The sequence below is a fragment of the Lissotriton helveticus genome, chromosome 2_1, assembly GCF_964261635.1.
Source record: "Lissotriton helveticus chromosome 2_1, aLisHel1.1, whole genome shotgun sequence".
In the NCBI taxonomy this organism is placed as follows: domain Eukaryota; kingdom Metazoa; phylum Chordata; class Amphibia; order Caudata; family Salamandridae; genus Lissotriton; species Lissotriton helveticus.
In genome coordinates, this window is record NC_136059.1 from 1889111267 (window position 1) to 1889255445 (window position 144179).

Below are 144179 nucleotides of genomic sequence, written 5' to 3' on the forward strand. Positions count from 1 at the left end.
AGCCCTCGTCCGCTTAAGAAGCGCCTCCTGGCGCTTCCTGATGACGTGGTATGCGGGCGCCAACAGCAGAGTGCCGGGAAGTGTAGTCCTGTGCTTCGGCGTTGGTATCAACTATGTGGCGGGAACCGCGGGACACAAGTAGCAAGCGTTGCGGTACCATCGGACCGTTTTCAGCAAGGAAGACACAGCGGCAGGAAGTTAAATAACCATTTGTACTTTACCATAGACAGATCACTGCCATTTGTAAAGTATTGGGAAAAGTAAGAAATTGTAATTAACCTTAAAGTCCGCCACAGAGTCAGCCCAGAGACGAACCCTTTCTAGCACAAGCTGTGGATGCAGGCAGCTCTTACTAGGCTGCAGCTGTTGCCTTTCTTTTTGCTGCACGAAGCCCTCCAAAGTCCTAGCCTTTTGAACACAGATTCTAAATGACTAGGATTATTGGTGCACATTCAGTAACTGTATCCAGGAGGTGCTGGGATCTAAAATATTGGATATTTTCATAGTGAGTGATTAATCTGAAACAAAACTCATAAAATGGACCTGTCATAAAAGACCCACAGGATTTTATTTCTGTATGCAGTCAAGATTTGCAAATATAGTACAATAAGAACACGTAGTTGAAAATGATTAAAAAATTAGGACATTAAGGGCTTATCTACAAGCCCCCTGCCTAGCCGGTAAATCACTTTTTGTGACGCACAGTCCTCAAGGCTTTAGCTACAAGAAATGACTCAATGCGGCACCTGCAAGCAATTTGGCTGTGCCGCACTGAGTCACACCCTAATGACATGGATGTGACATATTTACAATATTATGTCGCATCACTGTGCTTTCCTCTGCGCTGGTGCCCAATTGGTTGCCATGCACCAATGCAGGTACCCATGCACCATGGTGCAAGGGTGTCCACGCTTCAGGGGAGATTATTTTTGTGCAGGAAGAGACTCCTTCATGTACAAAAACAATCAAGAGAGGTGATGTCCTCATTCTATGTGTGCTGCAGAAGCACGCATAGAAAGAGGAAAAAATATTTTCTTCCTTGCACCTCCCTATGCCTCCTCTGGGGAGGGGTAGCATTCTGACATATTCCCAGGATAACAAAAGGTTGTAAATCTGGGAATGTGGAGGAAGCCATGGGTTTTACATGGGAACACCCATAGGAACACCGATGGCACGCCCCTTTCACACAAAGTTCTGCATGAAAAGGGGCCATTTTTACAAGGACGCGAAAAGCCATGCAGGGTGGCTTTATGTGTCCTTTTAATATATGGGGCAGCAAAATGCGCTGCCGGTGCGTCACAAAAAGTGGCGTACCGGTGGCGCAGGGGGCTTGTAAATAAGCCCCTTAGTATCCACTATGCGCAGTACCACTTTTGTTCTATATGTGTTAAGAGGAACGTGCTCAATTTGATATTTGGACAGTACGCTCCACAATAAAATAAATATTGAGGGACATGGGAAACAAGGAATCTTTAAACAATGACAGTATGTAATTGGAATTTTTTTAATCGCTTATAATATATGTCGTTTTTTAACGGTTGATTAATATTATGTGTTATCATTATATGGAAATTAAAGAATACTATAACCATGCACTGACTAGCATCTTATGCACCTTTCAAGCCCTAGAACCATTTGGAAACCTGTTTTAATCGAATAGACATTGGGAGATTTGAAAACGCTGCCTCACCATATCTGACCAGTGATAATCCACAACTTGGGCGTTTTTTTAAATTTGTGTACAAAGCATAGTTATATTTGGCATAGAGACTGACCACTGAGTCTAGTGATCTTATTCTATGTATTGCTTTTATTATGGGTTTCTTACCTGTTGACTAATCTTCTTTCAGTTTCCGTCTTTTAGGTCAAGGGCACGTGTGTTTTTGTGGATTTCTGTTAAGATAGATTGCAATGGTTTTAATTATTCACGCAATACATTTTAATGCATGATGATGTCATTGTGGTGATATAAATTGGGCATATGATTTGGAATAATGCACATCTTGTAAACGCCTTGGTGGGAGAAGTGCTCAATATTTCTCGCAATTTGAAATGGTAAAGTAATAAGAGTTCAGAAATGACAGGCACTGAAAACGTATCTGTGAAGCAGTTCCTATAGGTGCCATGTTTGTGCTGTATGGACTGACGAATACCTTTGAAGAAAGTACATTATTTTGCTTTGTTCTGATGCATTGAGGCTCTAAGCACTGGGAGGTTAATAAACACCTTCTTCTGCATGTGCTCTGACCCTAAACATTTATTTGTAGTGGAACAAGCGGTCCCTTCCAGCAAAATACTATACAAAAATATACATAGAAGTCAAATAGTTTCTATGCCAACGAAAATCAAATGAAGTAATAAAATAATGTAATTGAAGTTGAAAAGGGTTGAAGGAAACAAAAACAAATAAGGTAGGAAGCATAGGGGACAACAAACAATTTGTTTAACACAAAAGGGATCAAAACGCCGTCGACATGTTGTATTATGACTATTGCAATTTCTTTTTCATTGTAATAAGGATAGCATTGGTACCTTAATAGACGTGACACTAATTGTTTATTATTTATATAGTAACTTTGCAAATGTCTGAGTTGTGTTAATCAAATGGTTTTTTGTCCCATATGTGACAAGTACAGCAGAGCTCGTGAAAATACACCCTAAGTGACCCCGCTAACCCCAAACCCCCAACAATATTTAAGAAGAAAAACATTTTTTTTTAAATCAATCTGAATGTGTGCCAGAGTCTATAGGCTAGATGTAGTGGACACCTTTACCGTTTACCGAAAGGTAGGTCTAAATATGGGCCAATGTCAACAATACTTTTAAAGACAATTCACAGTTGCCTAACAGTAAATACATTTCCTAATTAAGAGGTTTTAAGGCCATCCCGCCCCCCCATCACGTATAATAACTTTATCTAGACATCATTACAGACTCTGCAAGCCTAAGGGTCCCAGCAATACTTGAAACCAATCCGAAGGCTAACCAGCCCAGCTTGTATCTCTGGCGAGGGCACCATTAATATTGCCATTGCCCTTGGTAAATCTATATATATATATATACCTATATTCAAGCACTAGACCCTACAGAAATCTCCTTTAATAAAGCCTGGGCCTCTTCAAGGTCTGAGAACATAAAGAACTTTCCTTTGACTAAGACTATCAGTTTTGACTGTTGAGCGATTGATGCTTGAGCGCCATGAGCTTTAAACCAGTGCAGAATTTTAACAAATTCTTTTCTCCTACGCACAGCGGCAACAGTCATGTCAGAGAATATGCAACACTTATTAGTCTCATTCACAAAAAACTGTCTCTGCTGGATAGCTTTTGTCAGGATCCTCTCCTTTATACGGAAATCTGCGAAGTTCAGCAAAGATAGTTCTTGGTATCGTGGAGTTGGGAAAAGGTTGCGCTGAAACTCAGTGAGCTCTTGTAATAGTGAGGTCACCCTCAAACTTAGGCAGAACATGCTGTTTGATAAATGAGTTTACCCATGGGAGGGGTTGGGAGCCTTCTATCCCATCAGGAACCCCAACAACCCAGAGGTTAGACCTCCGAGAGTGGTTTTCGAGCTCCTCCAGTTTATTCCTGAGGTAGTTCTTCCTTTTAGCCACCTCTTTTGCAGCTCCCATAGCCATATTCATTTGATCCTCCAATACAGAAATTCTAGCTTCTGCCTCCTGCAATATAATGGGAAATCCATTCATCGCTTCGTAGATTTTCCCCAGTCTCTGATGCAGAGCAGCGATTTCCATTTGCTGCGTTTTTTTTAATTTTGCTGACCTCTTCCAGGATTAGATTCAGCACGTCCCTGGTATCCAACTGGAAGACCCCCTAGTCTCCATATTCTGGCAGGAATTACTTAGCAGGCCATCGGTTCCAATACTCGCCCTTGAAATCCCAGTTGAGGTTGAGGCTGAGATTGTAGCAGAAGCTGAGATGACATCGAGTTCACGGAAGTATCAATCGCGATCCTTCTGCCTTTATCTGCCTGGATAGGTTTTAACCTAGGCATAGTTTTTCCCACTGCATTCACGGAGCTTGAAGGTATAGAGGGCGCCACCGAAACTTGTACTTGAGTAAGATCTTGCTGTTGATGCTGAGCTTCTAAATGATCACTTTCAGAGTTTCGTTGAGTTATAGCCTGAGCCTTAGGAGTCAGTTCTTCTGGAGTTCCTGGTGGGACCAATAATGACCCCGGCGGTGAAGCATTTGATGGTTTGGAAACTGAATTTAAGATTGGTAAGGAAGATTGTGACAGTTGCAAGGTGGGTTTCTTTATAAACAATGGAAAACCCTTAACTTCTTTTACACCTTTCTTCGGACCGTCTTGTACTGGGCTGCCCTGTGGAGACTTAGGGCCCGATGTAGGTGGCTAAATACCGGTCGGTAACGGTGAAATTTGGTAAATTTCACCGTTACCGACCGGTATTTAGCCATTCCTGATGTAGGTAAGGAATCGGTAAATAAGGAGTCGGTAAATACCGATTCCTTAATACCGATTCCTTATTGCTCTTGCATTTAAGGAATCTGTAATGCTTATTCCTTAAATGCAATGTAGGAAGCCCATAAAAGAGTGCTTTTGGGCATTAAGAAATCGACAAATTACCACCAACTTCATGTTGGTGGTAATTACCGAATTCCTTTTAAAAAGCACTTTCTTGCTTTTTTAGAAGTTCCATGTGGCACACATCCATGCCCTTAAGGCATGTATGTGCACCACATGTGCACACATGCACATTTCAGGGGTGCAACAGGGTGTCCTTTGGACACCCTGGCACCCTTGAAATACCTCGCGGTCCCGGTATTACCGATTCGGTAATACTGAATGTCTTCACATCCATTCCTATGGGCCTCCAAGCCCATAGGATTGAATGGGTAGGTATTCCTTATTACCGAATCTCAATTACTGAGTCGGTAATAAGGAATATTAAGGATTCAGTATTTTTTACCAAATTTTTATCTACATCTGAAATACCGATTTCTTAATACCGAATCGGTAAAATTCGGTATTAAGAAATCGGTATTTCACAATTACCTACATCGGACCCTTAGTTGATGCGACAGCAGCTTCTATTGGCTCTGGTGTGATGCTCACCTAATCAGCCGTTAATTTGGGCTGCCCTTCACGTTGAGGAGAAACAGTGGTGGGGGGGCTCATCCTCTGAACTTACGAGGGTGCTGTTAAGGCCGGGGGAGCTGGAATTGTTTTCCTTGTCCCTTTCCTTATTGGCCCGGATTGCGGCTTTTTTTTACCAATGCTTGGCGTGTTTTCGCTTTAAGGCGGGCTGCAGCATCTACTTTGCTTGATTTACTGACGATACTTGCATTCTTCTGAGGTTTGCCCATTCTTATCCTTTTTTTTGTTGCTTTTTTGCTTTTTAAATTCACTGGGATTTCCCTGAATTTGCACTTGGTCCCAATATTTCCTCCCAAATGCGCCTCACCTTTTCTTTCACCTTTTCTTTCACAAAAGGGTCTCCCAGTGTCTGCAATGTCTACTTATTCCTTGCTTTATTCTCCTATTTATATTCCCCTTTTAAACCACTAATGCCTCTAAAATTGCGCGTCTTTGAATTTCTAGTAGTTTCTGGCAAGCAATTTTGAGGTCTTCGTAGTTCAAAAAAGGGTCAGGCCGATGTTTAATTAATTGCACCCGGCATTAGGTTGCGCAGCAGTCCCAGCCGTCATTCAGGAAAGCGCTCAGCACCTCCTTACCTTCTCGGACGCTGCCCGCGGTAGTGTCGATGAACTCCCCTTCCGGCCGCCGGAAACTCGCAATCACAGATGCCCAGCTGGAGCAGACAAACTCCCGAAAAGATCACCCCGCATACCGCTTAATCCTAACGTTTAGGATTCGGAAGCCTGCCTCGCTTCTCAACAAAAATCCCCGCAAGCATCACTGAGAACGCCAGCCAGCAGCAACAAGCCAGGTATGAATCGCCATGTTGGGGGTGGGGCAGCGGTCACCCGTGACTACCCGTAGGCGTGGTTCTCCGTAGCCATCCCCTCCAGCGATCACACACTTGTTGTGAAAGAAAAGTGTAGTTTCATGACACCCATAAGGTTAGATGGGAGGGGCGAAATGTGGGCAGAGTGGATTGTAGGGTTTTTCCCACATTTTGAGGGGTTGGCACTTTTTTCAGGGTGGGAAGGGAGGATTCGAGGTGGGGTTCTCAGGAGGAAAAAGAGCACGAGCAGAAGGTTCAGAAGGTTTAGAAAATGCACACGAAAGAGTTAATTATGGAAACCAGTAAATGTAAGATCCTATCAGTCAAAACTAACGGAATACTAAACAAAAGGAAATATGGCGCTCTTATTAGATGGTTATCTTCACTAAATCCCCAAGTTTTGTTTCTGCAGAAGACACATTTGAAATCTAATTCTCCAAAACTTTTTATACCCAAGGTTTTCTCTAAAGTTTTTTTTGCATCTTCATGTTTCACCGTGGTTAGAGGAGTAGCAATCTACTTTTCGAGTAATCTTCCCTGGGAATTCATGCAAGTGCATAGGGATATACATGGGAGGTGGTTATGTGTAGTAGCTAAGTTACAGGGTAAAACGCTAAATTTTGTAAATTACTATGGTCCTGTCTCAGATGATATTGTACCCTTGACTAAAATTAATGATTTATTAATAGGATCTCCCAGGCAGGTGATATTTGGTGGGGACTTCAACTACATACAGGATGTAAGGAAAGATACCTTGAATAAAATGTTTTAAAAAACAACTAAAAGCAAATACAAAAGCCATTACACAAGACTATCAATTGGTGGACCCATGGTGGGAAATCAATCTAGATAGGGAATTCTACACCTGCTATTCGCACCGTTTTCGGACGGAATCTCAAATAGATTTTTTTCTTACCTCCAGATCCCTTCAGATTCAAAATGCTAGCATAGGCTGTAACCCTTTTCAGACCATGCTTATGTTGGGATAGAAATGGTGTTTGGGAATGAAGTAGGGAATGTTCCAGGTGGCAGCAAAAAGAGGATTGGGTTCAAAGATTTAGAGAGTGGATCCTGGAATATTTCCAGATCAATGAGAATACAACGGCCCCCTTTTCAGTGTGGGGGGGTTCAAGGCAGCCTATACGGCTGCCCAGTCCAATACCAAGAGGACTAAGATAGCTCAATTGCAAATTGAAGTGGATCGGGAATATGCTCTCCAACTCCAGCTTCTTCCAAACCTATATGAGGAGGCAAGAACAGCGCTGAGGGACTTTTTTTACTTTAGAAGAGGTTTGCAACTCACGAATATTCCAACAGAGGGTCTATGAAGAAAGCCAGTTAATCGGCAAATTCTTGGCAAATTCCACAAGGAAAAAACAAGAATCAGCTAAAATAGCCAAAATTTTAGACCCTCGGACCGGTCAAGAAATAGTTAAAAGTAGTGATATTTCACAGACTTTTGATTACCATTTTTGCCAGCTGTACTCTACTGAGTATTTGGTGGAAGAGGAGCTAATCCAGGAACATTTCATTAACATTAATGTTCCCAAACTATCAGATAATCGGATTGGCGATTTGGAAATGGAAGTAGAAGCTACCGAAATCTTAGCAGCCATTAAATCAACAGCCGGGTCAAAAGCTTGTCGGCAGGACGGCCTCCCTATCGAGTTTTATAAAGTATTTTTTAAGGAACTTACTACCCAATCGAAAAACGTATTACATTTTTGTTAAAAGGGGTGGTGATGTTCCAGATGCTTTTGAAGTAGCAATAATTATTTATTTTGTTGAAAAAGATAAAATCCCGTAAGATGTGAATTTATATAGGCCCTTTCGTCCTTTGAATTCTGACTATATAATCTTGATGAAGGTATGGGCAGAACGTTTTTTACTTGGCGCCCAAGAGATAATCCACAAAGATCAAACCGGCTTTATAGCAGGTAGATCAATGGCGGCCAAAACCCAGTTTTTAATACAGGCACTGGATTATTTTAATACAAATTCCTTTATGGTCGATGCGTAGAAAGCCTTCGAACTTGTGTACTGGAAACCCCTGTTTTTCACCCTTGGTCGGTTTGGGTTTCTTGCACAGGTAGTTAATATGCTACGTAATATCTACCAGGGGGCCATGACCCCGGTCATAATAAACTCAAACTGTGCGGGAACCATAACAATAAGCCACAGAACCAGGCAGGGCTGCCCGCTTTCACCATTACTTTTTACTTTTTTTATGGAACCTTTGGTTTTAAAGATATGAAACAATGCTGCTTACCAACTACCGATCCCTGATATGGCTAAATTAAAACTCTTTGCAGGTGACATTATTTTATAGCTGATCCCAGATAGAGAGAACCTCGAAACAGCTTTGAGGGAATTTTCGGAGTTTCAGCAAAAAGGCAGGTATAAAAGAAATGCCAATAAAACCGAGATTCTCGCCCTCAATGTTGATTTGAATTCTTTTCCACCCTGTCGAAAGATACAAGAAACAAAAACTGATCCTATAAGATATCTCGGGATATATGTATCTAATCAGTATCATCAGTTATTCAAGTTGAATTATCTAAAAATGAAGGGAAAGATCAAGAAGCTGTTGGAACAATGGACACCACTCCCCCTATCGATGGTGGATAGAGTTTCATTGATCAAAATTTCCATATTTCTGCTGCTTATTTTTTTTATTTACTAATGCCCCGATTAAAATAAACCAGTCATAATTGAATGAAATTAATACTCTACTCAGGGAATTCATTTGGGGTAAGAAAGCTCCAAGGGTCAAATTGAACGTGGTCCAATTACCCATAGTACAAGGGGGTTTAGCACTGCCTCATTTAAGAACTTATTATGAGGCCGCCTTTTTAGATTTAGTGTCCGGCTTGATAGGATCAAACTTTACTAGTGACAGCTTTTTTATAGATAAAATGACACAAGAAATTGGATCACTAATCCGAGTGTTTTTAAAAACTTCCAAACTTCCAAACAAGACACGTTATAAGACTATAAAAGATTATTTTTTTAGACTCCAGTCCTTTTTTAAAAAGATGAGCTCATTGGGTCTCTGGTATTTAAAACTAAGAGAATGTACGAGTCTCTGTCTCTAGTTGCAATTGAGGCATATAAATATTTGGGAAGGCGGTGGACTCTCCGAGTAAAGGCATTTCATAGCTAAAAATAGGCCGATTTCCTGGCAAGAAGTAATGGCAAGGGCGGAAGGCCATTGGAAGCCGACCTTTTTTGAATATCCTCACGTTGTTCATCTGCTAAAAAATTACCAGTGGTATTTTGGACACCCCTAACCAATTTGTGGTGCCCTTTCTGGGGCCAATGTCAAAGGGGTGGGAAACTGGTATAGGCTGTTACATAAGCAGGGACAAGGTCCTGTGATAGAGATCCATCTGGATAAAACAACTCGGAGACCGGATGTAGGCTGGATGGGAAGGAGTGGGAGTCTATGTGCCACCTAGGAAGTAAATCTTTGCGTGTTGCAAATTTCAAAAGGATGGCCTTCCTATTGCGATGACTTTTTTATTTAACTCCGGCTGCCTTAAACAAAAGATTCCCGGGAGCTGAAAATAGGTGCTTTCGCTGCCAGACAGATGTGGAGGGCGGGTGGCACCATACTTTTTTTGCATGTTTAGGACTTAGGCTTTTTTGGGAGGCAATTTTGTCGGAAATTAAGCAAGCAATCGGTAAGAGTATTTCGCTTGAGCTTCCTTGTTTGGTATCTGTAGAGATGAAAAGATACTATCCGAACTCGAAAAGGCCTTCATATTTATTTAGTGTACGGTGACTCGCCTCCTACTTCTTCAAAATTGGAAATCCCGGGAAGCACCCTCTCATTTGAAATGGTTCAATAAAATGAAAAGAACCCGAAAATTTGAGGAAGCCTATGCTAGGAGGGTAGGAGGTGCCCAAAAATTTGAAAAAAAATTGGAAGTTTTTTAATGAACTGAAAAAGTTTAAAGAGAGATCATAACACTAGGGTTGGTAAATCAATGTAGCAGCTTTTTACTAAAATGCATTAGCACTTTTTCTTACTGCACTTTAGCAGTAGTAGCACTTTAATAGTGTTTGCACTTCATAAAATGATGCATTCTGTATTTGGGTCAATGATGTAAGGAACCGCTATAGCCACAAATTCTCGGTTTTTAATAGACTGTTGTATTTATGTTGGCTTTAAGCAATAAGATGGCACTAGCACTTTATTGGCATTGTACTTTAGACGTATTAGGGAATTTCTTCATCGCTGCTGTTTTGTAGGATAAATTTGCACTTTGCTTTGTGCATGAGTATATGACTAGCTGCTTTAGCTTCAGTTATTTTTCATTTTTCATTATGTATTGAGAGGCAGCCATCTCGATTTTTTTGTACAAACTTGTTTTAATGATAATGATTTTTGGTATATTGTGTACTTCATTAACCTAATACTCTGCTCAATAAAAAATGTATTGGAAAAAAAAGAACAGCTGAGCTCCCTTCAATGGCACTATGCAGGATGTCAGAATGAATGCCGGATGTGAAAGAAGATGGAGTGAGTGTGAGGTACTTCAGCTTCCGAGGGTAGTAGAGAGAAGTGCATTTTAGGATTTGTGATAGATAGCAGGGTCTCGATTTATCAAAGACCTGCGTTGCCTTTGTGTCAAGAAAGTTTACGCAATGCCAAAGCAATCCTTAAGTCAAATTTACCAAGCCACACAAAGCCACCTTGCATGGCCCTGTGTGACTTGGTAAATCTAGAGTAGAGTGAGGCAGCGCAAGTCACTGCCTTGCATTACTTTGCACTGGAAAGGCATTACATGGGTAGAGAGTGGGTGTTCCCATGCATCCACCCATGCCTTTTGGTGCATTCCTAAATTTACCAAGAGTATTAAAACCTGGAAATGCATCTAAATTGTACGTCCCAATAGAGTAGCATCGGGAAGAAATATCTCTATTTCCCCTCGTTGGCTTGCAGCACACTCAGATAGAGACAAAAACCCTTTAAGAATGTATTTTTTGTGCACAAAGGTGTTCCTTCTTGCACAAAAACAGTCCTGCCGGCAAACAGGCAACCTTGTGCCATGCTGCAAAGGTGCCTATGTTGGTGCTAGGCAGCACAAGGTGCACCAGTGCAGTGAGAGAGGAGTAATGCACCATATCATCTACATTTGAGCAGCATAGCTAGTTGTTTTGTTGCTTTGCGCTGTGTCAAATATTGATAAATGTGGCTCTTGGTGCGGGAAACAAACATCACAACGCAACTTTCACAACGCACTACCATCACAATGCAACTTTTACAACGCAACATCCATTACAACGCATGCTTTTACAATGCATGCCATTACATCCCAGATGCTATTACAACGCATACCATTACAACATAAGTATGGGTAAGTATTTAATTTAAAAAAAATAAGAAAAATAATTGTAATTCAATTTTCTAAAATTAATTTAATTACTTTAATTGTTTATAAAAATAATTAAGTTTTATGTATAATATAAATTAATTTAATTTTAATATTTTAATTAAATTTAATTATAAATGTAAATAAATGTAATTAAAATAATTATAATATAAGCCCTACTCAATCCAAAACTTACCCTACTATTACACCCCCCTAGAGTTAGAATAGTAATTTAAACCCCTACACTATCCAACACTTACCCTACTATTACACCCCCCTAGAGTTAGAATAGTAATTTAAACCCCTACACTATCCAACACTTACCCTACTATTACACCCCCCTTGAGTTAGAATAGTAATTTTAACCCCTACACTATCAAACATTTACCCTACTAATATACCCCCCCAGGAGTTAGAATAGAAAATTAAAATATATTAAAAAAATATTAATAATACATTTAAAAAGAAACATTTATGTAATTATATTAAAATGTAATTAATATTAATAAAATTAAATACTTACCTATACTTACGTTGTAATGGTATGCGTTATAATAGCATCGGGGATGTAATGGCATGCATTGTAAAAGCATGCGTTGTAATGGATGTTGCGTTGTAAAAGTTGCGTTGTGATAGTATGCGTTGTGAATGTATGCGCTGTAACGTCATACATTCCTTGGTGCGGAGCAAGGTAGCATGAAAAGATGCCTTTAACACTACAAATATTCTACAACAGGAAGTGAGGATCCTGCTCTGCAAACACCTTATGCAAAACCCTTACCATCATACTTCAGAATTCTGATTGGGTATGTGTTCCCCATGCCAAGTGAATAGAGTTCCTGTGCAATGCATGTGCAGTGGCAAAGAGACCCTTCATAGAGGTAATGTTTTGCACAGCACCGATGTAGTGGCAGACAATGTGTGCCTTCCAAAGAGCAATATAAAAGGGACGAAGAGATTGGTGACCTTGTCTATTTCTAAAAACCAGCCTGGGTTTTCCAAGTTTCAGAGTCAGGCAGCATAGCCAGGGTCACACAGTCAGACTCTCAGCTAGTGAGCCAAGCACTTGCCATTTCAGGTGTTAGGAGACTGAAGAAACAGCAATAGTATATACATTAAGGAATGCTTCCACTCTTTTTGGTAATCTAAAGCCCCCCTCTAAGGATGGGGACATTTTGTATGGTGCACAAAGTGTGCATCAAAAACATGTTCTGGACTGCTACCCGTGTGTAGCCCTCTGGGTAGCTCATTTGTGTACCAGTGGGTTACCCAATACCAGCCAAAAACCAAGACAAAATGACAACTTGCTATTTGTGCACTTAGCCTCCCCATGCAACTACGTGATCATTGAAGTCATTCAGTGCATGCTGACCCCTTCTTGGAGCCTTAATGGAGCCCTGGCTCAGCAATCAGAGGCTAGTTTTCCCATATCATTTAATCAATGCTCTGTTTATTCTCAAAAGTCATAAATAAGAGTAGAGTAAGACAAATTGAGGAAAATGAAGCAATCGTGTTGACTGGTGCTTGGACTATGATCAATAAGGCCACCCATGCGTTTTCATCTGAGTAATATCTTTTTATGTGTTATTCCATTTAACTGCCCTGACTCCCTGGAGCCTTCAGAGAAGGAGCAAGGGAGGACAGATTCCTTTGCACAAATTTGGCAGACCATTGCCAGTGCTTATGCTGTTATCCATCGCTGAAAAGATCTTGGACCTTTTACAACGGTAAACACTGACTGATCTCGTCTTATTTGCTCTTCTTAGTTGCAGAGTTTAATAAAAGATCATCGGATAATAGAAGCTTCTAAAATATAATAAATCGTCTCATTAATATCTAGGAATGCTGCTGTCATTTTGAGGGTTTTAAATGCATAATCATGTGATGTCCGATATTAAAAGAGAAGCACAAGCCAAGAAAACCTGGTTAGATGCAATGAAGTCAGCAAGTCTCTTAGGTATAGAAAACGAGGCTTTAATCTACACATTTGTTTGATTGTTTATTATTTATCATTCACAAACAAAATCTCATGTTTATGTGCTGGGTTTGAAAAATCAAAATATGTTCAAGGTTCAAAGTTTTTTTTTTTTTTTAGAAGTTCCCAACTAACATTTTAGAATGCAGGAGTTGCTGAATATCTAGGTGACCTAGTCCTGAGTACACCTCATACCTCTTTCTTCAACCACTCTACACTTCCATCTTTATCTCACTGTCTGGAGCTCTTCTTCCTAATCTCTTTCTCTTTTTTGTTGTATTCCTATCTTTCTCATCTTCCTTTTTGTCCCTTTTCTGCTTCACACACTCTTGTCTGTATCAAAGTCTGCTGGTGAAAACTAGATCCGCGGTCCAACACATGCAACCAAATGGACAAATGCAGCACTGCTGAGGAGTCAAAGTCTAAGGCGCAAAGTAGTGGCCTGTAGTGGTAAAGCAGAAGCATTAGTGTGTGGGAGTGAAAAAATGTCTTTCGATTTTTAATTGCAAATCAACTGATGATTGTCTCATTTTCATAAGACATAAAGCCGCTGTGCAGGTCCTAAGTTCTATCACTTTTTTGTCCATTGTTGTATCCTTTTGAGGATATCAATTTCACAATATCATCACACATCTGAAGGAAATTTGGTACCTGCAATAATGTAATACCTATTATTTGCAATTCTTGCTGTTTTATTAAAATAACTCTTACATTGATAAGAATTTTTATTTAGAAGAAGAGAAGGATATATGATTCGGGGATTGTTGCATGCTTTATTTCTCTGTTTATTGAATTTAGAGATTTGGAATGTCGCTTATCCCTTTAAGACCACTTCAGTGCACTTGGCTTAAATGACCAGTATTTAAATTAGGCATCTGAGGGGAACTTTAACCCAGCTGGATGGAAATTGAAAGCCTCTATCACACAACCCTCCATTTCAAGTCTGGTCATTGTTTATCCTTAGTGGGACTCTCAAGAACCTGAGGCAGGCAGCTGTTTAACTCAGCGCCAAGGCCAGGGCCATCGTTTCCATAAACAAGGGACCTGATCTTGCATGTGTGAAGATTTACTCATTTTTGGACTTCACAAAGGTTTGCCTGGTTATACCTATAATAATAATAATAATAATTGCAGCTTCAGGCCGTTATATTTGCCTATACATTTTTCATGTGAAATACTCTCAAGCAAGTGCAATTCATTTGCTTTGTTTTCTCCAGTGGGAAAATAAGTTCACCTAAGCTGAAAACCCTTCCACTCCTCTGCCAACAATTGAATGACCCCTTCCCACTTGCATGTATTTTGAGTCTACACACCTAAGTAGGTACAATGGGGCGCTTTGCAGAGGCATTTATGAGCAGGGGTTGCATTACTCCTCTAGTACTCCTTTACATACGTTTAAATACCTTGATGATTTACCCCAAAACAAGTAAACTGGGAATATTAATATTCACGCAGTACAAATAGAAAAAGACTGCGCCCTCCTTGCACTTTTACTAATATGGAGTTGGAAATTTCAGGTTTATTAATATAGGAAGGACTAATACAGGAGTACTAATTCCCCTACTTATAAATGCCTTGGTAAATTTACCCACAGTCTTCTCAGTGTGCATGCATAACGAGTACGCAGAGAATTTCAATAGTCTTTCTTTTTCATTTTTTTTCCAGTTGCTCAAAAACACGTTTCTTCTACTTCTCTGTACTTGGTGTCTTTAGTGAGTAGGGATTTCATTTCATATACGTTTACTGCCTTTCTGCATTGTACAAGACATACACTGACACATGATAGTAATGCAAGCAGGGTGTGCGTGTGGTCCCATATTGACATTCTTAAGGGCTCACTTTGAGCAAAAGGTGAAGGTTCTTACGAACTAAAAGTGCTAGATTTTTAGTATGAGTTGATTATGGATCTCTGGCAAGCCTCATGTAGGTGGGTAAAGGTTAATCCCTTTAAAGTATGGATCAACAATGTAATGCTCTCATGGACACTCAGTAAACGCCCTTGAATGACGAGCGGAAAGTATGTTGATCGTTTTGTGCAATGTAATAACATAAACACGTCAAGGACAGGCATTGAGGTCATGACCTCCTCCGTAGGTCTGAAGTCAGTGAGTGGCGGGGACGTTTGGAAATACTTATCTCTTAGTCTTGACAGGAGTGAGGAAAGGCTTTAAAGATGGTTGTGAATATCCATAAACCAGTAAGTCTGTGGGTTTGCACAAACTTTCCAGGGATCTGCTCCTTGGTCTGCCCATTCGCTGCCCCTGGAAGAGAATTTACTCATGCAAAATATTAAAATACATTAGGGCAATGTTATGCATGAGTAAATCAATTTCCTTGTACAAATTCACATTTTGAGACTTACAAATGTGAATTTGCAAGCTCAAGTCAAGTCCTTTCCATAGCTATGCATAATCGAAACTTTCTAGATAAAGTGTCAGACGGAGCCAGGAGGTTTGTCTCGGTTGCCATGATGATAGCACTGAATTTGATTACATAGAGAGAGGAACTAAACGCAGGAAAAAATATGTGAATTAGTTGCAACATTACATATTCAGTGGGAGATTTCAGTTTTAAGCATGAGTTTATTTTGCAATCATATGCAAGTCTAGAATACTAATCTTGGGTAGTCGATTCTCATGAGATACAGGTGTGACTTATACCTGAATTTCCAGGACTTATTTGCAAAATAAGAGGAATGACGAAAAATAAAAGAAGACAAATATGAGTGCCAAGCATGCATCAGCTTGGGATAAGAAGGAAACTGTGAGACCTTCAGTTATTGAATGGGGAGGAGCAAATCACATTTTTGTTTTCAGCAAGGGCAGAATTGCTGCTTTTTAGAAGATTCCTGATAGAAATCAAAGAGTAGACTTTGGTTTATGAGGGTCGGATAAGTGGGAAAGAGGGCTACTGGTTTATTGAGTTGAGAGTGCACAGGAGTTAAAATAAACATGACATTACATGATCTAAGTATGTGAAACGATTTCACCAGTGAATTGAGTTGGGCAAAGTGAGAAGTAGGCTTGAATGGAGTTCACAGACTTCCGCTACGCGGAACTCTGCGAAGTGTCTGAAAAACTCTGCTGTGCTACACAGGTTTCTGCAAGTGGCGGAGTGCATTAGGTCGTGTCGTTTGACCTGAATTTTAGTGCCGGGTGTTGGTTCCACACTGGGAACGGCACCATGCGCAACAGGGAGCTACTTCTTTCAGTTGCTCGAGTAGATGTGCAATCAGGGATAGCCAGTGATAATGTAATTAGGACGAAGTTAAGTGGTTTGCTGTGTGAGGGAGTCTAACTTTTGATTTCTTTTTCCTTGTCATTATAAAACGTTTTTTCCTAGAAGGTCTTCCATTCCTGTACAACTTTTGGAAAAGGTTAGATACTTGATGCACTGTCATACGCTTTTTGCTTCTGTTCCTCACAGATAGCTTTAGTGTTATACAGAAGTGCAGCATAGTGTGGAGTGTATCTTTACTAATTAAGAACTGAGAGAATGTTGCCCAATGATATGCTTGGCACATATAGAGTTTGCTTACTTTACGCCTCTTCATTCTAGCTGCAAAAGCGGTAGTACCAGTATAAATGATCAGATGTGGAAAATGGGTGCCTGTTTTACTAATATCAATCAATTAGTCAGGTTTGGTAAAGCTCCACTACTCACCCGCGAGGGTCTCAAGGCGCTAGAGAGGAGGGAGGGTCAGCTCTGTTGAATGCTGGGGTCATCCAAAGAGTGAGATCCTGAGGTCCTTCCTGAACTGGAGCAGTGTGGGGACTTGCTGGAGGTGGCGTGGAAGTCATTCTAGGCCTTGGCTGCAAGGTAGGAGAAGGTCTTTCCTCCCGTTCTGGTCTTGTAGATTCGTTGGATGGTGGCCAGAGAGAGGTCAGCTGACCGGAGATATCTCTTGGGTACATCAAAAGTGCGGCAGTTGTTTAGGTATGCTGGTCCAATGTTTTGGAGGGCCTTCTATGCATGGGTGAGGAGCTTGTAGGTTATTCTTCTTTTGATGGGGAGTCAGTGGAGATTGTGGAGCTGATGGGTGATGTGACTGTGACAGGGAATGTCTAGGATCAGTCTGGCTGCAGTGTTCTGGATGGTCTGGAGTTTTCGAAGTATTTTCTTGTTGATTCCGGCATAGAGAGCTCTCCCGTAGTCCAGTCTGCTACTGATGAGGGCGTGCATGACCATTTTTCTGGATTCGGATGGAATCCATCTGAAAGTTTTTCAGAGTATGCGAAGGGTGTTGAAGAAGGCTGAGGATTCGGCGTTGATCTGGCGTATCTCCGTGAGCGATGAGAATAGTATGATGCCGAGGTTTTGAGCATGGTCCATTCGGGTGGGGGGGGATTCCGAGGGCAGAGGGGCCACCAGGTGTCGTTCCATGCGGCGAGGTGGAGCCAAGGATTAGGACTTCTGTTTTCTCAGAGTTGAGTTTCAGGTGGTTCTGCTTCCTCCAGGTGGCGACGGCTTGCATCCCTTCTTAGAAGTTGCGTCTGGTGATGTTGGGTTCTTTGGTGAGGGAGAGGATGAGCTGGGTGTTATCAGCATATGAGACGATGTTGAACCCGTGGTTTCTGATGAAGGTTGCGAGGAGAGCCATGTAGAAGTTGAAGAGGGTGGGGCTGAGGGAAGATCTGTCGGGTCTGCAGATGGTTTCTCCATAAATTGTCGACATTGGCATGTTTCTAGTAGTCAGGAAATGTCAGGGTTTCGAGAGAGCAGTTGATCATCCAGCATAGTTTTGGGTGCAATGGCCGTGGCAGCTCTGTGGAAGATGTGGGGTGAGCAAGGGGCTGAGGGTGCTCTAGAGTGGATGCTCTTCATGGTCTTAAAGATGTCTTCTGTCATGAGCGAGGTCCAAGTGAGCAGGGTCTGTTGGGTAGCGTCACTGGGGTGTGAGTTGGAGCGGATGTGGAGGTCTTGGTTGTCAAAGTTGTTGTGGATCATCTTAATTTTGAGGTGAAAAAAGGCACTGAGTCTGTTGCAGAGGTCTTGGGAGGGTGGGAGGTCTGTTGTTTCGCTGCAGGATTTGGCAAATTCCCTGATGATGAAAAATAGTTCTTTGGTGTTATGGGCATTGGTGAGGATACTGTCTTGGAGGAATTTCTTCTTTGTGGATTTGATGCGTTGGTGGTGTGATGTGGTGGCTGTTCTATAGGTGGTGCATGTTACTGGGGTTTTGTTGTTCCTCCATATCTTTTCAAGTCGTCGGCAGGGGTGCTTGGATTCTTGGAGTGCAGGGGGGAAGAGGGGAACCAGATTGCTTTCTTGAGGTGTTGGCCTGTGGCTTTCTTGAGGGGGATGATTGTGTCGGCGCAGTTTGTGATCCAACGGTGGAGGTTGTGTGCTGTGGTGTTAGCATCTGGTGTCGTTGCTTGTGGAGTGCTGGTGGGGGCGGAAGTGAACTGGCCTTCAGTGACTTCGTTCCAGCTTCTATGGGAGAAGTGGTGAGCGTGCTTGTGTAAGGTGGGTTTTCTGAAGGAAAAGTTTATGCAATGGTGGTCTGTCCAGAGGAGTTCCATGGTGTGGCTGGAAGAGACTCTGTTTTCTTCTGTGAAGATGGGGTTGAGTGTGTGTCCCACTCTGTGCGTGGGGGAGGTGACAAGTTGCTTCAGTCCAATGTTGGCAAGGGTCTTTGGAGGGCGGTGGTGTTGGGGTTGTCGTGGTTGTCCAAGTGGAAATTTAGGTCTCTGAGTAGGATATAGTCTGTGAAGGCGAGGGCATGGAGGGCGATGAGCCGACAGTGTCAGTGAAGGGAGCGCAGGGGCCGGGCGGCCTGTAGATGAAGGTTCCGTAGAGAGTCGTTTCAGGGTTGATCTGGAACTGGAAGTGGAGATGCTTCATGAGAGTCATAGTGTCATCCGAGCTGGTGATTGTTATGTGGAGGGTGCTTTTGTGGACGAAGGCGATTCCTCCTCCTGAGCGGGTTGGGCAGTCTTTCTTTAGGATCTTGAATCCGTCATGAATGGCGGTGGCGATGTCAGACGTGGAGTGTCCCTTGGTCCAGGTTTCTATGAGAAAGATGACATCAGGTGTGTGGGTGTTGAGGAGGTCCCAGATTTCTATGATGTGCTTATGTAGGGATTGAACATTGAGCAGGATGCAGTTGAGTGGTTTATGAGCGGTGATGTGATGCAGGCTGGGGTCTGCTGCTGAGGTCTGGAGGTGGGTGAAGGTGCTGTGGCAGTGTCGATAGGAGATCGGGCCTTGGGTATGCGTCGAAAACTGCCAGTTGTCGATGCATCCGAGGTTGACGGCGTAGATGGTCCATGAGTTGTAGCGGAGGTGGGACGGGGGACCAGGGTCCCTGACGCTGGTCTCAGTTGGATTGCGGTAGGGTGCAGACGTGCTTGCCTTTGGCGTGCCAGCAGTGCTGCCTCGCAGCAGCCACCTTTAAGTAGGGTGGTCAGCTGGGAGGTGGGAGTGGTAGGGACACACTCGAGGGGGGAGGGGCTGAGGGGGCAGTAGCGGCGTAGACAACACGGGGAGCGTGAGCCTGAAGAGAACAGAGCGAGATGAGAGAAAATAGAAAAAAGAGAGCAGAGAGAGCAAAGAGAGAAAAAGAGAAAAGTGGGCACAGTAAAAAGCCAAGAGAGGTAGAACAGCAGAAGAGCAGAGTGCTCTCCCACTGGACTACCAGGGACAAGGCGCAGGCCGTAGACTGGGGACTGAGGAAGGCCTCGAACACCCTGTAACCGAGCTCAGGAGGCATTACTTAATGGTGGTGCTGTGTGGGGGAGAGCAGTCACACTGACCAGGTCCGTGGTTTAGCTCTTCTTGCTGCACAGCGGCCACCATTAAATAGGGGTCGGGGAGGGTGGTCAACTGGGAGGCAGGAGTGGGAAAGACACACTGGAGGGGGAGTGGCCAATGGGACAGCAGCGGCATGGACAACGCAGGGAGCATGAGGGAGAAGAGAACCGATAGAGAAGAGACAAAAGAGAAAAAAAGAGAAAAGAGAGCAGAGAGCAAAGAGAGAAAAAAGGGCACATGGAAAAGCCAAGAGAGGCATAACAGCAAAAGAGCAGAGTGCTCCACCACTGTATCACCAGGGATGAGGCTCAGGCATGAGTCTTTGAGGGGGGGAGAACCTCGAACACCCTGTAACCGTGCTCAGGGGGGCAGCGCTTAGTGCTGGAGCTGCATAAGGGGAGAGCAGTCACAGAGACCAGGTATGAGTGCTCATTTGTAAACATTATTTACATATAACATGTTATATTCTGTTTTACTAAGAAAATCAAATGGGGGGAGTGAAGAGGTGGTGCCAATGGGCACCGAGGTGGGCACGTCCTCCTCTTATCAGGGATTCTATTAATCAAAAAGGTCCACCTCACGTTGGGTGGGTGTATGTCCAGATGTCAATGGAATACACCTTCTTTGTTAAAATACCCCTCACACACCAAAAGGGCCCTTGGTGTCATGCTTCATCATCGGGGTCTTCCCGTCCCGCGACAAGTGACTACGCTGGAGCACCTTTAGATGGGGGTGCTATGTGTTAGGAGTGAGTGTCAGTAGGGTCAGGAGTGATATAAAGAGTGGGTTTAAAAAATACCTGGCCTGGTGGTAAAAAAATTTTTATTAGACACTGGCTGGTATTGTTAAAAGAAAAGTGAAGCGGAGAGGTAGAGCTAGTTAATGGGCTCTCTCTCCTGTGTGGGTCAACATGTTTCGAGGTGTGAAGCCTCTTCGTCAGGACCTAGGGGATGATCCCCCTGTCACTCACTAGTGTTACTCCACAAAGGTAGTTAAAAGTGTATATACAAAAAAGTGAAAAAAATGTAGTCTATCTATGTGTGTATCTATAATTTATAATTACACATTTCGTACTACTGTCACACTAATGATGTAGTATGCCTGCAAGATAAGAGTTGTATATACACTTTTAACTACCTTTGTGGAGTAACAGCCATAGATACACTGTCACTTATACAACACTTCTCTCATACTCACTAACCCATACGACCACTGCCTTCTGCACTCACTCATCCATGCATGCAGTCACACACCCTCTCACCCACACAGACACTCATACACCCATACAGGTACTCAGACAACTGATCAATCATCCATACACCCACACATTTACCAACTCACCAACCCATACAGCCACTTCAACACCAACTGACAGACTGATACAAACATTCAGACAACCTAGTCAATGACCATACATTCACTGAGACACCTAATCACTCACTTATAAAGTCAGTCACACACCTACTAAATCATTGATACAGAGACTCATACATGCACCGATTCATCATTACACCTTGGTATATATATTTAACACTCATAAACATTTTAAAAACACTCACAGTCACTGGATGATGTCATAAGTGATGTAATTTGAGATGTCATGAGTGATGTCATGAGTGATGTTACTGACCGTTTCATGAGTGATGTAATATATGAGGTCATAAGCAGTGCATTGCAGGGGTGTGAGTTATAGTTAGCTCAGCTAACTATAACTGCTGAATGTATCTGGTTTTATAATGAAGTATCAGCCTAACTATAATGTCCCTGTAACATTTGTTTTTTTTCAGTGAATATCTAAGGGTTTTTAATCCTATTTCCTAACTCTAACAGCCTTACAACCTTTGTTTTTTCAGTGAATTTCTAAGGTTTTTTTAAATACTAATTCCTAACTATAACTTTGCTGTAAACTTTGTTTTTTTTCAGAGAAAGTCCATGTTTTTTTAATGTAGCTACGGTCTTTGCAAAATGGTGTAAAAAGGGGTCAGAGCCTTTGACCAGCTCTCAGAAATCCCGCTGAGAAGGACCTACAGAAAATACCAGGCGGGCTTCTTGGTCCCCAAGGTCCTTTAGCATCCAAGACAACTTTATTTCCCAAGCAGTAGTGTGCCAGACGATGTGTTTGCAGAGTGGTGCAGAAAGGGGACGTGAACTCTTAGCAAACTGACTGTTGGGACTTGCTGGATGTAGCAGGAGGGGTAGTTGCCCCCCAATGACCCTCAATAGCCAAGGGGACTTCATCCCCCAATGAATACTATGCCAGGAGGTACGTTTGCAGAGTGATGGAGAAAGGATGTCCTTGATGATTGTACAGGTAGTACATGTATGATTCTATGAATACCATTGCCAAGGACAGACTGCAGATACCAGGGGTTTTTAACGAAGTGTAAAACACATATAATATTTTAGATAGGGATACTAATTTAATTTTCCCCTTTGTATTCATTTCTCAAAAAAATTAAATCAAAAATGAATCTTCCTTCTTCACAATAACACCAGGGGTCAAAATGACATCATTAGTCACGAACACAAATGACAAGGGTAAAAACAGATATATAGACATATTTTACCCAAAGTTGGAGTCTAGCTGTTTACTAACATATTGGTTTATCTTTATTTTAACAACACATTTATAAAAACAACAGTTTAAAAAAAAATAACATCTGAACTCACAAATAGAACTGTCATGAGTCTTAACACTGTTCTTAAAAACTTATCATGATGACAACTCTAGTTTGCCTGTAAGTCACAAAAATGCTAAAACTATGACATGTTAGTAAGATCATTAAAGGCTGCATGTATTAATATGTTATATTGTAACCTGGATTGACAAGAAAGAACATTTTGAGTGTGAAATGCTATTTTCAACGTGACTAACTCGATCTGAAAACTAGTATACTAATTCTATGGCTGTTGACAGTTCTTATATGTTTCTACACCTGAGCACATGTTAACTGACAAATGTGAGCACCCCTAAACTGTCAAACATGCTGTGCAAGTGAATGAGTGAGCGGAATACTCCCAAGAGCATTTAAAGCAAGCCTGCCCATTGAGACTTGCTTAGTCTTGTTTGTTCGCGTCACTCACCTATCTCCAGATCTGGTCCCATCGAGTCCAGCGGACCGGCTCCTCTTCATGACAGCATTCTTCTGGGTTCTGTTCCTCTTCCGGCTGGTCCATCCTTTGGCGGCTCTGTTCAACTTCCTGTTCCCAGCAGAAGAATTCCGGATCCTGTAAAAGAAACAAAAAACAGTCTGAGTAAAAGACAACGATAGCGCGCTTATTCAAGTAAGGTAGCAAGTTTCCAAGCATGTAAACAACGCTTCCTGGTGAGTTTACTTTATTTATTTTACAGACAACGGTAGAGCTTACATTCTTTATGGACTTGAACACCCATTAATATTTCGCTTTGACGAAGTGCAAGAACTTGGAACTTTTGACTGTTCGCTTCAACGAAGTGCAGAGCCAGTCAGATAAGAATAATACTCCTAAAAACTGAAAATTTTATTGACATTGGAATACGAACTTTTGTGCTGAGTTCTCACTTATACAAATAGTGTATCTGTGCATTTTTGTGTCAAAGGGATTGTATTCAGAGAGATAAACAAAAGTAGAAGAAGCCCGGTAAGTTGAGAAAGTAGTCAAAATAAGATTGTGATTTATTTCAGTTATCGCATAACTTCCAGTGGTACTTACGCTTATCACTTTGTGTTTTTAGGACCGTAACATTGTCATTCCTTGCAGGAATAATTGTCTGTAAGGTTCAATAATTTACACAGCAAGTTCCCGAACCTTTAGGTACTCATGACTACTTGATAAGTATTGGGAAATGAATGGTGAAGTAATTACCTTTACTTTATTTTGTATTTAGGCAAAACCAGAGAAATCACACAGTTAGATCATGCATGCTTAAAACAAGGCAAGATTCCAGAAACCACATAATCCCTGAAAATCTACACTTCCTAAACTTCCTGAGAGATCAGTGCAGTGAGACGTCTGAGACATCTCTTCATTTCTGTTTCTCTTTTTCTCCTCTCGTTCCCATTCCTTTTCCCCTTTGGGGTGATATAGTTTGGCTGTGCATTTTCTACAACTGCTTTTCTATTTAACACTGGAGGAGTTGGGGATTTGTCGGCACCAAAGTTGAGCACCCTGGAGGTAAGTGGCAGTCATAACAAGGACATAACTACCAAACACTCATCAATTTACTCATTGGTAAGTGGCAGTCATAACAAGGACATAACTACCAAACACTTATCAATTTACTAATTGTTACCCAAACTCATGGGGAATTAAAAACTGATGCAAAACTAGCACAATGCACAATCTGAAAACATCACATGACTCTTCCTTTCCCAAATGTATTCTGAGCAAGTGGTAGATTCTGGCTGGAGACTTTTTTTGAACTCATGTGGGATGATGTTCATGTTATATCATATAAAACGTCTCTAACTGCCAATGAAACAGAAGGATGCTGGAAGACCATCTACCTAAGTCACAAATGGGGTAACCCAGTATCCCTAAGAACCTGGGCAGTCATACGATTATTATCAACAATTGGTTCAATCGGGTAAAATATATTTCTTTACTTATCTCATGTTGGCAAACTCTATTATTCATTAATTATCAGCTGGAAAATTCAGAACATGATTATATAAGAAAAGCTAAAAATGAGAATCCAAGCAATTCACGAATTATAATGCTTTTTTATAAATTATGATCATCTATAAATTAATTCATTTATAAACGTGCATGAAGTACCAAGGCTGAAAGTGCTGTACAATAGTGAGCAGGTAGTGACATTTGTGACATATATTTTACCCGAATAAACCATTTGTTGATAATAATCGGAAGACCATCTACATCAATGGCTGGCAGCAGCAACGATTCCCAGCCGGAAAGTCCCTTTAGAGGTACAGACTACTACAACATATATGGCTCCAGAGTTTTCAAGAATGGCCACATATTGCATGGACTATATTGTTGTTATGAGAGCTGGTGAGCAGTGTTACAGCTATTTGCAATGCTGCCAAAAATCATACACAGTAATACTTCCTCCTTTTATATCTTTTGCTCATTTCATAAGACAAGTTCATATTGAGCAGCAAGAAGGCAACGCAAAGCTGAAGGACCCTCAACTTCAGTAGCAGCAGAACAACACCGAAACAGAGAGTCTATTCAAAAGTCCAATCTCAACTTGGATTTGGCTTCACAGTTTTCCCTGATGGCATCATTCTGCATGGATTGTGGAGTTGTAGTGAGTGCTGGAAAGCCCTTTGCAATGTTGCAAAGAATAATAAATGTTGATTTTGTTTTTATTTCTGGACCTCCATAGTTTATCTACATTAGCAAGCATTTTATTAGCTTATAAAATGGGTTTCTAATATCTATGCATTGCTAATTTTAATATTGTCTAATTTACTGTAGTACTACTTACATATAATTTGCCATATAAACAAGTTAAATCGTCCCTCTACAAATAAATACACAGGTAATTTGTGCCAGTTAATATTATTTACTTTTTCACATTTTAAATATAAGTCAACAGACTGTGTTTAAATCTTCTAGGTAGTGCATCAACAACATTTACAAACATACTCTGATTTTTAGACAACACTGTGTTAAATTTTGTAATCTCTTCTTGAAAACTATCAGCTGTAATATGTATGTCTTGTTCTGCAACTCCTCCTCTTAACAACTCTTCATTTTCCCTAGAATCCCGCTCAGACCAAAGAAATGAAACTGCACATCACCACAAACCTTTTCTACGTCTGCTACACTACCATGCAAAAGTACTTAATTCCTTTCTCCTAAACATAAAGCGGGAGTTTTCTAAAGTTTGCATTGTTGAGTGGTATAATTTATTTTGTGTTTTAAACTTTGCCTTGGGAAGATACGTAGACATTTCCTTAATATATCAATGGATTTCTGTCTAATAATAAAAACTCTACTACAATTCCATTTGCATACAGTACCCTGACCACACCTTCCTTGTACCTCTTCTGCAATAACATCTTCTCTATTTCTAGGTAGCATCACCTCTTTTGCTTTAAAACTACCATTTTTTATTTCATAACATGGTCCTCTTTAATCAATAGCGTTCACTGATCTGTTATCCTGGAGATACATTTCATCATTAAAGAAAGCCTCTTTACAAGAAGTATGTATCCATTCTCCACTAACAACTGTACAACAGTTACTTCTATTCAGTAATCTTTTCGTCTGGTTTTTCTCCTCATGCACAACACTATTTTGTCAAAGTCTAAATTTAGAATCAAAATGAAAAGCTTCCTCTTCAAAGCAAAGACCCTATCAACTACTCTTACAACTCGTTCTTTCAGTTTCACTGCATATGTCCTTCAACACTTTTTTAAATGTATCACTAAATTTACAAGGCTGTAATATGCAATAATTATAACATTTGCGCAGAACCTATGCAGCCATCTAAATGCTCACTTACAACCCATGCCGTCATTGAAATACTGAGGCACTCACATGCACTGATGAAACATTCAGGCTCTAGTCATGCATTCATCTAATTATGTAGAGAATACCATTGTATATATCACCCATATTGTCTAAAGCCTACATATTCCGCAGTAAAACTTGTAAATAAATGGGTTTGTGGTTGAATACATTAATACTCCCTGGATGATTGAATGAGTCCATAGGTAGTGCCTAGGTGATTCCCTGAGGATACAAGTATTGCCTAGATGATTCCATGACTATGTCATACCTCCATGGGTCATTCAATATCTGTATACTTACTGTCTGCATGTTTTCATGAGTATACTACTGGTATCTGGGGGTTTAGATGAGTGTATGAGCAGAGCCTGAATGATTAGACAAGCTTGTTACTAATGATTCGATACTTCAATACATGCATAGATACTGCTGGTATGATTAAATGAGAGCAATTCTAGTTCTTGAATGATTGCAAGAGTCCATACATAGTATATAGGTGATGTTTGCAGTGCATAGATAGTGCACGCATGATTGTTTAAGCCCATGCAGGGCACCTAGCCTACTGGGCAAGTGGATTAATAGGGTTTCAGCGATTGGATGCTGCCCATTTCTATTTGGTTGAGTGAACAGGTAGTGCATGGATGCTTACATAACTACATGGGTAGTGCCTGAAGAATCGAATAAGTGCATCATTAGTGTCGGGCTAATTAGATGAGTGCATGACTGGTGTCTGAGTGACAACGATGGTACTCTCTCGTAATTAGATGAGTGCATGAGTAGAGCCTGAGTGTTTCGTCAGTACACACGTATGTCTCAGAATTTCAATCACTGCATGGGTTGTAAGTGGCTGCACATGTTCTGCGCAAAAGTTATAATGATTTCATAGTTACAGCCTTGTTAATTGCATGAGTCAATAGTTAGTACCTAGGTGATTAGATGAATGTATGGGTAGGTCCTGCATAGTTCAATGACTACATAATGTCTGCCTGCCTGATTGCAAGCGTACATGTTTAGGGTATGGTAATTGAATAACTCCATGGCTAGTGAATCACTTATTTGATGACTGCCTGAGTAGTGGCTGGGTGATTGCATGAATGCCTGAATACTGCCTGACTGACCGTGAAAGTACCTCCATTGCTGTTAGATACATAACACTTGTCACTATATTTCTGAGTCATTGGTTAACTCCTGCTATCAGTATCAAACTACCTATTTTACTGAATAAATGTTTTTTTTCTCAGGTACGTGTGAGTAAAATCTAGGTATCATACTTGATACATAATTGCATACATGGCTCTCTAGAAACATATATTGCTTTATTGCTGCTCATGCACATACATCAGTAAGTTTCTGAAATGGAAAACATTTTGACATTTTTCAAAGCACAAAACCTTTTGTGAAAGGCATACCTACATCATTTCTCAAATACTTCTTCCGCACATCTCAAACAAACCTTACACTCCAAATGAAGCTAGCACAAGAACTCTCGAGGCATTCTACACTAATAAACCTTCTCAATTTCAAGCAAACCATGTTTAACCCTTTCGATGTTGATGACGAGTTGGACTCGCAATGGCACACAGTGGACGTGTGCTCATGACGAGTCCAGCTTGTCATGCGACCCACCCATGGGGAAACGTTGGCGCTCCCCCAAAGGGTGTCCAATTTCGCCCCCACAAAGGGGGATGGCAGCGGAAGAGTTTCCCCAGAGACCTCCAACCCCCCCATGGGAATCCCATGACGTGAGCACACACAGCGCACATTGACGTCATCAGGAAGTCCCAGACACTCGGGATTCCATTTGCATCCTGAGCGTCGAGGAACAAGGTAGGTTACCTCGTTCCTGGGGGGGTTTAGGGAATGCATCGATGCATAAGGGGAGAGGAAAGAGAGTTTCCTCTCCCCAGATGTCTCTTTGCAGGGCATTTCTACATCACGATCGCGCACAGCATCGCGACCGTGCAGCCGAAATGCTGCCACTAGCACCAGGGATTTTTTTGTGTACAATGGAGGCGACCCCTTGGGCAAGGGTCACTTCCTAGAGGGGACATTTTATTAGAAATGTTTTTCTGCCCCGGGGGCAAATCGGACCATTTATTCAGCCGATTTGCCCCCGGGGGCAGAAAACGCCACTAGGCACCTGGGATTACTTTGGGGGGCATTATTTTTTATGGAAGCAACCCCTTGGGCAAGGGTTGCTTCCTAAAGGGGGCATGTCTATTGTTATGTTTTTCTGCCGCCCCTGGGGGCAAATTGGCCTGTTTTTTTTGGGCTTTTTGCCCCCGGGGGGGCAGAAAACACCACTAGGCACCAGGGATTAAATTGGGGGACATTATTTTTGATGGAAGCGACCCCTTGGGCAAGGGCACTTCCTAAAGGGGGCATGTGTTTTGTAATGTTTTTCTGCCTTCCCTGGGGGCAAATTGGCCTGCTTTTTCAGCCGTTTTTGCCCCCAGGGGAGCAGAAAATGCCACTAGCCACCAAGGTTTCCATTTGGGGGCATTTAAATATGAAGATGGAAGTGACCCCCTGGGCAAGTGTCGCTTCTAAAGGGGAGCATATTTTGTTGATGTTTGTCTGCCCCCTCCCCCCGGGGGCAGATCTGCCTTTTTTTGGACTTTCTGGCCCACTAGGCCCTAGGGATTGTGTTTTGTAGTGTTTGAAAGTGACCCCTTGGGCAAGGTTCACTTCCAAAGGTCGTTATATTTGTGGATGTTTTTTTCTGCCCACCCTCCTCGGTGGCAGTTGGTCTTCTTTTTGTCCTTACTGCCCCCGGGTGGGGGGGGTACAGAAAACCCCAGTAGACACCAGGAATTTTCTTTTATAGGTAATGGAAGTGACCCTTTGGCCAAGGGTCGCTTCCAAGGGGGTTAAAATATGTTTGTGTATTTTATTTTCTGCCCCTGACAGATCTGCCCCATTGTTTAGGTCTTTCTGCCCTAGGTGGGAGGGTAAGGCAGAAAATCCTACTAGGCACCTGGGATCTATTTGTTTTCCAAGGGGCGACAAATATCTATCTGTTTAATGCCCCACCTGGGAGATAGAGTGGCTTGGTAGAAAACCTCTCCTAATCCCCATTATTCTCAGCCCTATTTGAAGGCCCATCTGGCCCAATTACCATTTGTGTAGCGACATTGTGTGTTATAATTTTAATTGTCATATTGTTTATGATATGTAATAGTAATTTTTTTATTTCTCTATTTTATTCTAGTTCAAGGCTTTTGCTGTTTAGACTGTTCCAGGTTGTGGTTTTGTTACGGCTGGTTTTGCAGCTTGTGTAGTTGCATGTGCTTGGTAAGTGAATTTATTTTGTACTATTTACTCTAAATTAGTTTAATTTCCCTACATGAATGTGATTTTGCAAATGGTGTAGTAATAGCAGTAAGTTTGGCTTCTGTGTTTTGAGTGTCAAAATCTGTTTGCATTAGTGCTTGATGTGTACTTTGTTGTCTTAGGAGTAATTGGTTTTGGTTTTTCTTTCTAGTGGGATATCGTTGCTTTTTGCTGTGTTGCTACAGAGTAGGTGCTGGTGAGTGTAGCTATCTTTGGTAAGAGTTATATTGTTTTTGAGTATATAGATATTTGTGCTAATGCCACACTTTATTTACTACTTACTTTGCACAGTGTTGGTTGTTGTTGACTTGTTTGTGCAGTCTCCTTTCTTAGTAAGGATAATGGCTAGTCACAGGATTACTGTTCAGCAAGTTGTTGGTATGCTTTTTGAGTCTTCCTCTGACCTTGGTTCAGAGACTGACTCTGATTTTGAGGCAGAGGTGGGAGGGGATGATTCAGGCAGTGAGTTTTCTTTCCACATGGAATCATCGGATGATGAAGCTTCTCTCAGTTTGGATGAAGTGCCTGTGTTAGAGGAGGACATTTATGTGCCGCTAGTGCGGCGAGAGGCATCTCTGGGCTGCAGCCTGAGGCTGCAAGGCTTCACGTTGCTGTAGTGCGGCAAGAGGCATCTGTGGCTGCCAGGTTTCCCGTTGGTGTAGTGCAGCAAGAGGCATCTGGGCTGCAGGCTGGGGCAGCAAGGCTTCCAGTTGAAAGTACTGACCTCTGGGTTGCTCCTGGCATGGTGCAGCCAGCATTGCCAGACTTTACTGGTGTTCCAGGGTATAGAATAAATACTGAGAACTTTTTGCCGATACATTTTTTCCAGTTGTTTATGGATGATGTGTTTTTGGCGAGGATTACCGAGCAGACTAATTTGTATGACGAACAGTTTTTGAGGGGCAACAGTGCCAGCCTTAAGCCACATTCAAGAGCTACCCGGTGGACTCCCACAAATCTTAAAGAGATGAAGAAGTTCTTGAGATTAACTTTTTTGATGGGCTTGTTAAGGAAGCCATTAATGTCTTCATATTGGTCTACTAGTCCCTTGATAGCAACGGCAATATTTCCCGCACTCATGAGCCGTGATAGATATTTGCTTCTGCTTCAGATGCTGCATTTTGTCGATAATGGTTTAGCATTGCCACAAGATCACCCTGATTGTGACCGTCTTTTTAAGATTCGGCCTGTCCTTGATCACTTTGTTGATCGATTTTCTGAGATCTATGCTCCAGTAAAAGAAATAGCAGTGGATGAGTCTTTGGTGTTGTTCAAGGGTCGCTTGGTTTTTAGGCAATACATTCCTAGTAAGAGGGCACGCTATGGAATTAAGCTGTACTTGCTGTGTGACTGGATATATCTCTAATTTCAGGGTAGGGATTCCAGCATTAACCCCCCTGGTTGTCCATCCACTTTTGGAGTGACTGACAAAATTGTGTGGGAACTTGGTAGAGGATTATTTAAGAAAGGCCATCATTTATATGTAGATAACTTCTACACTGGTGTGCTGTTGTTCAGGGAATTGGCCAAAGTGGGCACTGTTGCTTGTGGCACAATCCGCTCTAACCGTAAAGGTTTCCCAAAATAACTTGTTTGTTAAAAGCTTGTGCAGGGACAGTGCAGTGCTTTGCGAGGGGCTTCTAGCTGTGAAGTTTTCAGACAGGAGAGATGTGTACATTCTGACTACCACCCATGATGAAAGCACTGCACCCTTGACTGTTTGGGGTCAGGTTGCTGATGTGCACAAACCTGTGCGCGTTTTAGACTATAATAGGCACATGGGTGGTGTTGACAGAGTAGATCAGAGGTTGGAACCTTACACTGCTCTTCGTAAGGCTCACATTTGGTATAAGAAGTTGGCTATCCATCTTTTCCACTTGGCAACCTTTAATGCTTTTGTTGTGTTCAAGGATTTTTGTCCTGAGTCAAAGATGACTTTTGCTAAGTTTCAAGAGTCTGTAATAGGCAGCCTTGTTCTAGGGGAACAGGCAAGTGATCCTAGAGTTCGAGTGGTGGAGGATGTGGCTAGATTGAAAGATCGCCACTTTCCTGAATACATTCCTCCAGCAACCTCAAAAGAATTTCCCACAAGGAGATGTAGAGTCATTTGGCAAAGAGGTGTGCATAAAGAGACTCGTAAGTACTGCTCTGACTGTCCTTCTAACCCTTGACTGTGTGTCTGCTTGTTTAAATCATACCACACGCATAAGAATTTTTGGGAGCATCCATGAGTGGTAAAGTGAACTGCCTAGCCTGTATTGTTTAACACTTTTTATTCTGTTTCAAGGTTGGCATTAGTGAAATGTATTTCGTTTCAGATTTTGTGTTAGTAGATTTGTATCTATTTGCAATTTGTTTGTGTTTTTTTTGTATAACAAATCCTAAATGTGATGGCGGTGTGTGTAGGCTAGCACTTGGCCGGTGGTGTGCTTGGACTGGCACTTGGCTGGTGGTGTGCGTGGACTGGCGCTTGGCTGGCGGTGTGGATGAACTGGCGCTTGGCTGGCGGGATGCGTGGACTAGTGCTTGGCTGGTGGTGTGCGTGAATTGGTGCTTGGCTGGAGGTGTGCGTGGAGTGGTGCTTTGCTGGTGGTGTGCATGGACTGGCTCTTGGCTAGTGGTTTGCATGGACTGGTGCTCAGCTGGCAGTGTGTGAGTAGTGACTTGCTGCTGATCACTACACACACTGCTAGCTGAGCGCCACTCCATGTAATCCATCAGCTTGTGTGGTTGCTGTGTCAGGAACATGGACTTGTGAAAGTGATGGGCCCTTGAATGGCGCTGTCTGCTGGTGTGAGTGTTGTAATGTGAAGGGCACGCGGCGGGCAGTGTGAATTGTTTTGTATGTGTCACACGTAAGAAAGATGTATGAATGGCCTGTAAAGAGGTTGATGCCTAGTCGTGGCTTTACAGGTCAGGAGCTGTGCGTCAATGGTTCAATTTCTCGTCCTTTTAATTATTAACAGTGCATTTCATTTTTGTGTATGTGTGTCTGCTTGAGGATTAGATGGCTGCAAAGTAATTTATATATTTTTTTCTTTCTGAAGCAGGGTGCACCTTGTCCCTTTTTGTGAATGTTGTAATGTGTGGGTTTCGTGCCTGGTGGTGTGAATGGTCTTGTGTGTATCACGTATGAATGGTGTGTGAATGGCCTGTAAATCGGTTGGTGCCTTGCCGTGGCTTTACAACTCACGAGCTGTAAGTCACTGGTTAATTTTTTTGTCCATTTAATTATTGACAGTGCATTTTGTTTTTGTGAAATCTCTTGTTAATAAAATTTTATATACTGAACCATCACTTGCCCTCGTGCAAAATCAAACCAGTATGTGTGTGTGTTTGAGAAATAGATGGCTGTGCAGGAATCTTTGTCTTTTTAGTCTCTCTGCCAAGGTGCACATTCCATCTAGATATTGTCTTAAACCCATGTGAGTACATGGTGATGTCTCTCTTGTGAATCCTAACAAGTTATTTTATCCACAGTGTCCTGCTATTCTCAAGATGTCTATCACATTTACCTTGCAATATTGTGCCATAATTTTCACGCTGCAAAAATCAACAAATAATTACCTCAAAACGACCTGGCTTTGCAAGGGGGGTCACCTGGGTTTTGGCCCCGTGCATGGCGGCCATCTAGGGAAACCTACCAAACCCACACATGTCTGAAAACTAGACACCCGGGGGCTTCCAGGGAGGTATGGCTTGCATGGATCCCCCAACGTTTCCTTACCCAGAATTCCCATCAAACTTCAATTTTAACTGAAAAAATCACTATTTTCTCTGTGTCGGAAAGTTCTGGAATCTTTGTGGATTCACAAATTTCCTCCCACCCAGCGTTCCCCCAGGACTCCCAATAAAAATGGTACATCACTTGCGTGGGTGGGTCAAGGACCCGTGACAGGCAAGTGCCCAAAACATATTGAGGCAACAGCAAAATTACCTATCACAAACCAACCTGGTTTTGCAAAAGGAGTCCCATGAGTTTTTGGTCCGGGGCTCGGCAGCCATCTAGGGAAACCTACCTAACCCACACAATCCTGAAAACTAGACACCCGGGGAAGTCTAGTGAGGTATGGCTTGTATGGGTACCCCATCATTCTCCTACCCAGAATCCCCTGCAAACCTCAAATTTCACCCAAAAATTCACTTTTTTCTCACATTTCCGTGTGGGAAAGTTCTGGAATCTGCGTGGATCCACAAATTTCCTCCCACCCAGCATTCCCCCAGGTCTCCCAATAAAAATGGTACGTCACGTGCGTGGGTGGGTCAAGGACGCGCGACAGGCAAGTGCCCAAAACATATTGAGGCAACAGCAAAATTACCTATCACAAACCAACCTGGTTTTGCAAAAGGGGTCCCATGAGTTTTTGGTCCGGGGCTCGGCAGCCATCTAGGGAAACCTACCTAACCCACACAATCCTGAAAACTAGACACCCGGGGAAGTCTAGTGAGGTATGGCTTGTATGGGTACCCCATCATTCTCCTACCCAGAATCCCCTGCAAACCTCAAATTTCACCCAAAAATTCACTTTTTTCTCACATTTCCGTTTGGGAAAGTTCTGGAATCTGCGTGGATCCACAAATTTCCTCCCACCCAGCATTCCCCCAGGTCACCCAATAAAAATGGTATGTCACGTGCGTGGGTGGGTCAAGGACCCGCGACAGGCAAGGGCCCAAAACCTATTGATGCAACAGCAAAATTACCTATCACAAACCAAACTGGTTTTGCAAAGGGGGTCCCGTGAGTTTTTGGTCCGGGGCTTGGCAGCCATCTAGGGAAACCTACCTAACCCACACATTTCTGGAAACTAGACACCCGGGGGAGTCTAGCGAAGTATGGCTTGCATGGGTCCCCCATCATTCTCCTACCCAGAATCCCCTGCAAACCTCAAATTTCACCCAAAAATTTACTTTTTTCTCACATTTCTGTGTGGGAAAGTTCTGGAATCTGCATGGATCCACAAATTTCCTCTCACCCAGCGTTCCCCCTGGTCTCCCAATAACAATGGTACCTCACTTGTGTGGGTAGGAATAGTGGCTGCAGCAGGAAATGGCCCAAATCGTACTGTGGAGACTTTAAAAAGTCCTATAGCAAAACTACCTGGTTGGGGGGGGGCGCTCCTAAGATTTTGGCCCCGGTCTCGGCAGCCATCTTGGGTAAGTACCAAAGCCAAACATTTTTGAAAACTAGACACCTGGGGGAGTCCAATGAGGTATGTCTTTCATGGATCCTCTAACGTTTTCCTACACAGAATGCCATGGAAACCTCAAATTCAGCTGAAAAAAACACATTTTCCACATATTTTTGTGTGGAATGAGGTTTGGTTTGCAAGGGATTCTGAGTAACAAAACCTGGTTGGAGGCAGGCATGTCACACCATCTTGGATTTCCCTGGGTGTCTAGTTTTCAAAAATGTATAGGTTTTCTAGGTTTCCCTAGGTGCCGGCAGAGCTATGGTTCAAAAGCGACAGCTAGGCACTTTGCCAAAACGGGTAATTTTTCACTGCGAAATTGAGGTGTGACCCCGTTGCATTTTGCGCTGTTTCCTGTCACGGACACTAGGCCAACCTACACAACTGAGGTACCATTTTTCTCAGAAGACTTTGGGGGACACGGGGTGGGTGGATATTTGTGGATCCACGCAGATTCCAGAACTTTCCACCACAGAAATGTGGGGAAAATGTGATTTTTTTGGGACAATTTTATAGGTTTGCAAGGGATCAAGGGATTCTGGGTAACAGAACCTGGCGGGAGGCAGTCAAGTCACCCCATCCTAGATTTCCCTGGGTGTCTAGTTTTCAAAAATGTACACATTTGCTAGGTTTCCCTAGGTGCCGGCAGAGCTAGGGTTCAAAACTACAGCTAGGCACTTTGCCAAAAAAGGGTAATTTTTCACTGCAAAATTGAGGTGTGACCACGTTGAGTTTTGCGCAGTGCCCTGTCGCGGGCACTAGGCCGACCCACACAAGTGAGGTACCATTTTTCTCAGAAGTCTTTGGGGAATGCAGGGTGGTTGTAAATTTGTGGATCCATGCAGATTCCAGAATTTCCACCACAGAAATGTGGTGAATATGTGTTTTTTTGTTTTTGTTTAGGTTTGCAAGGGATTCTGGGTAACAGAACCTGGTGGGAGGCAGTCAAGTCATCCCATCCTGGATTCCCCATGGTGTCTAGTTTTTAAAAATGTATAGGTTTGCTAGGTTTCCCTAGGTGCCGGCAGAGCTAGAGTTAAAAAACTACAGCTAGGCACTTTGCCGAAAAAGGGTCATTTTTCACTGCAAAATTGAGGTGTGACCACGTTGAGTTTTGTGCCATTTCCTGTCGCGGTCACAACTGAGGTACCATTTTTCTCTGAAGACTTTGGGGACACGGGGTGGGTGGATGTTTGTGGATCCACGCAGATTCCAGAACTTTCCACCACAGAAATGTGGGGAAAATGTGTTTTTGGGAGAATTGTTTAGGTTTGCAAGGGATTCAGGGTTACAGAACCTGGTAGGAGACAGCTAAGTCACCCCATCTTGGATTCCCCTGGGTGTCTAGTTTTCAAAAATGTATAGGTTTGCTAGGTTTCCCTAGGTGCCGGCAGAGCTATGGTTCAAAAGCGACCGCTAGGCACTTTGCCAAAAAAGGGTCATTTTTCACTGCAAATATGAGGTGTGTCCACGTTGCGTTTTGCGCCGTTTCCTGTCGCGGCACTAGGCCGCCCCACACAAGTGAGGTAAAAATGTTCTCTATGGACTTTGGGGAACGTGGGAGGTGGACATTTGTGGATCCACACAGATTCTAGAACTGTCCACCACAGAAATGTGGGGAATATGTGTTTTTTGGACAGTTTTTTAGGTTTGCAAGGGATTCTGGGTTACAGAACCTGGTGGGAGGTAGTCAAGTCACCGCATCCTGGATTCCCCTGTGTGTCTAGTTTTCTAAAATGTAAAGCTTTGCTAGGTCTCCCTAGGTGCCGGCAGAGCTACGGTTAAAAAACTACAGCTTGACACTTCGCAAAAAAAGGGTACATTTTCATTGTGAAAATGTGGTGTGTTCACGTTGGGTTTTGAGCCATTTCCTGTTGTAGGCAGTATGCCTACCCACACAAGTGAGGTACCATTTTTATTGGGAGACTTAGGGTGATTCAGATTTGTACAGCAACTGTTATTACCTATTGATTTTCGATGCTTTTATGCATTCCAAATGAAAGACATTGTGTAAAAAAGAAGTCATTTTGAAAAATGACTGATACTTCTCATGCTAGTATGAGTATTCCTAATTTCGAAAATGTCCAAATATCTACTATTTCTAAACTCTATATTTTGTTCCCATTTCAGAAATACATAGGTGTCTTTCATACCGATTTTTCAATGTATACATTTTCCCACAATAATTGCTATATACCCGGTACATAATAAAAAAGCCATTGCAAATTGCAGCTCAGTTTTTGACTCTGGGTTCGTCGGGTTCTTGGTGAACCTACAAATCCTATATATCCCCACAACCAGTATAATCCAGCAGATGTAACTTTATATTGCTTTCAAAGAGCTGTCATAATTAGAAGAATTTACAGGTGAAAACGTTGACACAAAAGGCTGTTTTTTTTCAACTAATGTTCAATTTTTCCTATATTTGAATGTTAGTTTCTATAAAGAAACCTTGATGGATCTACACAAATGACCCCTTGCTGAATTCAGAATCTTGTCTACTTTACTAAAATATATAGCTTTCCAGGATCCGTCATTGCTTTTATACCCATTCCTACCATTAACTGGAAGGAGGTTGAGAGCATCAAAAATAGCAAAAATAGGCTATGTCCCAGAAAAATGCCAAATAGTGTAAAAAATGTTGGTTTTCTAACAAAGTCTATCATTCCCTAAAAGCTGGGAAAATGGTGATTTCATCCCCATAAATTATTTTTTGATACCATTCGCAGGGAAAAACCAAGACGCTTTCATTTGCAGCCAGTTTTTCCCATTCCCCCCCAAAAAAAAATCTAGCTGTATTTTGGCTAATTTCTGGGACCCCTCCTGGGGAATCCTCAAACCCTGGGTACCTTTGGAATCCCCATGATGTTGGAAGAAAAGGACGCAAATTTGGCGTCGATACCTTATGTGGTCAACAATTTACAGGCAGGGCCGGACTGGCAACCGGGCGTTTTTGTGTGCTGCAAAGCTGGGGGTTAATTACTCTGCTGTGGGGGCTGATTTCGTTGATGGGGACCTGCGTGCCTTTTGAAAAAAAAAAGCAAAACGAACTTTGTTCAGCACACGCAGGTCCCCATCAACAAAATCGGCCCCCAGCTCGGCAGCACACCAAAATGCCCGGTAGGCAGTCCGGCCCAGGTTACAGGGGCCTAATCTTGCAATACCCCAAATAACCAAAAAAAGGCTTAGCACCGGGGTGGGGGGAGGTCTAACAGCGAAGGGGTTAAAGAAAAACAATACCTTCACCATCTACATGAAATTTTCATCAGTCCTACTGAACATAGATCACCATGAAAACATATATGCGATTTCTTAATAGATGTACACCTTCAAGCCATCTTTTCAAATATATATATATATATATATATATATATACCTCTCTACATCTTTGAGTAAACTCAAAAGTCCCACCGTATATATAGCTATGTGCAAGCACAAAAACCATATCCCACCATCTAAGCACATGCAAAGTGTCACATACGTTAAAAACCACATTGACAAACGCTTCCCAATACATACCTAACAAGTATTACTTCTTTCTAATTCATATACAGGTGGACAGCATGTTCTCATTGTTTATTTCTCACTACACTATTCCTGTTTATTAATGTTACTAAACGTACCACAGCTCCCAGAAAGCAAATAATAGCTGAATTTATTCTGCACATGATATCTAGACATCTAAAATATTCTTAGTTCCTCATTGCAACTTTCCACAAGTATATAGTTATTTTTCAATAAAATACACAATGTAATAAAGAGGCACTAATTCATTCTTCTCTGACATCCCAAAACATTCACCACTAACCTCTTAAATCCATACCGTCTAATAGATACAGTTCAGCTCATATATTTTCTCAGATCACTCTGATACTCCTTTTACTAAAGCTCCCACATACATCTTAATTTCTGATGTAATTTTTTAAAAATAATTACAAAGTTATATACATACCAGTGAATTGAGTTTGTAGATTATATTGTTGTGTTAGCTCTTTCTGGATAGATTTGACACTGTTAAGATTTTTAAAAACTAAGCACAATAATGGCACACCACTCTCATACAAAGCAACTCTAAAAGGGCAACTTCTTCAACTTTCTAATCTATCATCATGAGAAAGGCAGCAAATGAAATCATGTCTTTCATTTTAGACTACTGCATCTCCAGTTGTGAATGGGTAGCATCTGTTAACCCATTCCCTCTCTTTCAATACGAGGCTCCTGTCAGCGTGTTATTGCAATATATTTGCGATGATCATCATAAAAAAACGGGTGTTCAAACCTACAGCTATCTTCATTTTTCTGAAATGTAAATACTACACACAGTTTATTATATAGCCCATAGTTGGAAATCAAATCTTTCCATTTCTTACATTGTGTTATCACTCCTCTACTTTAAAAAAAATGTTCTGTCTCTTAAACACCCTTCCCCTCAATACACGTTTATCTCAATGAACCTAGCAAACCAGTGAAACCAGTTGGTCGCAGGTTTATAGCACATTCTAGAAGGAAAATGCTGCTTCCAAATAAGATACGGTAGGTGTGCTTTATTATACAGATTCAAAAGCATATCTACGTCTGTGATACATTTCTTTTCTTAAACAATAGAAAATAACAAGACTTCTTGCTAAGGGCTCCAACACACTACCTAATTCTGGTCACTTTCATGCTAACAGGATCCATGGAAATATATCTTTAAAAAAAAAAGAGCTCCATTTTAACTGCTCCCAAGCTCCTCACCTCATGATTGTGCATTGTGGTGTAGGGCTGGAAATCTGAATGAAAGAAACCTTTGCAGAACTCATGTCACTTTTCCCTCACACTGTCTTGGTGTTCTCTAATATGTGCAGAAATGGAAGTGGTCAAATCAATTTTGTCCACAGATTGCCAAAGCCAGGAAACATGTTAATAACACTGTTGCTGCATTCCCCTGAGACCATCACATGGGCTTTATCTATAACAACATTCTGCATTTTGGCATGCATGGAATTCATAGAAATGATGGAGTGCACTTTAGAGAAAAAGGCAACAGGGTGTTTCAAAGTAACATGAAACTCTGTGTCCGGTCTTATGTGTAGCAGCCATATACACACAGGCAACAAAAAGGCTCTATTCAGAGCCACCCTAGTCCCTGAAACATTGTTATTTTTTTTCAAAAAGAACGTTTTTATCAGTTTTTGGGGATATTCGTGACGACGTAGCCATCCTCGCAAATACTTCATGAGAAAGGAAAACAAAAGCAGACATTCAATGGCCACCAACACATCCAAAAATAATATGTAAAAAAATGCATTCTGAACATTGCACTACACATATTACTATATACATACTTCTTTCAAAGCATGTTTGCACTCATATTTTTGTACAAAGTTTCTTTAAAAACCATCTTTCAGACCTATTTTCTCTCTTTGCAGTTAATCGGGACATCGTTAACTGCAACAATCGTGCCTTTTCCATAAAGTATAAAACGCATATATCCACACATATTACAGTATTTTACACACCAGGGGTTTATTACTGTACACTTCAAACTCATGTTTTTCTAGTGTATTTCTAGAACAACCATCGCTAAAACCTGTTTTCAGTTTTCATGGTGAGGCCGCAGATCACAATGACATCAGTAATCGCGATCCACCCTGACACGTCTTGAAAGAGGAAAAAGGGAGGAATTCAATAGCCACTACCACAAACAAAAATATAACTATATAATTAATTTTAAACAACACAGTGGATAATTCACTATATGAATAACTCTATTAAAACATTTATGGCCACAGTATCGACGAACAAAGAATCATCTTTATAGGTACAGCAATTTTTCGTATTATTTTAGCTGCTCGGTGGAAGGATCTAGAACCCCCTACATTTCAGATGTGGCTTAGCCGATTCTTAGCTACCTACAAACAAGAGATCTCGATTTATGGTACTAGAGGTAAAAAAGCTAGGCTACTTGGAATACAGATTTGGGCCCCAATTTCCAGGTGGTATGGTAATATCAGGCCTGTTGATATCGATGATTTGACTTAAATGGCTCAAACCTAACCATTTTTTCCCATATTCAATTCTCTTCTTCTTTCTTATCCTATCTTACGTTTTCTTTTTAATTATTTTTATACTATTTTCTTTTAGATAGCATATTCAGGAATATGTATTTTTGTAATTCTTTGTGTTTAATAGTAATGGTAGAAAAGACATGTAACGAATTTGTATTGTCGGAAAAAAATTCTATTTTTTCTTTTTTGTCTGAATTTTGCTCAATAAAAAAACAAAAAAACAAAAAAAAAACATTTATCAGAATCTAAATATATTACAATGTGCATTAATGATTCACTGATATATTTTTTTAATTTCCACTAATCTTCGCTGCACCATTGCGAATAGTGTGCGCGATTAAAAAATATCTATTTTGGACACATACCTTGAGTCACTAACATCCCCATTTCTCAACCATGGGGTCAGAATATACCCAGCATGACCCCTTATGTGGCCCTTCACACAAACTTTCAGTCCCAGGAAGCATTCCAGAGCAATAGAATGGAGGCTGCAGCTTTCTGTTCAGGTTGCGTCCAGCCAATCAGAGCATTCCCTTTGTCGCATGCAATCATGATTATTCGCGGAACCACTGCGAAATATCCGCTGTCAGAAATATCACTATAATTTTAAACTTACTTCTCTCAACAACTACTGAATGGATTTACAACAAATAAGCACAAGGCACTTCCTTCAAGTGACATCTACCTCCCTGCCAAATTTGGTGTAAGTCATCAGCGGGTCGGGCTGTATGTGTGGCTAAATGTGCCTATGGAAATTATATTTACAAAAGCACCCTTATTTCACACCTCAAATTCTCGGTTCCCTCTGCACAGATCACCTCCTAACTTTCAATAACAATAGTACACACTTTTTGGGGGAAATTTCATGCAGATTGATCAAACGACACCAAAGATATAGCCAAGTCAAAAAATGTTTTTCCTATGGAAACTAGGTCTTCTCTACAGCTGCCAGTCAGCAATATGTATATATATATATATATATATTACCTACTGGCGGTCGCCAGTAGGTATATATAGTTAGGATTTTTTCCCTATGGGATTTTTGAAAATTCTATGTCTAATAACTTTGGCGTTTGTGGACGGAATTGGCTGAAATTTTCAGGAAAATGGAACATTTTGTTTCTGAGCAGCCCCTGAGAATTTGGGGGGGGGTTCGTCAAGGGGGGGCCGAGAAAAAAGGGGGGTCCCAAAACGTGTTTTTCCAATGTTAATTTCCATAGGGCGGTTGACCTCACTTTTAGCCCGAACGGCTGAATGGATTTGCACGAAACTTGGCAAAATTGTAGGGACTGGTAGCCCGATGTGCCTTTGCTAGGTCTCAATATATGTGCTCCAGTGGATTTTGAGAAATTAACGTTTAAAAAAAGATATATATCTGTAACAGCGCTCCGGGCAGCGCTCCACTTCGCGTACTTTTCGCGTTACGGAGCTTTGTGAAGCGAAGCTGATTGGTTCTCCGGCGTCTGTAAACATTCCAAACAGTCCGTAGCGGCCGCCATCTTGTCTCTCGATAGGATCGAGAGACAAGAGGAGGCCAAAGCGAAGGGGCAAATGACCATAAGGGGGCATAGTAGATCCTCCCTGACCCCCTAGGTTTGATGTGGAGGTTTTAAAAGGGCCCCGCGGGGCAAAAAAAAAAATAATAATAATAATCGAACGGCTGAATGGATTTGCACGAAACTTGGCAAAATTGTAGGGACTGGTAGCCCGATGTGCCTTTGCTAGGTCTCAATATATGTGCTCCAGTGGATTTTGAGAAATTAATGTTCAAAAAAAGATATATATCTGTAACAGCGCTCGTACAAGGAAACAAGAATGATTGACTTTTAACTTATTGTATGTTTATAGACTTTTTTTTTTCTTTTTTTTCTGCTGAGTGACGTCTCGGCCTATCTCCACGGGATGCAGTCCCTACCATCTCGGCGTTTAAGCCCAGGGGGACCGGTAGTGTGGGAGAGATAACGTCTGTTAACGTTCGATTCGAAGGAAATCAGGAAGTGTTGATAAACATTGTCTGCGCCATCTTGCCTTTTTTCAAATGCCACACTTTTGTCGTGCACGGCAGCCATTTTAGATGCCTTGACCAGACCCACTCTCTGCACGCTGTTGATCCTTAGCATGGCTCCCCACCCTCGCAAGCATCTCCCCCAGGCACTGGTCACCCCCGCTCTCTGTCTTATGCATGGGCAATAAACCTCCCCCCATCTGCGCTGCTCTTCCCTGAGAATCACACCCTGTGCCTGCCCGACACCTCCCTTTCGCCCTATTCACTACCGCACCCTCTGACACTCCTCTTCCTCTGTGTCCGATTGTCCAGGCCGGTCCCAGGCTATCAGCTAGCCCTGCAGATGTAGTTTATGGCCCCAGCTGTAAAGAATCACCCCTCTTCAAAGGAGTTACAGTAGATCAAGGCCCCCACCCGATGAGATCCGTCACACCACACGCGTTCCTACTATCTGAAAACCATCCTGTATTGTGATTGGGGAGGGGACCGAGCCTGAAGCGGAAGATTCCAGGAATGACTCTTTGTACATCAAAGTTTTTACAATTATGTGTCACATTAAAAATATATAGCACTCCAACAAAGTAGTAGGATTATAAAACTTTAATAACTTATAAATATATACAACAAAACAAAAACAGTAAAAACATTTAAACATTTTTAGGGAAAAAGAAGGAACAATGGTCAGTAGCGGTCGGTTGTGCGAATAGTCCCAAGGCAGCACAACGTCCAGATTTCTGGACGGCACCCAGGTGATGTTGCCTGGGTGCCGCACTGATTTGGGTATCCGGCGTGGGGCGTCCCGGGGGGTGGGTCGTCTCAGTAGCGGTCTGTTGTGCGAATAGTTCCAAGGCAGCAGAACGCGCTGAAATGTGGATGGCACCAAGGTGATGTCCAGTAAGTTGCCGCCCTCCGAATAACGGCGTGGGGCGCCCCGGGGGGGGGGGGGTGAGGCGGCGTGAACGGGCCTCCCCAGGTGGAGGCTTGTCTGCTGTAGTGGGGCGCCCCTTTACCGTTTCAGTTGCCATTCCGTCCGCTTTTGGTCCACTGTGTCAAAATCCGCCATTCAGCTGAGTTGCGCCCACTGTTGCGGTGCAGCGATAGGCGGCTGCCACAGGACTCTCAAAATGGCGGCAGGCTCTTTTCTTTTTGGGCCTGGTCCACTGAAATGGCCCTGGGACACCTTGGAAATCGGACGCTTGTCTGCTAGGTCTTGGACCCCATTCTCGAAAGCGTCCCCTCAGCCTTGAGGATTCTACAAAATTCTTGGGGGCCCCCGACTCCCGCAGGCTTCCGGTGGGGAGCGGCTGCCATGATTGCTCGCGGAATGACCACGACGGAGCCACGAGATGGTGGTGCTTTCATGCTGACGCCAGCTTCAGTCTGAAACATCCAGAAACAAGGTGGGGCTTTCATCGTTTGGGGAAAAAAAAAAGTTTTCATCCAATGAAAAGTGTTATTTTTAGGTCATATGATCAAGCCTTCCATCATTAGGAAACCAAAAGTAAAATGAACCAATGAAAAGTTTTATAAACAAGTCACATGGCCTGTTATGCGGCATAGGGTATAAAAAGCGTAGAAAATCCGTTGGCACGTGAGGCGGCGTCAGTAGCGGACCGATGTGCGAATAGGCCGAAGGCAGCACAACGCGCCAAGATCCGGATGGCACCGAGGTGGTGTCTAGCAAGTTGCCGCACTGGTGTGGCCATCCTACAATGCTGAAAGTCGGCGTGGGGCGCCCCGTTGGCCTGTGAGGTAGCGTCAGTAGCGGACCGATGTGCGAATAGGCCGAAGTCAGCACAACGCGCCAAGATCCGGATGGCTCCGAGGTGGCGTCAAGCAAGTTGCCGCACTGGTGTGGCCATCCTACAATGCTGAAAGTCAGCGTGGGACGCCCCGTTGGCCTGTGAGGTGGCGTCAGTAGCGGACCGATGTGCGAATAGGGCCAAAGGCAGCGCAACGCGCCAAGATCCGGATGGCACCGAGGTGGTGTCTAGCAAGTTGCCGCACTGGTGTGGCCATCCTACAATGCTGAAAGTCAGCGTGGGGCGCCCCGTTGGCCTGTGAGGTGGCGTCAGTAGCGGACCGATGTGCGAATAGGGCCAAAGGCAGCGCAGCGCGCCAAGATCCGGATGGCACCGAGGTGGTGTCTAGCAAGTTGCCGCACTGGTGTGGCCATCCTACAATGCTGCGCCGAAAGTCGGCGTGGGGCGCTCCGTTGGCCTGTGAGTTCGCGTCAGTCAGTGGGGGTTGTTTGAGGATCTGACTGCATTGGAAAGCAATGTGATGCTGTGCGTCGCCCCCAAGATGAAGGTTCCTCGGCTGCAGTGGGGCGCCCCTTGGTGTTTCACTCGCTATGCAGCTGAGTTGCGTGCGCACTTGAGGCGAATAGGTCGAAGGCAGCACAACAATATTTTCTGAATAGAAGACACCACAAGGCGCTGAGATTCGGTTGGCACCGAGGTGGTGTCTAGCAAGTTGCCGCAATGGTGTGGCCATCCTACAATCCTGCTCCGAATAACGGCGTGGGGTGTCCGAAGGGGGGGGGGGAGGCGGCGTGAACGGGCCTTCCCAGGTGGAGGCTCGTCTGCTGTAGTGGGGTGCCCCTTTACCGTTTCAGTTGCCATTCAGCTGAGTTTCGGCCGCTCTTGATGCTACAGCGACAGGCGGCTGCAACAGGACTCTCAAAATGGCGGCCTGTTCTTTGGATTTGGGCCTGGACCACTAAAATGGCCCTGGGACACCTTAGAACTCGGACGCTCGAATTTTTTTTCCTTTCCTCTACATGCAAAAAAAGGTAAATGCCCGGTACGTTACACGCTTCATCTGCCACGATGTACTCTCCAGAGGAACCGAAAAAAAATATAGTTATGGTAACTATACCATGCATCGTCATATGGAGAGGTGGCACCGATTAATTATAGTGCTGCATAAAAGAGAGATTTGCAGGAGAACCCCCGACCTGCCAGTACATTCATCAAAGAAGTGGCACTGACAGCATCAGAGGCAAGGGAAACGGTCCCAAATATTTAGAAGAACTTTGGAAAGATTAAAATGACATGTTTAGATTGTGGCAAATTAATTTCATGTGGACAGATGAGTGTTACTCTAATAAATACAGCATATGAACATCATCATAGTCGATGGTTGGTAGAGACATTTTGACTATATCCTGGACCTGCCCGTCCTCGCCCAAAATGGCGCCGGAATAAATGGGACTCGTAACTCCTTGTTGTGTACTGGTTGCACAACCTTGATATCACGAGATACGTATGCAGTTTTGAAGCACATGGCGGGCGGGGGCGAAAATTGATTGAATATTTCGACATCCCTATTGATATTAAGTTCTGATGTGTTATTGATTACTGTACTATTGAAAGTTCGAATTAACGTCACCCATGGTACTTGCCCGCAAATGTATATCTAGATAATTTTATTGTAACTGGCCCTGTCGTATTTTAATTATAAAATGTACGTCCACCGATTCCGCAACTGTTAGACACCTTAGTTCTTGCAACCTAATGGCCCGCCCGTTACGTTCCTCTACAGTGTAAATGTCTACTCATCATATACGATTACAGTTTGCTCCGTGGCCGGCCCACGTGGTTATAGGCCCGTATTTGTATACTGACATTTTCACAATAAAGGTTTTTAAAAGAAAACATGGTAGTAGTATTTACATTGGTAAAGTTTTTAATAATAGTCACTGTTTTAGAATCAGTAAAAGGCAAGTGAAATAAAGCACTCCAATTACATGAAGGGTAAAAGGTATAATACGCAGGAACGCAGTAAAGATAAATGGTCAAGGGCTGTTGTGTTTTCTACTCCTGCAACATAAAGTGATCGATAAGAATCTCATATTCAGGCGTATCGGCGACTAAGACAGCAGGCCGACCCTCTTTTGCTCAATGGCACCGTCATGGGACGAAGAAACGCCCTTTTTCTCGAAAAAGGAATATATTTTACTTGCAGGACAGTTGTAAATTTTCCGGGAAAGTACATTAGCCTGGAACATTATAACATATGTTTAAGAAAAAATAATGTTCGAAAGTAATAAAAAGCGTAATTTTTAGGTCATATGACCAAGCCTTTCATCATTAGAATAAGAAAAGTAAAATGAACCAATGAAAAGTTTTATTAACAAGTCACATGACCTGTTATGCTTACGTTACGCGCTGCGCGCCGCGCCCCGGATCACTTCCGGATGCGCTAACGCGGCGCGTCATATGACGCATTACGCCACAACGCAGGTCCAGAATATAGTCAAAATGTCTCCACCAACCAGCGGTCGGAACACAACCCCTTTCAGCAGGCTAAATAGTTCTGTTAAATGACAACAGAAGGGACAGGCAACAAGAACCATCAGTCAAAGAGGGGAGGGCAAGTTCTTCTCTACCGGGTCACGTTGGGGCGCTACCGGAACTGATCGAATTGGTAGTCTACAGCGTTTCTGGATGTTTCAGACTGAAGCTGGCGTTAGCATGAGAGCACCACCATTTCGTAGCTCCGTCGTGGCCATTCCACGAGCAATCATGCTAGCCGCTCCCCACCAGAAGCCTGCGGGAGTCGGGGGCCCCCAAGACTTTTGTAGAATCTTCAAGGCTGAGGGGACGCTTTCGAGAATGGAGCCCAAGCTCTAGCAGACAAGCGTCCGAGTTCCAAGGTGTCGCAGGGCCATTTCAGTGGATCACGCCCAAATCTGAAGAGCCGGCCGCCATTTTGAAAGTCCTGTGGCAGCCGCCTATCGCTGCACCGCAAGAGTGGGAGCAACTCAACTACATGGTGAGCGAGACGCTGTAGTCGAAAAAGCGGGCGGTAAACAGCTGAATAGCGGAAGAAGCACAGTGTAGCAAAAGCGGGCGGAATGGCAACTGAAATGGTAAAGGGGCGCCCCACTACAGCGTGTCTTTAGGTGAAACGGATTGTGGGACAAGGTCAAGAATGGAAGAGTTACCAAAGGCAAAAAGTTCCGCTTGATCCCGGGAGCCGGCCACCTATGTCGGGGGCGATCTCAGGCCACACCAGGAGAACACGACTTGGGGAGGGGGCCGGAGCCAAGCGCCCCCTCCGAGCCCGCGCCATCACACCGTCCCTCGGGGGCCTCCGTCAAACGGTTCAGGGTGGCACCGCATCACATTGTTTACAAATGCAGTCACGTCCTCAAACAGCCCCCACTTACTTTCAGAATAGTGAAGCTGAAGCAAGTGCAAATAGGCTTCAGACAGTGTTACAAGCACTCCTCAAAACTTTGAACCATCAGAGTGCATGAGTTTCATGCTCGATCGATTGAGCTAGCCGGATCGGGCAACAAAAAGTATAAAATAGTTATGTAAATAGTTGTTTAATAAAATGTTTTACCCTGTTACTTTGCTGGTGTGTTGTACATATTTGTAATATTTGCATAGAGTTTATCGTTATTTTGGGCGGGGTGGGTGGCGGAGCCGAGCTGTCTTGCAGCCATCATGGTGTGGAGTTCAGTTCATCTCACTAGTTTCGTATTTCTAATGAGGGGTTGTTCCTAATGTTTCTATTTTAGCGAGGTCAAAAAGAGATCCCATTAGTGGCCTACTGATTTTGCTCGATTCCTTTTGTTTTTTTACACGATTTTTCGCTATCTGCAAAGACTAAACAGAGTATTGCGACTCTGTGCTTGTTTGTAAATAGAGAATGAACCAAAGAGAACCAATTCTAAAACAGTAAATGCTTGGATAACAATCAATCAAATGGAGAGAGAAGCAGGCACGACGGATTACAACGGGGGCAAAGGCCTGCGTTAACTACCCTTCACTATCTGCAAAGAGAGAGTACTCCTAATAGAAATGGGGGGGGGGGAAGCATTCAAAGCAGATCAGTGTGCATAAACACGAAAATGTTTTTTCTTACCACGTACTTGACATTCGACAGCTTATGATATTTGCTATTAAAAAAACATTGAAATTCACTGAAAAAACCATAGGTTATAGACCATATATAGTTAGGAATTAGCATTTACAAAACCTTGAAAATTCACTGAAAAAACCATAGGTTATAGACCATATATAGTTAGGAATTAGCATTTACAAAACCTTGCAAATTCACCGAAAAAACCATAGGTTATAGACCATATATAGTTAGGAATTAGCATTTAAAAAACCTTTTTTTACTCACACAAAACCATTGAAATTCCATATATAGTTAGTAGTACTAACTATATATCGCGCACCCGCAATCCACTGCTGATCATGTCACATATTACATCATTCATGACATGGTCAGTGACATCACTGATGACATCACTGATGACATCTCAAATGACATCACTGATGACATCACTGATGACAACATCCAGTGACTGTGTATTTCTGTAAAGTTAAAATATGTCTTACATATTGAAGAATGAGTGGATGTAGAAGTGTCTGGATGAAGGATTTAGTAGGTGCATGACTGACTGTATGAGTGAGTGGTTAAATGTGTCTCACTGAGTGCATGGGTTAGTGACTGAACTGTGTTAATTTGTGCATCATTAGGTTTGTTGTTCTGTAAACTGCTGCATGTGTTGATCAGTAGCTATATGAGTAAGTATATGGGTTATTGATTGGTTGCTCAAGTATTTGTATGGGAGACTGAGTGTGTGTGTGGGTGGCTGGGAGGTGTATGACTCTGTGCATAGATGTGTGAGCAGTTGATTCACTAGATGTATGGGTTCAAAAGTGCATGTGGAAACAGCTGTATGGGTGGTTGACTGTGTGCATCAGTGCATTGGTGAGTGAATGGTTATCTCAGTGCTACATGTCAAAGTAAGTACATATGTAAAACATAGTACATGTGAGAGTTGGCATATATAAATAACTGTGCATAAGAGCCAGTGAATGTGTGAGTGACTGTGTGGATGATTGTGAACTTGTATCAGGGATTGTAAAAGAGAGTAAATATGTGTTAGTATATGTTTGAATAAGTAAGGTGTGTATAACTGTATAGTTGAGGAAATGGAGGTGTAATTGATTCTTTGTATGACTGACTAGGTGCGTAAGTAACTCCATGGATGAGTGACAGTCTGTGAGTGTCTGTTTATACTGAGTGTATCTAAGGTTATATTAGAGTCTGAAGAGGTTCATCGTATTATCACATGAATGATGTCATCAGTGATGTGATCAGTAATGTCAAATGAGATGTCATCAGTGATGTCATCAGTGATGTCATCAGTGATGTCATCAGTGATGTCATTTGAGATGTCATCAGTGATGTCATCAGTGATGTCATTTGAGATGTCATCAGTGATGTCATCAGTGATGTCACTGACCATGTCATGAATGATGTAATATGTGACATGATCAGCAGTGGATTGCGGGTGCGCGATATATAGTTAGTACTACTAACTATATATGGAATTTCAATGGTTTTGTGTGAGTAAAAAAAGGTTTTTGAAATACTAATTCCTAACTATATATGGTCTATAACCTATGGTTTTTTCAGTGAATTCTCAAGGTTTTGTAAATGCTAATTTCTAACTATATATGGTCTATAACCTATGGTTTTTTCAGTGAATTTTCAAGGTTTTGTAAATGCTAATTCCTAACTATATATGGTCTATAACCTATGGTTTTTTCAGTGAATATATATATACATACATACATACATACATACATACATACATATATATATATATATATATATATATATATATATATATATATATATTATATATATATATATATATATATATATATATTACCTACTGGCGGTCGCCAGTAGGTATATATAGTTAGGATTTTTTCTCTATGGGATTTTTGAAAATTCTATGTCTAATATCTTTGGCGTTTGTGGACAGAATTGGCTGAAATTTTCAGGAAAATGGAACATTTTGTTTCTGAGCAGCCCCTGAAAATTTGGGGGGGGTTCGTCAAGGGGGAGCCGAGAAAAAAGGGGGGTCCCAAAACATGTTTTTAACATTGAGTTTTCCATAGGGCGGTTGGCCTCACTTTTAGCCCGAACGGCTGAATGGATTTGCACGAAACTTGGCAAAATTGTAGGGACTGGTAGCCCGATGTGCCTTTGCTAGGTCTCAATATATGTGCTCCAGTGGATTTTGAGAAATTAACGTTCAAAAAAAGGTATATATCTGTAACAGCGGACCGGGCAGCGCTCCAGTTCGCGTACTTTTCGCGTTACGGAGCTTTGTGAAGCGAAGCTGATTGGTTCTCCGGCGTCTGTAAACATTCCAAACAGTCCGTAGCGGCCGCCATCTTGTATCTCGGTAGGATCGAGAGACAAGAAGAGGCCAAAGCGAAGGGGCAAATGACCGTAAGGGGGCATAGTAGATCCTCCCTGACCCCCTAGGTTTGATGTGGAGGTTTTAAAAGGGCCCCGCGGGGCAAAAAAAAACAAAAATAATAATAATCGAACGGCTGAATGGATTTGCACGAAACTTGGCAAAATATTAGGGACTGGTAGCCCGATGTGCCTTTGCTAGGTCTCAATATATGTGCTCCAGTGGATTTTGAGAAATTAACGTTCAAAAAAAGATATATATCTGTAACAGCGCTCCGCTTCGCGTACTTTTCGCGTTACGGAGCTTTGCGAAGCTGATTGGTTCTACGGCGTCTGTAAACATTCCAAACAGTCCGTAGCGGCCTCCATCTTGTCTCTCGGTAGGATCGAGAGACAAGAGGAGGCCAAAGCGAAGGGGCAAATGACCATAAGGGGGCATAGTAGATCCTCCCTGACCTCTTAGGTTTGATGTACCATTTTGCCAAGTTTGGTGTAATTCCGTTCAGCCATTCAGGCTGTAGACGTATCTAAATGTCCTATGGAAAATTGCATGGGGAAAACACATTTGAAAGTGTTGAAATTTAGAACCAATTAAAATGTTACTTTGGTTTTGTATTTGTGTGTGATGAAAGTTAATTGGTTATGTATATATCTAAAATGAGAGGAAACCACAGCCATTTTGTGATACTACTGTCTGAGGTACATTTGTGAGGAATTTTTGGTGCTCAATTTCTGGTGTTTGATTTACACAGTACTAACACTTCTCCTACTTTTAAAAAGGTGAGTTGTTAATTTGTAAGGGGAACTATGTTGTACACTTTAAGATAATTTGAAAAATGTTTTCTGTTATTTATTTACAGTCCTTCTGTTATACTAAATACTTGATAAAGTTAGTTTTATATTATGTATTACTAAAAACGATAAATGAAAGTGATTATTTTTTTCTGCAATTTACAGCAAGCAATTTCAAAATAAAATGGCTCACAATGAAGAGACCGTGGCAATTTCTTTTGAATTATCCACTACATTTATTGAAATTGACAGCACCAATAATGAAGTATTCTCACAAGGAGGGGATGACTTGAATGATTTTTTTGATCAATCTCTTGATGGCGAATTTATCGAATGTTTGGAGACCATAGAGTTACAAGAATCATCATTGCAGACTTTTCATGAGGAGATTCCTGATGAGATGATTGAAGAGGAAATTCCTGATGAGGACATGTTACTAGTTCTTTCAAATTTTGAAAATTCAGAAGAATAAATTTATATTTAGAAATCAAAAATTGTTTGAGACATTATTCATTTTTATTTTTAATTTATGAGGTTGTAGCGAAGTGATTGTAGTATAAAATGAGACTTATAGTATAGAGTGCAACATTTTTATGTTACATGGTAAGTTTACTCATATTTACTTCCCTTCTCCCACTATATTATCTCCAATGTGTATTTGACATCTCTTCTTCATCTCCGGCCTCCTTTCTCTCACTGTCTGTCTCTGATGCATCTTATCGCTGCCATTTTGTGTAATTATAGAAGAGAGTAAAATAAAACAGTTCGGAACGTGAAAAGGGGGCAAGGTAGAGTACCCCTCACCCCCTAGGCCTTCTCAGGCGGTCCCAAAAGGATCAGTTTCTGTTTTCCTGAGAGATTATGGTATGAGTTTCATATACCACAATAACTTGCATTACAACATGCAAGATATCTATCTCCTATTACCAACTTTTGGAGATATTCGCGCCAAGCGCGAATATCTCCAAAAACTAACACCTGCCCTGAGCAGTTCTTAGCCATGTTATCCAATGGGAGGTGGATAACATGGCTAAGAGCATTAGCTCGGTAATGCATGAATATCGCTGACTTTTTAGCGATATTCATGCATTGCGGCCGTTTTTTATCGCATTTGCGATAAACCTCGATAATAGCAAGGTTTATCTGCGATAATTTCTGACGATGCTTAGCGGTAAAAAATTCGTTGCTAAGCATCGTTAGCGATAAATATCGCTTAACTTTGGTAATATGCACCAACGTCTGTTAACGTTCGATTCGAAGGAAATGAGGAAGTGTTGAAAAACATTGTCTGCGCCATCTTGCCTTTTTTGAAATGCCACACTTTTTTTTCGTGTACGGCAGCCATTTTAGATGCCTTGACCAGACCCACTCTCTGCACGCTGTTGATCCGTAGTATGGCTCCCCACCCTCGCAAGCATCTTCCCCAGGCACTGGTCACCCCCGCTCTCTGTCTTATGCATCGGCAATAAACCTCCCCCCATCTGCGCTGCTCTTCCCTGAGAATCACACTCTGTGCCCGCCCGACACCTCCCTTTCGCCCTATTCACTACCGCACCCTCTGACACTCCTCTTCCTCTGTGTCCGATTGTCCAGCTAGCCCTGCAGATGTAGTTTATGGCCCCAGCTGTAAAGAATCACCCCTCTTCAAAGGAGTTATAGTAGATCAAGGCCCACACCCGATGAGATCCGTCAAACCACACGCGTTCCTACTATCTGAAAACCATCCTGTATTGTGATTGGGGAGGGGACCGAGCCTGAAGCGGAAGATTCCAGGGATGACTCTTTGTACATCAAAGTTTTTACAATTATGTGTCACATTAAAAATATATAGCACTCCAACAAATTAGTAGGAATATAAAACTTTAATAACTTATAAATATATACAACAAAACAAAAACAGTAAAAACATTTAAACAATGAAGAGACCGTGGCTATTTCTTTTGAATTATCCACTACATTTAATGAAATTATCTCTTGATGGCGAATTTATCGAATGTTTGGAGACCATAGAGTTACAAGAATCATCATTGCAGAGTTTTCATGAGGAGATTCCTGATGAGATGATTGAAGAGGAAATTCCTGATGAGGACATGTTACTAGTTCTTTCAAATTATGAAAATTCAGAAGATGTTGCCTGGGGGTGGGTCGTCAGTAGCGGTCTGTTGTGCGAATAGTTCCAAGGCAGCAGAACGTGCTGAAATCTAGATGGCACGAAGGTGATGTCTAGTAAGTTGCCGCCCAGCAAATAACGGCGTGGGGCGCCGCGGGGGGGGGGGGGGGGGGCAGTCCAAAGTTCCGTTAAAAGGGCAAAGGAAAGGATCGGTGGTTTGAACCATCAGTCAAAAAGGGGAGGGGGTGCAACAATTTTTCCTACCGGGTCACACCGTGCTTTCACCGGAACTGAGGTCTGCAGGATTCTAGTCATTCAAACTGAGGCTGGCGCCAGCATGGGAGCGCCGACGTCCCGCGGCTACAGTTTCGTCACTCCACGGGCGATCATGGCAGTCATTCCCTATCGGGGGTGTCTGCGGGGGTCGGGGACTCCCGCGGCTCCTCTAGAATCTTCAAGGTCGTGGAGGACTACGGTGGTGGAGTCAACCAGTGACCGGGCCATTTCTTTATGCTGGGCCCGCTCTTGCCAGGTCGACCGCCATTTTGAGAGTTCGGTAGCTACTGGCGATCGCAGGGTCAAATGAGCGGACGGGCTCCACCCTGCCGGGCGAGACGTTGCAGCATCGCCACAGTGGAAGAACCCTTTTCCGGGCGCCTGGAGCGCTGAGGGTGCAGCTGGGAAGCCTCCACCTGGGGACGCGGGAGAGGCCTGTTCGCACCGTCTCTCCCACCCAGTGCACCCCACGGCGTCTCGCTTGACATTTGTTATGGCCAGACCAGGCGATGAGGACGAGGGGGGGGGGTCGGAGGCATGTGCAAGACATCCCCCCCAGTGTTGTCGCAGCCATTATAAAAGAAAGAAGAAATGTCCCGTCCGTCTTTGGGCCGGACCTCCGGTGGATGGCGGCCGGACGCCCTTTGCTCTGGCCCCATGAACGGGTTCCTTGGCTCATCGGCTGCAGCCAGATCCCGTCGGCCCCAGCCCCCGGCCGTTGGTGGCCGGACTGGGAGAGAGAGTGGGGGGACAACCTGCAACTCTCAAGTGCCACCGCGGCCGGACTGGGAGAGAGAGGGGAGGGTCGAGGACATAGACATTCCCCCCCCTGCAACTCTCCAGTGTTGTCAATCCCCCTGGCCGGGTCCCGCTGGCCTCGGCCTCTCCTCCGGCTACTCCTTACGTGATGATCTCCTGGCCGACGGTTGGCAGCAGGACCCGCCTTATATGTGTTGCTTCCGGCTGGGCGTAGCCGGAAACCTGTTGCACTTTGGAAGTTTCCAGAATGGGGCGGATGTCTGCTGACTTGTATCTTTCCCAGTTTGCCGTTATTTGGCCGTGGCAGGCGGTGGGACAAACACATTTTGGGGCAGTGAGGGGCGATGAAGCCTCGTTGCCTTGTGGCCGTTGCAATGTCACACTTGGTTTCTCTTACTGTTTTCAGGTTTCTTATTACGGGCTTACTTCTAACGTTTCTTGTTTCTAGGACAATAATAGGTTTTATCATTACGTATTGTTATCGTTTCTTTGTTTGTTATTTAATAAAAAGTTCATTAGTGGCCTACTGATTTTCGTTTTCCTATTCCTTTCTTTCCAGGTTGTTTCATGCTAAAGTTTCTGTTAACAGGATACAGTGATCACTTCGTTATTATTGCATATGTCCTTTTCACTAGGGGTGCTCTCTGGTCGGGCCAGATGACCTATCTCTAGTAAATGGTCCGGGTGAAACAGGTGCATCAATCAGTGGGGAGTAGATAGGCATGACAGATTACAACGGGGGAGAAAGGTCCGCATTACCTACCCTTTCACTACTTGCAAAGATTTTCCTACGTTTATTTGCAAACAGGGAATACCTCCAAAAAGAACCAATTCCCAAACAGTCCATGTTCGGGCAAACAATCAATCAATGAGGAACGAAATAGGCACGACGTGTAAAAGGTTTGCGTTACCTACCCTTCACTATCTGCAAAGGGAGAGAGAATATTCCTATTCTTCCTCGTTTGCAGGCAGAGAAGATCCTTAAGAGAACCAACTTCGAACAATTCAATGCTCGATTCAAACAATCAACAAGGGGTACTGTGAACACAAATGAACGCCGCTTATGTACATACACATTGCTATTTTCAACAGGTTGTTCCTAATGTTTCTATTTTAGCGAGGTCAAAAAGAGATCCCATTAGTGGCCTACTGATTTTGCTCGATTCCTTTTGTTTTTTTACACGATTTTTCGCTATCTGCAAAGACTAAACAGAGTATTGCGACTCTGTGCTTGTTTGTAAATAGAGAATGAACCAAAGAGAACAATCAATCAAATGGAGAGAGAAGCAGGCACGACGGATTACAACGGGGGCAAAGGCCTGCGTTAACTACCCTTCACTATCTGCAAAGAGAGAGTACTCCTAATAGAAATGAGGGGGGGGCAGCATTCAAAGCAGATCAGTGTGCATAAACACGAAAATGTTTTTACTTACCACGTACTTGACATTCGACAGCTTATGATATTTGCTATTAAAACACCATTGAAATTCACTGAAAAAACCATAGGTTATAGACCATATATAGTTAGGAATTAGCATTTACAAAACCTTGAAAATTCACTGAAAAAACCATAGGTTATAGACCATATATAGTTAGGAATTAGCATTTACAAAACCTTGAAAATTCACTGAAAAAACCATAGGTTATAGACCATATATCGTTAGGAATTAGCATTTAAAAAACCTTATTTTACTCACACAAAACCATTGAAATTCCATATATAGTTAGTTGCACTAACTATATATCGCGCACCCGCAATCCACTGCTGATGATGTCACATATTACATCATTCATGACATGGTCAGTGACATCACTGATGTTGATGACATCTCAAATGACATCACTGATGACATCACTGATGACATCTCATTTGACATCAATGACCACATCACTGATGATATAATTCATGTGACAATACAATGCATCTCCTCACACTTTAATATAACCTCTGTTACACCCAGTGTTAAATACAGAGTATAATTTTTGAAACCATTGACACACCAATACTAGTTACTACATACGCACTCACTGATTCCTACGTCTACACACACATTCACTCATTCACCCATACAATCATTCATACATACAATCACTCATCTTTACAACACTATCATATGCACTCATACACCTATACAGACACTCACACTCTGCCACTCATCCATGGAGTTACTCACACACCTAGTCAGTCCTGTAAAGAATCAATCACACTTCCATTTTCTATTTTTTCCATTTTCCATTTAAACATAGAGTACCTTACATTTTCAAACATATACTAACACATACTTACTCTCTTATACAATCATTGATACAAGTACACATTGATCTGCACAGAGTCACACATCTCCCAGCCAGCCACACACACACTCAGTCTCCCATACAAATACTTGGACAATCAATCAATAACCCATATAGTTACTCATATAGCTACTGATCAACACATGCAGCAGTTTACAGAACAACAGACATAATGATGCACAAATTAAGACAGTTTAGTCACTAACCCATGCACTCAGTGAGACACATTTAATCACTCACTCATACAGTCAGTCACGCACCTAAATCCTTCATCCAGACACTCATACATCTACTCATTCTTCAATATGTAAAACATATTTAAACTTTACAGAAACACACAGTCAATGGATGATGTCATCAGTGATGTCATCAGTGATGTCATTTGAGATGTCATCAGTGATGTCATCAGTGATGTCACTGACCATGTCATGAATGATGTAATATGTGACATCATCAGCAGTGGATTGCGGGTGCGCGATATATAGTTAGTGCAACTAACTATATATGGAATTTCAATGGTTTTGTGTGAGTAAAATAAGGTTTTTTAAATGCTAATTCCTAACTATATATGGTCTATAACCTATGGTTTTTTCAGTGAATATATATATATATATATATTATATATATATATATATATATATATATATATATATATATATTCACAGAAAAAACCATAGGTTATAGACCATATATAGTTAGGAATTAGCATTTACAAAACCTTGAAAATTCACTGAAAAAACCATAGGTTATAGACCATATATAGTTAGGAATTAGCATTTAGAAAACCTTATTTTACTCACACAAAACCATTGAAATTCCATATATAGTTAGTTGCACTAACTATATATCGCGCACCCGCAATCCACTGCTGATGATGTCACATATTACATCATTCATGACATGGTCAGTGACATCACTGATGACATCACTGATGACAACATCCAGTGATTATGTGTTTCTGTAAAGTTTAAATATGCTTTACATATTGAAGAATGAGTGGATGTATAAGTGTCTGAATGAAGGTTTTAGTAGGTGCGTGATTGACTGTATGAGTGAGTGATTAAATGCGTCTTACTGAATGCACGGGTTAGTGACTAAACTGTCTTAATTTGTGCATCATTATGTCTGTTGTGATGTAAACTGCTGCATGTGTTGATCATTAGCTATACGAGAGGCTATATGTGTTATTAATTGGTTGCCCAAGTATTTCTATGGGAGATTGAGTTTGTGTGGGGGTGGCTGGAAGGTGTGTGACTCTGTGCATAGATGTGTGAGCAGTTTATTCACTAGGTGTATGAGTTCAAGAGTGCATGTGGAAACAGCTACATGGGCAGTTGACTGTGTGCATGAGTGTATTGATGAGTGAATGGATATCTCAATGCTACATGTCATAGTAAGTACATATGTAAAACACAGTACATGTGAGAGTTGGCATATATAAATAACTGTGCATGAGAGCCACTGAGTGAGTGGTTGTATCGATCATTGTGAACTTGTATCAGGGATTGTATAAGAGAGTAAATATGTGTTAGTATATGTTTCAATAAGTAAGGTGTGTATAACTGTATAGTTGAAGAAATGGAGGTGAGATTGTTTCTTTGCATGACTGACTGGGTGTGTGAGTAACTCCATGGATGAGTGGCAGTGTGTGAGTGTCTGTATACACTGAGTGTATCTAAGGTTATATTAGAGTCTGAAGAAGTTTATCGTATTAGCACAAGAATGATGCCAAATGAGACGTCATCAGTGATGTCATCAGTGATGTCATTTGAGATGTCATCAGTGATGTCATCAGTGATGTCACTGACCATGTCATGAATGATGTAATATGTGACATCATCAGCAGTGGATTGCGGGTGCGCGATATATAGTTAGTGCAACTAACTATATATGGAATTTCAATGGTTTTGTGTGAGTAAAATAAGGTTTTCTAAATGCTAATTCCTAACTATATATGGTCTATAACCTATGGTTTTTTCAGTGAATTTTCAAGGTTTTGTAAATGCTAATTCCTAACTATATATGGTCTATAACCTATGGTTTTTTCTGTGAATTTCATTGGTTTTTTAACAGCTAATATCTGTAGCTGTAAAATGTATTCTTCTTTAAATCCCAAAATATATTTTATATGTTTATGAATAATTTTTTTTTTAAATATTTTTTTTTCTTCGTTCCCGCTTCGCGAATCGGGAAGCTTCCCGTTAGCTGACCTTGATGCCGCGAAATAGACCGCGAGCCGGTAAACGTTTCTTTACCGCAAGTGCCGCGTTAGAAAACAACATCGTGACGCCTCCCGTCCGCATGACGTTTCACGTTGTCGCGTGATACGTCATATGACGTGCTACGTTAGCGAACTGGTACGCGAAGCGAGTCGCAAAGCGCAGGTTTCTGGAAGCAAACCGGGAGGCCCTGCAAAGCGCTTAACGTAAACACAGCAAGTCATGTGACTTGGTAATAACACTTTTCATTGGTTCATTTCACTTTTGGTTTCCTAATGATGTAAGACTAGGTCATATAATCTAAAATGAACACTTTTGATTGGTTGAGAACTCTTGTTTTTCCCAAATGATGAAAATCCCTCCTTCTTTCCTCACTCTGACTTTCATCATTGTGAGAGAAAGACCCTTTGTGATCACTGAGCAATGGCTTCTTTAGTAGCTTCAGCTGGTGCTTCCCCACCACCTCCACCACATCCAAGGAAGAGTGGACCACCTGCTCAAGTTCTAATTCAACAAGAAGAAGAAGAAGAGGAACAGGAGGACGAGCACGAAGAGAGGCAGTTTTTGCCTGAGCAGCCCAGGACGTCTCACCGGAAAGAAAACTTCATTTGGCAATTTTTTAAAATTCCCAAAGGTCAGAAAAAAGTAAATGCAAGATACGTAACTTGCCTTATATGTCAAGATAGACTGTCCAGAGGGACCGACAAAAAATACAGTTTCGGAAACTACACAATGCATCGCCATATGACTAGGTGGCATCCTAACAACTACAGTGCTGCACAGTTTCGGAACGACCTAGATAATCTCCCTATTATGGCCAGAAGATCTGTTGTACCGGAAGTAACGGGACCAGAGGGCAGGGAGATGGTGCCAAATATACAAATGAGATTTGGTGATGTAAAACACATCTGCGCATTTTGCGATGGATTCATTTCCTACGGAGAAAAAAGCATCACTCTGATCAACAGAGCTATTGACTATCATATGCAAGTTTGTCCGAAACGCCCAAAATAATAAATACTTCTTTTTTTTGTTTTGTTGCTCCTGTTGAGCCCTTTACAATGAATCGTTTTCATTGCCCCCTCCAAGAAAAACCCAAAAAAATATAAAACTGTTCCGAAAAATTCAAAAACAGTAAAAAAATGTTCAGAAAAATAAAAAAAAAAGTTCTTTTCAGAACTACCTCCCCGTTATTAAAAAATTGGTACAATATTTGGAATTGTGCCAACCTCTATTTCTCTTAGTTCGCTTCCTAGTTCGCTCGCTGGTACGCGAACCGGAAGCGAACCAAAAACAGTAAGTATAAGGGAAGGAAACAGACACTTATGTTAAAAGAAACACAGCTATAAGGGAGTAAACTAGAGATACCATTACCCGTAATCCACTGCTGATGATGTCACATATTACATCATTCATGACATGCTCAGTGACATCATCAGCAGAGGATTGCGGGTTTTTTGGCAACATGCCTTATCCATGGTTTAATAACGCTGCCTTTTGCTTTATATAAGTTTTCAAATTGTATGAAATATATACCAATAGGTCGTTATGAACCTTTAGGTAGTGCTTTTCTTCATGAGGTCTGGTCGCTTCCATACACATACAGATGTTTCAAAGATGATCAAGAAGTTTATCTGAATGGAGAGGAATGCACTGAGACGCCAGATCATTCACTAATGTGTAGGCACATACAGTTACACGGTTCATGCAACAAACACCGACCAAATATGGCTTGCGTGTTGCAAGGCACGCCAGTTCCTGCTATCATCCCCACGTTCAAGTTGTTGGAAAATGGTAGTTATTTGATGCTCAATAATGAAGATTGTTCTGAGTTAATTAAAAGTATTCCTTTTATCGTAACAGTAAGTGAACGGGTTATTTGCTGCAGAAATGTTCTATTTCCTCCCACACATGAACATAGGGAGTTTTCAATCTGGCCACAAATACCAACCTTGGGACACGTTTCAACGGCATGGCAAGAATAAGAGCTCTTTTGTCTCAGAGAGAGGTGGCCTTGAGTTCGGCCCGTGAAACTTTCGTACTTCACATAGCGAACACCCATACAGAGGTGCACACCCTTTTCAATTAAGATTTGCCTTTCAATTTCAGCAACATGTTTCCGACTATCTTTAACGCATCCTCCACAAAGTCCCTGGCACACTTTTTTAAAGTTGTTACCAGTGGTCTCGTGACTTCATTTGAGAAAATCTTTGGAGTCATCCCTGCTTCCTTTCATTGTATTTTCTGCACTCTGGTTCGTAGATTGGCATTTTTACTTGCATTACCAGCGGACGCTCTTGTGCTTTTTTACATTTTTAAATATGGATGTCCCTCCTATGCAACCTCCGACCCTGCAGCTGCTGACACTGTTCCGCAATCGCATGCTAGAATATTATGGCACAATGCCGTTGGCGATATTAAGCACGGCATATGGATTATCTTTTCGGTTCTCCTACTTCACCTGTGTCCAGCCTGTATTTCACTGCCTGACCTGTGATTTCGATTGGGCCATTGATTTGTGTCTCTGCGGACCGGTTTCTCCTGACGTCGACTTTAATCAGCTGATGACTCCTATCATTACTCACGAGTTGGTTTGTCCTGGCGAAAGGATTATGGCTGTGGCATTGATGCATGGACTACTTGGTCCCTGGAATTTACTGGCGGCAGCACAGTCTTTCTTGGAACAGAGCTTTCTTGAAAACCCACCGAGCTGTCCTCTGATGGTGATAGAGGATCCGGTGCTGGGAGAGCACGTATGTTCTTTTCCGCTTTTAAATTGGATGGCTGAACTGTTTTCGGATGAAGACGGTGACTTCCTATTGGAGGCTGTTGCAGCTTATTTTGCATACACAGTTATGTCATAGACCTTTTTCATGTTTGATATGCTGAGTACTAGCATTTCATTGACAATTCATTGACTTATTTGTCAAGTTTTTATTATTTACCTTGCCTATTGGCTTAAGACTCGATAAAGTACTTGGCTGTTTTATTTTTCTTTAGCATTACATTTTCCTAGTTTTTAATGCTTTACCTTGCGGACCGTCCACATATAAACTTGCAATCTGCTCTCATGAGATGGCACTTCTATTATCTTATTCAGTTCGTTTCCGGATCATGAGGAGGTGTCATCTAGGTCCTGGATATCTTTACACCGTGTTAAGTTAGCATGGGCTCATTACCGGTTTAAACGCCATTTTTCCTTTTTTGCAACTTCTGCACACGACACTTAGTTGTTGCTTTAGCTTTCCACCTAGTAGTTCATCGTGGTTTACATGAGAATAATATGTTATTGGTCTACTATCTGCTTTACTTGTTAAACTATATCTGTACAGCGAGTGCTAAAGTTTCAAGAACAACACGATACAGAATTGTTATGAGGTCTGATCTCCACGACTTCATACTCATAACATAAGTGCAACTTCTGCCAATTCTGGGCATGAGGCGGGTTTTATATTGCTTTGCCGAACACACATACACAACAGTTGATGCGGTTCACATGAAGAGAGAGCTGGTGTATGCTGATGTGATTCCTTCAAATCTAAGACACTAAAGTATGGGCACGCCCTAAACCAACACAAAGAGACCTTCTTAGCAAATAATATAATATGTGTATTAGGGAGGGTGAGATATAAGCAGCCGCGGGCCGTGGAGGGAGTTACGATGGGGCAGGGAGGCGGGGAGGGGGAGAAGCAGGGTGGAGCCCTCTCTACCTTGCCCCTCCCCCTCCCCGCCTCCCTGCCCCACCGTAACTCCCTCCACGGCCCGCGGCTGCTTATAAGTGTTGCTAACTCTTATTCATTTACAGCATGTTAACATACTGTCACCATTCGCTTTTTATGTACTAGTAACTATGCTGGTAATTTTGCTACTGATAATATGTGTACTTGTATTCTCCACCCTGCTTCTCCCCCTCCCCGCCTCCCTGCCTCACCGTAACTCCCTCCACGGCCCGCGGCTGCTTATAAGTGTTGCTAACTCTTATTCATTTACAGCATGTTAACATACTATCACCATTCACTTTTTATGTACTAGTAACTATGCTGGTAATTTTGCTACTGATAATATGTGTACTTTTATTATCTAAGGTACTACGCCTGAGAAGACGGCATTAGTAAATAAACATTTCAAATACACATCTGTTCTTCTTAACTCCATGTTCTGGTTTCTAAGAAATCTATAACGACCGACTGTTCATGAGTTCCACGTATCCTGAGGTACTATAAGTTCATATTCTGGATTGTCTAAACATTGAGAGTTTGTTATATCCAATGTGACACTGTACCTAGCTTGCTAAGGAGTTTTTGATTACTAACGTGAGTTTTGGGACACCCTAATTCGCCGAGGTTCCAATCCTCTGTCCACAGTTCTGTGTGAGAACAGAAACCCTGCGACAGGGGCACCCCCGACCCTTGCTGGAGCTTCATCACACTTGCGATACAACTCCAGCAATGCGCCACCTTTACGGCACAGATACATCATGCATCTGTGCTGTTTTTGCCCCATGATGCGCCGCATTGTAAATGCAGCACACCATAGGTGACGGAACAGCGGCACAAAATGACTAACACATCCCTGGTGATGCGCCAGTCATCATAAATGTATCCCTATGCTTCTTATCTTGTTAGAGATGAACCGCCATATGTATCATCAAAGTTATTTGCATTTCCTAAATAGCGAACTTTAAGGAATAAATAGCGAATCTTTACCATTCCTAGTTTGCGATGAGCTATTTGCTAATTAGCCGAATGTAGCCCAATGAAGCCCAATGTAGCCCAATGTAGCCCAAAGATGGCCGCCAGACACACAAAAAAACAAATGTAGCCCAAATATCAGCCAGATGTAGCCCAACTATAGCCCAGTGACAGAATGACCAATCAGCTTCGCAAACCTCCGTTACGCGAAGCGGAGCGCTGTTACAGATATATATATTTTTTTGAACGTTAATTTCTCAAAATCCACTGGAGCACATATATTGAGACCTAGCAAAGGCACATCGGGCTACCAGTCCCTAATATTTTGCCAAGTTTCGTGCAAATCCATTCAGCCGTTCAATTATTATTATTATTTTTTTTTTTTGCCCCGCGGGGCCCTTTTAAAACCTCCACATCAAACCTAGGGGGTCAGCGAGGATCTACTATGCCCCCTTATAGTTATTTCCCCCTTTGTTTTGACCTCCTCTTGTCTCTCGATCCTACCGAGAGACAAGATGGCGGCCGCTACGGACTGTTTGGAATGTTGACAGACGCCGGAGAACCAATCAGCTTCGCTTCACAAAGCTCCGTTGCGCGAAAAGTCCGCGAACCAGTGCGCTGCCCGGTCCGCTGTTACAGATATATATCTTTTTTTAAACGTTAATTTCTCAAAATCCACTGGAGCACATATATTGAGACCTACAAAAGGCACATCGGGCTACCAGTCCCTACAATTTTGCCAAGTTTCGTGCAAATCCATTCAGCCGTTCGGGCTAAAAGTGAGGCCAACCGCCCTATGGAAAACTCAATGTTAAAAACACGTTTTGGGACCCCCTTTTTTTCTCGGCCCCCACTGGACGAACCCCCCCCAAATTTTCAAGGGCTGCTCAGAAACAAAATGTGCCATTTTCCTGAAAATTTCAGCCAATTCCGTCCACAAACGCCAAAGTTATTAGACATAGAATTTTCAAAAAACCCATAGAGAAAAAATCCTAACTATATATACCTACTGGCGACCGCCAGTAGGTAATATATATATATATATATATATATTCTCAAGGAATGAACCCAGCCAGGCTCCTTTCAGCAGCCCAGATTCTCCACAGCACATATATATATATATATATTCCATTACGCTGCCACAGTTGGAGGTGCGCGCAATGACAGACGAACTCAGCCACCACAGTTAAGTCCTTTATTGAGGCACAACGGGACACAGTGCTGGATATTTCATTAAGCCCCAACGCGTTTCGGAGCTCCTTATGCTCCTTGCTCACGGGGCGGGCATGCAGCGACAGACGTCGGAAGAGAACAAGTCCCTGGTTCGTCCTGTTTCATAGCATTTATTGCTGACATCATCTTTGGACTTCTGGGATTCGTAGTCCTCCAACCACCATATGACCCATGTTGGGCTCTGCCTCCTGCAAGATAAAATCAAACCCTTAGTCGGGCCTCCAAATCTGTGTCCGTTGAAAGTTAAATGCACAAGATCTGTCATTCTGCAATACGGTTTCTCAATTTTTCGAATCCTGCAGCTCACAAACAACTTCATGATGTTGCTACCTCCCCGACCTGGCTCGGCCGGTAAATATGTTCCATTATGCTGCCACAGTTGGAGGTGCACGCAATGACAGATGAACTCAGCCACCACAGTTAAGTCCTTTATTGAGGCACAACGGGACACAGCGCTGGATATTTCATTAAGCCCCAACGCGTTTCGGAGCTCCTTATGCTCCTTGCTCACGGGGCGGGCATGCAGCGACAGACGTCGGAAGAGAACAAGTCCCTGGTTCGTCCTGTTTCATAGCATTTATTGCTGACGTCATCTTTGGACTTCTGGGATTCGTAGTACTCCAACCACCATAGGACCCATGTTGGGCTCTGCCTCCTGCAAGATAAAATCAAACCCTTAGTCTTGCCTCCAAATCTGTGTCCGTTGAAAGTTAAATGCACAAGATCTGTCATTCTGCAATACGGTTTCTCAATTTTTTGAATCCTGCAGCTCACAAACAACTTCGTGATGTTGCTACCTCCCCGACCTGGCTCGGCCGGTAAATATGTTCCATTACGCTGCCACAGTTGGAGGTGCACGCAATGACAGACAAACTCAGCCACCACAGTTAAGTCCTTTATTGGAGCAAAACGGGACACAGCGCTGGATATTTCATTAAGCCCCAAAGCGTTTCGGAGCTCCTTATGCTCCTTGCTCACGGGGCAGGCATGCAGTGACAGACGTCGGAGAGAACAAGTCCCTGGTTCGTCCTGTTTCATAGCATTTATTGCTGACGTCATCTTTGGACTTCTGGGATTCGTAGTCCTCCAACCACCATATGACCCATGTTGGGCTCTGCCTCCTGCAAGAAAATATCAAAACCCTTAGTCGGGCCTCTAAATCTGTGTCCGTTGAAAGTTCGTCTGTCATTCCTAACTATAATGTCTGTAAAACCTTTGTTTTCTCAGTGAATATATATATATATATATATATGTGTGTGTGTGTGTGTGCATGTGTATGGGTGTGTGTGAGCCGCCCAAATGCATGATGGCAACTTAGCAATAGCAATACATTATCAAAGCATCTAAGGTGGTCTGTGCTCAATTTTGCTACTGTAGGTGCATGTTAAACAATTGATCTAGAATGGATATATATGTGAAGTTAGTATTTTTAACTCCATGTATGAGTACCTTGACATAGATGTGGAACTAAGTATAGCAATTGTATACTTACCTATAATTTACCATCCTAATATTGTTTCAGTCAGTATTTTGGCAATCATATTTTGGCAGGTAATAATTTTTTTCTCGCTATATTGACCCATATATAGTCAGCTGATTTAAATGCTAAAATATCCATACCTACACTGATGGTCAGTGAGGTGTACCCTATCATATACTTGATCCACATTTTTCTTACTTATCCCATTATAAAGGTCAGTTTGTTCTTTTGCAATACACAGGTGAAAATAATCCAAGGTATTATAATCTAAATCACCTCAATATCAGCTATATTAAAGATTCCCCATCCTGATTATTTGGTTTAATAGGCCCTCAAAATCCATTACTGATCATATTTTTGTAAACACTGACTTAATTTCTCATTGTGTTAGCTAGCAAATTAACAGACTTCATGAAGGCGCCACATTCTGAATTGTTACTTTGACATAATCACATTATCTTCATGCACACTCATGTACAAGTTCACAGTCATCTGTCCCTGGAGTACCTACTTCTTCAGTGCTTGTCTGGCCCTTCATGCATCCTGCTAATCTGACAGTGCTAGATTGGCCATCTTGAAAGGGCCAGTGTGTGGGCGTATTACTGGTCCCAAAAAAGTCAAACAAATGGCCCACAGATTTGTTTTTTCAAGATGGTCCATCTAATAGTGCCATGATCAATATTGTGCGTGCTGACCACCACCGCACACTATAGACCTGCCCAAGTTCACTTCACAGGTCTTCAAAGTGACACTTTCTTACATGTCAAGTCAAGTCAAGTCATAAAATTTATATAGCGCACTACATACCCAGAGGGTTTCAAGGCGCTTAGGAAGGGGGGGGGGGTGATTATTTGTCAAATATCCACGTTTTAAGCTGCTTTCTGAACGCTAGGTGATTCTGGGTGAGGCGAAGGTAAGCGGGGAGTGAGTTCCAGGTTTTGGCAGCCAGGTAAGAGAAGGATCTGCCTCCCATGGTGGTCTTGTTGATGCGAGGTACAGTGGCGAAGGCTTGGCTGGAAGAGCGGAGTTGGCGGGAGGGGGTGTAGAAGGACAGTCGAGAGTTGAGGCAGTCTGGTCCGATGTCGTAGAGTGATTTGTGTGCGTGGGTGAGCAGTCGGAAAGTAATCCTCTTATTGACGGGTAGCCAGTGGAGATCTTTAAGGTGACCAGAGATGTGTTCGTTGCGTGGGATGTCTAATATGAGCCTGGCTGAGGCGTTTTGGATTCGTTGTAGTTTATTCTGGAGTTTAGCGGTGGTACCTGCGTAGAGGGTGTTTCCGTAGTCCAGTCGGCTCGTGACCAGAGCATGGGTGACTGTTTTCCTTGTTTCGGTGGGGATCCAGCGAAATGTTTTTCTGAGCATGCGAAGAATGTTAAAGCAGGAAGACGATACGGCGCTGACTTGTCTGCTCATTGAGAGTGAAGAATCCAGGATGACGCCAAGGTTCCGTGCGTGGTCTGTCGGGGTGGGAGCATTTCCGAGGGCTTCTGGCCACCAGGAGTTGTCCCATGCAGAGGGGGAATTACCTAAGATGAGGACCTCTGTTTTGTCTGAGTTCAGTTTCAGTCGGCTTTGTTTCATCCATTCGGCGACTTCTTTCATTCCTTCGTGAAGGTTAGTTTTGGCGGTGCTGGGGTCCTTGGTGAGAGATAGGATCAGTTGAGTGTCATCTGCGTAAGAGATGATGTTGAGGTTGTGTTGGCGGGCGATGGCCGCGAGGGGGCTCATGTATACGTTGAAGAGGGTGGGACTGAGTGAGGATCCTTGTGGTACGCCGCAGATGATTTCAGAGGCCTTGGACTTGAATGGTGGGAGGCGGACTCTCTGGGTTCTTCCGGTGAGGAACGAGGTGATCCATTCCAGTGCCTTTCCTTGGATTCCGATGTTTCTGAGGCGTTGTAAAAGGGTGCTGTGGCAGACAGTGTCGAAGGCTGCAGAAAGGTCGAGGAGGATGAGGGCGACTGTGTCTCCATTGTCCAGTAGAGTTCGAATGTCGTCTGTTGCTGCGATGAGGGCGGTCTCAGTGCTGTGTTTGGCTCGGAAGCCAGATTGTGAGGGGTCGAGTGATTTGTTGGCTTCGAGGAAGGCGGCGAGCTGGTTGTTGACAGCTTTCTCGATGACTTTGGCCGGGAATGGAAGAAGCGAGATGGGGCGGTAGTTTTTGAGTTCGGTGGGATCTGCTGTTGGTTTTTTCAGAAGGGCGGTGAGTTCAGCGTGTTTCCAATGTTCTGGGAAGGTAGCGGAGTTGAAGGAGCAGTTGATGACGTCTCGGATGTGCGGAGCTATGACGGAGTCTGCTTTGTTGAAGATGTGGTGAGGGCAAGGGTCTGTGGGGGATCCAGAGTGGATGGAATTCATCAGGCGGATGGTGTCCTCAGTGGAGATAGGGTTCCAGGCGTTAAGGGTGTTAATGGGGGGAAGATGGACAGCTGATGGTAGGGTGGGTTGGCTTCCGGGTTGGTTGTCAAAGCTGTTGTGGATGTCAGCAATCTTGTTGTGGAAAAAAGAGGCTAGGGAATCGCAGAGGGTTTGAGAGGGGGTGATGTCGTTGGAGTTGGCCGAGGGGTTGGAAAATTCCTTGACGATGTTGAAAAGTTCCTTACTGTTGTGGGCGTTGTTGTCAAGTCGATCCTTGAATGCTGTTTTCTTGGCTTTACGGATCAGTTGGTGGTGAGTACGGATGGCGCTTTTGAAGGCGTCTTTGTTGCTGGTGGATGGGTCTTTTTTCCAGGCTTTTTCAAGGGAGCGGCACACTTTCTTGGATTTCTTAAGATCAACGTTGAACCATGAAGCCTTTTTGCTGCCAGGTTTGCTTTGACGTTTCTTCAGTGGTGCTAAGGTGTCGGCGGTGTTGGATAGCCAAAGGGTGAGGTTGGAGGCGGCTTCGTTGGCGTTGGAAGAGAGGGCTGGGGAGGTTTGAAGGAGCGATGTGGAGATCTGCTCCGTGGTGATTTTGTTCCAGTTTCTTTGTAGGGTTGGTTGGAGGTAGTTGGTGGGTTTCGGCTTGTTGTAGGTGAAGTGAACGCAGCTGTGGTCAGTCCAGAGGAGATCCGTAGTGTGGCTGAAGGAGACATGGTTGCTGGAGGTGAAGATGGGGTCGAGTGTGTGACCTGCGATGTGGGTGGGGGAAGTGACCAGTTGTTTAAGTCCGAGGTTGGCGAGGTTGTCTAAGAGGGTGGTGGTGTTGCGGTCGTTGATCTTTTCAAGGTGGAAGTTGAGGTCTCCCAGAAGGATGTAGTCTTTGGAGGGGAGCGCGTGTGGGGTGATGAAGTCCGTGATGTCTTCACTGAATTTTGCGCGGGGTCCTGGTGGTCTGTAGAGGAGGGTGCCTCTGAGTGTGGTCTTGGGGTCGATGTGGATCTGGAAGTGAAGGTGTTCGGAGTTCACGAGGTTGGTGTCAGAGCTGGTTGAGATGCGGATTGATTTCTTATGGACGATAGCGATTCCTCCTCCTGTATGGTCGGTGCGGTCCTTGCGTGTGATCTTATAGTCTTCAGGGATGGCAATGGCGATGTCAGGGGCGGAGGAAGCGTTCATCCATGTTTCCGTTAGGAAGGCGACGTCAGGAGAGATGGTGTCTAGTAGGTTCCAGAGGTCAATGGCGTGCCTGTGGACCGAGCGGGTGTTGAGAAGGATACATTCTAGGTGGTTGGGGTTGGGAGTCTGTGTTGTGGTCGTAGCGGGGATGTTGGCGGTGCCGATGAAATTGCAGGAGATGCAGGAGAACGGTCCATGGGTGCGTCCCGGAGCGGCTTGGACGCAGTTGGGGGGGCGACCGGGGTTAAGGGCTAGGAGGGTGGCAGCATCGTAGGTAATGCGGTGGGGCTGGGCAGCGCGAGGGGCAGGGGGTATGGCGCTGGGCGCGGTCCAGGCGCGGACGGGCGTAGACGGGCTTACCTTTGGCGCACCTTCGGCGCGGGTTGGGCGCGGTCGCTGCGCGTGAACGCTGCGCGCGGGAACTACTGTCATATATGGATAGTGGAAGGGGAGGGGCGAGGGCGGCTCAGCTGGGAGGCGTGGCGGGCTCAAGGGACGGAGCACAATAACAACAAGCACAAAATGGAGGGGAGGGCAGGGCGCCGGGGGCTCTTACAAACAATGCGCAGGAATGGTCAATGAATGAAAACGGAATGCAGACGCTTTAAATATGGCAAACTAGTTACAATGCAACTTAGAGATAAGCACGATATGAAAAACTTAACTGCATGCGCTTTTAAATCGCCAAACTCGGACACAGTGCAGCGAGAGTAATAAGCAGGTAATGAAAAGCTAAATACTGAATTCACACGCTCTAAATACGCAGATCTTGGAGTCAGAGCAGCATAAGAATAACGATACCACTTTCAGAGGGAGCGCAGGCAGGGGAGCGAACACTCGAGGCAGGAAGCGAGGAGTGAATCACAGCGCCGTGAGGACAGAGGACGCGTTTTAATGTTAGTGGGAGGGCGGCTCAGCTGGGAGGCGTGGCGGGCTCAAGGGACGGAGCACAATAACAACAAGCACAAAATGGAGGGGAGGGCAGGGCGCCGGGGGCTCTTACAAACAATGCGCAGGAATGGTCAATGAATGAAAACGGAATGCAGACGCTTTAAATATGGCAAACTAGTTACAATGCAACTTAGAGATAAGCACGATATGAAAAACTTAACTGCATGCGCTTTTAAATCGCCAAACTCGGACACAGTGCAGCGAGAGTAATAAGCAGGTAATGAAAAGCTAAATACTGAATTCACACGCTCTAAATACGCAGATCTTGGAGTCAGAGCAGCATAAGAATAACGATACCACTTTCAGAGGGAGCGCAGGCAGGGGAGCGAACACTCGAGGCAGGAAGCGAGGAGTGAATCACAGCGCCGTGAGGACAGAGGACGCGTTTTAATGTTAGTGGGAGGGCGGCTCAGCTGGGAGGCGTGGCGGGCTCAAGGGACGGAGCACAATAACAACAAGCACAAAATGGAGGGGAGGGCAGGGCGCCGGGGGCTCTTACAAACAATGCGCAGGAATGGTCAATGAATGAAAACGGAATGCAGACGCTTTAAATATGGCAAACTAGTTACAATGCAACTTAGAGATAAGCACGATATGAAAAACTTAACTGCATGCGCTTTTAAATCGCCAAACTCGGACACAGTGCAGCGAGAGTAATAAGCAGGTAATGAAAAGCTAAATACTGAATTCACACGCTCTAAATACGCAGATCTTGGAGTCAGAGCAGCATAAGAATAACGATACCACTTTCAGAGGGAGCGCAGGCAGGGGAGCGAACACTCGAGGCAGGAAGCGAGGAGTGAATCACAGACATCACAGATATCATTGCTTCAAAATCTACCCTACGGTATGCAGTGATTCACATCAGGACCATCTCTAACCATCGCCGAGAAGACTCAATTGAGCATCCTTGACTCTGCCAAACAGCAGTCTAATGCTCTTCACCTGGACATGAAATTACCCTCATTACATCCAGTTTACAGGAAAGCCCTCAGGTTTCACCACATGATCCTGGAGAAGCTCCATGAGCAGTCCCTAGTACAATTGTTTGCCTTTTACAGACTCTAAAGTACCACTCCCCTTGACTCTAGCGTCACTTATGTGGATTGATGTCTGTGCCTTTAACCACAGGCAACATCCAGCTTAGCACACCCTTGATTTATGTGACTCCCTGGCCATCTTGTTCTCAATTACCAGGAACGTACAGCCTTTTTCTGAAGAAACTATGTTTTTCCATTATTGCAAAGTATGTATCATCGTGCATAGTTCATTTCATTCAATTAAACCTGATGCATGTATTACTCTATATTGTTGCCTGACTCCTTTTCCAACCAGGATGGTTCTGCTGAATGGTTCTAGGGTAAAGTATATGGGATAACACTTTCCACTTCTCTGACCATGCTCCTGCCATTTACAGAATCTCCTCCTCTTCAGTAATATGCAACAAATCCTTTCACATTATTGTCAGTAGGAACCAACTTTCCTGTTTCTTGAGTAATCTATTGATCAAAACGGTATTGATTGGCATATTTGTTTGTTTTACATAGGCATCCTCCTCCCTCCATATCACTGCTCCCCTCCCCACCCTACCAAAATGTCCTTCATCAAAATAAATCTGGTGCGAAGTCCCAGATAACCTAAACACATTGGGGCAGATTTATGTTAACTGGCGCATCCCCAGGGATGCGCCAGTTAATGTGCGCCACAGTGCGCCACAGCTCCGCCACCCATGGTGCGCCGCATTTACAATGCGGCGCACCATGGGGCAAAAACGGCACAGATGCGTGACGCGTCTGTGCCGTAAAGGCGGCGCATTGCTGGAGTTGCGTCGCAAGCGCGATGCAGCTCCAGCAAGGCTCGGGGGTGCCCTATCTGACCAATGCTGCATCAAGACCTACGCCTGCTTCAAGCAGGCGCAGGCTTTTGACGCAGCATTGGCCTGAAAGTGACTGAGTGAAATCTTATAGATTTCACTCAGCCACTTTTGCGAGGCGCACCTGCCCCGCAACGCCCACCCTGCGCCGGAATGCCCACAAGCGGCGCAGGGCTTTACAACGTGACGCATCTGCCTAGATGCGTTACGTTGTAAATCGTTCGTAGGGATGCGCCACGTTTACGCCGCCTTGCGTGACGCAACAGCGGCGTAAACGTGGCGCAAGGCCTTCATAAATCTGCCCCAATGTGGGGTTCTTTATTGGAAAAGGACAGGAATTAGAAATTAGTTCATTCTAAAAGGACGTTGTTCAAGAAATGTACTCAGTAAACAAAAGGCTGTGTTCTGATCAACGTTTGTTGTTCTTTTAATTCCTCTCATAGCCCATTGAGTGCAGACTACTACTTCCCCTTGAGAGGCAAAGTGTAACTTTTTATTTAAAACAAATTCCTCGATTCTTCTGTAGCAAGCACTATTTTTAGAATTGGTATCCTTGGTGTTAGCTGGTAAGCAATGCAATTTAGCAGTTAATCAAGTTCAATGAAAACATCCGTGGTGGATATTATACCGCAATAGCAGCAATGCTACAGGGTGGAACACAATGGCTGCCTGTGTGACCGGGATGCACGTGCTCCCAAAAACTGAAACTATACACCGAGGGGTATATTTATGAGTTCTGGCGCATCTCTGCAAATCAGCAGGGATGCGCCAGAACTGATGCGTCACGCAATTCCCTCCTTGCGGCACCACAGATGCGCCGCATTTACAATGCGGCGCACCATGGTGCAAGGAAGGGCAGATGCGTGACGCATCTTGTGGTGTACAGGCGGCGCATTGCTGGAGTAGCGTCGCAAGTGCGACGCAACTCCTGCAATGTACAGAGGCCACCCATACATAACGTGGTACGTCACTCCTTACGCCTGCTTCAAGCAGGCGTAAGGATTTGACGCAGCAGCGTCGTAAAACTGACTCAGTGAAATCTTGTAGATTTCACTTCGTCAGTTTTACGGGGCTTTCCTACGAGGGAATGCCCACCCTGCGACAGAACGCCCACATGAAACCTGACGCAGGTTTCATGTGGCGCAGGGCTTTACAACGTGACGCATCTGCCTAGATGCGTCACGTTGTAAATAGGTTGCAGGGATGCGCCACGTTTCCGTGCCGTTGCGTCACGCAACGGCGGCGTAAACATGGCGCAAGTGCGACATAAATCTGCCCTCGAGTACTTAAGTTTCAGCATTTGTATTGACCCACTTTTCGGTTAATGCCTTAAGTTGCCTCTCAATTTTTTAAATAGTCTTATGATTGTATGTGTTCAAGTTTCTTTGACTTACATAAGCTCTATTGAAACGTGTATGAGAGAAATGTGTTTAGAGGTGAACGTGTAAATCAGACTGAGGACTGTGTAATTCGCTTTATTTAAAATAGTTGCCTGTTAGTGTGTTCATGAAGATTGTGGGGTGTGTGGATTCGGAGGTGTGTGTGCGCTTGTGTCTGTCTCTTTGATAGAATGATTTCAACTGGCAAAACAGCACTCCCTCTCCTAGGGTTGCACGACTGTAAAACAAACATGATCTTTCCTCTACTGAGTCTTAGTTCATGTAACTGCTGGTATGTTGAAAGTTCAAAATAGGCGATTCTTAAACACGGGGGCATATTATCAAGGGAGTTTATCTCCTCTTTTTTGGCTTTAAAAGCCAAGAAAGCGGAGATAAAATTATCTCCCAATTACCTAGCTGTCGCTAACACCAGTTAGCGACAGCTAGTAGGAGATAGCGACCATCTTGGGCCCCGCTTTGCATGTCAGTGAAATGTATCACTAATGACATGCAAAGTGGGCGTGCCAAGATGTTAGCGACTGGAAACAGTCGCTAACATCGCTATCTCCTATTACCAACTTTTGGAGATATTCGCGTTAAGCACGAATATATTCAAAAGCTAACACCTGCCCCTGAGCAGTTCTTAGCCATGTTATCCAATGGTAGGTGGATCACATGGCTAAGAGCATTATTTATTTTTGTATTTTTTTTTTTTCATTAGCTCGGTAATGCATGAATATCGCTGACTTTTCAGCGATATTCATGCATTTCGGCCGATTTTTATCGCTTAGGAGATAAACCTTGATAATAGCAAGGTTCCTAAGCGATAAAAATCGCCGCAGCTCGGCGATAAAAATATTGCCGCTAAGCCAACATAGCGATAATTATCGCTATTTGTTGGTAATATGCCCCACGGTTCGGCGCCGATTTGAAAGAAACTGTCACTTTTTCGATTTGTTTGCTGTGTATGCTTTGTTAAGTAGGGACACGTACCGATTTAGCTGTGCGTTTGAAAGACGTATTGCTTATTTGCTTCCAATACATGGAACATACATTTCAATTGGTATTTGGGTCAGTCCTTTGCTTTTAGTTAGATGGCTTTGTTATCTATCTCTCCTGTTTGTAGGACCGATGTCTTTCTTCCATGTTCCTCTATTTGCCCTATCAAGTACCATTTCGGTCTCACAGTGTTGTGATTGGGTGAGTATTCTCCCTCTGCTAACTTGATGGGACGCTTTTTATGTAACACTTGGCATTCTATGGAAATGCATGAGTTTTCCTTTCGCTCCATCTCCTGCGTGTTTCTTTATTACCTTGATTCATTCTTAATTTACACCTTCCACCCCTCCCATCCCACTCTCCATTCTGCTTCCCAATTTACATTTTTTGGTCTTGACTAGCGAACGCAGTGCATGCACCTTGGCGAGTCTATTGTTGTGGCTTTTGCTAGTGAAGGGAGACTAACCATGTGCGTGCACGGACAGGTGATTTGCACACACATGGTGTCTCCTCTCCCACCGCACACTTGTTTTAACAAGAGACTGGCAGCAGCTAGTGGGCAACGGACTATCTTTATTTGAACTGGTGTGCGTAGCCGAACGCAAAGCTAGAGTGGTAAATTTAAAAATGGTCCCATCCATCACTATGCTTGCACATGCATGCATGCGCATGCATCACCTGACACTTGCACGTGTTATGGGACATACACATGCATACATCACAATACATGCATGTGCATGTGTCACTAAGACAATGTGAGCAAGTATCATGACACATGCATGTGACTTTGGCGGCCGAGCCGGACTGACTTTTCTTTATTAGGAAGCCCTCTGCAGTCCAGGATGAAAGGAAGAAGGTGATCTCCTTGATCTGTGCAGCCTGTTGGCAGGCCAATAAATCCCTGCTCCATTGCTTCAGGATGGCTTGCTGCCCATCCACCAACAACCCTCAGACTAGATCTGCAGGGATGGTGGGTTAAGCTAGGGTCGGGCACACGAGAGAACTCAGTGGTTTTTGGCACCAAAATGTACCATCAACTAGCAGGGGGAGGAAGAGGTGGACTTAGCTGGAGCTGGTCATGTAACCCTCTTCGAGGATACCATTTTTCCTTCTTGGTTAAAAGGATCATATTCCTCACAGTGCTCCTAGAAAGTAGTTGTATCTAGGTTCACCATCTCCCCCTCATTTTTTGCCCATGAACCAGAGACATTTGTGCACCTTAACCTACAAAGCCTGGAAGGGCAGTGGTCCTGAGTACCTCAGTCAGAGGCTTAAAAGATATTACCCTACCAGGAATTTACATTCCAGTGGAATGGAGTTACTGTCAGTCCCTCGTATTCGACGATCTAGATGTGGTGGAAGATCTTTCTCCGATTTGGCCCATACCCTTTGGAAAAAAATTCCACTGTCTGTTAGAACCTGTCCTGACTACAGCAAATGTAGGAAACACTAAAGAAGGTACTGTTTTAGATTTGATTTTAGCCCATTTGTTTTGAAGTCTGCTGAGATAACACAGTTGGGGTGATTTGTGCACGTTATCAAATCATTTCATTCATTCAGAAGCTATTGTGCCTCTCTGGGAACTACATTTTTTTAACTGAAGGAGAAGCCTCCTCTGCTTGCTCCACTGATGCACTGGTGGTGCCTGTCCTGTCTTTTTCATGTGCTGCCAGATGTGAAGAAAGAGAGAGGAACAGGTCCACAGGTCCAGGTAAGTTTGTCATTGTGTGCTGCAAATGAGAATGGTACAATGCATGATTACCACCCACGTCTGTATTACACAATACTTTTCAACTTGTGCATTTCAGACTATTCTCAAAGCTAAAGATCACACACGACCTAATGTCACAGGAGTCATGGAGCCTAGTGAAGGACCATTTTTACACCAAACATCTAGCTGATTTCTGTATCAACAGCTTTCAACATTGTTGATGTGAGGTCCAAGCCATATGTATGTAGATTCTTGTTGATGTTTCACAGATTTATGATAGCCTGATACTAAACAAGTTTTTTCATGATTGTTTCAGCCCTATCTTACTAAATTGCAAGAAACACTTTTTGGCATAAAAATTTAGACAAATCACATGACCTTTATTGGCATGTCATGCAGTTGGGTACAGTTGGCTTTATATGGGAAAGGGCTTGCAGTGTTGCTTGATCTCATGCGCCAGCAACTGAGCTCGAAGCACTGAAGTCCAACCAGACCTTTGCCAGGATCCTCCTCCAGTATCGTGCGCAGGAACATATGTCTTGTTTGATCCTTGAAGACCTTCCCTGGATGTCCAGGGCCTTGATCCAGAGCCAGCACTTCTTCATATCTGGCCTGTTTGGGCTGGATGGCTCAGGAAAGTCTGATTTGGCACTTTTGCATAATTAACTTCTGGATATACACAAGCGGTGTAATATGCGGCATAAAAAGGCAGAAATGGAATATATTATAGGAGGTGGTGCACTACTCTTGATGCATTCAGAGGTAACAAGGGATGTCATACATGCTAGGGAACCTTAAAAAACTGCCACATGCATAGATAAAAACTGTTTGAAAATGACACCTAGTAGTCGCACGCGTGCAAAACATGTATAATATCTGGGAAAGAGAGGCTATGACGCTTTTTCCCACAACACAACAAAACAGTGAGACTGGGCATGTATTAAGTGGGATTCACATGGGCATGTTGAAACCAGCTCCAGAAATTTGGGTCTTACTTTTAGGTATGTGTGCTAACTGTAGTTGTGCATGTGTATTGTTGCAACACTGATCTTTCATGCCACGTTTATTTTGATCCTAGTAGTGCTCTTCGGTATCTCTACCACATTTTGTGTAATTTCATTATAGTTCCTATTAGTAGACTGTGTGTGGTGTGTGACTTAATTCAACGTATAATGGCTGTAGTGTTCAGCCTGGTTGACTTGTAGTATTACTTGACTAGTCTTTTGTGTATCATTTGTGAATGGATCATGTTTGGGACAACTGTCATGTTTTCATTTACACCTTGGTAGTACTTCTTTGTGTGTGGAATGTTCTGCACATTTTCAAATGATTTTTTGGGAAATTGACAGTTTACCATATGGTCCATGTATATACTAGGAGTACTATTACACATAGTCACATATGCCTTTGTGGCGTTGAAACAGAGTGTTTATGGGCACCTTTTCTAACACATGGACTCTCTCCTCTTACATAGTCTCTGTTTTCTTGTAAATTAATATTATTTAGATGTTATGTTTAGAGACGATGATTTTCAAAAGGGGACACGTTATTTGTGGTTTACAACAATCTTCATGGAAATTAGATAGGGCCCTTTCTGCTCTTGTTGACTTTCTTTCTCTATGGGATAACATTCAATATGATAAACCCTGTCACATATAAATGTTCTTTAATCTAAATTTGCAATTTAAAAATGCTTTTCAAGAAGTCAACAGAACTTTTTTCTCTCGCAAAATCTGGCCATTAGTTTCCCTAATAATCGTGAATTCTTCTTGATTGCCCCGACCAACTGCAAGTTCACCCTCTGCTAACTCAGCGAACATGTAGTCTTAATCGGGAGCAGACTTTTTTTTGCTTTCTGAGCCAAGTTCTGTTTGTATCCAAGCACATACCAGGTTGAGGTCTGCACATTCACTTTATTGGGATTTTTAGCCTTGTAAAATTCTTTGAAAGATTTATACCCTTATCCCAAAATCAAGAATGTGTTCTTTTCTCCTCGGGACCCTTCAGCGCTTGGCCAGCTTTATCATGTGTAGCTGTACTGTGTGTACTTTCTAAGATCACGAAAATATGGAGTTAACATGGGACTGGCGTTGGTACCCTAACTTAACACTATGCAGGTGTTTCCATAAGAACAGTGATTAGCTGTTGCTTCCTCTCTGTTTTTAGACTCAGTTTTATGTATTTTTTTTTCCTCCTCATTTAGAATACGATCATTATCATTGTGACATCAAACTGACTCCAGGCAAGAGGCCCTAGACAGGTGTCATTCTTTGATGTGAAGAATGAATTGTGTGTTAAACTGTGAAGGTTTTCCAGAGAGGGTCACCCTCAACATCCAAATGAAGTCTCAAACCTGGTAATAAACAAGCTCTGTTAAGAACTTGTAGTGTCACTTGCATGCAAGCAGCACGTGTGGATGGATGTTGTTATTCATACACAGTATGCGCTGCTGGAATAAACGTTTTGTACTTTAGTTTGCATGAGCAACATTTTTGTAAAGTATCTGCTTCTTCTCCCAAATGGATGGCTGAGGGACACCCTGTTACCCTTAGCAATCCAATTAGGGTTAATAGGCTGGGCATTCCAGCACCAGAGATACAACGGGGCAGATTTATGTTGGTAATGCGCAACGTTTGCGTCACTCAACTGCGGCGTAAACGTGGCGCATCCCTACGACCAATTTACAACATGACGCATCTAGGCAGATGCGTCACGTTGTAAAGCCCTGCGCCACATGTGGGCGTTCCGGCGCAGGGTGGGCGTTCCGGGGCAGGTGCGCCTCGCAAAAGTGACTGAGTGAAATCTATAAGATTTCACTCAGTCACTTTCAGGCCAATGCTGCGTCAAAACCCTGCGCCTGCTTGAAGCAGGCGTAAGGCTTGACGCAGCATTGGACAATTAGGGCACCCCCGAGCCTTGCTGGAGCTGCGTCGCGCTTGTGATGCAACTCCAGCAATGCGACACCTTTACGGCACAGATGCGTCACGCATCTGTGCCGTTTTTGCACCATGGTGCGCCGCATTGTAAATGCGGCGCACCATGGGTGGTGGAGCTGCGGCGCAAAATAACTGGCGCATCCCTGGTGATGCGCCAGTTATCATAAATATGCCCCAATGTGTCAATCGCACAGACCAGTTGCAGCCTGGGACCCTCCTCACACATTTTGGTCCTCGCAGTTCATAGGTCCTTCTCCCCTGCAGGTCTCTCTTGCCTGGGGGTCCAGGCGCTCAGCATGCCTTGGATCTGAGCAGACACAGAGCAGATACTGTCTGCCACTTGGGTAAACTTGCAGGCCCGGTGAGGGACTTGGATGGAGGCTCAAGAAATAGAAAGGAGCAATTGTGCTATCCGCTTTCTGATCCCCCTGACAGTCTCAGCACCACGAGGCCCTGTGCGCCGAGGACAACTCATCTGTTATGTAGGGCTAGAACTGAGAAGAGCAGGAGGATAGATGCTACCACACTGCTAAGTGGAATTGTGGTGTGGCAGGGAGGCCATTAAAGGAGTATATGCAATTATGTTGGTAATCTCCTGTGGGTTTGCTTGTGTGTATGCTGCTTACGTATGTGCAGATATGTGCATGTGGTATCATGGGCTATATACAGGTGTGTGTCTCTGATGTTTGAGTCATGAACTAAATGCTTTGTTTATTGACATTGTAAACTCACATTTTGAGACCAAGCTCTTCAACAAAATGTTCTTGGTTTTACTGCACTCTGACCTTGGTCTCATGTAAGGCACACTCTTGCAGCAGCTATTCCATAACTCACAAAGAGGCATTTACAGCCTGATTCATCATTCTCCTGTTTTGCGAGCCCCTAATAGCGATTCATAACTAATCGCTATTAAGGACTTGCAAAACGGGATTCATGTAGAAATTGCATAAAGAAATGCGATTCCTACACATTCCTTATTTGCGATTAGCAAATTGCTAATCGCAAATAAGGAATAACTCCCCATTCATTCCTATGGGCCAAAAGGAATGAATGGGGAGAATTCCTTATTTGCGATTAGCAATTTGCTAATAGCAAATTAGATAGCGATTTAAAGGGTGCCAGGGGTGTCCAACGGACAACCCTGTAGCACCCCTTAAATGCAAATTGAAACAGGTGTTGCGCACACACATGTCCAAAGGACATGTGTGTGTGCAACATGCAACTTAGAAAAATGCTTTTAAAAGCATTTTTCTAAGTTTTCGCTATTTACCACGAGGTTTGACCTCGCGGTAAATAGCGGGCCGAAATTGCGAATTCGCAATTTTAAAATGGATGAAGAATTGCATTTAAGGAATCTCAAATAGAGATTCCTTAAATGTAATTCCTCGCAAAATAGCGTAATCGCTATCACCGATTTTTGCATTTGGGATGATGAATCCCAAATGCAAAAATAGCGCTCGCAAAGGGCCAGATTCTCAGAATATGGCCCTTTGCGAGCCGATTTCGGCTTGATGAATCAGGCTGTTAATGTTTTATCTTCATAGCTTTCCAAAACCCTATAATCCCAGTTGTATGTTTTTTTTTGTTATTTATTTATTTGCAGTTTTATATAGCGCTGGCTACACCCGGAGGTATCAGAGCGCTTTACATGAGGATCAGTGAGTTACAGGATTACAAAAATTACATCAGTTACAGTTTCCGATTAACAAGTGTAGGCATAAGATAAAAACATGAGATTACAGCATCACAAAACTTATTAGCACGTGGCATAGCCAAGAACAACACATGTTATGGGAATGGAAGGTATGGTGGAAAGGTAAACAGCGGAAAGGAATGCAGATAAATTCAGGCAGATCAGAAGGGAGAAAGAACTTTGGGTTACACAAAGCAGTCCGAGCAGTCAGAGTGAAAGACAAACAAAAACTGTGAAGGAAACTGTTAAAAACAATGTCTAATGTCCGGCTGAGTAGGTGACGGCCGAGGGGGTGAACCAGAGCCAAACTCCTCTATACCTGAGTAGGACAGCTCCACCGGGCAATGGCCAATGGTTCTTGGGCTCCCCTAAACGCTAGTGCTGATTAGACCCAGAGGTGTCAGAGCTAAGGAAAACTAAGAGTAAGCAAGTCGGACAAAATCGGAGACGGTCCAGGTATCAGCAACAGCCAAAGCCAGACTTTAAAACTGGGTCGGGTAAAGGTAGGGGAGCATCGCCAAGTCCAATGAGAAGGGAGAGGTGTCGTTGGGTCAATGGGGACAGTCAAAACCGCAAAATGGGGGACTGTGTCTGATCAAGTCTGTTCATTTTAAAGTTAGGCAGAACAACTAGATGATATGGAGGAGTTAGAGTTTATTGAATTTTATTTTACATTATTGAGTTTGCAGGGAATATGCCGTAAAACACAGCCCCTCGTCATACCTTTTTTGGACGGAGAGATAAACAATGCCAGTCGATCATCAGATAAGAGCCCAGAACTCTACTGGGATGCTTTCTTGGCAGGTGCTCCGGTCGCAGTGTCTGTTGTTGTGTCGAGATGGCGCCCATTTGCCCTCAGTTCTGCAGCATTTGCCATCAGTTCTGGATCAGTTGTGATCTTACGAGTGAACTATGTTGTCTCTGTTCTTGAAGGAGATGCGCCCATTCCTTTAAGGCATATGCACAGATCTTTCTTCGGCCAGCGTTGGAGGCCTTCGGTCTGTATTGCTCTCGGGCGGGATGTTCTCTTTTAGTGCGGCCCGCTCGTTCCTGAGCAAGAAGGTTTTGCTGGCTTTTGGCGCGCAACAATTCTGGTTCTTTCCCTGAACTGCCAGTCTTCCGAGATCACAGCATGCCACGAGATCTCCCGCTTCCACAGCAAGTCTCACAAATCCCGATCCTCTGAGACGTCTGACTTTCTCTTATGTTCCCTACCAGACAACTCAAATCCAATTTCCAGACTGCCGGCTGCCTGAAACTGGGAGGGGGCTCTCAATGGCTTTTGAGATGGTCTGCTACCCATGTTATCCTGTAAGAGTCTCCAATGCTGCAGAGTGAAAATGTGTTGTGCCAGACGATACCATTGCACTAGTACTAATAATTCTAGTTGACATGTATGCTTCTGTAAAGACCGGGGACTCCGTCCAAGGTTTTGTGAGAATGCTTTCAATAAGTTTCCAAATCACTGAGGTAAGAAAACAACTTCAAAACTGATTTTCTTGCAAGGATCTGTTTTTGTGTAGTATTTAGACTGTGTAACATGAGGTCTGTGATAGCAGGCTCTAAGTGCCTGGTAGAATCAAAAATCATTGATCTGATCAATATGAAATCCCGTCAATTAGTCACACTACCTAGTCCCGCTCTGAGTTCTTCAAACTCCACAAGGCATGTGCCCCAAATGGGCATAGGAGCTAGGAGATACATGACTTGGGGATGCAAGTCAGGCCCTGCACACAACACTATTTGCACCTGGCTGAAGGCCATATGCAAAGGGGGCTGGGTGCCTGCAACTGGTGGGGCTGTGTACTCATTCCCTATTGAACTTGACAAAAGGCACACTGCTGGTTGGGCAGCCACAGTGGATTGGGGTAAAAACACAGAATTCAATCCAAAGAATTCCAAAATTAGGTCTAGCACACAGAAATACCAAAACATTCTGATAAACGTGACCATCAACACAGTCAAACTCTAAAGAAAACTCAAAGTTCTGAAGAAAAGCCAAAGGATGTGTGAGGAGAGTCACCTCTGTGACCTGTGGTGAACAACTACCTGTTTGGGAGGAGAATTTGTGATTGAGCTGAGGAAGATTCAAGCAGCAGGATCCTTGTGACGATAGGTTCTACACCACCCACAAACCTGCGCTACGGTGAGTTACCTTAGGTTGCGGACAGTGTGTCAATGCGTGAACTTCATTGGCTGGGCAGGGGCAGTGAATGAAGTGTACTTGCTGTTAGGTGGCATCAGCGCACACCACTGGAGCTGGGGCAGTACCGATGACAGCGGCGGGCACAGGAATTTCCTGTAGAACAACTTAACAATCCTAACTTCTGAACAGGGAAATTTACTGTGACTCTGGCCCCCAAGGGGAAGGGCAAATGCACCAGAGTGGGAACTATTTTAACTTTTTGTTGTGACTGCAGTTGACCAGAGAAACAGACAATATACCTGGAAAGAAACATAAAATTCTCCTGCACAGGGTTAAGGGCCAATATCGCATATGGTAAACGACTAGTTAGTGATGAGTAAATGCTCTCTATTGAATTGTGTACAGTGATCTTTTATTTGAACTAAAACTAAAGTACGCTTCCACCTGATTTCTTTTACATACTGAATATCAAACCACACACCACCTTCCTTTCTCTGTCAAAACATCCTTCTATACTGATCACTGCATCGCTCAAACATCATTTGGGACTCTGAATCAAATGGTTCAAGCCATCCCTGCATTTACTTTCAATTACTCTAACAAACACGTAACAAAATACCAAAACCTTCAGGGCTTGGACAAAAGGAATTTTAAAGTGCTGCATTCCTGCTGGCTCCAGACAAGTCACTAATCGGTTGTTTGTCATGACACAACCGATGTTCAACTTCAAAATCCACAGAAAACACATCTTTATTCAAACAGAAGGGTTTATCTTAACAGTGATAGCCTCCAGGTCGCATTTCCATTTTATGGACAATAAATCAGGATAATGGCCGCTGGCTTCGCATCAGGGCTCTCCGCTGCTACAGTCAGCCGAGAAATAAGGACCTACGAGCCTCCTATTTCATGATAACGACTTACTGCCCAGAGACGATAACAGCAAACAAGCAGGAATCAACTGTCTGTTCGCATTTCTTATGGCAGCCACGTAGTAGTAAAAGCAGCGTGAAGGGCTCACTTCTTGAAAGTGCACCAGGCAGCAAATAATTTGAAATATCCTGAGCCAGAGGAAAGTTGAGCGCCAAAGTGGTGACTTGAGACTTTGGAAGGCCTCGTGACCTATGGAAGAACTCCCAGAGGCACAGAAAGCAAATTCACAAAGCAAAGGTTTCAAAAATGCTCTTTCAGAAGTCACCCTGCCCAACGTTCACTTAAACGAGGAGCTGAGATGTTAACTTAAATGATGTTTCGTTTGCTGCATGTATTAGAATACTGAACACTAGTTTATACGTTTGTTCTGGGTTAGACATGAGGTTTAAAAGGAAGGTTACCTTTGGGTAGAATACAAATTTAACCAATCCACCAATCACACTGTTCACACGACTCAATCACACCACTTCTTGAGGGTCCCCAATGAAGCACTTACAAATATACCACTAAACTATCTTTGTATATAAAAGTTATATTCATCCAATTTATTTTATCAAAAAAGGTTTCACAAAATATAATTCATACATCACAAAATTTCATATTGATTACAATTAAAAACCACAGCAAATATTAAAAAGGAGAAAACTACAAAGACAATCAATTTTCCCTGTCTCTAATATGATGCTGACTTAGGCCCAATTGAACACCCCTTTATAATCAGGCATCAACGCGTTTCGATGGCACCTCTATTATTTTAACCATCTTCTTCAGGACATACACTTTATTCTCCTTATGTGATACAATTAAAATTCAGAAATCTGTTCAAAATCAAACCGGTGCCTTACTGCACTCTGGAGTTTTAATCCTTAATTGTGTTTTCATATACAATTGTTGTGACCGATGGTTTGAAGAGATTCTTCACGAAAACTTTTGTCTTAATTTTTGAACTGGATAATAAATCGGTTTTGCCCAGGTTTCCTCTGATAAAAACTTCACCATTAATTATTTAATCCGGTGGTGTCTCAATCTTTTTTTGCACTGTCAGTTTCCTCTGACTTCTCCTCTGACTTTAAAACCTTGACTTCGTGCTTTTCACCCAATCAGGCATTCAGCTCAGGGTTTTCTGGTCCAACGAACGTAGCATTACACCGGGTTTCTTTGTAACCTTCCTTTTAAACCTAATAGTTTCTGGGTGCTCCATCCCTTTGGATCATAGAGCCCCCTCTCCTTGAATTTCAAGGTTCTGGGTTAGACATGAGCCATCACAAAATAAATCTCACATTCATTCTGCTTCACCCTCTTTAAAGTATTGCAGTTCCTAAATTATTTGCTGTTTTGGCACTATGGGAAAAATCCATTCTCCTACCAAACTACATGAGGTTTTTACACGTTTTCATCCACTTCACCATCACCAGTACCTCAGATGACAAAGATGGCCTCATGGCTTTAAAATCACAGAGAGAAATGTCTGTTAATCTTCCATTGTGCAGCCAATACTGCAACTACTGGCCATCTTTGTTGTGCAGCTTCATTTTAGCAGTTTGGGGGCCCAACTTGAAGGCGGATGTCCAGCACTGCAACCGCGATCTTTGGTCACTAACTTTCGGAGCCTAGCTGACAGGTGCGGTGGGTGCCTGGGTGGGGGCCGCATGCGCTGTGGAGGGCCTCCCATCCTCTCTCTGATTGCTGCAGCCTGAACCCAGCTTCTTGTGCCATCACTGGCAAGTGGCTCTGGACTGATGATGTGCAATTTACCACTACATCGACCTACACACCATTACCACGGTCATCATCTTTTCCTATCCACTCAATAATGTGAGCACCTGACTCTTTGGAAACACGTTTCCTTGCTATCGGGGCATTTAAGCATATGTAGACTTAGAGCCTCAGAGCATCAAACATGCTATCACTGGCCCCCCCACTTGATGGCACTACTACGATCATGTCGATTCCGGATTTGACACATTAGGACATCGTTGGACACCACAATTGAGCATCTGGAGCACCATAATACAGGGTGTGGAACATCGGATTTCTGAGGTGGAAGATGGACATGCCGCAATATCTAAACATCTTGAGTGTGTCAAGCGCATTCTCAAAATCACACCCACCAAAAATGAGCACTTGGAGGCCAGGTCTCGCCACAATAACCTCCGCATTGCTGGCATACTCGAGTTCACAAATTCCAGAATCCACAAATACGAGGACTCAGAGGCCAGGACTCGCCACCATAACCTCTGCAAAGCTGGCATCCCTGATTCCACAAATAGTGGTTGCATGGAGCTATTTGTGAGCATCTCCTATCAGAACTCTTTGGTCAAATGGCCTTTGCTGATACTTTTGTGGTTGAGAGGGCACATCGGACAATTGGACACTGCCCATAGCCAGGGGCATCCCCTGCCACAGATTATTGCTAGAATCCTACATTTAGGGATAGAGACATTGGACTGCACCTGGCTGAGGAGAAGGGTCAGTTACACTATCAAGTCTCTACTGTTTCGCTATCTTCAGAATATACACCAATGATCCAGGAGGCCTGGTGAAAGTTTACTGATGTCAAACGTTCCCTTCAAAAACTTGGTCTGAAGTACAGGATGCTTTGCCCAGTGAGCCTTCATGTGGAAGTAAATGCCTGTCATCATATTTTCACTACTTCTGCAAATGCAACACAGTTTTGAAAGACGCATTTCTCTGGCTGATCCCCTTCCAGTGGCACTCCTGCTGCTTCAGCTCCTGCAGCCCTATTACCTACTCCACCTGATCTGCATACATCATAAGATGCTTCCTGCAGTCTAAGCTATATGTCTGCAATCTCCTGTATACGACTTTTCAACCGTTGTTATTTCTTGCGTGTGTGCCTGTCCCTTTGGTCCTGTGCAGCACCTACAGCTTTTCTTTTTCTGCTTTTCCAAATATCTGTTAATGGTATTAAGTATTCTGCATGATGTTCACATTTTTCAGATTATTCATTAGTACCTGGGTTTTATTTCCCATGGAGTTGTCACTCTCACCTGGTGTAAACCACTATGTTTGTGATTTGTTGGGGTTGATTGGGCTCTCCAGCTGCTCTTATAGCTGAAGTGGATAGGGGGGACTGCTATTTCTGTTTTTGTTTATTTGATCAGCCCTGCTTATTTATCATTGTGGTACGTATTGGGTCAGTTTGAAACAACATTGTTGATATTTTCTACTTTCCTCCACCATTACATTTTTTCCACCACCGATGTTTCAACTCTCTTGTATAACATGGAACATTAGAGGTTTAAACAACCCTCAAAAAGGGAAGCAGGTTTTTGCTTACTTAGATTGTCATGGGAGTCAGTTGGGTTTCCTCCAGGAAACATATTTAGCGCCCAGAACGGATTGTAATTACGGTACCTCATGGGGCCTACACCGATATTTCTCCTATTATACTTCCTACTCACGCAGAGTGTGCATTTTGATATATAGTGGGGTCCCCTATACAATGATTAAGTCTACTTCCGATCCTGTTGGTCGCTTCCTCCTTGTGCTTCGGAACTGGTAGGTCGACTTATACTTCTGGTTAATGGATACGCACCCAACACTGACTCCCCTGACTTCTTTCTGCATTTGTCTGCACAGACTAACCTATACAAGGCTGACTACATTATTATGGGTGGAGATTTGAATCTTACTTGCCAGCCTAACCTCTACTCTACTGGCTCTCCACTTATTACTAAACCCCGGTCACTGCAGACTCTTCTGGACCTACTCCACTTTTTCCATCTAACAGATCCTTGGCAACATAAATTTCCCTGTCAGAGAGATTATACATTCTACTCTGATCCATACAATGTATGGACACACATTGGTCAATTGTATTTATCTTGTGGTGCTCTTTTGTGGCTACGCACTGAAGAACCATAATAACCCACTCACTGGGTCTCGGCGACGGGGGAACCGCCCTAGTCTTCCATACCTTGCATACTTAGTAAAAAGGAGACATAGGAGCCTTCGTCTGCAGGAGGAACCCAGATTTATTCAATAGCCCGGGCTATGGAACAGAGTCCCAAGCTAGTCACAGACAAAACCCAGGAGGCTGCTACTTTACTCTGTAGCTTACAAGCCTTTTATACATTTCTCATACCATTCTTTTGGCTGTCAGTCAATTGTCCAATCAGGGCAGTGTTTGTAGTTGATAGCTTGATCAAGGCGATGCTTGCAGTTGGTGACCTGGTCAAGGCTTGGTACACAGAGCATTGTCCACTCTATGCTTGTCGTTGGAGACCTGGTCAAGGGCTTGGTACACAGAGCATTGTCCACTCTGCTTTGATCAGGGCTCTTTCTTTCAGGTCATTGTTTAATTGCCTGATCCAAGCCTGGTCTTTCAAGTCATTTGTTTATTTACCCTGATTAGAGTCCAGCAGTCAGACCATTGTCTAGATAACCTGATCACTGTGTCAAGGATGTTTTATCAGGCTTGGAGCAGGAGGGGAAAAATGAATTATTCACTCGGGGTGAGGGCCATGTGGCTTTCTGATGAACTGAAGAGAACAGGGGGTTGGGCGGGTGACAGTGCCTGGGCAGAAATGCAGGCCTGCAAAAATGGATTTTTGTTGTGCTGATAGAATTTTCCTCGTACATCAGGAAAAATGACCAGGTGGGTTCTTTGAAAGTGTTTGCCACGAGATGGCAATGCAAAAACCAGTGGAGTCCTGTTAAAAATGATTGTTGATCGAAAAATTATTTTCCTCAGCACTATCCCACATTTTCCACATACACTATTACATCAAATTCTGGTTTCCATTACACTAACTATTCCTACACACGTTCCATTGGCTGGTCATTGGCGTTTCCCTACTGATGCTCTGTGTAATGCAGTCTTCCATTCTGAGGTGCGAGAAGCTATTATAGAATATTTGTCCACTAATGTTGGAACTGTTGAGAAGCACGCTAGCCTAGCGGAAGCCTTTTAGGCCTATTTTAGGGGAATTTGTATTCAAAGCATGCAGACATTCTCCACAGCGTACGTCAGGGTCTTACTAGAGTGGAGACTGAACATCAGGCATTAGACTCTACAGATTGTACCACGTCACATATTCCACACATTTGTGACAGATTCAACTTATGCATGAATTTCAAAACCTCGCTAAACATGAAACCTATTACCTTGGGAAATATGTTGGGGCACGCAGGTACGGTGAGGGCAAATTGGCTTGTTTTCTCCTCACTCCGTAGGCAAAAGAACAGTGTATTTATCCCAGATCTATTGACTGGGGGAGAATGTTTGATATGCTCTGCATTCCGTCCAACATCTGTATTTCTTTTGCTTTCTTGTACTAGGTGTGCCGGGTAAGCCCAGACATGGGTCCCGGGCTCACTGCACTGCTGGTTTCAAGCTAGCCTGGCTAGTGAGGGGTGATGCCCCGAAACCGGTCCCAGGATGATTGTTTCCGGTCTAGGGAGGACCTGGCTTGGCAGTTCTGGTTGGACTGTTCCCTTAAAGAACAGGGTCAAGACTGATTTGCATATGGCTGGGGCCAAACTGGGGTGGTGTGGTGAGCAAAAGAATGATGGATTAAACCCAGATCCTTGTGACTGGGGGGGAACATTTGCATTTTCCAGCATTCAGTCCATCAATTGTTTCCTTTGCATTTGTTGCCCTAAGTGGGAAGGGTATGTCCAGACATGGGTCCCGTGCTCGCTGCACAACTGGATTCAAGCTAGCCTGGCTGATGACAATTGATGCCCTAAACCAGTCCCAGGATGCTTGTTTCTGGTCTAGGGAGGACCTGGCTTGGCAGTTCGGGCTGGACTGTTCCCATAAGGAACAGGGTCAAGACTGATTTGCATGTGGCTGAGTCCAAATTGGGTGGTGTGGTGAGCAAAAGAATGACGGATTAAACCCAGATCCTTGTGACAGAGGTGAATGTTTCCATTGTCCAGCATTCCGTCCATCAATTATTTCTTTTGCATGTGTCGCCCTAAGTGGGAGGGGTTGCCCAGACGTGGGTCCCATGCTCACTGCACCACTGGATTCAAGCTAGCCTGGCTGGTAAGGGGTGATGTCCCGAAACTTGTCCCAGGATGCTTGTTTCCGGTCTAGGGAGGACCTGGTTTGGCAGTTCTGGCTGGACAGTTCCCATTAGGAACAGGATCACAACTGATTTGCATATGGCTGGGTCCAAACTAGGGTAATGAGCAAAAGAATGATGGATTAAACCCACATCCTTGTGACTGGGGTGAATGTCAGCATTGCCTAGCATTCCGTTCATCAATTGTTTCTTTTGCACTAGTGGGCTTGAAGCACTGGTTGTGCCACCCACATGAGTAGCCCTGTAAATGTGTCTCAGACCTGTCACTGTAGTGTATGCGTACACAGTTGTAAACTGACAAGTGCCCCCACTTGCAAGGCCCACACCTTCCCTTTCCTTACATATAAGCCTCTTCTAAGGTAGGCCCAAGGTACCCCCATGGGCAGGGTGCAGTGTATGTGGAAAGTAGGACATGTACTCGTGTGTGTGACATGCCCTGATAGTGAAATACTGTGTATTTGGTTTTTGCACTATTGAAAGGCTGTCGGTCCCCTAGGCTTAATATTGGGGCTGTGCTGTAACATTTTACATGTGTATTTTTCCAAAAGGACAAAAAAGAAAAATGGAGTTTAGGCTCTCTGAACTCAGAATGTATTAATGCACCTTTTGAGAAAGTGAGCATTTACTTATTTTATCATCCTGTGCACCTCAGACTGTTTGTGTATTCAGCGTATGGTGTTGGAGTGACAGGAGCTGGGGGTGTGCATTCACTCTAGATAGTCACTGGGTGGTTGATGTGTGCCCTGCCTTGCCTGGGTGACTCATTGCTGGGATGAATAGACCTGGTCTGCATGTAGAGTGGTGGAAGGAGTTTTGCTTGCACCTGAATAGGCTGTGTCTCCTTTTCAAATGCTGTCTTCGCCCACTGTGGTCATGCTGCACTAGACAGGACAGGACTAGTTTGGACTGGGTTCAGAGACTCTTGCCACAAAGAGAACAATAACAAAATGGGGTTTCTACATTTTCAGAACTACTGCAGCTTTATTTATTTTTAAAACATGTTAGCATTGAACTGTTTCTATTGTCTGTTTGCAACAAATATAAAAGGTTTCAGATGTGTTTAATTTTGCACTAGATGTTTTATTTTTATTCTTTATTTTTTGTGTAAACATGTTCGCTCTTTCATATGAAGGAGCTACGCACAAAGGTTCTAAGTGGTTTGTAGAAAAGGTGATGGTGTGAACATGTATTATATGGGATCAAGTTCTCACTGGCATAAATTATAAGGATGCTGTCAGTCGCCACAGAGTTCTGTAACCTTATTAAGAAACTTAGGGGCATATTATCAACAACTAGCAATATTTATCGCTAAATAAGCTTAGCGACAATTTTTCTATCGCCGTGCATCGCCGGATTTTATCGCAGAGATAACGTGCTATTAGCAACGTTTATCTCAAATGCGATAAAATATCTGGCGATAGCGGCTTAATGCGTGGATATCGCTGGAAATGCAACGATATTCAGGCATTAATGCCAATAGGGTCTTAACCTGAATATCCAAATCCCATTGGATATACAGGTTAAGAAGTGGTCTGAGCAGGCGTTAGTTTTCAGCGATATTCGCGCTTAGCGCGAATTTTCTCATCGCTGCGCCTGCGTTGATAATAGGCGATAGCGCTGTTAGCGACTGCTTTCAGTCGCTAACAGGTTGGGTACGCCCACTTTGCATGTCATTAGCGATAAATATCGCTGACATGCAAAGCGGGCCCTAAACGGCTCGCTATCGCCGACAAACTGTCGCTAACTGCTGTTAGCGACAGCTTGCTAATAGGGCGATGAAATTATCGCAGCTTCTCGGCCGAAAACTGCCGCAAAAGCGGTGATAACTTCATATCGCCTGCCTTGCTAATATGCCCCTTAGTATTCAGCCTCGTTCCTCTATATAGTTATGGAATTCCTCGGTGATGCAATATCCCTATAATGTACTGCAAGGAGTACTTTATCCCTCGTATAATAATATACGGTCTAAGCATTTAGTTGAAATAAAACTATTTCCCGTCATTTGCTGACCCTCAAATTATTTCTTTTTAGCTTCAAATGCAGAGGTAATTCTTTCCAAGTCGCTGCTAAGAATAGTAATAAAAAGGCACAGCTGCTGTGTCTCATTCTTTTGAATGTGGGGACTACTGCCAGAGCTACGTTTTCTGATCTCCGGTCTCTTTTAAGAAGACACTACTTAACTGTTACAGCAACAAAATCCTAGGATCTTTTTATTGAATGCCCTGTGCACAATATATACAAGGACTTAAAGACAATTCACCTCCTCACCAGGAGCCAGTTGAGGGATATCAGTATAGGGGATAGATGGTGCCTTTACTTCAGATGCTTGAAAATCTGGGCTTCGACATGATGGAGCATCTGAAGCCTGCCAGCAAATAGTCTGGAAGCTCCTGGTAAGGACAACTCTTGGAATAATCTACTATCTGGCTGTGTTTAATTTCCAAAGACAGTAAAGAGAATGAAAAGTAGGAAGAGAACATTGTAGCAAAATGCATGTGGCTACTAGAGAGTGGTGGTGGTGCGGTGCCACTTTGTAAGGAGACACAAAAGGTTCTAATGAACATATTTGCGGGGAAGAGGACAAATAACTATTGAAGTCTCACAATAGTTTTGTTAAATCTGAGCAGCCATTTAGGACTGCATGAGTATAAAAGGGACTACACTCTAGACATCGTAGCTTGTGATTGAAGAGCTTAGGCGAACCGCTGTTTGGGCGGAGCTCCGATGGAAACTTCAAGCTGAAGCCGAAGTGAGTGGATCAGAAACTTGTAAAGACATGGCTGAGTACTGGAGTGAGTAGAGTGACTCTCCTGAAACACAGTAGGATTTGAGGAGAGTCACTTGATTTTTGCTATATCTTCCTATCCCTGGCCAAATCAAGGGGCTATCTCTCACTTGTTTTTATGAAAAGCACTTGCTTTTAAGGACAGTATCTTGGAATTAAGGAGAATAATTCAAGGGTATGCAGATGTTGTGTTCAGTTGTTTTTGTCGACGGATATTTTGTTGCCTGCACTGCAGCACCTAATTAGACAACGCTGCAGTTATAGATGGTGAAATGCTTGTGGGAAGGGTGGGGAGGGTAGTTGGGGTACTGTCCCCAGTAAAAAACAAAAAACAGCAACCACCATGGGGCAGACGCCGGTGTTGAGAGTGTGTCGATATTTGCCACACGGTGAAATACTCGCAAATCTAATTCAAGCTCCTACCATTAGGTGTTGAGTTGCTGAATGTTGAATAATTAGATTTTTATTTAAAAATGTCTTGAGATCTAAAGTAAGACAAAGGTAATTTGCAGAACCTTACAACAGCAAAGTTAAAGTCACTGTGGAAATTAATTAAATTGAGCACATTTGTTTATAGAATTGATATACCCAGAAGTAATAATGAATGAATTAATTAATTAATTCATTCATTAATGACAACAACCATGTTACATCAATGCTGGCTTTGTCCACCCTGCTTTACTTTGTCCTGGACCTAAGGCAGTGGCACAACAGAATATGAGCTTGCAACCAACACCTGCAATGAACAGCCTAAGGTCATGAGCAGTGTGGGTTAGTCACCAACAGAGGGTTGGAATCAGGGCCTGGTTTTGCAACTAGCTCATGCTGTGAATGCCCAGACCAGAATCTCGGTACCTATGGATGCTGTTGTCAGGGATAACATCACTAATGTCATCAATGATGTCATGTGAGAAGTCCTTAGGGATGACATCAACGATGTTATTTAACATGTCATCAGTGACCACAGATGTAAGGTCATATGCAGTGTTTGACGGGGCCGCAAATTATGGTTAGCTTCCTTAACCATAACTTGTGAATTTCAGTGGTTTTTCAATTGTGTTTTCTAACCATAACTGCACTTTAATGATTTCTTGTTAAATGATTTATTTTTGTTTTGTTATGTTTTATATATGAACATATTCGGTGAAAAATGTCAAATTAGAGTTGTGGTTAGCTTTGGTTACAATACCTTAACAACATGAAAAATAAAAATAAAAATTCACTGGAAAAAACACAGTAAACTTGCAGTTATAGTTACTAAACAAGACCTAAAAATCTCTTAAATGTGTAGTCGAAGTAAGATCGGACATTTACACATGTAAATTGCAGTTTTTTTCAACTAAGACTTCAAAATACTCAAGTGAAATAACCCGATAAATAGTGAAAGGGGTTGCCATGCATTTCTCTGCATTCACCTACTCTTTTCACCAATCGTATTCACCAGACTTCCAGGCTTGCCTACTCTGTGGGAGATCCTGTGTCAGTGATATAAGAGACACCATTTATTTGTATGAAAATATTTATGCGGGAAATTTCCAGGAGAACTAATCAATCTCCCGAAGAAGGGCTGGAGTAATACCACAGAAAGAGTCGAAATGTATGCATCTGAAAAAAGATAAAGGTGGGAGAAGTCCTATGGAATTGTTGAAAACCTAAGGTGTGAATGAGTGAGGGCAGGATGTGGTGAAAAGGTGGATCAATCATTTAAATAGTATTAATCACAGTAGGGCGCTCTCAAGATCGTTCTCATCACCACTTAGGTTAAGCAGTATATTCTCTCATTTTTGCGCATTGCAAACTGTAGTTTATTCCCCATAAAAGAATATTTATAGGATTTCCTGCGCATCTGACATTTCTCTAATAATATGATCCCATCTCACTGAATAAACCACAGTGCTCCTCGCTCCCATTTTTGGCAGTCAACCTAAGTGCCTTTTTATACGATGATACGCTGTAAACCAAACCTAATGTGGCCATTATATTTTACTGCTTTTTAAAAATGGCTGAAGATTCATTTTATGTGCCTGCTTCTTGGCTTGCTCTGCTTCGTGCGAATCCTGCCTCAGCCTCTCTTGCTGAGCTGCCCACGTGCCACTCACTGAACAGTGAGGCTGATGCTCCCGCCTCCTCCTGGTAGCAGAGAATAATATTCTAGATGATTCCACGGGGATTTATAATCAGTTCCTCCTCGAGCAAGGCACTGTGTCATTCAAACAAAACCCTGATTTGGAATGTGTGAGTTGCTGCTTACTGTATAGAGAACAGTGTTCGGCAACCTATGAAGTAAATTTATATCTTTTTGTGATAAGTGTTGATGAGAAAAGAATTTCACAGTGGGCATTCATCGCTCTCTAAAGCTGCCGCATGCCTGGTATACCCCCCATATCAGGAACTAATGACTACAAGAGCATTTCGGGATTAATGGCTGGCTGTGTTGGTGGTCTATTATTCCCACACACACGATAACAGACCCATTAAGGGCGTTTAATAAAGAGTTTTAAAGCTTTACTGTTTGTTATCTTGTCTCTAAATGCCACAAGGATGCTCAGTCTTGACCGATGTGACATCACAGAGGGAAAGTGAAGGGAAGGGAAGAGACCAGAAAGACATGATGGAGCACGCCAATTTAGCTTAAATAAATGTGATAATTTATACTACACATTAACATGAAAATGCTTAAAAGAATGGCATGTAGGGAAATGTGCATTTTCTTAAACATGCAACAAATTAAGGTGTAGCACGATTTTCTATCCAAATTACATTATTAGGTCAGACTTGACCTCATTTATCTTTATATCCCTCTATCATTTAGTTAATTTCTTTTTGTTAGTAAATAAATGCTTTTAGTAAATGCTGAACTGTGCAATATTATTTGATAAATGATTCACACTTGACTTACTTAAATGAGTCATCTCTGTAGAATGTGGACTTGACATGTATTTCTTCTTTTCCTAAGCTACATGTTCTTATCATATTTTGTTAGTTTTTAGCTGCTACATATCCGAAATGCTGAATACTGACTAGTGTATTAAATAATAATGCTTAAATGAAGACGTGCGTCTCGTGACTTACAGGTAGATGCATCAAGCATTTTTGCGAGCGCAAACGGTGCGAATCACAAAATTCGGCCGTTTGTGCCCGCAAAAATGGCATTAGAGATGCATCAAGGGTTCATGCACTCGCAATTTAAGAATTCTTAAATAATTGCGAGTTCTCAAATTGTGATTGCATTTAAGGAATCGCAATTTGCGATTCCTTAAATGCAATGCATGAACCATTCCAAGATTGCGAATTCGCAATCTGGGGGTCGCTATTTACCGCGAAGTCAGACTACGTGGTAAATAGTAAAAACTTAGAAATATGCACTTTAGTGCATTTTTCTAAGTTGTATATTACGCACACACATGTCCTTTGGACATGTGTGTGCGCAACACCAGTGAACATTACCATTTCAGGGGTGCAACAGGGTGTCCATTGGACACCCTGGTACCCTTGAAATTGCGGCACATTTGCGATTCGCTAATTGCTAATCGCAAATAAGGAATGACTCCCCATTCATAAGCCATTCCTTATTTGCGATTAGCAAATAAGGAATCAGTAGGAATCGCAAATAACATTGCGATTCCTACATGCATCCCGTTTTGCGAGTCTTTAATAGCAAATCCTTAAAATTCGCTATTAAGGACTCGCAAAACATTACTTTGATGAATCTGGGGTTTAATCCCATAGGTTGCAACTAGAATGTTTCTGCTTTAGAATAGTTAATTGTTGCACAGTGAAATAATGAATAGCTAATAGTTTAGACTGCAGGGTTCTCGTGGGAACTCAGAGTGAACCTTAAGCACATGAATGTTTAGCAACTAAGTTAACACTTGCAGATAGCTCCTTGCCGACTCAATTTGTTTACCATGGGAATGACGGAAGAAAAAGCAGATCATCAGACGATCCTTCCTCATTGGCTTAACACCAGCAATAATTATTACATGTGTTTTTGTGTTTAGAATATATGTGTTCCTTGTTTGATGTAAGGAGTGCTGTGCAAGCTGGTCCAGACTATTCTTCTGTGACCATTTTTTTTTCATTTAGTACTTTGCCGTATTCGCTGTGAGCTACTGCTGAAGGTGATTTATATTGCCTACTAATTTTCCTACTAATTTGTGGGTGACAATTTCTTTAACAGGTATGGACACTGATGTAACTATTTTCTTAGCTTAACTTTGCTGATTCTGTTTGAAAGGAGAGACTCGGCGAGTTTCTAGAACTACTCTTCAAGAGGCATTCAACTTCAATCCGACTTATTTCAATGCTCATTTAAATCTTGCCCTATTCTAAAAGGACTCTTTAAGGGTTCTGGTAAGTTAGGATCTGCTAGAGTAGAATAGGGTAATTTCCTTCATGGAACACGCTGTCATTTTCTTGATTGTCTCTAACCATGATTTTCTTGATATTTCTCTAAATAGATTTATCTGATTTACTAATTTGAATAAAGAGATCATAACAATATACTTAACTCTTATCGATAAATAAAGGTTTGTGTACTGACCCAAAACTCTCATCATTGACTGATAAGAAAATTGATGATATTTATTGAGATGTTTTTGATTTATGCTTCATTCTATAATTATGGCAAAGATCCATTTGCCTGGAGCAAAACACGGCACTGAGTTGGAATCCACAGATATCCGCACCAGCAGACATGAAAAATGATAGAGGTAAAAAGGGTAGCCATCTTCCTATGCCTGCATGGCAAGTGTCATAGTAAAAAGTAGGCCAGGGCAAAATGTAAATTATGCCGACATAATTTGCACCATTTGGGGAAATCTACTAAGCTTGTTACACAAAATTCCTGAAATTATGCAATTTTTCCATTTGCTTAAATACACTCCTGTTTGAAGTTAAAATATAGATCAAACCTCAGGACCAATGCACACAACCAGAACACAAGCAGCTGTTTTTCGCAACTGTGTTTTTTGCCTCCTTTTATAAATTCGTGAAATTGTCCTCGCATCAAAAATAGGCTTAGTGATAGATTTCATGCTACAATATAGTGCTGAATGATGGTTTTGCATTTAACATAATTGCATGCAGCTTTGAGTAGTTACTCTAAAATTTCACTTAATTATGAGAAAGAACAATATGCAAATTTCGCACACCCCTAGGTCAGATGTAATTGCTTATTTTTTGGTGCCACTTTTACAACCGGAAATATTGATGCCCAATACTAAGGATCACAGGGTCTCATTCAGAAAACCGGATCTGGTGTTCTTCAGTACTGGTGATGTTACAGGTATGAAACAGAGTCAGAACTTCATTGTCTTGTCCTTTTGAACTAGTCATCATGCAGTGCTTGATGACTCTATTGTGAGCAACACCCCTTGATTCCTCCAGTAGCTAGAGTACACCTCCCCAACCCCCTGCAGCACCTATCATTGTCATGGCCCACAGAAAATAGTCAAATAATGAAGTCATCAACTATAAAAACCACAAACCATTCTTTAAAGAGCATACCAATTATTAACTTCTCACTTTTGTATTCAATGACCTGTAGGAGCTGGCTTTGTATATACTAAACCAAAGTAAGGATGAGGGTGCACAGAGGACAGGGAGTCCCCAGAGGTATAGCAGAGGCTAAATTAGGTTAGTGTCAACAGCTCTCTTTGTGGTAGCATGGGCAAGCAGTTAGGCTTATCCAGAGGGTGTGTTAAGCATTTATTGTATTTACTCAATCAAGAATGGTGGCACACACTCAGAGACTGAATCCAGACCAATTATGGAAGTAAAAAAAATATATATATGTTAGACCTGGCAGCCTTGGTTTGGGTTTCCTCTGTATTTTTGCCTTTGCCTCATATGTTTTTACTGCATGTTGGACATCGTTTTTGCTGGTCTGTGGGGCATATTACCAACAACTAGCGATAATTATCGCTAGGTTGGCTTAGCGGCAATAATTTTATCGCCATGTAGCTACGATTTTTATCGCTTAGGAGCCTTGATATTATCAAGGTTTATCTCCTAAGCGATAAAAATCGGCCGAAATGCATGAATATCGCTGAAAAGTCAGCGATATTCATGCATTACTGAGCAAATGCCCTTAGCCATGTTATCCACCTCCCATTGGATAACATGGCTAAGAACTGCTCAGGGCAGGTGTTAGCTTTTGGAGATATTCGCGCTTAGCGCGAATATCTCCAAAAGTTGGTAATAGGAGATAGCGATGTTAGCGACTGTTTCCAGTCGCTAACATCTTGGCACGCCCACTTTGCATGTCATTAGTGATAAATTTCTCTGATATGCAAAGCGGGACCCAAGATGGTCGCTATCTCCTACTAGCTGTCGCTAACTGGTGTTAGCTAAAGCTAGGTAATAGGGAGATAATTTTATCTCCGCTTTCTTGGCTTTTAAAGCCAAAAAAGCGGAGATAAATCCCTTGATAATATGTCCCTAGATGCTTGGGGCACTTTGCCACTGCTGTTCAGTGCCAAAGTGCAAGTGCTCCCTCTGTAAATTGTTTTCATGGATTCGTGTTTCCATAATTGGCTGTTTGGTACACTGTTTAGTTCCTAGTACAGTGCACTGTGTGTGCCAAGGGTCTGTAAACCAAATGCTGCTAGTTGGCTTCCAGCACTGATTGTGCCACCCACACAAGCAGCCTTGCAAAAGGGTCTCGGGCCTGCCATTGCAATGTATGTGTGCAGTCTAGTACTGCCAGGTCGACCTGGCAAGTACTTGCCAGACCCTAACCTACCCTTTTCTTACATGTGAGTCACCCTAAAGGCAGGCCCAAGGTACCCCAGTGGGAAGGGTGCAGTGTATATGGAAGGTAGGACATGCCCTGATGTGTGTGGCATGTCCTGATAGTGAAATACTGCAAATTTTGTTTATCACTATTGAAAGGCCATCTGTCCCATAGGATAGAATGGTGAGTTTACTTATAACATCGTATAAGTATAACTGCATTTGGGAACAAGATGAGAAACTGGAGTTTGGTATGCCTGAACTCAGAATATAAAGATGCATCTTTTAGTAAGGATGATTTTTATATGCTGGGTTTGAAAATACCACTTTTAGAACGTGGCTATTTTCTTGCTTAGCCATCTAGTGTGCCTCTGCTAGGTTTGTGTATTGACTGTCTGGCTTTGGAGTGACAGGGGCTGGGGATGTGCATTCTGTTCAGACAGTCACTTGGCGGATGAGGTGTGTCCTTCCTTTTCAGGGTGAGTTCGGGATTTCTTTCACACCTTAATTGGCCTGGTCTGCCTTAGACAATGCTGTCTCCACCTCCTGCCGAGAAGCTGCATCAGAGAGGACAGAACTGGTTTTGGCTGGGGAAAGAGATTCTCTGCATCAGAGAACAAAGGAATTTGTGCTATAAATAGTGGACCCAGACTCTTAGATTACGTTTGGAATTCAAGAGGAACCTCTGCCAAGGAGAAGAGCTGGATAAACTGAATGAGAAATAATGCCCCTTTGCTGTGTGCTGTCTGGGGTTGGCCTGCAGTGGCTGTTTCTGCCAAGGAGAAGATAAAGACTTTGCTGTGTGCTGTGTCTCCTTTTTTGAGGAAGATCTCAGAAGGGCTTGAAGTAGAGCTTGTCTCCTGTTTTGAAGTCTCAGGGGTACAAAGGCTACACCACCAGCTCCCCTGAACTCCCTTGCTGGGAGTTCTGACCTGCAAAGAGGTGCCTAATGCTTTATTGGCCTATGGAGGTTGTTCGTGCTGTTGGGGGCTGGAACAGAAACACAACATCAGGAAGAGTAATGCATCCACACCTGTTTTTGACTCATCGCTGAAGAAATTGACGCAGCGCCTGCCTGCGGCTTGAGAAATCGGCACACGCCAATTCCCGTGCACCGATCCCGAAGTCCGAGATCACTGTACCGATTCCCATGCAGGACCTGCTGTGTGGATGCAAAAACCAATGCATCAAAGGACCGCGGCTAGAGAAACCAATTCAGCACCGTTGCCACTGCCGCATCGAGAACCGACGCATCCCCGATCCTCACACATCGAACCGGGGCACCACATCTGCAAGAACACCGGGCCGCAGTAAGAAACTGACGCATCACCTCCCCTTCAGTAAGGAACTGATACATCACCTCCTCTGAATTAAGTAATTGACTCATCACCTTCCCTGGGCATAAGGAAACAATGCATCACCTGTCCTGGGGCTGTTTTGTTTGTGAGTTTTTACCTTCCCTGGGCATAAGGAAACAATGCATCACCTGTCCTGCGGCTGTTTTTGTTTGTGATTGTGATGCATGCAGGGTACCTTGTGTTGAAAGTGTCACAACTATAGTTTGTTGTTTCTACCTTTTAAAGTCATATTTTGATTACTGTATGGTGGATTTTTGTTGTTTTGATCTTGTTTGGTTTAGATAAAGATTTTGTATTTTTCTAAACAGGGGTGGTTTCCATTTGTTTTCACTGTATTACTGTATGTGTACACAAATGCTTTACACACTGACTCTGATATAAGCCTGTCTGCTCGTACCAAAGCTACAAAAGGGGGTGAGCAGGGATTATTTTAGAAGTGTACCACCCTTACCCTGAATAGGAAGAAGGGTTCCTACTTGGACAAAGGTGCAAACCATTGCCAACTAGAGACCCCCATGCCTAACAATATACATATGTTTTACTTTTAGAACCAAGCAGGACGTGGCACAGGTATTATATTATCAAATGCAAGACTTTACAAGGAAATACAGTTGTGGTTTGCAATCATTACAGGTTTGAATTGCTTCAAAAAGCAGTTTAAATAAACACAGTAATTACTTTTGGAAGACTTTTCGATTACATCAACTACTCGGGTGGTATAAAATCAACAAAAGCCCCTGCTCTAGGAAAATATCATACAGGCTCGGTGAGTCCTGGTTATGGTGCAGTAGTGTATTGCGCACATCAATAGTGTTTCAGAGTCAACAGAAAGAAAGTTCAATGAGGTAGAATCCTTGTTATGGAAAACAAATTTATTGTTCCTCTTGTTCTGGCCAACACGTGTTTCATCGCAGGGAAACAGACTGCGAATCTTCAGGGCCTTTTGAGAGAACACCGTTTTCGAACAACGGCACCGGGAACCACAGGAGGGGGAACGAATCTTTTCAGGTGTACCCGCCTGATTACCCGATTTCGAGCGTAACAGCTTTAATCTCTTCTCCTCCCGGCCATGGTTTTCCTATAACCTTATTAAGGAACCACCTGACTACGCTTCCTAGCGCATTAACAATACTCGTTGCCACATCACTACTTCCGACTTTTCTCTCAAAAGGCCCTGAAGATTCGCAGTCTGTTTCCCTGCGATGAAACACGTGTTGGCCAGAACAAGAGGAACAATAAATTTGTTTTCCATAACAAGGATTCTACCTCATTGAACTTTCTTTCTGTTGACTCTGAAACACTATTGATGTGCGCAATACACTACTGCACCATAACCAGGACTCACCGAGCCTGTATGATATTTTCCTAGAGCAGGGGCTTTTGTTGATTTTGTACAAATTAGTGTGGATGTGTAATCCACCTCTGAGCGGTTACGAGGGATTACCGCCCGCCTCCTTGCCTGGAGTCTGACACTCTACAACACGATACCGTGCGGTTACTAGGTAGTGCGCCTTTCTATTCTGGAATACCTTAAACCCTCCCAGTGTAGCAATAGCTTACTCGGGTGGTATGCCTATATATCATGCTGGGGATGTCAGCAGGGGTGGCTGAGTGCAGGGTTCTTAGGAGGGGTCAGGAGCCCAAGTGCAGTCTTATGGAGGGTGGCGTTTTGGGATTTTGGCTGCAGGCTCGATCTAGGAAGTCTTCCGGAAGGAACCAACAGCTGGGCAGGTAAGTTGGAGGGCTCGGGATGTAGATGCATTTCAGGTTCTCTTCTCCAGTATGTTGGGCGGCCGGATGCAGGCGTGCCTTTTGAGGTCAGATTTCACCTTACCAGGCCTCTTGCTGTTGGGGGGGGTCTCCGTGCAGAGGCTGCAGGCGACGTCTGGGAGTCCTGGAGATGTCAACCCACAGTGTACTCAGACTCTGGATCACTGAGGGAGATTGCTGGGACCAATGGTCCACTTGGCCTTGGGCCATAGGCGATGGGTGCAGTGGTCATTGAGGCATCGGGTTTCTTTGTTCTCAGCAGGCTCAGAGCTTTTCCTTGTAGTTTCTTATGTGCAGGGCTGCTGTTCGCTGCAGATCCGGTCTTTGTTGCAATCAGTCCTTCCAGGGGTTCTGGAGTTCACTGGCTGTAGAACAAGTCAAATTTCTGCGCAGGATCTCTGGAAACTGCAGTCGGGCCTGTAGGACTAGGCACAACTCAGTTCTTCTCTGTAGTCTCCTCTACTGTGCAACTTCTTCTGTCCTTCTTTTTTGCAGGCTGCAGGAATCTGCCTTCTTGGTTGATGGCTGCCCCCTAAATACTGTATTCAGGGCTCTTTTTAGGGGTCCCGAGGTAGTAGCCAATGGGCTACTGACCTTAGAGTGACTACACCCTTGGTGTGCTCACCCCACGTGGGGGAGTGGGCACAATCCCTAACCCTGATTGGAGAGTGCCTGCCATCTGCAAGATGGCGGGCACTGAAGAGTGGGCTTTACCTCAGCTCCCCCACTTGAGGGGTGTGGTTGGCAGAGATGGGCACACCTTGTGGGCTGTTCTAATTTCTTCCACCTGTCTTCCCGCTGAAAAGGGGGTGAGACATGAAGGGGGCCTGCTCCTGATAGCAGGAGAGGCTAGGAGCTGTGTTGCAAAGGTGGCAAGTCCTTTGAAGCTCTCCTGCCACAGTTGGCTCTTCCTGACCTCGCTGGGGTGAACACTTCCGTCCAGGAAAGGCTTTTTTTCTGGGACCAGGGAGCGAAGGTTCCCACCCCAGGGATCCAGAAACTTGTCTCGTGGTGGGAGGCTGGTGTTTACCAGTCAGGGAACCCACCAGAAGCTGGTTGTTTTTCAGGCGGCATCTCTAAGATGCCCTCTGAGTGCATTTTATAATAAATACCACACTGGCATCAGTGTGGTTTTATTATGCTGAGAATTTTGCTGCCACACTTCCCAGAATTCAATAAAACCATTATGGTGCTGTGGAGTTCCTAATGACAAACTCCCAGACCATATACTCTTTATGACTTTACTGTACTTACAATGTCTAAGAATGGACTTAGACACTGTAGGGGTACAGTGCTCATTCAACTGTACCCTCACCAGTGGTATAGTGCACCCAGCTATAGGGGTGACCTATGTATACCAAAGGCAATGGGTTGCAGAAATGGCACAAAGTTATGTGTGCCATGTTGACTCTTCACTTTTCTCTGCACCAAAGCACGCAGCCTGCATCGGCAGTGTGTGTGTTAAGGTACAGGACCTCTAAGGGTGGCACAATATGTGCTGCAGCCCTTAGAGGCCTTCCCTAGTCACAGTGCCTTGGTACCCATGATTTACAAGGGACTTACATGCGGCCAGAGAGGTGGCAATTGTGGGTACAAAGGTACAATTTTGGGAAGGAACACAGGCCCTGGGAACCCAGGGCACATCAAGTCAAAGTGCATCAGAAACCTGGCAGAAAGTGATGGGGTTATTGCAATATAAACCCACTTTCCTACAGGACCACATTGCACACATCATACAGAAATCCAACTCAGCCAATGTCACACTATCAACACCTCCCTTTGCTGTTCAAAACACTCAGAATCTGAATACAAATATTTTGCACCTAGAAAAATGACTTCTTATCGTTTAAATGTGTAATGACGTTTGCTGATGCAGGCAGTGTGTGGTCATTGTATGTGATTATCTGGGTAGGTTTTAGGTTAGAAAGCCGACATGAAAGCATTTATTTCATTATGTAAAAGTTTTTTAAGCACTGAAAGTCATATGATTTCCACCTCTGCATCTTGGAGGAACATGGGAAGAAAAGGGGGAGGGCTTCCCTGGAGGGGGGATAAGATGTATTGCCTAATGGCAAGTCTGCCACATCCGGAGACACGCACAACAGGAATACATCAATCCCATATGCATATCAAGTATTTCATTAATCATGACCATTCAAAATATGGATTTGAGACATGAATGTGCAAACTTCCATATGGTCAAACTAGGTTAGTGAAACTGGGATGGCATGAAATGGGTAGTTTGGAAAATGTAGAACAACAGAAGTCTACTTTGGGTTGAAGGTATTGTATGGCAAAACGCAGACAAAAAGAGAACCACAGATATACCAGAATGGACGCTGAATAACAAAATAAAATACATATAACACTCCTGGTCAGGATGTGGAAATCTAAAAAAATTAGGGAAAATAAAAGAGGTATAGAATTAAGTTTCCTGATCTCCACTGGAATGTATCCACAGAAGGCCACTTTTGCCCTTGCTCTCTGTCTGGGAAGTTGGTACTAGACACTGATGGTGCAGATTTTTTTCTAAGTGCCCAAAGAGCCACATATATTTTCAATAATGTTTGCATTTCTGTCAACGCTATTGGGAAAATAATGAACAAATTAATACATAGAGTAAACAAAATGAAACAGGTGGGTTTGATTTGATATATATTCAGAGTTTAGAGACTAATAGGGAGAAATGAAACACAGGCAACTGGGTGCCACTTGAGAATGATGAGTGGCCCTATATAAAACGGCTTCTCACTTAGTTGGCAACCCTACCAACCAAAGTAAATAATATAGGCACACTAGTGCCACAGCTCTGGAATGATAGTGGAGTGTCTACACAATAACAATCATATCAACACACTTCTGTAAAGGATGACATATGCAAAAAATATTTTAGCTTTAAAAATATATTACAGAACGAAATGTTATAACGTACAGTACAACAGCAATCTTAATTAACACATAATTTCAGTAGTGATCAACATCAACACACAGGTGATATAAAACAGTCAATTAAAAGGAAAAATAGAAGGGGTTTTTGGCGATAGAGTTTACCTGATCAATCTTTGTTCTTTATTTCTAACAAAATAGGGATGTTTTCTAATTTCGATGCTGTGATGAAATGGTAAGATGCTTGTATGACAGTTAACACAGGTTTCATAGTTAAACTAAACCCGCTTCCTCAGGGTGTTGGCAGATAATTTGTCAGTAAGTCATACAGTGTGGCATAAGCAACAATACCAGATAGACAAAAATAATGCTGTAAACTGCACACAATTCAAAACAGTAATATCTGCAAAGGACTTCCATAAGCACGAAAATATATAGAATAAAAACGTAATTTGCGGTTGCATGTTGAGCTCTGGTTTAGAGAACCTCTGATGATGTGGCATGATGGCTGACATTGCTTTCAAGCCACATGGCAGAAATGCAGATAATGCAGTTTATGAGACGCCAGCTTCCACTACTAATCATTGGCAACAGCAGCAAAACATGGAACGGCTGCTGCTGCCCATCAGATCTAGGACCCATACCCACTCCCTCCGACAACGCCACAAACCTCGTTATCAACTTTGACTACAAGCTCGCATGAAATCACAGATCACTGCCATCTGCTCTGCCTGTTTCCTCACTCTGCGCATGCTACATAAGATTTTTAAGTGTCTACCCTTACACACAAGAAACACTGTGACACAGGCCCTCATCACCAGCCGACTGAACTACAGCAACGCTCTCTACATAGGAATCTCTGCACACCTCCTACAGAGACTTCAGACTATTCAGAATGCTGCAGCAGGTAACTCCACTGGCTCCCCGTACAGAAGAGATGCCAATTTAAGCTGCTGACCCAAAAACATAAGGCTCTACACAACCAACGACCCACATACATTAATCACCACCTGAACTTCCACCAACTATTGAGAAGACTGCTCCACCTCCCTTTCACTTGCCCATACTTCCCCCATCTACTAAAGCAGAAGTTCATTCTCACACCGCAGGAAAGACCTGAAACAGCCTCTCTACACACCTCCTGACCATCATCTCACTTCCAGAATTCCGAATGGCCCTCAAGACCTGACTGTTCGAATAAGCCTCCGGGGCCTTCAAGCGCCTGAATACCCTATACGCTTTATAAATCCTGATTGATTGTTTGATTGATCTCATATGCTTGTATTACACGTGGTCTACCTGCATCCCTTTCAAGGTACTTTTTTGAAGGAAATATGATATTATTCCACTGCTTATTCTATACCATTGCATGCAGATGTTCTCTGATAGTCTAAATAGTGTGCCTCTCACTCTGCATATTTTTGACCTCTGTGTCCAACTCCTGGATTTATTTGTGCCATTGCAGCAATCTGTGTCAGAGTATTCCAAATAGCATTTTGCCGTTGTTGTGCTTTTACGTCAAATAGTTGGTGTACACGAATAAGTGTGTTTCATTGCACTGGACTTCGACGAACACTGTCTGTTAATAAGTTTACGATCTGTCTCTTACATAAACTTTCTGCCTTTAGTGAATCCTGTTGTATGCTTGTATGCTTTAATCAATATCTCATGAATATATACATTATATTCATCTCTTTTCATTATTTAAATTATCCATGAACATACAGAGATATCCCAGAGTTAGCTAAACTGCTGCTGTTGTATTTTACAACTATGCGACTTTCGTTTCTCCTCTGGCAGAGAGCTTTGCTTGTTTCTATATACGTAAGAGCCTGCAATTAAAAGTGAAACAGAGCAGGCTTTAAGGGTCCCTTCACTGTGTGAAGGAAGTTCGAGGTTTTCATTGATTGTGGGTGGTGTAACTTTCAAGCCTGTTCAATATTCAGTGGTGTGGACACGGTGGAGTTTTCCCCTCAGAAGTGTTCTTTGGCTTCTGTTTCCAGCTCTAAAAGGAATTTGAGAATGCGTGATGGGGCTTTTTTTGGAGTGGGGGAGTGGGGGGTAACTGGATTGCGCTTCTAAATGTCTTTGCAAGGTCCCCAGAACTAAAATATTTTTAGCTCAGCAGTAGACCTCACGGATGTGGTGTTATTTTTCAGGATGAATATGCATCTTGTAAATCCCTTCTTTTTGGAAGCGTACCACATTATAATTTTCTATGCTCCAGAATATATAAATGAGTTTTGCCCATAAACATTGCATGTCGAGACAGCCCAAAAGCCTAATACTATGCCTTAAAACCAGGAACACAAATCCCCTCTATAGAAGAAGTATTTAATTGAGTTCACGTAGAGTAACTACTGCAGATGCGTAGCAAAGGTACATTTCAGACTTGGGATATAATATAAAATGTGACAAACTTTCCAGTGTTGCCACATGGCATAGCTCGGACTGGCACATATTTCTGCATGATGGTAGCGGTTACATGAGCAATGGTATAAAAATCATGTGTGTAACAGGTGTGCCATGACAAAATGGGGCAGGCTTTCATGTATGATAAAAGGGGCATGATAAGCATATTCAACACAGTAATGTGCATAAGAGGGAAGTATACATTGTGACATTTTAGTGAATGCAGGAATCCTGCAGGATGCAAAAAGAACCATTGATGAACAGAATGCAGAACAATGTCATACATTCACCCCAGTACAAAGATCAAGGCCTAAATCCCTCATGTTTTGCTCACCATGCCATTCCAGTTTGGACTCAGCCATATACAAATCAGTCTTGACCCTGTGCCCCATGGGAACAGGCAAGCCAGAACTGCCAGGCCCTCCCTGGACTGGAAACAGGCACCCTAGAACTGGTTTCCAGGTTTCAGCCCTCATCAGCCAGGATAGCTTCACTCCAGTGGCATGGAGAGCAATTGATGGATAGAATGCAGAACAATGTCATACCTTCACCCCAGTACAGAGATCTGAGCCTAAATCCATCGTTTTTTGCTCACCATACCATTCAAGTTTGTACCCAGCCATATGCAAATCAATCTTGACCCTGTGCCCCATGGGAACAGGCCAGCCCGAAATGCCAGGCCAGGTCCTCCCTGGACTGGAAACAAGTATCCTAGGACCACTTTAGGGTTTTCAGCGCTCATCAGCCAGGATAGCTTGACTAAAGTGGCATGGAGAGCACAGGACCCACGTCTGGGTATACCCGTCCCCCTCGGGGTGACAAATGCAAAAAGAAGAATTGATGGAAAGAATGCAGAACAATTTCATTCATTCACCCCAGTACAGAGATCTGGGCCTAAATCCATAATTTTTTTCCTCACCATGACATTCCAGTTTGGACCCAGCCATATGCAAATCAGTCTTGACCCTGTGCCCCATGGAAACAGGCCAGCTCGAAATGCCAGACCAGGTCCTCCCTGGACTGGAAAAAAGCATCCTAGGACCTGTTTTGGGCTTTCAGTCCTCATCAGCCTGGATAGCTTGACTCCAGTGGCATGGTCAGCATGGGACCCACGTCTGGGCATACCCATCCCACTCGGGGTGACAAATGCAAAAAGAACAATTGATGGACAGAATGCAGAACAATGTCATACATTCACCCCAGTACAGAGATCTGATCCTAAATCCATCGTTTTTTGCCCACCGTGCCATTCCAGTTTGGACCCAGCCATATGCAAATCAGTCTTGACCCTGCGCCCCATGTGAACAGGCCAGCCCGAACTACCCGGCCAGGTCCTCCCTGGACTGGAAAAAAGCATCCTAGGTCCGGTTTTGGGCTCTCAACCCTCATCACCCGGGATAGCTTGACTCCAGTGGCAAGGAGAGCACTGGACCCACGTCTGGGCATACCCGTCCCACTCGGGTGACAAATGCTAAAACAACAATTGATGGACAGAATGCAGAACAATGTCATACATTCACACCTGTACAGAGATCTGGCCTAAATAAAAAAAATTGCTCACCTTGCCATTCCAGTTTGGAGCCAGCCATATGCAAATCAGTCTTTAACCTGTGCCCCATGGGAACAGGCCAGCCCAAAACTGCCAGGCCAGATCTTCCCTGGACTGGAAACAAGCATCCTAGGACCGGTTGTGGGCTTTCAGCCCTCATCAGCCAGAATAGCTTGACTCCAGTGTCATGGAGAGCACGGGACCCACGTCTGGGCATACTGGTCCAACTCAGGGTGACAAATGCAAAAAGAACAATTGATGGGCAAAATGCAGAACAATGTCATACATTCACCCCAGTACAGAGATCTGTGCCTAAATCCATCGTTTTTTTGCTCACCATGCCATTCCAGTTTGGACCTCATGGAATGAGTACATGGTGATAGCATGAAGCAATTTTGATAAGGTCTATAAACACAGAAATAGCCACCTTGAGAATGCGTGGGGTTTAAAAGGATGTAAACAAATGTGGTTCGTACACAAATTAATGGATTACTTTGTTGCTGTGGACTGGATCTGTGGGCAGGAATTGGAATGTTGTGTGTTGGCTAGGCATCCCTTTGGCCAGAGTTTCAGGCTTGTCTATTGGGGAATCCATGGGAGTTAGAGACAGTTTCTGTGCTGAAGTATAAGATTTTAAGATTTGCCGTGGAGTCCTCCATTTCATTTAGGCAGGAACCCAACATATATTGATGACAAGCAGCTGACAGCACACTTGGACCTACATATGTACTGCATTTGTACAAAGTGCTTCATTCACATTGAGTTGTGGATTTAAAATATTGTGCCCTTTTGGATAAGAAATGTTGAAGAAATTTAACTTTAGCTCCATGTGGAAACGTTTCTTTGATGTTTGCTGTGCTAGAGCCATTTCTCTCAGTTCCATCCAAAAACTTGCTTTATCTGCTGGACCTCCAAACCTTCTCTGCCGTGTCTGCCCAATGACTTGCTGGATTGCCTGGAACTGCAAACTTTCTTTGCCACACATTGTCAGAAGGCTCAGGATTGGACAATTCCTTCTTCTTTGTCCCAATTGGCTACATCATCAATCCTGATTGCTTATAAAAGCGGTTGGGTGGAGAAGCATGACTTTGACTTAATATACAGCCTCTACACAAAGAAGGTCTGTTCGGGGAGGAGTCTAAGATAGCCGCGTAGGAACTCGGCTCCTCCGTGCCCGTCCTCCAGCCCTGATATCCTGAAATAAATCCTCAACTCCGGTCCTCTGGCGATATCGGAGGCTGGAGCCACAACAGCATGAAATTCTGGCCTGTACGGGGCCTGGAGCCGGGGACTCTGGTAGGTGTCGAGGCCAGAGTGAAGTGGAACAACAGCGTGGCCGCGGACCGGAAATCGACGGCCCCGCCCCACTGCTCGAGAGAAGCTACCGGGAAGTCTTGAAGATGGAGGGGATGAGTTGGGGGGTGTTGGAGGGCCCCCCCTTCCGCACATGGTCCCTGGATGGGCAGGCAACGACCTGTGAAATGGAGCCAGTGCTGGGGCAGTTTGGAGGGAGAAGAGTGCGAGGTGATCCTGAGTGGGGCCCGGGGGTGTGCTGGGGCAGCGGGTGGAACGCTCTCCCCCCTCCCTCCAGCTGAAGTGCTATAGAGGTGTGGGCACGCCGCGTGCCCTGGAGGGCTGTTCCCAGTGCCCCAGTGGCCAAACAGCTTGCCGGGCAATCGCCGATTGGACCCGCTGTGGATCCCTGGGTCCCCGAGTGTGTGGTATTGATGGCGCCCCCCCCCCCAGAGGCTACTCCTTGGCCAGGGGGACTGCGGAGCTAGTGGGTGAGCTGCGAGGGCGCAACGCGTAGGCAGTAATCAGAGGCCTGGCCCAGGCACTGTTGTTGGGGGACCCGGTAGAGGAGCGCCCTCCCCCGGAGAGGTACTCACCTGTCAGCCACCTGACTCGAGAAGGGCTGGTATCCGGGCCCCCAGGTGCACCAGTTCCTTCGCGGATGAGATAGTGCTGGGCACTATGGCAGTCGTGATCTTGCGGTGCTGTGGTGGTGCCTTGTGTCCTCCGGCCTGGTCCTTGGAAGATTGACCCTGGGAGGGAAGAAGAGACACAGATAGCCGCCGTGTTTGAAGCGGGCCGCGACACTCTGTAACACAGTTGGAGAGGGGTACGGGACTGGCATGGCCGGAATACGAATTCCAGATGGCCACCAAACAGGATGCAGACAGGCACCAGCCCAGGACATCCAAGGGGACAAGACAGGTCCAGTCAAACAAGCTGGACCGCTACACGATGCCGAGAGGTTCCCCTACAGAGCCGAGGTATCCTCTGCTGATGGGGGGGACTCCTCGGGCCCTCCGCCTGACCCGACATTTCTTGATGTCATGGCTGCAATAGACGGGGTCAAATCGTCCGTGGGTCTGAAAATGGAATCACTGGAAAATAAGCTAGACACCGTCACCATTGTAGTTAACATTATCCGAGCAGACCTCACTAAAGTAAACGAGAGGGTTAACTCACTGGATTTAAAGACTGCTAATTTGACTGATGACGTGGCGAAGCTCCAACAGGAAGTGCGGGAGCTCAAAACCTCTTGCGAAGTGACTGAACATAAGCTAGATGAGTATGAAAGGAGAGCCTGACGCAGCAACGTTCGCATACTGGGGGTGCCTGAGAAGTCTGAGGGCCCGGCCCGGACCTGTTTGTCGAGGAATTTATCCTTACCGACCTCAAGCCCAAGGGACTGGGTAACTTCTTTACCATTGAGCAGGCACACAAAGCCCTGGGGAGCGGCCTAAGCCTGGCGCGCCGCCATGCCCAATGATTGCCGGGGTACTAAACTTCAGGGACAGACGCTATCCTGCAGGCAGCTCGCCTGGGACCCCCTCTGCAGTACGAGAATGCGTCCATTTTGTTCTTCCCCGACTTCACTCAAATGGTGCAGAAACAACACCGGAACTTCCTAGCGGTCAAAAAGAAACTTCGGGACAAAGGGATCAAATATGCCATGATGTTCCTGGTGCACCTGAGGGTGGAGATCAACGGGAGAGCTTGTATCTTTGATAATCCGGAGGTGGCATCGGACTGGATCGACAGCCGTGCCCCTGGTGGCTTCAGGGAGCGTAACTGAGATGGAGAGGAAGCACCGCAGGAGCAGGAATGAGAGCAGTTGCACAGCGATTGGGACTAATGTACATTGTCAGGTATTGGGGTAGTGAACCGATAGCTGGGTTTGCGGCACGGCCGCTGGGAATGTCATGATCCAATCGTGTAATGTTGGCTCCAAGGAAGACATTTTAACTTTGGTTGGGGGGGAGATGGAGCATTGGCCCTCCTCCTCTTTACTACCTTTAGTTGTAGAGTAGATTTAGTGTGTGGGGCAACAGGCACTCTTCCAGTTGGGGATGGGTAAACGCGATGAGCAGGGGTGCAGGGAGGGATTGTTTGTGGGAATGTTGCTAGTTTTTGTTATAGAAAATCAGGAGACAGTGGTGCACCAGAGACACTTCCATACCAGCCCAATGTCAAACAATAGACAGGGATCGGGTGTTAGAGTGGTTAGCTGGAATGTGAATAGATTAGGTGATAAGATAAAGAGGGGGGTGGTTAACCAGTTTATTAGAAGACACTCTCCAGACGTTGTGCTCCTGAAGGAGACGCATCTTGTGGGAAACAGATCCATGGCCCTACATAAAGGGGGAATCAAGCAGGTGGCGCATGCAGGATTCACTACAGGGTCGAGAAGGGTTGGCATATTGGTGAAGAACTAATTTCCCCTGACCATTCAGGCTACATGGTCTGACCAGAGGGGTAGATATATCGTTATATCGGGTCAGTGGGAGGGAAAGACTTTGCTTCCATCTATGTCCTGCCCGGCTTACAGTCAGATACATTTCGCGACCTGGGATCCATCTTCTTGACCTTGCCCTTGGGCATACTGGTGTTGGGGGGCGACTTTAATGTTGTGTGGACGGGGATATGGATATGGCGCATAACCCAGGCGGCATGCAATACACACATGTATCCTGTGTACATCACATCCTGTCCAGGATAGATTACATTCTGGTCCCGGCCGCTCAGGCACATGCCCTTCGGGAGGTGCGACATTTAGGTAGGGGCATCTCGGATCATTCTGCAGTTTCGCTCCAAGTGGAATTTGACCAGGTCAATGCAAGCAGGATAACCCCTATCAACCCATGGCACTTGAGGGACCCAAAACAACAATGGGAGAGGTAGGGAGAGTCAAGGATGCTTCTCTCAGTCCCCGGTTCAATGTAAATAAACAAAAAGAGAGAGGCCAAATCAGTCTCAGAATTGCCACTAGATTGGAGCGAGATAGATAAGGATCACACACTCACTTTGGGTGAATAGGAAAGCCCTCACACACCGACCTGGTCAGTGTCATGCTTCATCATCGGGCCCCACCAAAGAGGCCGAGTGCCTCTTTGGTGTGCTACAACGCCAGAAAGACTGCGGAGCTGGTTGTGTGAAGAAGGGCGTGTTGTGAGGGTGAGTGAGATTAAAAGTGTCTAAAAGAGTATCAAGATTTTTTTTTTTATTAGATGATCCCTAAGACACGTATTACAAGTATTATGTGTCTGAATTTAATTGCCAAGGTTTAGAAATGGTAAAATTCAGAGAAATACAATAAATCAGTCAGTCAACATGTTTCTGCCATTTTAAAGGTATAAATTTACCAAGGCATTCATCAGGACTATACCCCGGCGGTATGGACTCTCTAATCGTCCACCCTAACCTGGGGGCGTGAAAGTGAAAATTATAAAAGGTGAAAAAAGTGCATAAAAGGCGAGAGCGAATAGCTCAATCCCAAAAAACTCCAAATTCAGGAGAGTTTCAGCACCTGTGGAGTGAAAGTACACACAAACACAAACACAAACAGACAACAATTATTAAATGCCATTGCGTTTGGTTGTAGTGCTCCTTACAAAGTGGCATAATTCGTGTGCCCAAAGTAACACTAGGTTTAACACCATCCACATAACCCTGTGGGGATGATATCGGTAACTCTGGGAAGTGGGGTGATAAGGGTGTTTTAAAAAACTCAATTCATAGGGAAGAAATGGTTAAAAACATACTCTATGCACTCCTTCTGAAGGGATCAATGGACCAAAGGTCTGTGACCCCCTACGATGGTAGTATCATACACATATCTCACTTTAAAATTTGGCGCTACTTGCACCATGGGTCTCGGGAGGGGGGTTGGAGCGTGCCTGGCACATCCTGAAAATGAAAGAGGTTTAGCCGTTAGATCCCCGATTTTCGGGCGGTACTTAGCTTCGTTTAGTAGAAGATCGGCGATGTTTGTGATCCGGGTGCACTCACGCCTTCAACGCTCACAGCCCACTAGAAACCTAGGATCTGCCTCAGAACCGGACCCCGACGATGGGGAGCGGGGCCGGTAACTGAGTATTAAGGCAGACGAGCTGCGCGTCACGTTCTTCCTGGTGGGCGTGTCCAGCCAGGACGAGGCTTGGAACGCGCCCGCCCATTGCTGGAGTAGAGGCTTGAAACGCGCCAGCCCTGAATGGGAGGGACGTGGCATGACAACCCAAAAAAGCATGTATAATTCAGTCGGATTAATGGCTGAACATGGAGAAATGAAAAAATGAATTCTGAATTTCAAAGCAAGCGTCATGAAAACAAAAAGGACGTCTATCAGGATTGATAGATAGCGCCCTAAAGGTACACTCTCGTTAATTTGGTAGTGTGCCAGTTGTCAGGGGCGTGAATGTTGGGCAACCTGATGCTCTGTAGGTACAGGCAAGGGGCACAGATTCTTATTACAGGTTTGTGCTTGAGAAAAAAAGTAGAGGGCACAGAAAGGCATTTCTCAAAAAGAACCTTGTCATTATAAATAGGTAAGTGAATCATATTGTCATACAGGTGCTCAGACATCCTGCTCAAGATAATACAGTATTCCATGGAATATCATCGTTGAGGCCGTTGGTATTTGTGCCCAGACGATACACCCAGCGTTGCTCCTTCTCAAAGAGTCTGCTTGTGATATTAGTAGTCCCCTGGAGTGCTTCAATTACAGTCCACCTCATATCATTGGGTGTATGATTCCTGTCTAGAAAATGGCGGCTCAGCTTAGTGGTTACTTTTTTGCACCTTATGTTGCTCCGGTGTTCGCATATGCGCTGTTTGACCCTGCGCGTGGTCATGCCAATATAGCGAAGCTGGCACGGGCAGGTGATCAGGTACACTACATTCGTTGAGTTACAGTTAGTATGGTCTCTCTGTACCCAGACTTTACATGGTTCCAATGATAGAGTTTTAGTTGCTTCTGTCAAGTGGCAGACAACGCAATCGGAACACGGGTAGTGCCCAGTGACTTTTGGTAAACCCCACGCTGTGGTTATTGATGGCACATTATTGATAGGTTTCTCTTTTGGCCGAGTATGGACTAGGGCATCTTTCAAACTTCGACCTTTTTTAAAAGAGAAAAGCGGTTTCTCCCAGTTTTCTTTACACGATGTAATAATATTCCAATGTTTATTAATTGTTTTTTTCATTACATTGGACAAGCTATTGTATGTGGTTACACAAGTCAGTGGTATAGAATCCGGGTTCTTCACCTTATCTTCCAAGAGTGCCTCTCTTGGCTGGTTTCTTGCTCTTTTCAGACCCTTGCTCAAGATTGGTGCTGGGTAACCTCTGTCTCTAAGTTTCTCTGTAAGACAGGTGGACTGTTCTTTGAAATCAGAAAGGATACTGCAATTTCTTCTGAGTCTCAAATATTGCCCGTACGGGAGATTCTCTTTGAGTGGGCGAGGATGAAAACTTCTAAAGTCAAGAAGATTGTTTTTAGCTGTAGGCTTGTGGTGGGTCTTAGTTGTGAGCCCAGTGCCATCAACAGAGATGACCACATCAAGGAAGACAATATCTGTTTTGCTTCTAGTGTTGGTGAATCTCAGATTTTGGTCTAGCGTGTTGATCCAGACCAGAAAAGTGTCAAGTTCACTGTCACTCCCTGTCCAGAGAAGCAGAATGTCGTCGATGTAACGCTTCCATAAAAGCATGTCAGTTGAGAATGCTGCGGTTGGTGGCAATATAAATTTGGCCTCAAAATCCGCAACATATAGTCCGGCCACGCTGGGAGCAAAAACACTGCCCATAGATGTCCCTGAGCATTGTAGGAACAATTTATCTTTAAAAGAGAAAAAGTTCTCTTTAAGGGCTATGGTGGCACATTCAATGATAAAGGCCTTGGGTGTCTGGTAGTTCCATTCGATGGAGTCTAGTGATTTTCCAAGGACACCGATGGTATCGTCCTGTGGAATACTCGTGTAGAGGCTTTCTACATCAAGGGTCACTAGAGTGACTGAGTTTTCGGTGAACGTGACTTCTGATAGTAGTTTCAAGAGGCTCTTGGTGTCTCTGAGATAAGTGGGAGTAGATTGTACTAAAGGTTTCAAAAAATGGTCACAAAATTGTGACAAGGGTTCAAGAAGCGAGCCGATCCCTGACACGATGGGACGTCCGGGAGGTGGCAATCGGTTTTTGTGCATCTTGGGCAAAGTGTAAAAGTATGGTACAACATTGCTAGGGTTGTTGAGGAAGTCCGCTTCGTTTTTAGACAAGTGGCCGCATTCCTCTGCATGACGAACCAAGGTTGTGATCCTGTTAGTAAGATCTATTGTGGGATCTTTCCTGAGTAGGGTATAATTTCTGGTATCCCCAAGCAGGTCATTACAGGTTTGCTCGTAATCTCTTGTGTTTTGGATAACTATCCCTCCACCCTTGTCTGCCGGCTTTATGGTTATAGAGGTGTCATTCTGCAAAGCCCGTAGCGCTTGGTATTCGGCAGTGCTGAAATTTCCAAAGGTCTTAGGGTTATGGTATGTTTCCAGATCTTTAAATACGGCATGCTCAAAGGCGGTGATAGCCGCCGGGACAGTGTGCGGCGGAGGGGTGAAAGTGGAACTTGGTCTAAGTCCCGTGTCACCTTTCCTGGCTGTTTCATTCGGGTCTGTTTTGCCTTCAAAGAAGGCTTTGAGTTTTAATTTTCGAAAGAAACCTGCAAGTTCGCAATGTAACTTGAATTTATCCGGTCTCGCTGATGGGACAAACCCTAAGCCTTTCTCAAGTACTTGAATTTCTGTGGTGGTTAATATCCTTTCAGACAAGTTAGTCACCAAACTCAGATCCCGCTCGTTCCCGGCTGTTGGTTGCTGCAGGTGTGATTCGCTACAGGGTCCTCCTCTTCCCAGGTCACTCTGTTGTTGCCTCTTCTTTTGCCTCGGCCCCTCCGGCTGTTCTCTAAAAAAGGCTGTCTGTATTGATTTTGGAAATGTGTTGGAGGCATGAAACCCGGGTTCCAACCCATGAATGGGAATTGGGGTTGCTGAAAGGCATAGGGGTGCGGGCCCATTCCCATTTGGGGGGGATACCATTGGCGCTGTTGGTCCTGGTTTCCTTGCCTGCCCCTATTGTTCCTATTACCGCGGTTGCCTCTTTTCTTTGTCTGTCTGAATGAGTTGTTGCTAGACCCACTACTGTTTGAGGAGTCATCATCCGTGTAGTCGGATTTACTCTCATTACGTGCTGGTGGGGTAAAGGTTGCCGCAGAGTATGGGTACACCTTCTCAAAGTCAAATTTCTTCTGGTCTTTCTGGAGTTTAGTAACTTTCGACTGCATCAAGTTGTCTTTATATTCATTTAATTCCTTGTTAATTTCATCCAACCGTTTTTTGTACCCCGTGATTGTTGCCTTGAAATGAGACTCAGTTTCTCTGATTTCCACCATTAGTGCTTCAGAGAGTCTCAGTGCTGTTTTTATTATCAAGACCAGCCAGTCGCGCGTGCAGTGCCACGCGATCATTGCCCAGTCTTTTCTAAAGGCTGCATCGTTGAGAAAAATGCGGGGGGCATTCGTTACCAACAAGCCTCTTGGTGCTGAATCTGAGACCAGGTACTGTTTGAGGATGGTGCCATGAAGGATGGTCCGTATGTGCTCTCTTTTTTTCTCAGTAAGGTTTTCCCACTCGGTAGTGTTTGCTATTGCTTGTGATATATGTGGCTCTGCAAAAACTGCAGGATCCGACATAAGTGCCTCAATTTCAGATTCGGAGAATGTTAGGCCCAAGTTCGCCATAGTGAGATAGCAAATACAGGAGATATGAGTGTGTTGCTAAAACAAACAATAGTAATGAAATATTATATTGCTTGGATTAAAAATTAGGCTCTCACAGCTGTGCGCTGCTATGATACAAAACAACAATGGGAGAGGTAGGGAGAGTCAAGGATGCTTCTCTCAGTCCCCGGTTCAATGTAAATAAACAAAAAGAGAGAGGCCAAATCAGTCTCAGAATTGCCACTAGATTGGAGCGAGATAGATAAGGATCACACACTCACTTTGGGTGAATAGGAAAGCCCTCACACACCGACCTGGTCAGTGTCATGCTTCATCATCGGGCCCCACCAAAGAGGCCGAGTGCCTCTTTGGTGTGCTACAACGCCAGAAAGACTGCGGAGCTGGTTGTGTGAAGAAGGGCATGTTGTGAGGGTGAGTGAGATTAAAAGTGTCTAAAAGAGTATCAAGAATTTTTTTTTTATTAGATGATCCCTAAGACACGTATTACAAGTATTATGTGTCTGAATTTAATTGCCAAGGTTTAGAAATGGTAAAATTCAGAGAAATACAATAAATCAGTCAGTCAACATGTTTCTGCCATTTTAAAGGTATAAATTTACCAAGGCATTCATCAGGACTATACCCCGGCGGTATGGACTCTCTAATCGTCCACCCTAACCTAATTCTGAAACTGATTTGGCCTCTCTCTTTTTGTTTATTTACTTGAGGGACCCTACCACAAAGAAAAACATAGTTGTAGCCACAGACAGGTACTTCCAAGAAAACCAGGGCACTGTAGACTAGGCGAAAATCTTGTGGGAGGCGTATAAAACGGTTCTTAGGGGAGAGGCGGTGTCTCTGATCGCAGGGGAAACGAAGGAACAGCAGGCTGACCTGGAAAAGGCGGAAGAGGAAGTGCTAAAATTAGAAAGGGAGGTATCTCAAGAGGTAACCCCTGACGGTCTTCACCGTCTGAAACTGCGGCAAGATGAGTTCAGTGGCCTCGCCAGGGGCAGGGCTAGGGTGCAGAACGGAGGGACTCAGAGCAGAATATATGAGCATGGTGACAAGGCGGAAAAACTGATTGCATGGCTCGGAAGGAGGGATTGGGCGTCGAGGCTGGTGCCAGAGTTGCGGGGGGGAAACTCCAGTATTATTGTAGACCCGCAGGCTATTACCAACACGTTTGCAGAGTACTATCGTGGGGTCTATAGCTCAACGAGTGCGTATACGCTAGCGGGAAACAGGGAGATGATCGGAGATATTCAGATGCCCATGTTGTTGGATGATAACTGGGACTATTTGGAATACCCACTCACAGATGACGAGGTGGCACAAGTCATCAGAGGAGTACACTCCGGGAAGGCCTCAGGGCCGAACGGCATTCCCATAGAGCTTTACAAATTGAGGTCCAATAGACTCGCCCCATTTCTGCGCTCTATGTTTGAAGAAAGCAAGGACAAGGGGCAACTTCTGTATGACCAGCGAGTGGTCAATATAGTGGTCATCCACAAGGACGGCAAGCCTAAGACATGCTGCTCATCTTATAGGCCTATCTTGCTGCTGAGCTTGGAGCCTAAGGTCTTGGCAAATGAGGTTGGCCAAAGTCATTACTACCTTGATCCATCCAGATCAATCGGGTTTTATGCCACATCGAAATACGGCCCTCAATCTACATCGCTGCACAGGGTCCTTGGCAGGACCCCAACGATTCAGGAGCCGGCAGTGCTGGTGTCGTTGGATGCCACTATGGCATTCAATGGGGTTGAGTGGTCCTATCTTTTTGCAGTGTTAGGTAAACTGGGTTTCGGCCAAGAATTCATGAGTTGGATACACCTTCTGTATTCTGCTCCGATGGCCCAGGTGGTGGTAAACAACCGCAGGTCCACCGGCTTTCACTTGGGCAGGGGCACCAGACAGGGATATCCCCTGTCCCCGCTCCTTTTCGCCCTGGCCTTGGAGCCATTGGCGGCCTGGGTTCGACAAGATCGTTCGATACGTGGTATGCGGTGGACAATGAAGTGAGAGGACAAAATCTCACTCTACGCAGATGATATCCTGCTTTACCTCACAAACCTGAGGGGATTCCTAATCTGTTTCTTGGACGTATGGCTGTTTTTGGGAGGTACTCAGGCTTCGCGATAAAGTGGTCCAAGTCGGTACTATATGTTATTCAGGGCGACCCGCCAGTGGTCCCAGACTCTTGCCCAATACAGATTGCACCCGTAGGATTTAGGTACCTTGGTATCTATATCACACTCGACCCGAAGATCCGCTACACTAACAACCTGGACCCTCCTCTGACGTGATTTAGAGGTGACGTGGTGCGTTGGAAGGCTCTGCCGCTCTCCCTGGTAGGCAGGGCGGTGCTTTTCAAAATGATGGTTTTGCCCTGGTTTTTGTACGTGCTTCAGAATGCGATGAACCCCGTTCCCGCGTCCTACTTTCGGGAAATTGAGGCCCTCCAGAGGCAGCTACTCTGGGATGGTAAACCTCGCATAGCATTCTTCAAACTTACCCTTCCCTGGTATGATGGGGGAATTGGACTGCCGGATCTAAGGAAAATATTACTGGGCCTCCCAATTGGCAGCAGTGAAGCAGGTGATATATGGACCCCCCAGATAGCCCTGGGTATGCAATGGACTGATGGCAGCTACCAGGGGGAGATTATACTAGAGCGCTGTATGCCAGGCCCCCAGGTTTTTGCTCATGGGCACGCGGCTAACAGACACCTCAAATGGGAGGGAAAGCTCACTCTCGCCACCCCGGCTTTGGAACTTGGAGAGGTTGGGAAGTTTATGGAAGTCCAAGGGATTTGATAAGTGGGACCTTATAGGGATCAGGCACATAAAAGATGTTTGGGGGAGGGAACTATACACACATTTGACTCCCTTAGGCGGCAGTATCAATTGAACGACTGTGACTATTTCTGATATCTCCAAATCCGTCACATGTTACTCACGCACATTCCTAGGGGCACCACACTCCCTGATGCCTATCCTGGTGAAGACATAATACTGGGCGGACATCTCCCCGAGAAAACCATCTCTCTACTATACAAGAAACTTATAAATAACATGGAGGCCCCATTAGTCATAATAAGGCCACGCTGGAACGAGGATGGTCTTGAGTTAGATGATGAGGACTGGCAGGAGGTGGTTTCCTCCCCGCGGGTGGTGGCGATTCAGATGAGGCTCAAACTGGTGCAACTCAAAATACTACACAGGTCCTATGTCACCGGGCATTTTCTGGTCCGTATGGGCCACTTGGAAAGCGGAGAATGCAAGAGGGGATGTGGGGAACGGGGGACGTTCACCCATATACTGTGGCACTGCTGTAGCGTACAAGCATATTGGGGATAGGTTCATCGTACGCTGCGGGCAGGGGATAGCATTGCAGACAGAGGCCCGCAGATGCATTTTGAACTTCTGGGAACCCACGGACCTGTACGCATACGAAAAGCAATGGGTAACATTGGCCTTCATGATAGCGAAGTGTAATATCGCCCAATTGTGGGCAGCCAGCCAGCCACCCCAGATTGGGAAATGGGTGGAGGATTTAGACTGGTGTATGTTTAGGGAGAGGTCAGTCTATTCTGCCAGGGGATGGCCAGGGAAGTGGGGGAAGGCCTGGAACAAATACAGGGGCGATATCTGTGACGCACCGGAACGTCTAAAAGAATCGGAGGCACACAAACCCCCTTGATCCATCAACTGTCGTAACTGCATAATATTTTGAATGTATGGAATGTCATTGAAAACCTTGATATAGTCATGAATATGTCACCTGATGTGTCTTTATGTTAATTTTATTGTTTAATAAAAAGAATTTAAAAAAAGAAGAAACAAATCACCCAATTCTTAACATGTAGCACCACTTTTGTGGTGTATGCTTTAGATTGCCCATGTGGATTACGGTGCATTGGCAGCACAACTCTAATGTACAAAAAGAGAGTTTTAGAGCATATGTGTGCTATAAACAATAGGGATGCACACTATCCATTTGCCAGACACTTCCAGGAACATCATCTTTCCAACAGTGCTGTATTGAGTTATTTCATCATTGAAGAAGAACATACTGGCCCTAGAGGGGGAAATAGAGTCCATGTGTTACACAAACGTGAATCTAAATGGATTCTAGAACTCGAAACCAAACAACCAGGAGGGCACAACGTAGATGAGGAACTGAGCATACACCTATATGAAAGTTAAATAACTACTTCCTCAATTTTCTAATCTTCCATGATTTATTGTACTTAGATATATAGCATGTATGTAAATTAAGTAGATATGTAATTTGCATTATCTCATTTTAATTAAATTTTTCTTTCCCTTCATATTTTCACAGTCGGAAAGGAATGGACCCTCTGCCTGGGGACGGACACTTCTTACATGGGTTCCCTACCCTTTTCTTCCCCGTACACAGGCACTACTTAGTCAAATAAGCTTTATTTTTTTTACTTACTTTGAACCTGAGTATACATGTTCCTTTTATACATGTAGAGTCGACTCATGTATCCATTTGTCCAGATTCAAGCAGAATCTCATGATATTAATTTATGCCTAAATTTTGTTTTAATTGTTAAAATGCTGTGTAGCTACATTAACATCCTGACTAAATTTTGTATCTGCAATTCTATGTTGGTACTCATGATAGGTTATAACAGTGTTTTAGCCACTATTGCACTATGTAAGATCCTACTATTCAGGGGTTCTATATTGAAAGACACTTGCCAGCATTTGTTACAGACATATACCAATCCTTTATGCTGGCTATTAATTTTATTAAGACACTACGTCTCTCTATATTATTTGGGTTTACATCCTTGATTTTTTTTGATTGACATGGCAACTGTATTAACTCGCATCAAATAATACATGCATCAATTAACGGGTTTCTTGAAGTAACCCATTATAACAATTTATCTAAATCAATCATTCAAACTTCAGGATGTGCATCAATATCTAGCTATATGCATATTGTCATTATATTATGATTAGAAATGATATAGTCAGAGTATATAATTTTGAAAAAAAACAAAGCTCTGTTCTCTACATGCTACACATTTTGCCTCGTCATATAAGTTGCCAGGGAAGAAATTACACAATCTGTTTATACTTGTCACTTCAGGCCACGACCCCTCCCTGCACCACTGTGCAAACGCGCCCCCTGAAGTGTTGTAAATTGGGGATTAAATCCCCTTGAGTCCTGATTGTCCCTGGGGGCCAACTAGCCCACCATGTACCTCCAATAAGTGCCACAGAGCTGCGTTGCAGAGAGGTGTAAAAAGGGGCGTGGCCTCTGAACACCTCTCTGCAATGCGGCTCAAAGGTGCATACTGGAGGTACCTGGTAGGCTATTTGGCCCCCAGGGACCCTCAGGATTCAAGGGGACTTAATCCTCCAACTTAAAACGTGCCACAGGACGTGTTTGCACGTGTGTCACTTCAGGCCACGACCCTCTCCCTGCACCACTGTGCAAAAGCACCCCCTGGTGCATTGTTAATTGGGGGATTAAGTCCCCTTGAGTCCTGAGAGTACCTGGGGGCCAACTAGCCCACCAGCTACCTCCAGTAAGCGCCACAGAGCTGCGTTGCAGAGAGGTGCAAAAAGGGGAATGGCCTCTCAACACCTCTCTGCAACGCTGCTCCCTGGCACATACTGGAGGTACCCGGTGGGCTACTTTGCCCCCAGGGACCCTCAGGATTGAAGGGGACTTAATCCCCCAATTTACAATGTACCAGGGGGTGCCTTTGCACACTTGCTATGCCAGGACCCGCCCCCTCCCTGCACCACTGAGCAAATCTGCCAAAATAAAAAAATAAAATATCTTTTTTGGGCACTGTGGATCCTTCTGGGACTCCCTGAGCAGGCCTAGGGGGTCATGGTGTTTCTACCCTGCCCTCTTCTCTTGTTTTTACCTTTGTTTCTCTGTTTTCTGGTGACTCGCTTCTACCGAGCCACAAGATGGTTGCCAACACTTCCTGTTTTGGAGTGTTGACAGCCAATCACAGTGAAGCTCGTGCATGGGACTTAGGCTCCGCCCAGATATCAAAACTTTTATTTTTCTAATTTCTCAGCAACTACTGAACGGATTTACACCATTTAAAAAAGGCCGTTTTCTGATTCCAGCACCACCTTTTTGCAAAATTTGAGGTAATTCTGTTCAGTAGTTTCTGCTGTAGCCTTGCACAAAGTTTCCTATCAGAAATTGATTATTTGACAGTTATTTTTTAAATTTCTCAAAAACTACTGAACGGATTTAGACAATTTTGAAAAAAAGGTCGCTTTCTGAACCAAGCTCTACCATTCAGCCAAATTTAATGTGATTCCCTTTAGCAGTTCGGGCTGTAGCTTGTCGCAAAATTTCCTATGGAGATTAACATGGGGAAAACATGTTTTGGGACTCCCCTTTTTTCTCAGCCCCTGGTTGACGAATCACCCCTAAACATTCAGAATAGGTGCTGACCAGAACAGACTTTTTCTTGGGAGAATTTTGCAAAGATTCATCAAACAACGCCAACGTTATTAGCAAATCAAAAAATGCTTTTCCTATTGAAACTAGGTTGTAAATATAAGTACCTACTGTACCACCAGTAGGTTTTATATATATATATATTCACTGAAAAAACCATAGGTTATAGACCATATATAGTTAGGAATTAGCATTTACAAAACCTTGAAAATTCACTGAAAAAACCATAGGTTATAGACCATATATAGTTAGGAATTAGCATTTAGAAAACCTTTTTTTACTCACACAAAACCATTGAAATTCCATATATAGTTAGTTGCACTAACTATATATCGCGCATCCGCAATCCACTGCTGATGATGTCACATATTACATCATTCATGACATGGTCAGTGACATCACTGATGACATCACTGATGACATCTCAAATGACATCACTGATGACAACATCCAGTGACTGTATGTTTCTGTAAAGTTAAAATATGTTTTACATATTGAAGAATGAGTAGATGTATAAGTGTCTGAATGAAGGTTTTAGTAGGTGCGTGGTTGACTGTATGAGTGAGTGATTAAATGCGTCCTACTGAATGCATAGGTTAGTGACTAAACTGTGTGAAAGTTTGCATCAGTATGTCTGTTGTTGTGCAAGCTGCTGCATGTGTTGATCAGTAGCTATATGAGTGGCTATATGGGTTATTGATTGGTTGGCCAAGTATTTGTATGGGAGACTGAGTGTGTGTGTGGCTGGTTGGGAGGTGTGTGACTCTGTGCAGATCAATGTGTACTTGTATCAGTGATTGTATAAGAGAGTAAGTATGTGTTAGTATATGTTTGAAAATGTAAGGTGCTCTATGTTTAACTGTATAGATTAGAAAATGGAGGTGTGATTGATTCTTTGCATGACTGACTAGGTGTGTGAGTAACTCCATGGACGAGCAACAGAGTGTAAATGTCTGTATAGGTGTATGAGTGCATATGATAGTGTTGTAAAGATGAGTGATTGTATGTATGGATGAATGAGTGAATGTGTGTGTAGACGTAGGAATCAGTGAGTGCGTATGTAGTAACTAGTATTGGTGTGTCAATGGTTTCAAAAATTATACTCTGTATTTAACACTGGTTGTAACAGAGGTTATATTAAAATGTGAGGAGATGCATTGTATTGTCACATGAATGATATCATCAGTGATGTGGTCATTGATGTCAAATGAGATGTCATCAGTGATGTCATTTGAGATGTCATCAGTGATGTCATCAGTGATGTCACTGACCATGTCATGAATGATGTAATATGTGACATCATCAGCAGTGGATTGCGGATGCGCGATATATAGTTAGTGCAACTAACTATATATGGAATTTCAATGGTTTTGTGTGAGTAAAATAAGGTTTTCTAAATGCTAATTCCTAACTATATATGGTCTATAACCTATGGTTTTTTCAGTGAATTTTCAAGGTTTTGTAAATGCTAAACAGCTAATATCTGTAGCTGTAAAATGTATTCTTCTTTAAATCCAAAAATATATTTTATATGTTTATGAATAATTTTTTTTTTTTATATATTTTTTTCTTCGTTCCCGCTTCGCGAATCGGGAAGCTTCCCGTTAGCTGACCTTGATGCCGCGAATTAGACCGCGAGCCGGTAAACGTTTCTTTACCGCAAGTGCCGCGTTAGAAAACAACATCGTGACGCCTCCCGTCCGCATGACGTTTCACGTTGTCGCGTGATACGTCATATGACATGCTACGTTAGCGAACTGGTACGCGAAGCGAGTCGCAAAGCGCAGGTTTCTGGAAGCAAACCGGGAGGCCCTGCAAAGCGCTTAACGTAAACACAGCAGGTCATGTGACTTGGTAATAACACTTTTCATTGGTTCATTTCACTTTTGGTTTCCTAATGATGTAAGACTAGGTCATATAATCTAAAATGAACACTTTTCATTGGTTGAGAACTCTTGTTTTTCCCAAATGATGAAAATCCCTCCTTCTTTCCTCACTCTGACTTTCATCATTGTGAGAGAAAGACCCTTTGTGATCACTGAGCAATGGCTTCTTTAGTAGCTTCAGCTGGTGCTTCCCCACCACCTCCACCACCTCCAAGGAAGAGTGGACCACCTGCTCAAGTTATAATTCAACAAGAAGAGGAAGAAGAGGAACAGAACGACGAGCACGAAGAGAGGCAGTTTTTGCCTGAGGAGCCCAGGACGTCTCACCGGAAAGAAAACTTCATTTGGCAATTTTTTAAAATTCCCAAAGGTCAGAAAAAAGTAAATGCAAGATACGTAACTTGCCTTATATGTCAAGATAGACTGTCCAGAGGAACCGAGAAAAAATACAGTTTCGGAAACTACACAATGCATCGCCATATGACTAGGTGGCATCCTAACAACTACAGTGCTGCACAGTTTCGGAACGACCTAGATAATCTCCCTATTATGGCCAGAAGATCTGTTGTACCGGAAGTAACGGGACCAGAGGGCAGGGAGATGGTGCCAAATATACAAATGAGATTTGGTGAAGTAAAACACATCTGCGTATTTTGCGATGGATTCATTTGCTACGGAGAAAGAAGCATCACTCTGATCAACAGAGCTATTGACTATCATATGCAAGTTTGTACGAAACGCCCAAAATAATAAATACTTTTTTTTGTTTTGTTGCTCCTGTTGAGCCCTTTACAATGAATCGTTTTCATTGCCCCCTCCAAGAAAAACCCAAAAAAAATAAAACTGTTCAGAAAAATTCAAAAAAAGTAAAAAAAAATTCAGAAAAATAAAAAAAAAAGTTCTTTTCAGAACTACCTCCCCGTTATTAAAAAATTGGTACAATATTTGGAACTGTGCCAACCTCTATTTCTCTTAGTTCGCTTCCCAGTTCGCTCGCCGGTACGCGAACCGGAAGCGAACCAAAAACAGTAAGTGTAAGGGAAGGAAACAGACACTTATGTTAAAAGAAAGACAGCTATAGGGGAGTAAACTAGAGATACTATTACCCGTAATCCACTGCTGATGATGTCACATATTACATCATTCATGACATGCTCAGTGACATCATCAGCAGAGGATTGCGGGTTTTTTGGCAACGTGCCTTATCCACGGTTTAATAACGCTGCCTTTTGCTTTATATAAGTTTTCAAATTGTATGAAATATATACCAATAGGTCGTTATGAACCTTTAGGTAGTGCTTTTCTTCATGAGGTCTGGTCGCTTCCATACACATACAGATGTTTCAAAGATGATCAAGAAGTTTATCTGAATGGAGAGGAATGCACTGAGACACCAGATCATTCACTAATGTGTAGGCACATACAGTTACACGGTTCATGCAACAAACACCGACCAAATATGGCTTGCGTGTTGCAAGGCACGCCAGTTCCTGCTATCATCCCCACGTTCAAGTTGTTGGAAAATGGTAGTTATTTGATGCTCAATAATGAAGATTGTTCTGAGTTAATTAAAAGTATTCCTTTTATCGTAACAGTAAGTGAACGGGTTATTTGCTGCAGAAATGTTCTATTTCCTCCCACACATGAACATAGGGAGTTTTCAATTTGGCCACAAATACCAACCTTGGGAGAGATTTCAACGGCATGGCAAGAATAAGAGCTCTTTTGTCTCAGAGAGAGGTGGCCTTGAGTTCGGCCCGTGAAACTTTCGTGCTTCACATAGCGAACACCCGTACAGAGGTGCAGACCCTTTTCAATTCACATTTGCCTTTCAATTTCAGCAAGATGGTTCGGACTATCTTTAACGCATCCTCCACAAAGGCCCTGGCGCACTTTTTTAAAGTTGTTACCAGTGGTCTCGTGACTTCATTTGAGAAAATCTTTGGAGTCATCCCTGCTTTCTTTCATTGTATTTTCTCCACTCTGCTTCGTGGATTGGCATTTTTACTTGCATTACCAGCGGACGCTCTTGTGCTTTTTTACATTTTTAAATATGGATGTCCCTCCTATGCAACCTCCCACCCTGCAGCTACTGACACTGTTCCGCAATCGCATGCTAGAATATTATGGCACAATGCCGTTGGCGATATTAAGCACGGCATATGGATTATCTTTTCGATTCTCCTACTTCACCTGTGTCCAGCCTGTATTTCACTGCCTGACCTGTGATTTCGATTGGGCCATTGATTTGTGTCTCTGCGGACCGGTTTCTCCTGACGTCGACTTTAATCAGCTGATGACTCCTATCATTACTCACGAGTTGGTTTGTCCTGGCGAAAGGATTATGGCTGTGGCATTGATGCATGGACTACTTGGTCCCTGGAATTTACTGGCGGCAGCACAGTCTTTCTTGGAACAGAGCTTTCTTGAAAACCCACCGAGCTGTCCTCTGATGGTGATAGAGGATCCGGTGCTGGGAGAGCACGTATGTTCTTTTCCGCTTTTAAATTGGATGGCTGAACTTTTTTCGGATGAAGACGGTGACTTCCTATTGGAGGCTGTTGCAGCTTATTTTGCATACACAGTTATGTCATAGACCTTTTTCATGTTTGATATGCTGAGTACTAGCATTTCATTGACAATTCATTGACTTATTTGTCAAGTTTTTATTATTTACCTTGCCTATTGGCTTAAGACTCGATAAAGTACTTGGCTGTTTTATTTTTCTTTAGCATTACATTTTCCTAGTTTTTAATGCTTTACCTTGCGGACCGTCCACATATAAACTTGCAATCTGCTCTCATGAGATGGCACTTCTATTATCTTATTCAGTTCGTTTCCGGATCATGAGGAGGTGTCATCTAGGTCCTGGATATCTTTACACCGTGTTAAGTTAGCATGGGCTCATTACCGGTTTAAACGCCATTTTTCCTTTTTTGCAACTTCTGGACACGACACTTAGTTGTTGCTTTAGCTTTCCACCTAGTAGTTCATCGTGGTTTACATGAGAATAATATGTTATTGGTCTACTATCTGCTTTACTTGTTAAACTATATCTGTACAGCGAGTGCTAAAGTTTCAAGAACAACACGATACAGAATTGTTATGAGGTCTGATCTCCACGACTTCATACTCATAACATAAGTGCAACTTCTGCCAATTCTGGGCATGAGGCGGGTTTTATATTGCTTTGCCGAACACACATACACAACAGTTGATGCGGTTCACATGAAGAGAGAGCTGGTGTATGCTGATGTGATTCCTTCAAATCTAAGACACTAAAGTATGGGCACGCCCTAAACCAACACAAAGAGACCTTCTTAGCAAATAATATAATATGTGTATTAGGGAGGGTGAGATATAAGCAGCCGCGGGCCGTGGAGGGAGTTACGATGGGGCAGGGAGGCGGGGAGGGGGAGAAGCAGGGTGGAGCCCTCTCTACCTTTCCCCTCCCCCTCCCCGCCTCCCTGCCCCACCGTAACTCCCTCCACGGCCCGCGGCTGCTTATAAGTGTTGCTAACTCTTATTCATTTACAGCATGTTAACATACTGTCACCATTCGCTTTTTATGTACTAGTAACTATGCTGGTAATTTTGCTACTGATAATATGTGTACTTGTATTCTCCACCCTGCTTCTCCCCCTCCCCGCCTCCCTGCCTCACCGTAACTCCCTCCACGGCCCGCGGCTGCTTATAAGTGTTGCTAACTCTTATTCATTTACAGCATGTTAACATACTATCACCATTCACTTTTTATGTACTAGTAACTATGCTGGTAATTTTGCTACTGATAATATGTGTACTTTTATTATCTAAGGTACTACGCCTGAGAAGACGGCATTAGTAAATAAACATTTCAAATACACATCTGTTCTTCTTAACTCCATGTTCTGGTTTCTAAGAAATCTATAACGACCGACTGTTCATGAGTTCCACGTATCCTGAGGTACTATAAGTTCATATTCTGGATTGTCTAAACATTGAGAGTTTGTTATATCCAATGTGACACTGTATCTAGCTTGCTAAGGAGTTTTTGATTACTAACGTGAGTTTTGGGACACCCTAATTCGCCGAGGTTCCAATCCTCTGTCCACAGTTCTGTGTGAGAACAGAAACCCTGCGACAGGGGCACCCCCGACCCTTGCTGGAGCTTCATCACACTTGCGATACAACTCCAGCAATGCGCCACCTTTACGGCACAGATACATCACGCATCTGTGCTGTTTTTGCCCCATGATGCGCCGCATTGTAAATGCAGCACACCATAGGTGACGGAACAGCGGCACAGAATGACTAACACATCCCTGGTGATGCGCCAGTCATCATAAATGTATCCCTATGCTTCTTATCTTGTTAGAGATGAACCGCCATATGTATCATCAAAGTTTTTTGCATTTCCTAAATAGCGAACTTTAAGGAATAAATAGCGATTCTTTACCATTCCTAGTTTGCGATGAGCTATTTGCTAATTAGCCGAATGTAGCCCAATGAAGCCCAATGTAGCCCAATGTAGCCCAAAGATGGCCGCCAGACACACAAAAAAACAAATGTAGCCCAAATATCAGCCAGATGTAGCCCAACTATAGCCCAGTGACAGAATGACCAATCAGCTTCGCAAACCTCCGTTACGCGAAGCGGAGCGCTGTTACAGATATATATCTTTTTTTGAACGTTAATTTCTCAAAATCCACTGGAGCACATATATTGAGACCTAGCAAAGGCACATCGGGCTACCAGTCCCTAATATTTTGCCAAGTTTCGTGCAAATCCATTCAGCCGTTCGATTATTATTATTATTATTTTTTTTTGCCCCGCGGGGCCCTTTTAAAACCTCCACATCAAACCTAGGGGGTCAGCGAGGATCTACTATGCCCCCTTATAGTTATTTCCCCCTTTGTTTTGACCTCCTCTTGTCTCTCGATCCTACCGAGAGACAAGATGGCGGCCGCTACGGACTGTTTGGAATGTTGACAGACGCCGGAGAACCAATCAGCTTCGCTTCACAAAGCTCCGTTGCGCGAAAAGTCCGCGAACCAGAGCGCTGCCCGGTCCGCTGTTACAGATATATATCTTTTTTTAAACGTTAATTTCTCAAAATCCACTGGAGCACATATATTGAGACCTACAAAAGGCACATCGGGCTACCAGTCCCTACAATTTTGCCAAGTTTCATGCAAATCCATTCAGCCGTTCGGGCTAAAAGTGAGGCCAACCGCCCTATGGAAATTAACATGGGAAAAACGCGTTTTGGGACCCCCCTTTTTTCTCGGCCCCCCCTTGACGAACCCCCCCAAGATTTTCAGGGGCTGCTCAGAAACACAATGTGCCATTTTCCTGAAAATTTCAGCCAATTCCGTCCACAAACGCCAAAGTTATTAGACATAGAATTTTCAAAAAACCCATAGAGAAAAAATCCTAACTATATATACCTACTGGCGACCGCCAGTAGGTAATATATATATATATACATATACATAAAGTCAAAGAGAGTTGTCCCCTCGAAGTGTTACCTACCTGTGAGTGGCTTCTTCGAGGGGACAACTCTTTTTGACTTTATAGATAACGGCCAGTCCAGCCGTGAAGTAGCCCCGCCACATAGAAGCGGACCCAGCTCACGTCAACCTGTGGTGAGCGCGAAGGGACAGGAAGAGCGTGGTGCAGGATTTATATTGCAGCCTGGTTTGAGCGGGACATTTGCCAACCCACTTGGGTATTTATCAAGGTCGTATATTGTGCAGGGCAGCAACCACTCACTGTGAGTTTCATTGTTTCAAACACTACTGAGAACAGCAGGCAGTGCGCCTGTACACGCCCACTGAGGCAGAGTTTGGATTGATTACAGGTGTTTCAATGGGTTGGTGCTTGCAGAAAGAGACTTGAGCCTGTGACAAAGTGCTGGAATAGCACGAAACGCGTCGGCTTTACTATGGAGGTGATGTGCCCTGAGATCCATGCTGTAACTTGCACAAATTAAACGCCAAATGTGTTACCTACCTGTGAGTGGCTTCTTCGAGGGAACGACTCTTTTTGACTTTATAGATAACGGCCAGTCCAGCCGTGAAGTAGCCCCGCCGCATAGAAGCGGACCCAGCTCACGTCGACCTGTGGTAAGCGCGAAGGGACAGGAAGAGCGTGGTACAGGATTTATATTGCAGCCTGGTTTGAGCGGGACATTTGCCAACCCACATGGGTATTTATCAAGGTCGTATATCCTGCAGGGCAGCAACCACTCACTGTGAGTTTCATTGTTTCAAACACTACTGAGACCAGCAGGCAGTGCGCCTGGACACGCCCACTGAGGCAGAGTTTGGATTAATTACAGGTGTTTGAACGGGTTGGTGTTTGCAGAAAGAGACTTGAGCCTGTAACAAAGTGCTGGAATAGCACGAAACGCGTCGGCTTTACTATGGAGCTGATGTGCCCTGAGATCCATGCTGTAACTTGCACGAATTAAATGCCAAATGTGTTACCTACCTGTGAGTGGCTGCTTCGAGGGGACAACTCTATTTGACTTTATAGATAACGGCCAGTCCATCTGTGAAGTAGCCCCGTCGCATAGAAGTGGACCCAGCTCACGTCGACCTGTGGTGAGCGTGAAGGGACAGGAAGAGAATGGCGCAGGATTTATATTGCAGCCTGGTTTGAGAGGGACATTTGTCAACCCACTTGGGTATTTATCAAGGTCGTATATTGTGCAGGGCAGCAACCACTCACTGTGAATTTCATTGTTTCAAACACTAGTGAGACCAGCAGGTAGTGCGCCTGGACACGCCCACTGAGGCAGAGTTTGGATTAATTACAGGTGTTTGAACGGGTTGGTGCTTGCAGAAAGAGACTTGAGCCTGTGAGAAAGTGCTGGAATAGCATGAAACGCGTCGGCTTTACTATGGAGGTGATGTGCCCTGAGATCCATGCTGTAACTTGCACGAATTAAACGCCAATTGTGTTACCTACCTGTGAGTGGCTTCCTCGAGGGGACAACTCTTTTTGACTTTATAGATAACGGCCAGTCCAGCCGTGAAGCAGCCCCGCCACATAGAAGCGGACCCAGCTCACGTCGACCTGTGGTGAGCGCTAAGCGACAGGAAAAGCGTGGTGCAGGATTTATATTGCAGCCTGGTTTGAGCGGGACATTTGCCAACCCACTTGGGTATTTATCAAGGTCGTATATTGTGCAGGGCAGCAACCACTCACTGTGAATTTCATTGTTTCAAACACTACTGAGACCAGCAGGTAGTGCGCCTGGACACGCCCACTGAGGCAGAGTTTAGATTAATTACAGGTGTTTGAACGGGTTGGTGCTTGCAGAAAGAGACTTGAGCCTGTGAGAAAGTGCTGGAATAGCATGAAACGCGTCGGCTTTACTATGGAGGTGATGTGCCCTGAGATCCATGCTGTAACTTGCACGAATTAAACGCCAATTGTGTTACCTACCTGTGAGTGGCTTCCTCGAGGGGACAACTCTTTTTGACTTTATAGATAACGGCCAGTCCAGCCGTGAAGCAGCCCCGCCACATAGAAGCGGACCCAGCTCACCTCGACCTGTGGTGAGCGCTAAGCGACAGGAAAAGCGTGGTGCAGGATTTATATTGCAGCCTGGTTTGAGCGGGACATTTGCCAACCCACTTGGGTATTTATCAAGGTCGTATATTGTGCAGGGCAGCAACCACTCACTGTGAGTTTCATTGTTTCAAACACTACTGAGACCAGCAGGCAGTGCGCCTGGACACGCCCACTGAGGCAGAGTTTGGATTAATTACAGGTGTTTGAACGGGTTGTTGCTTGCAGAAAGAGACTTCAGCCTGTGACAAAGTGCTGGAATAGCACGAAACGCGTGGGCTTTACTATGGAGGTGTTGTGCCCTGAGATACATGCTGTAACTTGCATAAATTAAACGCCAAATGTGTTACCTACCTGTGAGTGGCTTCTTCGAGGGGACAACTCTTTTTGACTTTATAGATAACGGCCAGTCCAGCCGTGAAGTAGCCCCGCCGCATAGAAGCGGACCCAGCTCACGTCGACCTGTGGTGAGCGCGAAGGGACAGGAAGATCGTGGTGCAGGATTTATATTGCAGCCTGGTTTGAGCGGGACATTTTCCAACCCACTTGGGTATTTATCAAGGTCGTATATTGTGCAGGGCAGCAATCACTCACTGTGAATTTCATTGTTTCAAACACTACTGAGACCAGCAGGTAGTGCGCCTGGACACGCCCACTGAGGCAGAGTTTGGATTAATTACAGGTGTTTGAACGGGTTGGTGCTTGCAGAAAGAGACTTGAGCCTGTGACAAAGTGCTGGAATAGCACGAAACGCGTCGGCTTTACTATGGAGGTGATGTGCCCTGAGATCCATGCTGTAACTTGCACGAATTAAACGCCAACTGTGTTACCTACCTGTGAGTGGCTTCCTTGAGGGGACAACTCTTTTTGACTTTATAGATAACGGCCAGTCCAGCCGTGAAGTAGCCCCGCCACATAGAAGCGGACCCAGCTCACGTCAACCTGTGGTGAGCGCGAAGGGACAGGAAGAGCGTGGTGCAGGATTTATATTGCAGCCTGGTTTGAGCGGGACATTTGCCAACCCACTTGGGTATTTATCAAGGTCGTATATTGTGCAGGGCAGCAACCACTCACTGTGAGTTTCATTGTTTCAAACACTACTGAGAACAGCAGGCAGTGCGCCTGTACACGCCCACTGAGGCAGAGTTTGGATTGATTACAGGTGTTTGAATGGGTTGGTGCTTGCAGAAAGAGACTTGAGCCTGTGACAAAGTGCTGGAATAGCACGAAACGCGTCGGCTTTACTATGGAGGTGATGTGCCCTGAGATCCATGCTGTAACTTGCACAAATTAAACGCCAAATGTGTTACCTACCTGTGAGTGGCTTCTTCGAGGGAACGACTCTTTTTGACTTTATAGATAACGGCCAGTCCAGCCGTGAAGTAGCCCCGCCGCATAGAAGCGGACCCAGCTCACGTCGACCTGTGGTAAGCGCGAAGGGACAGGAAGAGCGTGGTACAGGATTTATATTGCAGCCTGGTTTGAGCGGGACATTTGCCAACCCACATGGGTATTTATCAAGGTCGTATATCCTGCAGGGCAGCAACCACTCACTGTGAGTTTCATTGTTTCAAACACTACTGAGACCAGCAGGCAGTGCGCCTGGACACGCCCACTGAGGCAGAGTTTGGATTAATTACAGGTGTTTGAACGGGTTGGTGTTTGCAGAAAGAGACTTGAGCCTGTAACAAAGTGCTGGAATAGCACGAAACGCGTCGGCTTTACTATGGAGGTGATGTGCCCTGAGATCCATGCTGTAACTTGCACGAATTAAACGACAAATGTGTACCTACCTGTGAGCGGCTTCTTCGAGGGGACAACTCTTTTTGACTTTATAGATAACGGCCAGTCCAGCCGTGAAGTAGCCCCGCCGCATAGAAGCGGACCCAGCTCACGTCGACCTGTGGTGAGCGCGAAGGGACAGGAAGAGCGTGGTGCAGGATTTATATAGCAGCCTGGTTTGAGCTGGATATTTGCCAACCCACTTGGGTATTTATCAAGGTTGTATATTGTGCAGGGCAGCAACTACTCACTGTGAGTTTCATTGTTTCAAACACTACTGAGACCAGCAGGCAGTGTGCCTGGACACGCCCACTGAGGCAGAGTTTGGATTAATTACAGGTGTTTGAACGGGTTGGTGCTTGCAGAAAGAGACTTGAGCCTGTGACAAAGTGCTGGAATAGCACGAAACGCGTCAGCTTTACTATGGAGGTGATGTGCCCTGAGATCCAAGCTGTAGCTTGCATGAATTAAACGCCAAATGTGTTACCTACCTGTGAGTGGCTTCTTCGAGGGGACAACTCTTTTTGACTTCATATACATATACATATACATGTATATATATACAGCAAATTACTCTCCAACTTCCATGTGGCGAATATATTACCTACTGGCGGTCGCCAGTAGGTATATATAGTTAGGATTTTTTCTCTATGGGATTTTTGAAAATTCTATGTCTAATAACTTTGGCGTTTGTGGACGGAATTGGCTGAAATTTTCAGGAAAATGGCACATTTTGTTTCTGAGCAGCCCCTGAAAATTGGGGGGGGGTTCGTCCAGGGGGGGTCGAGAAAAAAGGGGGGTCCCAAAACGTGTTTTTAACATTGAGTTTTCAATAGGGCGGTTGGCCTCACTTTTAGCCCGAACGGCTGAATGGATTTGCACGAAACTTGGCAAAATTGTAGGGACTGGTAGCCCGATGTGCCTTTTGTAGGTCTCAATATATGTGCTCCAGTGGATTTTGAGAAATTAACGTTTAAAAAAAGATATATATCTGTAACAGCGGACGGGGCAGCGCTCCGGTTCGCGGACTTTTCGCGCAACGGAGCTTTGTGAAGCGAAGCTGATTGGTTCTCCGGCGTCTGTCAACATTCCAAACAGTCCGTAGCGGCCGCCATCTTGTCTCTCGGTAGGATCGAGAGACAAGAGGAGGCGAAAGCGAAGGGGCAAATGACCATAAGGGGGCATAGTAGATCCTCCCTGACCTCTTAGGTTTGATGTACCATTTTGCCAAGTTTGGTGTAATTCCGTTCAGCCATTCAGGCTGTAGACGTATCTAAATGTCAATAATCGAACGGCTGAATGGATTTGCACGAAACTTGGCAAAATATTAGGGACTGGTAGCCCGATGTGCCTTTGCTAGGTCTCAATATATGTGCTCCAGTGGATTTTGAGAAATTAACGTTCAAAAAAAGATATATATCTGTAACAGCGCTCCGCTTCGCGTACTTTTCGCGTTACGGAGCTTTGCGAAGCTGATTGGTTCTCCGGCGTCTGTCAACATTCCAAACAGTCCGTAGCGGCCGCCATCTTGTCTCTCGGTAGGATCGAGAGACAAGAGGAGGCCAAAGCGAAGGGGCAAATGACCATAAGGGGGCATAGTAGATCCTTCCTGACCTCTTAGGTTTGATGTACCATTTTGCCAAGTTTGGTGTAATTCCGTTGAGCCATTCAGGCTGTAGACGTATGTAAATGTCCTATGGAAAATTGCATGGGGAAAACACATTTGAAAGTGTTGAAATTTAGAACCAATTAAAATGTTACTTTGGTTTTGTATTTGTGTGTGATGAAAGTTAATTGGTTATGTATATATGTCAAATGAGAGGAAACCACAGCCATTTTGTGATACTACTGTCTGAGGTACATTTGTGAGGAATTTTTGGTGGTGAATTTCTGGTGTTTGATTTACACAGTACTAACACTTCTCCTACTTTTAAAAAGGTGAGTTGTTAATTTGTAAGGGGAACTATGTTGTACACTTGAAGATAATTTGAAAAATGTTTTCTGTTATTTATTTGCAGTCCTTCTGTTATACTAAATACTTGATAAAGTTAGTTTTATATTATGTATTACTAAAAACGATAAATGAAAGTGATTATTTTTTTCTGCAATTTACAGCAAGCAATTTCAAAATAAAATGGCTCACAATGAAGAGACCGTGGCAATTTCTTTTGAATTGTCCACTACATTGATTGAAATTGAGAGCACCAATAATGAAATATTGTCACAAGGAGGAGATGACGTGTATGATTTCATTAGATTGATTGAAATTGACAGCACCAATAATGAAATATTGTCACAAGGAGGAGATGACTTGAATGATTCCACTACATTGATTGAAATTGAGAGCACCAATAATGAAATATTGTCACGAGGAGATGACTTGAATGATTCCACTACATTGATTGAAATTGACAGCACCAATAATGAAATATTGTCACAAGGAGGAGATGACTTGAATGATTCCACTACATTGATTGAAATTGACAGCACCAATAATGAAATATTGTCACAAGGAGGAGATGACTTGAATGATTTTTTTGATCAATCTGTTGATGGCGAATTTATCGAATGTTTGGAGACCATAGAGTTACAAGAATCATCATTGCAGACTTTTCATGAGGAAATTGCTGATGAGGACATGTTACTAGTTCTTTCAAATTTAGAAAATTCTGAAGAATAAATTTATATTTAGAAATCAAAAATTGTTTGAGACATTATTCATTTTTATTTTTAATTTATGAGGTTGTAGCGAAGTGATTGTAGTATAAAATGAGACTTATAGTATAGAGTGCAACATTTTTATGTTACATGGTAAGTTTACTCATATTTACTTCCCTTCTGCCACTATATTATCTCCAATGTGTATTTGACATCTCTTCTTCATCTCCGGCCTCCTTTCTCTCACTGTGTGTCTCCGATGCATCTTATCGCTGCTATTTTGTGTAATTACAGAAGAGAGTAAAATAAAATAGTTCGGAACGTGAAAAGGGGGCAAAGTAGAGTACCCCTCACCCCCTAGGCCTTTTCCGGCGGTCCCAAAAGGATCAGTTTCTGCTTTCCTGAGAGATTATGGTATGAGTTCCATATACCACAATAATTTGCATTACAACATGCAAGATATCTATCTCCTATTACCAACTTTTGGAGATATTCGCGCTAAGCGCGAATATCTCCAAAAAGTAACACCTGCCCTGAGCAATTCTTAGCCATGTTATCCAATGGGAGGTGGATAACATGGCTAAGAGCATTAGCTCGGTAATGCATGAATATCGCTGATTTTTTAGCGATATTCATGCATTGCGGCCGTTTTTTATCGCATTTGCGATAAACCTTGATAATAGCAAGGTTTATCTTCGATAATTTCTGACGATGCTTAGCGGTAAAAAATTCGTTGGTAAGCATCGTTAGCGATAAATATCGCTTAACTTTGGTAATATGCACCAACGTCTGTTAACGTTCGATTCGAAGGAAATGAGGAAGTGTTGAAAAACATTGTTTGCGCCATCTTGCCTTTTTTGAAATGCCACACTTTTGTCGTGCACGGCAGCCATTTTAGATGCCTTGACCAGACCCACTCTCTGCACGCTGTCGATTCGTAGCATGGCTCCCCACCCTCGCAAGCATCTTCCCCAGGCACTGGTCACCCCCGCTCTCTGTCTTATGCATGGGCAATAAACCTCCCCCCATCTGCGCTGCTCTTCCCTGAGAATCACACTCTGTGCCCGCCCGACACCTCCCTTTCGCCCTATTCACTACCGCACCCTCTGACACTCCTCTTCCTCTGTGTCCGATTGTCCAGGCTATCAGCTAGCCCTGCAGATGTAGTTTATGGCTCCAGCTGTAAAGAATCACCCCTCTTCAAAGGAGTTATAGTAGATCAAGGCCCACACCCGATGAGATCCGTCACACCACACGTGTTCCTACTATCTGAAAACCATCCTGTATTGTGATTGGGGAGGGGACCGAGCCTGAAGCGGAAGATTTCAGGAATGACTCTTTGTACATCAAAGTTTTTACAATTATGTGTCACATTAAAAATATATAGCACTCCAACAAAGTAGTAGGAATATAAAACTTTAATAACATATAAATATATACAACAAAACAAAAACAGTAAAAACATTTAAACAACGAAGAGACCGTGGCAATTTCTTTTGAATTCCTGATGAGGACATGTTACTAGTTCTTTCAAATTATGAAAATTCAGAAGATGTTGCCTGGGGGTGGGTCGTCAGTAGCAGTCTGTTGTGCGAATAGTTCCAAGGCAGCAGAACGCGCTGAAATCTAGATGGCACGAAAGTGATGTCTAGTAAGTTGCCGCCCAGCAAATAACGGCGTGGGGCGCCGCGGGGGTGAGTGAGTCCAGTAGGCACCACAGCTATTCTTACCGGCATTGCAGAATTACTGCTGGGGACAATGCCTGTGCTGTAGCAGGGTCACAGCAGAAACAAAAAGGATTCTGTTGAAGATGTTGTTGGTTTTCAATTTGAAAACAGTTCTGGTGTCAACTGCTATGCTAATGTAGTGGTTAATGTTTTGTTTTCTCTAGAAAATGTAAAAGAGGGGGAGGCAGTCCAAAGTTCCGTTAAAAAGGGCAAAGGAAAGGATCAGTGGTTTGAACTATCAGTCAAAAAGGGGAGGGGGTGCAACAATTTTTCCTACCGGGTCACACTGTGCTTTCACCGGAACTGAGGTCTGCAGGATTCTAGTAATTCAAAGTGAGGCTGGCGCCAGCATGGGAGCGCCGACGTCCCGCGGATACAGTTTCGTCACTCCACGGGCGATCATGGCAGTCATTCCCCATCGGGGGTCGGAGACTCCCGCGGCTCCTCTAGAATCTTCAAGGTCGTGGAGGACTACGGTGGTGGAGTCAACCAGTGACCGGGCCATTTCTTTATGCTGGGCCCGCTCTTGCCAGGTCGACCGCCATTTTGAGAGTTCGGTAGCTACTGGCGATCGCGGGGTCAAATGAGCGGACGGGCTCCACCCTGCCGGGTGAGACGTTGCAGCATCGCCACAGTTGAAGAACCCTTTTCCGGGCGCTTGGAGCGCTGAGGGTGCAGGTGGGAAGCCTCCACTGGGGAGGCGGGAGAGGCCTGTTCGCATCGTCTCTCCCTCCCAGTGCACCCCACGGCGTCTCGCTTGAGATTTGTTATGGCCGGACCAGGCGATGAGGACGAGGGGGGGGGGTCGGAGGCATGTGCAAGACATCCCCCCCCAGTGTTGTCGCAGCCATTATTCAAGAAAGAAGAAGTGTCCCGTCCGTCTTCGGGCCGGGCTTCCGGTGGATGTCGGCCGGACGCCCCTGGCTCTGGCCCCATGAACGGGTTCCTTGGTTTATCGGCTGCAGCCGGATCCCGTCGGCCTCGGCCCCCCGACCGTTGGTGGCCGGACCGGAAGAGCATGTGGCGGGACTACCTGAAACTCTCAAGGGCCACCGCGGCCGGACTGGGAGAGAGAGGGGAGGGTCGAGGAGACATTCCCCCCCCTGCAACTCTTCAGCGTTGTAAAGGCAATCCCCTGGCCGGGTCCCGCTGGCCTCGGCCTCTCCTCCGGCTACACCCTACGTTAGGATCTCCTGGCCGAGGCGTGGCAGCAGGACCCGCCTTATATGGGCTGCTCCCGGCTGGGCGTAGCCGCAACCCTGCCCCACCTTGGAAGTTTCCAGAGTGGGGGCGGATGTTCTACTGACTTGCATTTTCCCTAGTCTATCGATTTTTTGGGCGTGGCAGGCGGTGGGACAGCGAGGGGTGATTTGGTTTCTCTTACTGTTTTTCTGGTCTCTCACCACTGGCATATTTCTAATGTTTTCTTGTTTCTAGGACATTAATAGGTTTTATCATTACGTTATGTTATCGTTTCTTTGTTCGTTGTTTAATAAAAGTTCATGTTCATCAGTGGCCTACTGATTTTCGTTTTCCTATTCTTTTCTTTCCAGGTTGTTTCATGCTAAAGTTTCTGTTAACAGGATACAGTGATCACTTCGTTATTATTGCATATGTCCTTTTCACTAGGGGTGCTCTCTGGTCGGGCCAGATGACGTATCTCTAGTAAATGGTCCGGGTGAAACAGGTGCATCAATCAGTGGGGAGTAGATAGGCATGACAGATTACAACGGGGGAGAAAGGTCCGCATTACGTACCCTTTAACTATTTGCAAAGATTTTCCTACGTATATTTGCAAACAGGGAATACCTCCAAAAAGAACCAATTCCCAAACAGTCAATGTTTGGGGAAACAATCAATCAATGAGGAACGAAATAGGCACGACGTGTTAAAGGTTTGCGTTACCTACCCTTCACTATCTGCAAAGGGAGAGAGAATATTCCTATTCTTCCTCGTTTGCAGGCAGAGAAGATTCTTAAGAGAACCAACTTCGAACAATTCAATGCTCGATTCAAACAATCAACAAGGGGTACTGTGAACACAAATGAAAGCCGCTTATGTACATACACATTGGTATTATCAACAGGTTGTTCCTAATGTTTCTATTTTAGGGAGGTCAAAAAGAGATCCCATTAGTGG